At 44.6% G+C, this 113143-nt stretch overlaps 7 protein-coding genes and 1 long non-coding RNA gene across 16 annotated transcripts; 3 read left to right on the top strand and 5 right to left on the bottom strand.

Annotated features, from left to right (window-relative positions):
* Window positions 1-7426: 7426 nt before the first annotated feature.
* On the top strand, window positions 7427-24431 carry LOC121657161 (sodium/hydrogen exchanger 3-like). The gene is made up of 16 exons (XM_042012552.1): window positions 7427-7837; window positions 18056-18358; window positions 18629-18789; window positions 19309-19387; window positions 19481-19658; window positions 19848-20068; window positions 20151-20353; window positions 20448-20537; window positions 20609-20679; window positions 20757-20886; window positions 20963-21108; window positions 22623-22746; window positions 22866-23039; window positions 23548-23590; window positions 23677-23754; window positions 23836-24431. Exons 1-16 carry the CDS (start codon window positions 7585-7587, stop codon window positions 24114-24116), a joined length of 2535 nt encoding a protein of 844 aa, XP_041868486.1. The 5' UTR covers window positions 7427-7584; the 3' UTR covers window positions 24117-24431.
* A 335-nt stretch (window positions 24432-24766) lies between these two features.
* On the bottom strand, window positions 24767-39413 carry olah (oleoyl-ACP hydrolase). 3 transcript variants are annotated; one of them, XM_042012584.1, is made up of 7 exons: window positions 39342-39413; window positions 38982-39112; window positions 37935-38073; window positions 37754-37853; window positions 37508-37677; window positions 25132-25214; window positions 24767-24992 (listed from the first exon to the last, which is right to left on the bottom strand). In XM_042012584.1, the coding sequence occupies exons 2-7, from the start codon at window positions 39109-39111 to the stop codon at window positions 24850-24852; spliced, it is 765 nt and encodes a 254-aa protein (XP_041868518.1). In that variant the 5' UTR covers window position 39112; window positions 39342-39413; the 3' UTR covers window positions 24767-24849. The 3 variants fall into 3 exon arrangements, with proteins under 3 accessions (XP_041868518.1, XP_041868516.1, XP_041868517.1); XM_042012582.1 differs by having other exon boundaries at window positions 38982-39259; window positions 39342-39373; XM_042012583.1 differs by lacking the exon at window positions 39342-39413 and having other exon boundaries at window positions 38982-39276.
* On the top strand, window positions 24990-37587 carry LOC121657189. The gene is made up of 3 exons (XR_006013524.1): window positions 24990-25207; window positions 36494-36498; window positions 37506-37587. It is a non-coding gene; the product is annotated as an uncharacterized LOC121657189 (long non-coding RNA).
* Window positions 39204-60053, top strand: ago3b (argonaute RISC catalytic component 3b). Of its 3 annotated transcripts, none has more exons than XM_042012549.1 (20): window positions 40288-40462; window positions 40628-40872; window positions 45673-45844; window positions 45932-46052; window positions 46162-46370; window positions 46813-46949; window positions 47450-47584; window positions 47718-47805; window positions 47880-48027; window positions 49478-49597; window positions 49668-49790; window positions 51256-51389; window positions 52916-53100; window positions 55267-55426; window positions 55517-55607; window positions 55674-55868; window positions 56476-56610; window positions 56702-56803; window positions 56880-57079; window positions 57481-60053. In XM_042012549.1, the coding sequence occupies exons 2-20, from the start codon at window positions 40854-40856 to the stop codon at window positions 57587-57589; spliced, it is 2583 nt and encodes an 860-aa protein (XP_041868483.1). In that variant the 5' UTR covers window positions 40288-40462; window positions 40628-40853; the 3' UTR covers window positions 57590-60053. The 3 variants fall into 3 exon arrangements, with proteins under 3 accessions (XP_041868484.1, XP_041868483.1, XP_041868482.1); XM_042012548.1 differs by having other exon boundaries at window positions 49668-49811; XM_042012550.1 differs by lacking the exons at window positions 40288-40462; window positions 40628-40872 and adding an exon at window positions 39204-39271 and having other exon boundaries at window positions 49668-49811.
* A 3290-nt stretch (window positions 60054-63343) lies between these two features.
* Window positions 63344-64384, bottom strand: LOC121656456 (free fatty acid receptor 3-like). Its single transcript, XM_042011448.1, has one exon. The coding sequence runs from the start codon at window positions 64337-64339 to the stop codon at window positions 63344-63346; it is 996 nt and encodes a 331-aa protein (XP_041867382.1). The 5' UTR covers window positions 64340-64384.
* A 12652-nt stretch (window positions 64385-77036) lies between these two features.
* LOC121656455 (free fatty acid receptor 3) lies at window positions 77037-78417 on the bottom strand. Its single transcript, XM_042011447.1, has 2 exons — window positions 78325-78417; window positions 77037-78223 (listed from the first exon to the last, which is right to left on the bottom strand). The coding sequence occupies exons 1-2, from the start codon at window positions 78415-78417 to the stop codon at window positions 77180-77182; spliced, it is 1137 nt and encodes a 378-aa protein (XP_041867381.1). The 3' UTR covers window positions 77037-77179.
* A 1887-nt stretch (window positions 78418-80304) lies between these two features.
* On the bottom strand, window positions 80305-93824 carry tekt2 (tektin 2 (testicular)). 4 transcript variants are annotated; one of them, XM_042012576.1, is made up of 10 exons: window positions 93813-93824; window positions 91724-91880; window positions 91515-91640; window positions 91233-91438; window positions 91019-91162; window positions 90820-90934; window positions 85434-85541; window positions 85195-85338; window positions 85046-85125; window positions 80305-80894 (listed from the first exon to the last, which is right to left on the bottom strand). In XM_042012576.1, the coding sequence occupies exons 2-10, from the start codon at window positions 91877-91879 to the stop codon at window positions 80690-80692; spliced, it is 1284 nt and encodes a 427-aa protein (XP_041868510.1). In that variant the 5' UTR covers window position 91880; window positions 93813-93824; the 3' UTR covers window positions 80305-80689. The 4 variants fall into 4 exon arrangements, with proteins under 4 accessions (XP_041868510.1, XP_041868509.1, XP_041868508.1 ...); XM_042012575.1 differs by lacking the exon at window positions 93813-93824 and adding an exon at window positions 92867-93251; XM_042012574.1 differs by lacking the exon at window positions 93813-93824 and adding an exon at window positions 92538-92605 and having other exon boundaries at window positions 91236-91438.
* A 788-nt stretch (window positions 93825-94612) lies between these two features.
* On the bottom strand, window positions 94613-110134 carry usf2 (upstream transcription factor 2, c-fos interacting). 2 transcript variants are annotated; one of them, XM_042012579.1, is made up of 11 exons: window positions 109479-110134; window positions 108114-108157; window positions 107888-108003; window positions 102779-102898; window positions 100979-101135; window positions 100811-100898; window positions 100526-100570; window positions 99895-99953; window positions 99236-99327; window positions 96400-96528; window positions 94613-95644 (listed from the first exon to the last, which is right to left on the bottom strand). In XM_042012579.1, the coding sequence occupies exons 1-11, from the start codon at window positions 109514-109516 to the stop codon at window positions 95555-95557; spliced, it is 978 nt and encodes a 325-aa protein (XP_041868513.1). In that variant the 5' UTR covers window positions 109517-110134; the 3' UTR covers window positions 94613-95554. The 2 variants fall into 2 exon arrangements, with proteins under 2 accessions (XP_041868513.1, XP_041868514.1); XM_042012580.1 differs by lacking the exon at window positions 100526-100570.
* Between the last annotated feature and the right edge of the window lie 3009 nt (window positions 110135-113143).

Raw genomic sequence — 113143 nt, 5'->3', positions numbered from 1 at the left:
TCCTTGGTCCGTGTTTCAAGATGAGTGGGATAGGTAGCCAACATTGCAGCCTTGCGCGCTTTGCGTGGGCTGGTCCTGCCCTGACAGGACGCACTGAGGACAGTCCATCCCGGTTGACAGTCACGCCGGGGGGCCGGGGCACCCGGGGGGCCCATCCCTCCCCGGCTGGTGGGTGAGAGAAGGCACAGTGAGCGCTACGTGCACGGCTCCTTGGTCAATGACAAAAAAAAATTAACACATTACTTAAAGCTGTATTTCTTTTGGTACTTACTATTTATACCTCTATTCTCTTAGAGTGAGATCATTTCTTTGGCCTGTGTCTGCTTAAAGCAATTTAAACAATTACAAATCTAAGTTTTTTTGTATTTGTTTTTGGCAGAATTTCCCCACTGGCTGAAATGAGCCAGATTTTAAAATACATTAAATAAGTGTAAATAAGTGAAATAGCAGTAGTACATCTCCTGATTTTATTGCAGTCTGGCCGCTTCATAAGGGAAATTTTTCTGTTCTGTCTCTTTTAGCAGCATCTGAAGGATGGACTCACAACCAATCAATAACACAGAAACAGAATTTATCAAGAAGTGCTCATCCATCAGTGTGCAGCTGAAATTCACAGGTGAGTCACTAATCTCATGGTCAGATGTCTCTTATCTACCACACGAGTGGAGGTGATTGGTGTAGGTGACTGCATATATCATATGATTAGATGGTGGTGGTGACGTACTGCACACGCTGATGCGATCATGTGTAGATTTACAATAAAAAATACATCCCTGTAACAGAACCAGTGCTCATATCAAAAAGGTCACAGCAGTATGTTTATTCAACACTGTGACTTACCTGTACTGTACACCTGGTCACGCCGCTCGTCTGGAAGCTGTCCGTGCTGGTGCTTATTTAATGTCCTCTCTGTGAGGCGCGTAAACACAAGACTTTTCCATGTCACTCACGTTCAGGTGTGGGAAATGTTCTGAAAAATTAGGAGATTTGTTTCAGTTGAACTCAAATCTAAATAATCAGAATTTATTTTCACATTTCTTCAGTTTGCATCAAAGAAATTAATAACTGAAAAAATCACCTATTTATAGTAACTTCCTGCTTAAACAATCAGTAAGTCAGAGTCTGAATAACAAAACGGGAATCTTGGTGGCAGGAATGAGATCAGTTCTAGTTCATTCCTCCCATTTCTGTTTTTTTTTACTGGTGTTTCTTCTTTCCTGTGACTCAGCATTGTCTTCTGTGAGCTTTCCCACCCCCACCATGACCGACATTTCCCACAGGGATGACTGGTGATTTCTATGCAGATCTGCAGGTTGACACAGTCAAGGTTTTGTAATAAACTGTGGTTTTCTGCTTTTGTCTCTATTTTTATTATTATTATTAAGATTGTATTTATGATAAATAGGAGTGTAGGTAACAGTTTCTAACAGTAGTGTCTGAAGTGGAAGAAGAAAAATGACATTTTTAATATTTAATAGGCTGGAACCAGCAAACACACAATGTTTTACACTGCAAAAATGAGCTTCTCAGCCTCTTCTTTATGAGGTCTATTTTTTCCTGCCTCCAGTCTGAAATGACTGAGCCTGCAACTACAAGCCGTATTTATAATCGTGGTCTATACAGAAAGCTGAGACATGTGAGATTACTACAGAAGTGTCAGAATCAGGACATGTGTTACTGCGTCAGAGTAAATTCACCTGGAACACAGTAGAAAATGTAAATGTTATTTCCTCCTAAAAGACAGCCACATTACGTTCAGTGAAAACCAGAGGATAGAAGCCCAGGTCATCTAGGAGTTAGTAAAGTAATTCTAGGAATGAGTATATTAGTTCAATGAATTAGTACCGTTGTCCTGTTAGTAAAGTAGTTCTAGAGATTAGTAAAATAGTCCCAGGTATTACTATGTGTCCTAGGAGTCTGTAACATAGTTGTGGAATGGGTAAAGTAGCCCTAGGAATGAAGCTGAACATGACAGAAACCTTCGTGCTATGCTACAGCGGTCCAGAGAAAGGCGTCAGACTGAATCTAGAAAAGAGCATCATTCGTGCTACTGAAGTCAGCTACTTTGGGCACCACCTCACAGCTGATGGTATCAAACCAGACCTGGACAAAATCAGAGCCATCAAGGATATGAAAGCTCCAAAAGACAAAGGTGAGCTTGAGACAATTTTGGGAATGGTTAACTACCTGTTTGCACCCTGTCTTCCTGACATGCTCTCCTCCGCTGACTCCTGAAAGAATCCAGTGAGTTTGTATGGGTTGCACAGCATGAACAAGCATTCAGGAAAATGAAGAAACTGGTCACACAGGAGCCAGGACCTGTGCAGATGTACGTTGATCCTGCAAAACAGCTGAAACTCCAAGTGGATGCATCAAATTATGGGTTAGGTGGAAAGCAATCACAAACCACTCTAATCCATCACACAGAAACCACTTGCAGCAGCACCTCATAGACTTAAGAGGATGATACTTCAGCTTCAAAGGTACAGTTTCACCATCATACACAGACCTGGAAGAGAAATACCTGTTGCAGATACACTGTCAAGGAAATCATTGTCTGATCAGGATCACGGTCTCAGTGAAGGAATGGACATTCAGGTACATGCTGTTCATAGCAGCCTACCTGTCAACAACATCAGGCTTATGGAAATCCAAGAGGAAACCAGTAAAGACACTCAGCTAACTATGCTAAAAAAGATCATACAGGATGGATGGCCTGAGGAGAGGAAAGATGTCCTCAAGTTGCAGCAGAGTTCTGGAGGATGAGCTATCTGCGATTAAAGGCATTGTGTTCTAAGGTGAGAAGATCATCATTTCAGCCTCAGTGCATGCAGAAAGGTTGTCACCTGTCCATGCAGTGCACATGGACATGGAAAAATGTAAACAGAGTGTGTGACAAACTATTCTGGCCTAAGATGAGTAAACAGATCGAAGACATATGCAGGGAAAAATGTACTACATGCCTTGAACATCGACCGGCAAACACAAAAGAGCCAATGATTACCCACAAAATTCCAGAGAGGCCGCGGCAAGTTGGAGTAATTAAACTACGTGGTTACTGTCGATTGTCACAGCAGATATTTTCAACTCGATAAAGTGAAAAGCAAAACATCCAGTTCCCTCATCCGGAAACTGAAGGCAACTTTCGCCAGACATGACATTCAATATACTCTTATATCGGGTAATGGTCCGGAGTACGAGGAGATTCACACAAACCACTACAAGCCCACGTTATTTACAGAGCAATGGAATAAAGCAGGTTAACGTCCTGGTCAGCGTGACCATTCCTGCTCGCCCGCACAAAGACAAAGTAAGTCATAGAGTAGCGCTAAGAATGAGTTAAGTAGCCCTGGGAATGAGTAAAGCGATCCTAGGAATGAATGCAGTAAGGAACAACTCTGAAAGAACCACTGACAGGCTAGTTTTGACTTTTTGAGTTATTATTGTTTAACTCAATAAAGGATTGAAATGATGGTTTTTCTCACTCATCTACAGCCTAGAGTTATTTTCTTATTTCAGGAAGTTTTACCAAGTGTAATTATTCTACTGCACAGGCAAATTATTTCACTTGATTATAGCCTGGATGTTCTCAGTGTTTTTCCTTTTATATAACGATAAGGCATTTTTGTGTAACTGTGTGAATTAGCACAAACGTACTCCCAAATAAATCTGGTAAATGTAGACAGTGATGTTTCGAATACCATATTTCAGTAGTGCATGTAGACGCGTTATATTAGATTATAACAGTAATCTGATTACTCTCAGACATCTGATTTTGATGGTCATGTTAACGGGCTCAGTGTTTTATAAAAGTAGTTATTATCTCCACCAAGGCAGAGGTCATGTAACGTTGTTCTGTCAGCGACATAACTCAAAACATTATGGACAGATTTTCATGAAGTTTTCAGGAAATCTCAGAATAAAGTGATTCGACTTTGAGGGAGATCCAGATCGTCTGGATCCAGGAGATTTTTAAAAGGATTCTTTACTGTTTGGAGAAAGGGATCATTTTTCCATTAGAGCTTTCTAACTCTCTCTAAAAAAAAGCCTGTCTGCAGTGATGCGGACTCTGCATCGATCTGTCGTGGTGAAGAAGGAGCTGAGCCAAAAGCCAAAGCTCTCGATTTACCGGTCGATCTACGTTCCTACCCTCACCTATGGTCATGAGCTGTGGGTAGTAACCGAAAGAACAAGATCGCGGATACAAGTGAAATGAGTTTCCTCCGCAGGGTGGCCGGGCTGTCCCTTAGAGATAGGGTGAGAAGCTCGGTGATCCGGGAGGGGCTCAGAGTAGAGCCGCTGCTCCTCCACATCGAGAGGAGCCAGATGAGGTGGCTCGGGTATCTGGTAAGGATGTCTCCTGGACGCCTCCCTGGTGAGGTGTTCCGGGCACGTCCCACCGGAAAGAGGCCCTGGGGAAGACCTAGAACGCGTTGGACGGACTACATCTCTCGGCTGTATGGATGGATGGATGGAGCCAGCCCGATCTTATAACCCCTCCCAGACTGATGCGCAGCAACCTTTGCTTCTCTAAAATCACTGCTGATGTCTTTCCTCCATGATATTATATTAATCTAAATGCCCGGCTGAACATTAGACTCAAAGTAAAAGCAGAAAGAAAGGTCCTGAAGTTATTAATGTGGACGTTCTATTAATAAATAACACACTGTAGTTCTGTTTGCTGCTAACACTGAGGATTTGTCCCTAAGTTCCACATAGAGAAACTGTTCACATTTTCCGCAACATTCATGTGAAATTTACGGTGTAATGCAAAAAGACCCTGAAAGAATCCACAAGTGATATTTCTATATTTAATCTTTTCCCCTTCATTTCATTTGATATATGTAAAATAATGCAAATAAAATAAATAAGCATTAAGTACCAGTCGTAGGTTTGGAATATCTACTCGTTCACTTTTAATGTGTCCAAACTTTTGACTGGTACTGCATGAAGAAAATGTTGAAAAGAATGACATAAATATGTTAAACGAGCAATCAAATAGTGTCCCCTGCATCCTGGTTCCTCATGTCCAGCTTCCTGTTCATGCCTGGAATGAAGTCTTTCTCAGCTTATCGACGATCTTAGGTGCAGGTGTGACACTTATGCTGAGCCAGGGTGACAATCAAAGCAGCCAGTTTACTCATTAACCATCAACAGAGCTGTCGTGCAAACAGGTCGGGCTTCCTGACATTCATGCTGGTGTCGAGACAGAGAGGACAAAACACACTTCAGAGAAAAAGCAGGTCAAGAAATCATGTACAAGCAGTCATTAAACTGTGATTTATTTCTAAACAGGTCCTGTTTGTGGCTTGTCCTTTGTTTAGGGAGGTTAGTGTCTACAAGGAAAGAAAGTTTAACTAAACTTCACCTGTTTGATCTGAAAACACTGATTTAAATGCAGATATGTCCGACTGAAGAGGTTTAAGCTAAGTTCAGTCTGCTTAAAGGTAAGGTAAAGATTACTGTACCCAAGTTTTAAAACCCCTGACTAAACACAGGCTTCATGAGCTCACTTCAGCTTTTGTTTGTACATTTGCTCTAAAGGATTATTGTGATGAGGAGCTTCCAGGGCTGAACTGAAGGGACTGGGACCGACTGGGAGGGCAGGAACCGTGGCTTGGTACATCCAAACTGAGGGTCATTTACAAGCTTCTGTATAAACATAAATATAGAGGCAATGAAGGCTCAACACGGTGGCAGGCAGGGGATGACGCTTCTTTCCAGTAAGAGACAAAAAGGTCAAATCACCTTCCTGCTTCATGTCATTTCTTCCAACCTGAGAAACACAAATGAGACAGGACAGGTGTGTTTTACAGGTATGTTTGCTGTAATAAGGCATTCATATACTTTGTTCCAGGTTAAAATGACATGTTTTAGACACTTGATAAGTACACTCGCTGTCTACTTCATAAGTTCCCCCAGTTCAGCTGTTTAACACTAATGTCCAACCAGCCAATCACACGGCAGCATGTAGACGTGGTGAAGACGACCTGCTGAAGTTCAAACTGAGCATCAGAATGAGGAAGAAAGGGGATTTAAGAGACTTTGAACGTGGCATGGTTGTTGGTCTGAGTATTTACTGGGATTTCCACCCACAACCATCACCAGGGTTTCCAGAGATGGTCTGAAGAAGAGAAAACATCCAGAGCAGCAGTTGTCTGGACCAGGATGCAGCAGAAGACACACCGGGTGTCTCCTGCCAGCTAAGAACAGGAAACTGAGGCTACAATTCACACACACTCACCAACACTGGACAATAGAAGATGGAGAAACGTTGCTGGTCTGATGAGTCTCCATTTCAGCTCCACATTCAGATGCTCGGCTCAGAATCTGCTGGAAACATCATGAAAACATGGATCCATCCTGCCTTGGATCAACGCTTCAGGCTGCTGCTGGTGTAATGGTGGGGGGAGATTTTCTTGGCCCACTTTGGGCCCCTTAGTACCAACGTGTCCTGGTTTAACCAGCACAGCCTACCTGAGTATTGTTGCTGACCATGTCCATCCCTTTATGACCACAGTGGAGCATCTTCTGATGCTACTTCCAGCAGGATAATGCACCATGTCACAAAGCTCAGATCCTTTGGAGGCGGCATGGCTCCATGGGTGGAGTCCTGTAGCCCAAGGGTTGCTGTTTCAATCCCAGCCCGTCAAGCTCATGTCGAGGTGTCCCTGAGCAAGACACCGAACCCCTTATTGCTCCTGATGGGTCGTGGTTAGCGCCTTGCATGGCTTTCCGCCATCAGTGTGTGAATGGATGAATGTGATGTATGATGTAAAGAGCTTTGGATAAAAGCTCTATGTAAGTACAGATCATTCCTCTCCACCTGCAACAAAGATCTGGAATCCTGACTGGTCTGACCACAATCCAGGTTTCTACTTGTGATGGTCCATCCCTCTAAGTATTCTGCCAAACAGCATCCAACGAATTAATTCTCCTTACAAATGTGGCACCATTTAAAGGGGAAATAGATTTTCCATGAATATAAGATTTATACCAAACAATTACCAATAATAAAATACTCTTTAGATAAAGTTGTTTATATGATCCCGCATTGGGACAAGTTAGGATAGCAACAAATAATGTCCAAAACTGGTTTTCTGGGAAAAAAAATTGAATTTTCCGTCAGAGACAAATCAGCTCTACCAGCTTATATCAAGGTGTCTTATTCGTGATAACATTCAGCTCTTCTGGTTCACTAACGAACGGCAAGACAGAAAAAAAGCTTCAAGACATTTAAATTCTGCGCCTCAGAGGCATTTAAAGAAAATGTAGATATTCGCAGCCATAAGTGTAAAACATAAGCATAAAAACTTTCTTTGAGTAAAGTGGCCCAACAAGCCGGTCTGGGTAGGAAGTGGGAGGAGACGGAGGAGCATCAGAATGGGCCGAGCATTACCTGCTGGTATAAACTGTATCCCTGACAGGGAGGAGAGCAGAGAGGGATCATCATGCTCCAGTCAGACATAGATCTGGACGTTAGGAACAAACTGAAAGAGACCCGAGAAAAGAAATGAGAGCTGCTATTAGAGGTTGACCCGAGCTTCAGTAAAAGTTGAGTTTGTGAAGCGTTTTCCTCAAAACATGGCGGTTACTTGGAGGTTAGCACTTTTTCTGTGTGTGTTGATGATGGTGTCCAGAAGCCCGAGTCTGGCCAGTGATGCTGCTTCGAGGAGCAGCACCGGGACCACGACCACTGCGAACTCGAGCACTGGGGACTCTGGCCATGCAGCCAGTCCAATCAGCACCCTGCCTATCGTGACCTGGAAGTGGCCACATGTCAGCACTCCATACCTGGTGGCTCTGTGGGTCCTGGTTTCCTGGCTCTGCAAACTCAGTAAGTCCTGATTGGTCCTGACTCTGATGTATGTCAAACCCAACTTAGAGAGTTTTAAATTGTATAATTCAGATAAACTGGATGCTTTTACAGAAAACCCAATCTGACCTCTTTACCCGCTCGTCTTTCCCACTATCAGTCCAAATTTCTAACATTCAGAAACACGAATTAAACAATCACATGATCTGATTAGACAAGCCAGGAATGACAAATGTGACCAGAATTTGATAAAACTAACTCTTTTGACTTCACTGTGGCTGCATATTTCAGTTAATTTAGTCTCTTTATTGGTAATCGTGGCACCTTAGGGCACTTTCCCCACTTTTTTACAACCCAACAGCTGAGCAAAGCCCCGTCACGTCAGATGAGATAAATCCATGTTATCGCCAAGTTTAACTGTACAGCAAGTTTTACATGAAGCAAATTCAGTGTGCTTCATACGAGAGAACGAAGACAAAGAGAGAAAGAAAAATGTAATTATGCTAAAACAATTCAAATCAAGCTAAATATTAAAATAATCACATCAAATAATTCAGTTAAACTGATTAAAACTGAACAACAGTTAAACGATAGCGTGAAGCTTTCAGACGCGACCAAAGACATGTTTTAACCTTAAAAAGGAAAGTTTCACCTCCGTCAGCTGATTCTGCCGCTTGTTTGTAGCATCACAGCTAAATGCTGCTTCTCCATGTTTAGTCTGGGCTCTGGTCTGGACTCTGGTCTGGACTCTGGTCTGGGCTCTGGACTGGGCTCTGGTCTGGATTCTGGTCTGGACTCTGGTCTGGGCTCTGGTCTGGGCTCTGGTCTGGACTCTGGTCTGAGCTCTGGTCTGGACTGTGGTCTGATCTCTGGGCTGGATTCTGGTCTGGACTCTGGTCTGGATTCTGGTCTGGGCTCTGGTCTGGACTCTGGTCTGAGCTCTGGTCTGGACTGTGGTCTGATCTCTGGTCTGGATTCTGGTCTGGATCTGGTCTGAGCTCTGGTCTAGATTCTGGTCTGGACTCTGGTCTGGGCTCTGGTCTGGATTCTGGTCTGGACTCTGGTCTGGGCTCTGGTCTGGACTTGCTGGATCTAGTCCTGGTTAAAACTCCAGCAGCATCTGGATGAGCTGCAGATGTTTACTGGTCTTACTGGGAAGTCCTGTTAAAGACCAGCACAGTAATCGGGTCTACTGGAGATGGATCATGGAGGAGTTTCTACTGGTCTTACTGGGAAGTCCTGTTAAAGACCAGCACAGTAATCCGGTCTACTGGAGATGGATCGTGGAGGAGTTTCTACTGGTCTTACTGGGGGACTAAACGTTTCATTCTGTCCTAGTGACAGCTTTAAAAGTCAGATCTGAGTCTATCAGGTCTCCAGGGTTTCCAGCCTGGTGGGTGTTTTAGAGTCCGGGTCTCCGGGTGTTTACTGACCTTCATCTCTTTGCTACCAAACAGAATCATCTCAGTTTTGTTTTTAGTTGTAGAAAATCCTCCCTCATCAGTTTGTTTGCTTTGACACGGTACGTCTGTTGGGTCAGATCCTCATTTGAGCCGCTGCTGATAAAATATGTTAAAATATTCTTGCTTCATTTATTTAACTTCGTTCACGTGGAGCAGGATGGAGTCAGATTTGTGTCCAAATAACTGAATTAGAATAATAAACCTCACTGAAACTTCCAGAAAAGCTCAATTAAAAGTTTGCAAACAAATCTTTTTGGTGAGTCCGTCCTTCAGTCAGCTGCAACACTTCCTCCTCCTCCTCCCCCTTCTCCTCCTCTTCCTCCTCCTCCTCCTCCACCAGTAGCCTCCTGTCTTCCTCCATATGCAGTTCATGGAGTGAGAGCATCAACGTATCTTACAGAAACGTATTTCTAGGTCTCAGCAGGGGAGGAGGAAGAGGAGGAGGAGGAGGAGGAGGAGGAGAAGGAGGAGGAGGAGAGAGGAGAAAAACAGGCTGAATGAAGCTTCCTGAGCTCAGCGAGCAGCTTAGTGAATGTTATCAGTGAAAGAAAATTCCAGCATAGATCATCTAAATACAGACAAAACCTACGATCAATACTCACTGTCTCATCTGGGAGCTAAATGTTGGTCGTTAATGGGTGATGAGTTCAGTGTTGCTCATTGATTCTTCCTGAAAATGGTCCTGGTTCTGGTTCTGGTCCTGGCGCTGGTTCTGGTCCTGGTCCTGGTCCTGGTCCTGGTTCTGGTTCTGGTTTCTGGTTCTGGTCTGGTCCTGGTTCTGGTCCTGGTTCTGGTCCTGGTCCTGGTCCTGGTCCAGGGTCTGGTTCTGGTCCTGGTTCTGGCTAGTGAAATACTCCATGTTGAGATGTGTTTAACATTATTTTTTTATCGTCAGCTTTTTATTTGTACAAACTCTTGATATTTCAGCTTAATTAAATTGCTGTAATAAGCCGTCTTTAGCCAACAGTAACGGGAACGTGTTTGATCAGGTTTGTTTGGACGATGCTGGTCTGCAGGGGAATGTCCGGCCCTCACATTTTTATACTCTTCTTGTTTTTTTTTAATCCTTTTTTTTTCAAATATTGTTTTGTTTAACCCATAAAACTCTGATAGGTCTGTTGAGTCACCAGCATCTCAGGAGCGGTGGTGTGTATCTCTGTGGGGTAAATGTGATGGATATTTAACCCTTTAGATGATCTACAGAAGTTTTCCAGCATTTCTATCCGTCCAGGAGGTTTACAATCCAGCCACTAAATGTAGTTTTATTCAGAGACTCTATCTGGTAAATCCACATGATAACACCGCCAGCTCCATCAAAACCCAGAATTAGAGTTGATGCCATCTTCGTGTGTTTCTGGTTGACTCTGTTTTTGAAGATGAAAGTTCTCTGATTTACCTTCAACTTTAAATTTTCTGTATTTAAATGTCTTGTGTTTTTTATTTGTTTTATCTGTCTGTAAATAGTTTTCTTGGCTGAAGAGATGCCAGTCTCAGTGTGACTTTTCGCTGGTTAAATAAAGATTCTGTTAGTAATAAATTCTGCTTTCTTCTTCTGGTCGGCCTTTATGCTGCTAAATCTATTCATACATTCATTTTACATCATTTTAGCTCCCAGTCTGACAGCTGAGGCTGGAAACATCATGTCTGCACGCTGTGGTGAAAAAAATAAATAACAATGATCCAGATGTAAAAGTCCATTCAGGTTTAATAAAACTGGTGTAGGAGTTATATAGAGTTATATAGAGAGAGAGGCGTGTGTGTCTTTTATATCTGCGGGTTGGTTTTGCAGGAACAATTGGATTATTAGGGTGTTTGAGCTCTTAATTATTTCTGGAAAGTACTCTTGCATACAATGGACACACCTGATCGGCTCATGCACACAAGCATTTCTCACATGTTCTTAAGAATGAAACAATATTCAAAATAAAGGAATAATAAACGATGTTGCCCTTGATTGAAGGGTTGAGCTTCTTTGTGCAATTTTATGTAAAACAAACAAAACAAAAAGAGCAAAAGGTCTTAGTTTAAAGAGTTCATTCTTCCTGAAAGTTGTATTAAAGCTTCGTCCATCTACTGGGCTCGCTGCTTGTTTAAACGTTCATCTGCAAACGTGCTGAATTTAACGGTGAAGACACCAGTGGACATAAGAGTGCCACGCTCTATCTAGCCTTTGCTAATGATTACTATGGGCAGTCTGAACCCTAACTAGGTTTATCAAGCTCCAAAGGAGTAGTATCTTAGCACTAAAACCCCTTTTTGTGTCACATCCTTAACGGGACTCCTTCTGAAGGTGCCATACAAAGTCTGCAGGATAATCATGAACTCTTTTAGATGTTTAGCTTAGCATGAGGACAGTTAAAGACATATTTATCTTTTAGTAATATTTTCTTAATTTCAGCCTCACTTTGGCTTGAAATGTTCAAACATAAGAAAGACATCGTCCAAACGTCTTCAATGTGGAAGGTAAATCTTTCCTCTCTTAAAAGAAGTCTAACCTCTGCAGATTATCACACCTGATGAAGAACCTGCACTGTTATGATCAGAAAACATGGTCATTAGCTGTTGCTGTGTACACAACAGATGCAAAAAGATCATGACTCTGTGGACAATATAAATGCATGACCATGCATGTGTGCATGAGAATTGGTGTGTTTGTGTACAGATAAGCTGACCTAAATATGGGAATGTGGTTGATGTGATGCAGGAAGAAAAGTAAAATGACAAATCAGACACAGCCAGCTGATTTAATTTGTTACTCTCCAGGTTATTAGCTAGGTGGGTCAGTTTTAAACCAGTTTTAAACCAGTTTTAGACCAGTTTTAGGCCAGGTTTAGGCCAGTTATAGGTCAAATTTAGGGACTGTAATGGGATTGTTCTGAGTACAAATGTCCATCCATCTGTCTTTAGTTTTTTTTTTTACCTGAAAGCCTGTTTGGAGCACGTAGCTGGTGTTCAGTGGCACTTTCAGAAAATAATTGCTTGGTCCACGTCTGACCTTTTAAAACCAACAGTTTCAACATTTCTGGCTTCAGCTTTCCATTTGTCAGCATCCTTGTCCCATCTTAGAAGGTTCTGTTGTGGAGTGTGTGAGTGACTGACAACAGCATGTCGAAGGGACTGTCCACTTCACTCCCATTTAGACCAGTAACCTCACTTTTAATGACTTTTAATGGATTTACTTACAGACTAACTGATTTCATCCTATGAGGTCTAATATCCCAGCAGCTCACTGGGAAAACTCCAGTAAGGTAAACTGTGTGGGCTTTTTAGAAACCCGACTACGTGTTGCCAAATAAACCTGATAACTGAATGATTTTCAGATTTTCTGATGTGCACACAGTGATGTTGCATTTATCCAGTTTGTGCAGTTTAATGCTTCCCGTCACCTCTCAGTCCCTCCCGCCTGCTAACTGACGAACAGCAGATGCTGGCTGACTTTCTACGATGGTTTCAGCCTCTGAATAAAGTGGAATTCCTCCACATCTCTTAAAACTCTCTGATCATCCCCTTGAATGATCATAGGTGAAGACTTAAAGTGTAAATCTCCAGTAAAATCTGATTTTATCTGCGTTAACTACTTTTGCATGTGCAGGGTGAGGTCGCCTTTCATTCAGCAGAGCTGATAGAGGCTGAGAATAACTTCTGACTTTTCACCGTGGCGTTTTACCTCCGTTATACAATGATTGAAAGGTACGAGTTAAAGGCCAGCCACTGTTTAGCAGGACAGATTAGGCCATAGGATAATTCACAAAACCAGTGAATCAGGGAAATAAATACGAGCCTGAATCATTTCAACCCTGACATGTAACTGAAAATACTCCAGAAACCAGATCAAACTCTGAAACTGACATTATTAAAATACATATTCATGTATTTTCATGTATCTGCTCATTTTGAATTCAGTTCCAGCTTTTAAAATTGTTGAAAGGGCATTTTTACTTCTACGCTGCACATTTTCCGAGCTCTAAATGTTGTCTGTCCTTCATGAGTCCGGACTAAACCCACGGCGAGGCCGGGTCCTCGTCCTTCCGGAGAACCCCAGGGCCGCAGACTCTGTAAAAACCTGAAGACCTTTTCATCTGAGCTTTTAACTATTTGTGTTTTTGTCTTTTATGTTTTATTTATTTTCGTCTTTTAGTTTATTTTATTTTTATACTTTATTTTAATGAACTCCTTTATGTGTATTTTTATTTTTGCCACTCTTGTTTTTAGGTTTATTTGATCTTTGTTTGAACTTTTTTACATCTTACTTCAACTCCAGGATTTTCCTCACATCGGGACTCCGCCTGCTCGGTCTGCAGGGTTGTTACCATGGTGACCGGCCTGCCGGTGGCTGTGGTGTGGACCCCGGCCTGCCGTCGTCTGGGCAGTTCCTGTGATGGCAGCCTCTGTGATCATGGGTGGGCTGGCTCCTGCTGTGGATGGATCCACAAAATATCGTTTACTCTCAGCAGCGTCCAGCCAGATGTTTTTCTCTATTAATATTTTTATACCTACATTCAGTTAAGAGACAGAAAATAGATGTTAGAGTTCATGTAGAAAAGGGGGGGAGGGATGCTGGTGATGGTGGTGCTTTCATGATGTTTCCAGCAGATTCTGAGCCGAGCATCTGAATGTGGAGCTGAATTGGAGACTCATCAGACCAGCAACGTTTCTCCATCTTCTATTGTCCAGTGTTGGTGAGTGTGTGTGAATTGTAGCCTCAGTTTCCTGTTCTTAGCTGGCAGGAGGTACCCGGTGTGTCTTCTGCTGCTGTAGTCCATCTGCTTCAAGGTTGGACGTGTTGTGTGTTCAGAGATGCTGTTCTGCAGATCTTGTTTGGAACCAGTGCTGATTGGACTTCTTGTTGTCTTTCTGTCATCTCCAACCAGTCTGTCCATTCTCCTCTGACCTCTGACATCAACCTTGCTGGATATTTTCTCTTCTTCAGACCATTCTCTGGAAACCCTGGAGTTGTTGTGGGTGAAAATCCCAGTAAATACTCAGACCAACAACCATGTCACGTTCAAAGTCACTTAGGAGGCATTCACACCAGCTTTTTGGCTCCAAGCCTTGTCTGCTTGCTTGGAAAGTTTGCTTCATTAGGGGTATTGTGAATGTGCAAAAGAACTGATTCGGGTGAAAGATGCGGACTTGCTCCTGCTACAAATGCAGGTCTCAGTCTGCTTCACGTGGACTAAATACAGGAAGCAGACTCCAGTTCCCACTTTCTGAGTCAGATCAAGATTCTGTGATGGTCTGGGGTTGGGTCAGGGTTCTGTGATGGTCTGGGGTCGGATCAGGGCTCTGTGATGGTCTGGGGTCGGATCAAGGCTCTGTGATGGTCTGGGGTCGGATCAGGGCTCTGTGATGGTCTGGGGTCGGATCAGGGCTCTGTGATGGTCTGGGGTCGGATCAGGGCTCTGTGATGGTCTGGGGTAGGAACAGGGCTCTGTGATGGTCTGGGGTCGGATCAGGGCTCTGTGATGGTGTGGGGTCGGATCAGGATTCTGTGATGGTCTGGGGTCGGATCAGGGTTCTGTGATGCCTTCCAGACCAGATGGAGGGTACAGATCCCTGACTGACTTGCCTGCAGTGCTGACCTGAAACAACCATGACTCGGTACTGTTGGACCCCTGAAGACGGGTTTGCAGGAAGAGTGAGACTAAATAACACCTGAACTCTTCATCACTGGAGTCCTCAAAGTTAGAAGGTCTTAAGTGGAGGGAGAAGGAATGAGAAGGTTACAGAGCAGGAAAAAGAATTGACCAATTCTAGCTAATTAAATGAAGGTGATGAGAAAACAGAAAACGGCCTGATCTCATCAGTAAATCCGGCTGCAGTGAAACGTGTGACTTGAGTTTCAGATCATAAAACAAAGAAAGAAGCTTTTTAAATGAGTCACATTTATTTGTAGAAATCATTTCAGACAACGTTTGAGGGCATCTCTCATTTTCTGTCACCTGGAGGGAGTCTTTAACCAAGGTTGAGTAATGTCAGCGTCAATCATTACTCGGGCATGAATCCGGCTTCCAAACACACTCACACACACACACACACACAGGTATTCAACACTCATCTAGTGACCTCTGCTTCATCACACACTCCTTCACTCCCAAGCGCACACAGAGAAAACGTGTTACAGCAAACATAAATGGAAGTGTTCGGGACCACAAAGCACAAAAGACAGAACCGTGACTGAATAACCAAAGACCTTTCTCTGACATCCGTTACCCCCCTCTGATTCTTTCAGAGGAAACGTCTGCATATATAAGGCTGAGTCCAGGTTTTTCACACTTCTGGAGTCACCGCTGACCAAACACTGTGGGAGGAATCAGGATGCAAAGTCACAGACGAGATAAAAACAAAAAGATTAAGTAGTGACAGCTTAGTAAGATAACAGTTGTGACTGTTCGGCCTTGGTACACAGTTTCACCTCAACATCTGAGCACGCGGCGCTCTATCGGACTTCTGTTTCCACTCTGCTCGTTTCATCTGCTTTATCTAATGCTCCGCTGTGGATTTGAGCTCCTGTGGTTGCTGGGTTCAGCGTTCCTGATCTGCATCCTGTCCTCGGCCGAGGCTCGAGCTGCCAGTCCTCATCCAGGTCTGGAGTCCAGTTCAAATGAGAGCCAACACGGCCACGGCTCCAGCATCACCGGAATCAACATCGTCTCCTTTAAGTGGCACCATGTGGAGGCCCCTTACCTGGTTGCATTATGGATACTGGTGTGTTTTTTGTGTAAACTGGGTACGTAACACACAGCTGTGATGAAGTTTGGATGTTGCATTCAAGTTCTTCTGTTTAAGTGAATACAAAGTTCTGCTCTTATCAAGCTTTCAGAAACTATTCCACATGTCAGCATGAATGACTCATAAAATACGAAGTTTTCTTCTCTTCTTTGGATGAGCAGGATAAACTTTAGTCATTTTAACCTTCAAGACTAAATGCCTTTAAATCTGTAAACTGGTTTTCTCTGAGTTGCACCTATAACTCTTCTCACCTCTGCAGAGGAACGTCTGATTTTTCAGGAAGGGGAAATGTTTAAATCCATTTCAGTGTGGATGTAACATGTAACAAACCAGGTTATCAACTCCACATGTTGTTCTAGAGGATGCATGTTTCACTTCTTCACATCGTTTATACGTTTATCTTCAGGAAATACATTTTCTAAAGTTTATGTCTGAGCAACATTAACACTGAAATGCAGTTTAACAACCAAAGTCTCCCTAATCTAGAACTGTGTTTGACAGGAAAATATCAGTGTCTCAGAAGTGGCTGCAATTTCACGCTTTGGCAACTTTTAATATCAGATTTTCATCAGTAACCTGAGGCAAAACTCTATCTTTAGGTATGCACAGAGATTTCATTCGCCTGGTTAATCATCTGCTCGGGGCAAAGTGATGCTTTCTCAAACCAACAGTTGATCATTTATACATTTTGCAACCTCATAAGTTTTCTATTTATGGTTTAGTTACAGTGGCAGCTTAAACTTCATCTAAGCACAGCCTGAATGCTCACAGTCTTATTGCTTGTTGGGAATCTGTGTTAGAATCAGGGGGGAAACCAAAGGAGTCACGGTTCATTTTCGAACCCTACAGAAATGAGCTTTACTTAGCTGAGCAGAGATAATCTGAATCAATACAACAGGAAGTAAAAGTGCAAATCCCAGAAACATCCGCAGGTCTACTGAAAACACAAAATTTAAACCTCATTACAAGAAAGCTGATGAGAATCCTCTGAGGTATAATCAGCCCCACTTTTATTTTTATAAACTTTTGTTTATATATATATATATGTGTGTGTGTGTGTGTATTACCTTTATATTTCACAGTTTAACCCCCCCCCCCCCCCCCCCCCCCCCCCCCGCCCCCCCAAAAAAGGTTAAAAATTCAAATTTTGTCTTTAAATCTGAAGTCTTTATTTGGCCCTTTATCAAAGTGAAAAAAAATCTTAATTTTTGTATATTTATCGTTTATCACCGTGTGAAAATATTGTAGTGCAAAACGTGTCCACCAGGGGCCAGAAGACAAGTATCAGATTGTGTTCAACAGGGTTTTGAGCAAAGTTTTTTTTTACCAAAAAGTGATGCAAAAGGTCTCATAAACTGTATGTTTACCGGCCAAACATAAAATCTGAGTAGGAAAAAGTTAGATTTTTATGTTAAAACCAGAATGCAAATATAGTCATTTTTGAAGACTCTTGTTGATATTCATGTTTTGTTTTGTTTTTTTGTTCCCAGCTTGTCTGCCCTTTTTTTTTTTAGGTGCTCTTGATGACTTTTTTTTTCTGGCAGATGTTGCAGCTGGTCGTCTGGTTTTATCAACACAGCAAATGCTGTTTCTTTCTATCTGGTGTATCTTGGTCTTATTTTTCTTCTCTCTATTTATAATCAATAATGAAATGCAAAAATACACAGGAGCCTCATATTCATTTATTAACACACATGCTTATACTTCACTTTTTAACCGGTGTTGTTGCTGATGTTTTTCATCCTGGTGCTCCAAATGATTGTCTGCTTTGTCTTCTACCTGAGGTTGTAGGATGTTTTACAGGTGCTCCAAATGATTGTCTGCTTTGTCTTCTACCTGAGGTTGTAGGATGTTTTACAGGTGCAGCAGCTTGTCTGATTTTCCTGTTTGTTCGTACACCTGTTGCTTTCTATATTTTGTATCCATGAAGCTCCTCTTCATTCAATACTCCACGATCCCCAGACCATTATACTGACAGGACAAGAAGGAGAAAAGTGAATCATAAAGGCTCACATGCAGTGTTTCCCTTTTGACCTTCTCTCAGTCATCGAGGCCAACCATAATGTGACCCAGTACGTCCCGGAGAGCGCCCTGCTCATCTGCTTCGGCTTCATTCTGGGGGGGATGGTCTGGGGTGCCGACAAAGTGCAGACCTTCGCGTTGAGCCCACCGGTGTTCTTCTACTTCCTGCTGCCTCAGGCCATCCTGGATGCGGGCTACAGCATGCCAAACAAGCTCTTCTTCACCAACTTGGGGGGCATCCTGATCCACGCCGTCATCGGGACCTGCTGGAACGCCGCCACCTTGGGGCTGTCGCTGTGGGGGTGTCAGCTGGGAGGAGCCATGGGTAACACAGCTTTTTAACTTATTAATCCCATTTTTCTTTTAGTGACGCAAGTTTGGAAAATATGAACAAATACAAGCAAACAATGGGTCTGATTTTTGGGACACCCCAACAACAAATCTGTTTGACATCCAGCAGTTTTAGTCCTGTTTTGTATCCGGGCAACGCTGATCAATAAACAGAAGTTTTTAGTGATGTGTGTGTGTGTGCATGAAGCGGCGCATGTTTGCTGCAGTTATCCAGACGCCCTGTTCTTCCCTCCGTGTGCTGCAGGCGACCTGGACATCGGTCTGCTGCAGTATCTCCTGTTCGGCAGTCTGATGGCGGCCGTGGACCCCGTGGCCGTCATCGCTGTGTTTGATCAGGTCCACGTGAACGAGGTCCTCTTCATCCTGGTGTTTGGAGAGTCGCTGCTCAACGACGGCGTCACGGTGGTTCGTCTTCTGTACTTTACTTTTATTAGAAAGACGAGACGAGTGAAACAGAAACTCTGCTGTAAAACCTTTATGCACAAACTTTATTCCCCTTTGGTTTTAATTTATTTAAGACCATTACTAGTTTAGTTTTGACAGTTTTATTTTATTTTTGCTATTTTAATTTAAATGTATTTGGTTTTCTTATTTAAAGTTAATTTATTTTAATTTAATTTGATTATTTTGTTTTATTTGATTTGATTTAATGATTTTAATCTAATTGAATTTTATCTTATTAAAATTCTACTTTATTACTGTAATTTTAATTTAATTTTAGTATTTAAATCAATTTATTTCTTTTCTTTTCTTTGTTTTACAGCCTGAAATGTAAAATTGGTGCACAACTGAACTGAAAGTGATGAGAAAAAACTTTAAATGTTTGTTTTTATACTGAAATTAAAGTCAAAGTAAACGTCATAATTGCTGCATTTTGTTTTGAATGAGCATTTTTCTTTTCCCTCACACCTCTTCATCTTTCAGGTGCTCTTTAACGTGTTTGATGCCTTTGTGTCTCTTGGAGGAAGTAAAATCAATGCTGCAGAGATCATTAAAGGAATCGGTGAGTGATGAACCCGTCGATGATGTTCTGGATGAAAACATCCATCGCAGACTGACGTCAACCTGATGGTGCTTCTTCTTCTCTCTCCTCTAGTTTCCTTCTTCGTGGTGGCGTTTGGAGGTTCCCTTATTGGCTTTGTATTTGGTCTGTTGATCTCTCTTCTGACCAGATGTACTAAAAACGTCCAGATCATCGAGGCTGGCTTCATCTTTGTCTTGGGATACCTGGCCTACCTGACAGCTGAGATGCTCTCCTTGTCCGCCATCCTTTCGTGAGTCAAAACAGAAGCAAACCTCAGTTTTTTTATTTTGTTTTTTTTTTATCAGAGGGTTGGGGGAATGTCTGCTGAAACCTCCTGAAAGGGTTTAAATCTGCGCTCCTGGGCTCCACCATAACGAGCCAAACATGGCCTGCAGGGTTCGGGGTTCTGGGACTAAATGAGGCTGTTTTCGTTGTGCAGCATCACCTTCTGTGCCGTGTGCTGCCAGAAGTACATCAACGCAAACATGGACGAGAATTCTGTCAACACACTCAAATACGGCCTGAAGGTGTTTGGCAACGGATCGGAAACCATCATCTTCGTCTTTCTGGGCATCTCCGCCATCGATAAGGCGATCTGGGTGTGGAACACGGGCTTCATCCTCCTCACGCTCTTCTTCATCTTAATTTATAGAATCATCGGTGAGGTTTCGTCCTTTGCTGTCGGTTCTAAGTGGAAACATGAAGCAGAACAGACCTTTTTTATATGCCTGTGTTATTCCAGGTGTATTTGTCCTCACCTGGATGATGAACAGGTACAGGCTGGTCCCCATAGACTTTGTCGATCAGGTAATCATGAGCTACGGTGGCCTACGAGGGGCCGTTGCATACGCCCTGGCTGCGATGCTGGATGAGAAAAAGATTAAAGAGAAGAACTTGATGCTGTGCACGACTCTCATTGTTGTGTACTTCACCGTCATTCTTCAGGTCAGCATTTACAACATTTGGTTTATTTGATGCTGCTTGATCACATTTTGGTTATAAAAGCTTAAATTTCTGCACGACTCTCCTCCTGTTGCAGGGAATAACGATGAAACCTCTGGTCACATGGCTCAAAGTAAAGAGGGCTGCTATGACGGAGTTGACACTTTTACAAAGAGTCCAAAACACGGTAAAAATCTGAGTTAAACTAAAATAAAATCTTTTACAAAGCATCAGCTAACACTACTTGTTCTTCTTCAGATGTTTAACCACATACTGGTTGCTGTAGAAGACATATCAGGACAAATTGGAGACAACTTTATGAGGGACAAGTAGGTCAAAAAGGTTGTGAATCATTTCAAACATCTTGAGTTTCAGTGAAAACTCAGTGAGGTGTTTTCTTGTGAAGGTGGAGGAGGTTTGAGGAGAAGTGGATGACGTGGCTTTTGATGAAGCCGTCGAAGAGGAAGGAGCAGGACCAGATCTTCAGTGTCTTCCATCAGCTGAACCTGAAGGATGCTGCCAGCTACGTGATGGAGGTGAGGCCCGTATGCCGGGGTTCAGGTGGATTTTACTCAGGACCAGATAACAGAAGTCCTCCTCTCCTGCTTTCAGGGTGAGAGCAGAGGCTCTCTGGAGTTCATCCGCAATGAGGGCGCTATTATCGACTTCAAGAAAAAGTTTGGTGAAGACTTCTACAAGGCGATGCCTGATGTCATGGCCGACACGTCGGACGAGCAGGACAGGATGTCAGCCATGAGGTGAGTGGACGTTTCATCAGCATCCATAAAACACTGATTAGCAGGTGTCATTGTACACAATGCAGTCGTACATCTGAGTACATGCTGACACCACATTTCACATCAGTGGAAAGCCAAGGATCCTGATGTTTACCATGCTAGGCTACAATCCTAACTGTAGATTCAGTAAACATGTCTTTCAGACCAGTCCCAGGTGGAATTTATCTTTGAAATCAAACTGCACTCCAGTAGCAGATGATCCTGCTGTTACACCAGCAACGGTCCCGTAAACGGAGCAGTGATTTCTGAAGATGAGCAAACGTTGATATACGCTGATGATTCCATCAAACATTTATCTGCACCCACGGCGACTGAACTACACGGCAGGTTAAATGACGAGCTGAGAGTCGTGTCTCTGGGTGCAACATAATCATCCTAACATAAAAACCAGCTGTATGACAACAGTCTCACGTTACTCAAGCTTCCTAAATCTGAGAGTACAGCTGAAAATATCAAACAAGTACATGAAACTAACTCCTTGGTATTATTACGGATAACAAATGAACGTGAAACAAACACATTGAAGAAATTTCGGTGAAAATGGGAGGAGTGATCACAGCTACTTTTCTACCAACAATCCATCTCTGACCCGTTCTAACCTGAATTACTGTTCAGTAATCTGCTCCAGAGCAGCAACGGAAAAACTCGAGAAACTTCAAATTCTACAAAACCAAGCAGCACGTGTTAAATGTAATTACAGGACAATTGTTACTGCAATGCACAATAGTTTAAATTGCTTAAAGACTGGTTATCTTAATCACTACTCATTTTATCACCAATATCTCAGTAACAAAAACGCCTGTAATACTTTACAAAAACCTCAGTTTTAGTATGAACATACATGGTTACACCACCAGGCACGCAGCTGAGAATAACTTTACCTAAAAACCAACACAATGAAAAAGTTTTATAGAGGAGTGTACGAGTAGAATCATTTACCAAATTACATATAAAGAATAAAAAGCATCGTTAAGTTTAAAATGACAATACAGCAGAATCATCCGCAATGAGGGCGCAGAGAATCTAGTTCTAAAACTTTTGAACGGTAGTGTATGTGCATGCATATGTGCATAGACATTTGATTGTTAGCAAATGGACCCCAGAAAGAATAGAAGCAGCTACTGGCTGCAGCTGATGGGAGAAAGCTGAACATATTTCCATCCTGGCTACCCTCAGAGGTCCTGTGTATGCACAGACATTTATATCAGAATGAACCCAACGGTCATTTCGAATGAAGCTCTGCAGGATTCTAGATTTTAATTCCCAAATCACTTTAATGACTAACAGGAAAAGTCCGGAGTCCAACTTTCCAATATGCAGAAGGATGTTTTGAAATTTGAAAGAAGGACCGCTAAAAGTCTAGATCTTCTCAGACATCGCCTTCTAGTGACCACAAGAAGTCAGATTTTTGTTTTTATATCGCCGCCCCCTGAGCTCCATGTCTAACCTGGAGCGTGTTGTTGGTTTTCCTGCAGGAGAGATCCGGTGCCATCAGTGAGTCTGGCAATGCAGGAGCAGACCATGAACGCAATGAGAGAACCTGACAACGTTAACACCCACTACCTTCTGCAGCAGCATCTCTACAAGAGCAGGAATGAGGTGAGCGTGTACATCTCTGCAGGTTGCTGCTACACGTCTCCAAGCTGATGCAGGACGAGTCGTATCATTCAACACCAGCACTAAGCTGTCTTCATCCGTCTTTTTTCTCTGGTTCAAAGCATCGGCACAGGTACAGCCGCAGCCATTTTGACATCAACACAGACGAAAAGGAGGTGCAGGAGATCTTCCAGAGAACCATGAGGAGTCGTTTGGAGTCCTTCAAGTCAGCAAAGATGGGCATGACTCCACCAAAGACCATCTCGAAGCACGGCAAGAAAGAGCAGCAGCAGAAGGTCAGAATCTCTGCACCTGTTTTTAACAACCAGCAAACGTTCCCAGATTCACCGTTAATCATTCAGAGCCATGTTCACTCCGTTTCCCGGAGTTTGTGGTGGTGCTCCGTAAAATTCAGAACTAAAAATGTCAAAGTATAGACGTTACTGACCTGTTGCCAGGTAACCTGGTTAGTTGTCTAATGCTCCTCCAGGTGTTTCTGCTTTGTACCAGGTACTTTTCCAGCCTTTTGTTGCTCCTGTTCCAACTTTTTCCATCAGATTCACTATCAGCTCATATTTTCATCACACGGTGAAACGTCTCCGTTTCATCATGTAATGTTTTGTAGATCTTCTACTGGGGATAAAATGAGTTGATGAGATTTCATTGAATTCTGCTTTTAAATGACATTTTACACAGAGACCCAAGTTTCTTGTAAAAGGATTTATACAGAAATCCAACACTCTTGTTAACCTGATCTGGTGTTTGATGCATCTTTGGCCCTGACTGAACGGCTTCTCTTCACAGATGCCCAATGGAAAGAATAAAAGCTACTACTCTGGAGATGAAGGTTCGCACCTGTATCAGTGTTTTTTGTTTTTAATGCAGCACTTTGATGCTTAAAAAGTTTCCTTAAAAACCATTTCTGCTTTTCAGATTTTGAGTTTTCAGAAGGAGACGGCGCTTCTGGCCACGACTCTAACATCCCCATGAGGGTGCCCTACAGAGCAGGAGGTAAAGTAAACTCATCCCCCCATGGTTTCCTCTGTAACCCTCACGCCTCCAGTTCTGATTAACTTCCCGTCTCTCATCCAGCTGGAATCGAGAACCCGGCCTTCATGCCGGACCTGGACCGCTCGCTGCCGCTGCAGGTCCCTCCCTGGCTGGCGGAGGCGGAGCCGGACAGCAGCACGGTGGCTCCGTCGCAGCGGGCTCAGGTGAGGCTGCCGTGGACGCCCAGCAACCTCCGCCGCCTGGCTCCGCTCCGCACCAGCAGCCGCTCCACCGACTCCTTCATGCTGGCCGATGCTCCGGCCGCTCAGCGGGAAGATGATAAGGACTTGCCTCCACCTCCATCTCCACCGCCTCACCCGTAGCTCGACCCTCACCCCCACCTACTCCATCTGCCACAGAAACTAACCGCAGACTTTGCACCGACTCCTCAGAATATTGATGGTCCTGCGTCTCCGGACCAACGTGACTGCAGCACATCCTGACCCGGAGAGGAGGTGCTGAAGGAGTTCGTTACCCTGAATGTGACGGAAAAACCTGTTTTAGATTATTATCTTAGATCAGAAGATGGGGATTTGTGATTTGTGACATAAAATATTTGTGATTTCTGTCTTATTGGTTTTGTTAGAACTTTATTGGAGGGTGAATATTAAAAATAAAGAATGAACCTGGTGAAAAAATGTTGTATTTATTGACAGAGAAACGACTTTGTCATGTCAGACCTGCAAGCGAGAACGCTTCACACACACACACACACACACACACACACACACACACACACACACACACACACACACACACACACAGACGACCAGAACCACGGCATTGCTGCTCATGTGTTAAAAGGGTTAACGCAGTTAATGACATAAATTAGTTATTAGTCATTAACACATTATTGTAGACAGCCTTACCAAGATCTGCTTTCTGGTTTTTACATTTTAAAAATGGTCCTTACATTTATACGTAAACAGTTTCATCAAAGTTAAGTTTGTGCTAAAAAAAAAAGAGGAAAAAATCAGGAAAAGGAGTTTCATTTATTCCCATTATATAAAATAATGAATCCAGTTCAGACAGAACTTCTTGTCCAGTGTCAGTAAATCATAAATAATCCATTTCTGACGTCTCTAAGTGCTTCGTGATGTAATCCAGTATGATCTTCTCATTTCCAGAATCCTTCAGGTAGAAATGAGCCCCATCAAACATCCTGATGGTGAAGTCTCCAGATGTGACGTCTCTCCAAGCTGCTCAGGAAACAAAAAGAAATTCTTCCTTCACTCGTTCCGCACCTCCACGTTTAAATTCAATGCATTTACAGGGTGTGAAACCCACCAGTTCTTCCACCAACATCAGCACCATCGACCCTGAAAGGAAACAACTCACCGTGCAGGTCGTGAGGAACGTCGTCCTTCCCGTCAAAACACGTGACTGGACAGGACAGGACGGGCCTGTCGGGTTTGTTACACCTGCAGAGAAACAGCAGCAGCCGTCAGACAACTTCAGTCCTGAGAAAAGAAAATCCAAACACCCGCAAATTAAAAATAAAAAAGAGGAAAAAACATCTGGTTTATGGTCCACTCAATGACTGTGAGGTGTCCAGGTCCAAATCAGGCTGTTTTTCTCCTAAAAAATGAAACATTAACATCACAAAACGCACGATCATATCTTGCAATAGCTCTTACATTAAAAAGCTGTTTTAATTGGACTCAGTGGACATTTTTGTCCTCAAATGACTTACGAGGGTAGTTTGAATAAAAGTGTCAATAAATAAAATAAATCAGAAATAATTAAAAAATGGAGGAAAGAAATTTTAAATCATTTAATTAAACTGAAAATTAAATGGAAAAGTAAATAAATAGGAGTATAAATATAATTTAAATTAAAATAGTTGAAAATGATAATAGAAATAAAGTAAAAGGACCATAATTATACAGCACTTTTTTAGTCATGTTGACCAATTAAAGTGCGTTACGCTGCAGGTCACATCCACCCAATCACACACACTCATACAGCACTTCTAAAGTCCTATACGAGGTGTTTCATACCCCGATAAACACACCAGGAGGCAACGTGGGGTTCGGGGTCTTGCTCAAGGACACTTCAGCATGGAGTCAGGGGAAGCCTGGAATAGATCCGCTGACTTCTCATTCCATTCATGTCACATTTTATTGGTTTCTTAAAAGGAAAAACTAAAATTTTAGAATAAATTTTATGATATCAGTGTGTTTATGAAGACATTTTTATATTTCTGTATTTGTTCTGGTAGTTTCCGTCCAGCTGAAACCATGTTCATGAAATCATTCTGATATTTTGTGTTGGTTTGGGATGCGCATGGAAACGTGATATTTATATAATAAAAGGTCTGCCATGCAAATGTTCTCTTTAATTTAGCTTTAGTGTCTTAGCCTATCCACTTAGTCAGGCTGCTTAATCAATTTGCGCTTGCATGATCAACACATTCAACCTGCAGCAAAGTTACTTAATAGATTTATTTCAATAGACAGAGAGCTGGACATTGGCTTTCAACTCTCCAGATACAGGTGAGAAAAAGTCTTTGCCCCCCTCTTTTTTTTTGTGTGTGTGTGTGTGTCACACTTAAATGTTTCAGATCAAACTAAATTAAATATTAGTAAAAAATAACACAAGTAAACACAAAATGCAGTTTTTCAATTCAATTCAAATTCAATTCAAATCCTTTTTTGTCCCCAGAGGAAACTGACAGACATCACATCAAAAAACAAAATCAGAACCAACAGCGTGTCAAAAAGAGATTCACACAACCCAAAACAATAAATGAGCTTAAAACAGGTTCAATAAAATCACAGCTAAAAACAAAGAGAACAACTCTGTCACCTTAGAGGCCGTTACCGTTAAGATGAAGAGCAGGAGGGACAAACGACACTTTAAGTCTCTTTGTCCTCCCGAAAGAGGCCACGACGAAGCCTTCATTTTGTTTCTCTTCAGCCAATCAGAGGTGGACCTGCTGGTGTCACAGATGGCCAGATGTTCTCCTTCAGGACTGTTTGGTAGAAGCAGAATTCATGGTTCCACTTTACACAGGACCATGTAGGTTTGGCTTGTTTCTCCCTTAATTATTAAATCTTCATCTAAAAACTGCATTTTGTGTTTACTTGTGTTATTTTTGACTAATATTTAAATTTGTTTGATCATCTGAAACATTTAAGTGTGACAAAGAAAAAATTAAGGAATCAGAAGGGGGCAAAAACTTTTTCACACCACTGTTTGTTCCACTTTGTCATTAAATAATCAATCCAATAAGCGTGCTGTAAACGTAAGACCAAGCCCTTTCAGAGTCACTTACTTCTACCTTTATAGGCCTGGAGGGGCGCGATTATAGGCCAGGATAAAACTCAGGACCATAATAAGCCGTGATAAAAAATGGGAACATTATTTAAGCCAGTCGTGTATTTGTGACATCGTTCAGCCGTTTTGTGTCATGACAAGAAGAAAATTTAAACTTCTGTTCTGGGGTGAATGAACTGGACTTGCCCAAAGCAGCATTAAACATTCCCAGTTTTTTCAGACACCACTGTTAGATTTTTAACCAGGAGACGGGGACAGACCTGGTTAAACAGCTCAAATATAACAAGAGAAATGGGCTGAAAACTATTTAAACTCTTAATACTGAGTCAGGAGTCGAACGCAGACACAGGATTTATCTGTGAGACAAGCAAATGGTGGAAAAACCTGGAAATTTCATCATATTTACCACAAATATACACTTTTATTTGCTTATGAAAGACGTGTTTTCCATCATCTGTAAGTTTTAATGAGACAAACTGTTGCATCTACAGAAAGATTCGGACAGAAGATGGTCGGAGAGTCCGCTGGAGCTGGAACTGAGCAAAGAGCTTGTGTTTTTGCATTTTGTTCAATAATTAATTTAAGTCTTGTCTTTTTTTAATGGTGTTGTGAATCTCAGTAAATACTCTGCAGAATACCAGGAAGAGCTGAAAATGTACTGGACAAGTCCATGTGCAGCTTGTGGGAACCTGTATAAATCTGTTCCAGGAAGGGGTTATCCGTTGGGTGTCAACGTGCTTTACGTGACACAGCTTGTTAATTTTAACCCATTTTCTTAGTCTTTTACTTGTGAGGCAGCAGAAGTATCACATTAAGGAATATGATTTTCATTCATTCATTCATTCATTCATTCATTCACTCAATCATTCTTTCTATGAACCGCTTGGTCCATTACAGGTTGCGGGTAAGCTGGAGCCTATCCCAGCATTAACAGGTGAGAGGCAGGTACACCTGGACAGGTCACCTGTCCATCGCAGGGCCAACACATAGGGGACAAACAACCATTCACACTCGCACACACACTCCTAGGGAGAATTTAGAGTCATCAACTAACCTAACATCATGTCTTTGGATGGTGGGAGGAAGCCGGAGAACCCGGAGAGAACCCACGCATACACGGGGAGAACATGCAAACTCCACACAGAACGGCCACGCCCTCAAGGTTTGAACCTCCCCCCATCGAGAGGAATATGATATTAATCCATGTATTATACAGCCTATTGCTTCTGCCGTGGACTGGCGTGTTTACAGGAAATGTTTTCCCATTTATGACTATTGCTGGTTAACAACAGGTCTACCTGATGTCATCTTCATTCTTCAACACAGGATTTGTACAGCTTAGACATCCAGTAATTTAATTACAGAGATCTTTCATACACTGCACAACATTTTCCTTTTGGGTCACTAATCTGAGGTATCAGGCTCCTGGCCGATTCTGTGTTATGATGGTTTATGTAGTTGCTGACACTTAGTCCAGATGCCTATCCCTGCTAACGGATGACTGGGAAAGAAAAAAAGAGGACGGCTGCAGGGCATTTACAGCTCTCCACGACCACCTCATCCTGGTGTCTGCAGAGTAATCTGTGCTCCACTGGACCAGCCTGGCATCATGGCTCCTTTATTGCCTTTGATTTTAGTCTAAATTTACTGATAATGAGAACCTTCTCTGACTGTGGTGGCATCAGCCATCCTGTCTGTTGAGGTCTGCTGGAGCAGCAGCCTCACAGAGAGAGAGAGGAAGAAGCTGGACTAAGCTGGTCTCTGGACTCAGTGCAGGAGATAGGTGACCTCCATGCTGGACCATGACATGTTTACATACATGCAGACCAGATACTGGACATGTTATTACTGACTGTGTGTGTTCTTTCTGATATCATCTGTACTGTTGCAACAAAGCAGATTTCCCCAGTGAGGGACTGATAAAGGTTTCTTAAAAAACCTTTAGCTTGCCCTGCAAGGTTGCGCCCTCTCCTGGCAAATGAAGGTATCAGACAGAAGTAGCACAGCATGATGGGGACTGGTCTTAAGTTTATAACACGGTCAAAAGTAAACCTCTCTCTCTCTCTCTCTCTCTCTCTCTCTCTATATATATATATATACAATTCTTTAATGTGATACTTCTCCAGCCTTTCCTGCATCACAAACAAGCATGCTGACCACTTCCTGGAACAGATTTATACAGGTTCCAGCTCTTCCTGGTATTCTGCAGAGTATTTACTGAGATTCACAACATTATTAAAACAAGACCAGACTTAAATTAATTATTGAACAAAATGCAAAAACACAAGCTCTTTGCTCAATTCCAGCTCCAACGTACGTTTCGGCCATCTTCTGCCCGAATCTTTCTGTAGAGGAGACAGATGTTTTTCCTCAGCAGCTCCTAAACTTTCGAATGGTCCCCCTCTTTCTGTGAGGTCTGCCAGGATCCTGGATGAATTTAAATCTCTTTTAAAAACTCTTTTACGTTGGCTTTGATCTCCAGAGCGCCTGATCATTCGGACAGGCTTTGCACTTTTTCTCTTTTGTCTTTTATTGTTAATTTTATCGATGTTTAATTTTGTGTTATTATTTTACCTGTGCAGGTAAAGATTGATTTGATTTGAATTGAACTAATGTTGCTACAGATTCAATCTGTTGATCAAACTGATTAAACAGCCTTGCTAAGTGGCTAGGCTAAGATGCTAGAGCTAAATTAAAGAGAACATTTGCAATGACAGATTTTGTTATTATTATATAACTATTGCATGTTTACAAAGCACATCACAAACCAACATAAAATACTATCAGGGACTATTCAGGTACTATCAAGGACTAGTTGGGTACTATCAGGGACTCTTTGGGAACAATTCAGGTACCATCAGGGACTCTTCAGGAACAATTCAGGTACTATCAAGGACTAGTTGGGTACTATCAGGTACTATCAAGGACTAGTTGGGTACTATCAGGGACTCTTTGGGAACAATTCAGGTACTATTCAGGAACAATTCAGGTACTATCAAGGACTAGTTGGGTACTATCAGGGACTCTTTGGGAACAATTCAGATACCATCAGGGACTATTCAGGAAAAATTCAGGTACTATCAGGGACTATTCAGGTACCACCAGGGACTCTTCAGGAACAATTCAGGTACTATCAAGGACTAGTTGGGTACTATCAGGTACTATCAAGGACTAGTTGGGTACTATCAGGGACTATCAGGGACTCTTCAGGTACTATCAGGGACTCTTTGGGAACAATTCAGGTACTATCAGGGACTATTTAGGAACAATTCAGGTACTATTCAGGTAGTGCCAAGTACTCTGCAGGAACAATTCAGGTACTATCAAGGACTAATTGGGTACTATCAGGTACTATCAAGGACTAGTTGACAACTATCAGGTACTATCAGGGACTCTTCAGGTACTATCAGGCACTATTCGGGTACTATCAGGGACTCTTCAGGAACAATTCAGGTACTATGAAGGACTAGTTGGGTACTATCAGGTACTATCAAGGACTAGTTGGGTACTATCAGGGACTATCAGGTACTCTTCATGTACTATCTGGTACAATCAGGGACTATCAGGGACACTTCATGTACTATCAAAGACTAGTTGGGTACTATCAGGTACTATCGGGTACTATCAAGGACTAGTTGGGTACTATCAGGTACTATCAAGGACTAGTTGGGTACTATCAGGTACTATCGGGTACTATCAAGGACTAGTTGGGTACTATCAGGTACTATCGGGTACTATCAAAGACTAGTTGGGTACTATCAGGTACTATCAAAGACTAGTTGGGTACTATCAGGTACTATCGGGTACTATCAAGGACTAGTTGGGTACTATCGGGTACTATCAAAGACTAGTTGGGTACTATCAGGTACTATCGGGTACTATCAAGGACTAGTTGGGTACTATCGGGTACTATCATAGACTAGTTGGGTACTATCAGGTACTATCGGGTACTATCAGGGACTAGTCAGATACTGTCAGCAGGGCTACAGACTGCGACCAAATGGTCGCATTTTGAGACTAAAAAGTGAGACAGTGCGAGTGAATTTTTCGTCTGCTCTACAACGGTGACGGATACATTTGCTGGTCTTTTTCTTGTAGTAGTTATAATTTAATTTATTTTGTCACTAACAAACTTCTGCTCCCCTCTTCAGCCCAGTAGTTCACAGTAATGTGCAAATTAGCTGCTGGTTTGTCGACTCAAACTAACTTCAGTACGAGAAAAGGAGACGAACACCAACGAAGAAGACGACAGCCAATGTGCGTGTGAGCAGGACAAACGAGCACTGTGATTGGCTTATGTGTGGAAAGAGGCGGGTCCTGGAGGAATTTATTACCGACTTAGCGACTTTGTCGCTATATTTAGTGGGTTTTCAGACCCCTCTAGCGTTTTTTTTTTTGTTTTGTTTTTGTTTTAAAGCGACTAATGACAAGTTGTGTGACTTTTTCTGGTATTATTGGAGAATTTTGGAGACTGGGTGAATGAAGGTAGTTAACTCTTCCCAACGAGGAGTGGTGCTGTGCAGACCCTAAAGTTGTGTCAGTGCAGAGAAGGCGGAGCTATCTGGTGAATAAGCTCTCTGTAGAACAAAGGACTCCAGGAAATGACCTTGTAGCCCTTCCTCGATTGATGGGCAGCAGCAGTTGTTTTTCTTTTTTTTTTTTTTTTGTTTCATATTTTTATTAGGAGGTTAAGACACATTAGAACAGAAGCACAATGACAAAATGCAAATTACATTGGGTATCACACATCTACATCGTAGCTGGGAATGTAAACATGTTGAAACAGTGAAAATACAGTGAGTCATAAGGAATAAAAAGCAGAAAATACAGTCCACCTCCTAGGATGTTTTTTCCTTTTTACCTCTTTTTTTTTTTTTTTTTCCCCCTTTCCTTTTATATCTGGGGCCTAACAGGAACATGAGTCAGGCACCGAACAACCAGTGCTCAAGATAGAACACAGCAGAAAAAAAAAAAAAAAAAAAACGACAAGGAAGGAGGGGGGGGGGGGGGTCCATCAGTCAGGGGGCATAGTCTGCAGAGAGCGGAAGAATGTTAAAAAGAAACGCCACTTCTTATAAAATTTATCAGAATTCCCTTTTAGAGAACATCTGATCTTCTCCAGCTTTAGAAAAGACATGGTGTCACTAAGCCATTGAGTGCTGGAAGGAGCTTTAGTTGACTTCCAGTGAAGAAGAAGATGGCGTCTTGCCAGTAGGGAAGTAAAGGCTAAAATATCTAGTTGATTAGAGGTAAACCGGTTATGGTCTTCTGGGAGTCCAAATATAGCGACATGGGGAGAAATTTTTATGGTGATTGAAAGTACTTTTGAGATGGTATCAAAATAATTCTGCCAAAAGCAAGAGAGTACTGAACAGGAATAAAACATATGAGTTAAGTTGCAAGGTGAAGTATGGCATTTGTCACAATTATCTGTAATACTGGGATAGATTTGTGACAGTCGAGTTTTAGAAAAATGGACTCTAAACAATACCTTAAACTGTATAAGTGTGAGACTGGCGCAGGCTGAGCTAGTGTAAATTTTCTTAAGAGCAGAGTTCCACCAATCATGTTCCAGATGTAGACCCAATTCTTGTTCCCAAGCAATCTTGACTTTGGAAACAGGTGAACAATCAAAAGACAGGATTTCATTATAAACTTTGGAGATAAGTGACTTCTGAGAAGGGTCAAGGTATAGAAGTTCTTCCCACTGTGGACTAGATGGTGAAGAAGGAAAAGCTGGAAACAAGGCCTTAACGCAGTGTCTAATCTGGAAGTAACGAAAGAGATGGGAGGGTGGGAGATGAAATTCTCTTGAGAGATCTGTAAAGCTGCGAAAGATCCCATCCTTGTAAAGATCTTTAAAACATTTCAGACCTTTATTATGCCATGCAAGGAAGGTTGAATCCGTGAAGGCAGGTTGGAATAAAGGATTTCTCAATAAAGGAGCTAAAATAGATGTTGATTTAAATTTAAAGTGCCTCCTGAATTGATACCAAATTCTTAGTGTGGAGTGAACCACTTGGTTAATCGTAAAGCCAGAGAGGTTGGATGGAATGGAAGAGGTAAGCATAGCAGTTAGAGAGGGTAAATCACATGACTGCGCCTCTAAATCGCACCATGGAAGATCCACTGATTTGAACCAAAATAAAACCTTGTGAATATGTGCTGCCCAGTAGTACAATTGAAAATTTGGAAGCGACAATCCACCATTGAATTTACATCTTTGAAGTATGGATTTGCGAATCCTGGGTGGCTTTCCGCGCCATAAAAAGTGAGAAATAATCTGGTCAATTGTTTTAAAGAACTGCTTTGGGAGAAAAAGAGGAAGACATTGGAACAGAAATAGAAATTTGGGCAAGACATTCATTTTAATTGCATTAATTCTTCCAATTAACGAGAGAGGTAAGCTTCCCCATCTATGTAGGTCAGATTTCATTTTAGACATTAAAGGCAGAAAATTAGCAGAAAAAAGGGAGTTTAATGTTCTGGTTACATTGATCCCAAGATACTTAAAGCCAGACAGGGTAAATTTAAAAGGGTAGTCAGATTGTTTGAGCTGTGTTGCTGAGGCGTTCACAGGGTAACATTCAGTTTTAGAGACATTTATTTTATAACCTGAGAAAGATCCGAATCTCTGAAAGGTGGATAAAATTGTTGGGACTGAACGGGCAGGATCTGAAACATACAGCAATAAATCGTCAGCATAAAGAGACAATTTAAATTCTGTGCCCAATCGTGAAATCCCGGTGAAAATGGAAGAGGACCTCAGAAAGATTGACAAGGGCTCTATAGCTAGCGCAAAAAGCAGGGGAGATAAAGGACAGCCCTGTCTGGTGCCACGGGCAAGGGTGAGAAAACTGGATTGATTGTTATTGGTGGTGATAGTAGCTTGTGGAGATGTGTAGAGGAGACGAACCCATGATATGAACTCGTTGCCCAGCCCAAATTTCTTTAATACAGTAAATAAGTAATTCTTTTCGACCCTGTCGAATGCTTTTTCGGCATCAAACGAGATCACTACTTCAGGTGTTGCTGTATTAGTTCTAGTGTAAATAATATTTAAAAGGGTACGGACATTAAAGAACAACTGACGCCCCTTTACAAATCCAGTTTGCTCTGGTGAAATAATAGTTGGTACAATATTTTCTAGGCGATAGGCCAAAACTTTCGCAAGGATTTTAGCGTCTACATTTATCAACGAAAGAGGCCTGTAGGAACTGCAGAGGACCGGATCTTTATCTTTTTTTAGGAGGAGACTTATGGAGGCTTGTCGTAACGTAGGGGGGAGAGTACCGTGTTGTAGGGATTCTCTATATACAGCATGCAGTGGTGGGGCCAGTTTATCTTGAAACTTTTTAAAAAACTCAACTGGGAATCCGTCTGGTCCAGGAGCTTTGTTATTTTGCATATTTCTCATAGCAAGGATAATTTCTTCCACCGTTAATGGCGAGTCGAGTTCTTTAGCAGAGTCTGAGTTTATTACAGGAAAAACAAGGTTATCCAGAAACGAGTGCATTTCAGTAGTATCGGGTGGAGACTCAGATTTATATAAAGAGGAATAGAATGAGTAAAAAACAGAGTTAATGCCCGCGGGATCTTTATGCAGTATACCCAAAGAGTCTTTAACCTGGAGAATCGTGCGGGAGGCTGCCTGGTGACGTAACTGATGAGCAAGAAGCCGGCTTGCCTTGTCGCCGTGTTCATAATATGTAGCGCGTGAACGTAAGAGGAGTCGCTCTGCGTCATTGGTGGTGATAAGATCAAATTCAGTCTGTAGTTCAACACGTTGTTTAAGTAAATTGGGAGAAGAACAGATAGCAAGTTGTTGGTCTAATTTAGTAATATTAATGGAGAGTTCTTGCAATCTGGCATTACGGGCCTTGCTCAAATGAGCCGAGTATGAGATTATTTGACCCCGAAGATAAGCTTTCAACGATTCCCAGAGCAATGAGTATGAGATTGGGTCTGTGTCATTTTTGTTTATAGCAATATAGTCATCAATTTTAGATGCAATGAATATATTGAACTTATTATCTGAGAGGAGTAAGGTATTAAACCTCCAGGGTGTTGAATAGCGGGGTTGCGAGGAAAACTCAATATCTAGAGAAAGGGGGGCATGATCAGAAATAACAATAGGGTGGTAATTAACAGAAATTACTTTAGGAATTAGTTTAGAATCAATAAAATAATAATCAATCCTGCAAAAAGACTGATGGATCTGTGAAAAGAAGGAATATTCCTTTGAGTCCGGGTTATGAAATCTCCAGGGATCAATGCAACCGTTTCTGGACATGAAATCAGAAAGAGCCCTTGACATTAATGATGGGGTCAAAGTTCGAGGGTTGGAACGATCTAAGGTGGGATTGATTACACAATTCATGTCTCCACCGATTATAAGGAGATTGTTATGTAACGAGGGGAGGGATTCAAAAAGTTTATTCATAAAATGCGGATCGTCGAAATTGGGGGCGTATATGTTAACTAGTAGAATTGGAACATGGAATAGTGTACCTGTAACAATTAGATATCTCCCATTTTTATCTGATATAACTGTAGAGGGAGAAAACTGAATTGACTTACTAACTAGAATGGCAACGCCCCTGGCTTTAGAACTAAAATTTGAGTGGAATATCTCCGAAACCCAAGGACATTTAAGTCTAACCTGGTCTTTGGTGTTCATGTGGGTTTCCTGTAGGAACACTAGGTCAGCTTTAAGGCGTTTTAAATGTGCAAATATTCTGGATCGCTTGATTGGACTCCCCATGCCTTTAATATTCCAGCTTAAAAATCTTACAGGAGACCCGATATGTGGAGTATCGGAAGAACTAGGGTTTGAGGGCATTTTTTTAAGTTCTCAGACAAAGCATTAGACTGAATGAGGAGCCCCAAGGGAAGGAAGGGGAGGAGAGAAAAAGAAAAAAAAAAAAAAAGAAAAGAACCCAGAACACATCCCCCACCACCCACACCCCCATAGCACTTACAACGACCCCATCCCCAAACGATGGTGAACCCAGTGCTAACTCCACAGGAGTTGAATAACTTAAACAAATGCTTACGGGTTTGAGACTAATAGTAACAGTCAGGCTTCTGTTTGAGCCCCTGCAAGACTAGCAACATGTAGTAACAAGGCACTAAACAAGTCCAAGTTGAACTGGATAGCAAATATTGACCATAAAGAGTCACTATATCAGTGTTGTGTGATGCATCTTATTTCCCTTACGAGTCCAGCGACCTGATGAATGCGGTGGCTTCTTCTGGTGTTTTGAACTCCTTCTCTGCACCGTTGTGTGTAACCCGGAGGCGCGCCGGATAAAGCAGCCCAAACCGGATCCCTGGTATCTCACGGAGCCGACGTCGGACATCATTAAAGGCGGCTCGGGAACGGGCCGTCTTCGGAGTGTAGTCAGGGAAGATAGAGAAGGTCACGTCTCCAATCTTGAACCGCTGCTGAGCCCTGGCTCGGCGCAGTATGTCCACACAGTCCATGTGATAGTGCAAACGGGCGACAATAGGGCGGGGGCGCTCACCGAGCCTCGGCTTCGGCTGGAGAGTACGATGAGCACGGTCCACGAGAGGCTCTTTCTCGAGCTTCAAGGCCTCCCTGAGAAGAGAGGAGATGGCTGTAGCCGTAGCAGCGGCGGGAGAGTCCTCAGGAATTCCCACGAATCGAATATTATTGCGCCGAGATCTAGCCTCCAAATCCTCGCATTTATTGTCCAATCTTGTCAGTTCTGTTGACAGGCGCTCCACTTTAATTCTTAAGGTGGTGATGTCGTCAGTGCAGGAAGAAAGTGATGTTTCCATTTCAACAACGGTACCTTTCAGAGTGTGCACATCAGACTGGATATTGGTAATGCTGTCAGATAGCTCCGACTTCACTGCCCGCAACTCAGTCTTTATGTTTGACAAATTCTCGGTCAGGGCCGCCTGAAGCTCGGTTTTGAAGATAGCCGCCATCTCGACGCGGAGTGATGAGAGCAGTTCGGCCTTGAAATCGGGTTGGAGAAGGTTGGCGCTGTCGCTACCTCCGCCCACGGCTCCGTCCAGGCAGGAATGGGAGCCACTACTAGACGGGGTTGTGGCGAGCGGGGTAGGCCGCGGTGGTTGTGTAGCTGGTTTAGCTTTTGGAGGCATTTTAAATGAAAACAGGTCGGCGCTGGGTTGAGATTAAGGTGGTGGGGAAAAACACGCACCAAAAACGACGGGAAGAAGGATGCAAAAGTGTGCCTGTAATAAGATTAACGAACGTTGCTGCAGGAGCTCGGAGAGTCGCGTCCTACTCCATAAGTCTCTACACCGGAAGTCTCAGCAGTTGTTTTTCTAAGATCATTGCTGATGTCTTTCCTCCTTGGCATTGTGTTAACTCACCTGAAAGAGGGTGGACTTTCTTTTTCACTGTAAATGTTTAAAAATGACTCGAGTGTCAGATTCAGACCTGTAGTTCTCCACCACGTGCAGGTCGGCCTTCAGGGCAGGCAGGAAGAGCCTCAGAACTTCAGGATTGGCCAGCAGCTCTGGAGGAGTTCCTCCAATTGAAGTTAACCAGCTGAGGAAATCCTCATCTGATAGGTCGCCTCTTTTCGGGGACTTCATGCGAGTCTCTGACTAGAAGAAGAAAGCAGATCCTCAGAAAGGAAGTGTGACTTCTTCACCTCGTCGTCTTTAAACAGCTCGGACTCACATACGGAGCAGAAGCACCGGACACAAACATGTGCACCGGTTCCACGTTGTGAACTTTCTTCAGAGCATCCGCGACTGCAAAGCTGGTGAAGGCCCCAAAACTAAAACAGATCCAAGCTGACATTAATGTGTCGTCATGGCGACCACATCATTATCAGACGCAACCTTCATCCTCACCTCACCTGTGGCCAAACAGGGCAAACGGCTTCTCTTGGAGCAGCGGCAGCAACACAGAGACGACTTCATCCACAATCTGCTGCATGTTCTGGAAGAACGGCTCTCTGGACCGACTCTCTCTGCCCGGAAGTCTGACGGCGAACACTGGAAGGACCGGAAGACAGGATGAGGAAGATCCAAAGGGAAGAAAACAGCATCAACCGATCACAAACATCACAGGAAGGAAGGAACAACAATAAAATCTCCCACATGGAGGCAAAAAATGCTCCGAATATCCACACAGTGTCCACTGGAAAAATGCTTTTTCTTCTGTTTTTTAATGATTTCAAAAGTAAAATCTCCTGCCGAGATGAACTAAATTATGCATCTTAAATAATTATTCCTTTTCAATTGGTATTTAATAACATTTTATATAATAAAATTAAATTAAATTTTATTAACATTTTTAAATATTTGTCTTTTTATCCCTCTTTAAAATGAATTTGATTTAATTTAAATAAAATTAATTGAATTATATATCATAAAATTATATTACTTGGTATTATATAACATTTCAATGTAATTTGATAAATTAAAATACCTGTTTATTCTAATAAAATTTAAATTTAAAGAAACACACTTCCATAAAATTCACCTTCAATTAAAGTCACGGAACAAAATAGATTTAAATTAACTGAAATTAAATTGCAAGAAATATATATTTTTATTTATTTAAGTTTTATTTTCTCATGTACTCCTGAAGTGTCTCCAAGTACCCCGATTTGAGAAAAACTGCTGTAGAGCATCACACTGCTTTCTTGGACCCTTTCCCCTTAACTTCTGACTCATGTAGTGAAGTAATCCATGATGAGTTACTCTGATTACTTCAGCCGGATCCATAAAGACTTGTGTAGTAAGAAAATCTGAAAAACTGATCTCCTTTCTGAGGAAACAGATGTGTGAAGAAAACTTTAGAATCAGAAAGAAGAAAGGAGGACAGCAGGAACTTTAGTCTAAGACTGTGCTGAGTAACCATGTGGGAAGATTTAAGCACTTTCCACCAGGTGTGTTACCTTCAAAGGAACTTCTGAACACGTTTCCCCAGCGCGCGTAGTGGATGGAGCCTCCACCTGCCCATGGGAAGCAGATCAGCCTGGCCACTGCATCCGGCCTCTTCCTGAAACAGCTGATCACCGTTTCCATCCTGACAACACAACAACAAGCTTTACTTTCTGAAAAGAGGCTGCTTGTTGCCGCAGCACTTCCTGGTTCTCTTCTTCGGTGGTTTTCTGGCTCAGAGATTCTGGAGACACCTGCAGGTTGGAGGAAGTCGCTCCACATCACGTCTCACCTGGAGAAAAAGGTTTCATTAACAACTTTCACAACTCATCAGCCTAGAAACTTCTAGTAGCTAAATCACAAACGTTACACACCTTAAAGTCCAAACATGAATGTCAGCCGTTCAGCGGAAGTGACGTTGCTTTCTGTTGCTAGTACTTCCTGACGGGGTTCCCTCTGTGGAGGAGGAGAGGAGGGACTAACCAGGACGTCAATTACCAAAATTCAACACGAGCATACCGGAAATCACATAATTTCCCCTGTCAACTTCTTCACACTTAATTAAACCAACTGAGGTTTAACTAAAAAAAAACAAAAAGAAAATAATAATCAGCTAATGTGTTTATTAGTTTTTGCATGAACTTGTTAGCAGGATTTTTGTTATTGATTTGTGTCAGTCTTTTTCAGCTCCGGAAGCGTGGAGCTGTCAAGGGCTAAAAAAAAACTGGGACCTTTTCACGTTATGACGTGATAAGTTTATTATAAGAACATAGACTGTACTGTATGCAGATGTTGTTGCAACCTATATTGGAGCAAAATACATTTTATGGAAAATATACTCATCAAGCTGAAACATTTCAGTTCTTTTTGACAGTGATTAATTGTTCTACTCTGGTTTATTGTTGTGCACACAGAAAAAAAGAATAAAAAGAAAGAAGATAGACAGATATAAATAAATAAATAAATAAATAAACAAAAATAAAATAAAAATAAAATGTACAGTACATACATATTATAAAACAAATGCCGCACAGAACACGACGAACCCGAGAAAAAAAAGAAGAAAAATGAGCAACTACACTAAAGCAACTAAGTGTTCACAGCTCAACCAGTTCTTATAAGAACTTCAGTAATAACAGATAAGATACAAGATAATACATAAAACCTGTGTAGTCATTAATTATAAATATGTGCAAGCTAAGGCTTTAGCTGTTTTTGTAACGTTTAGCTTCTTTTTGAGGGTTTAAAACCTTTGACCCTCGGTGTGCGTGTAAAAGAGAACCATTCTTATTTTGAAGGAGTATTCCGGAAGCAGCGCGTGCCTGTTGTCGTTATCTTCCTGCTCATGGTGACAGAAGGCGGTGTAGGAGCTGATTTCAGACCGGTTTTACTGAGGAGGACGCCGGTGTTGTGAACATCTCGTGTTAGTTTGAGAAAGAAGAAAACCGGATTGTCACGACAAGCCAGCGGAACGCCAAATTCAGCCCCTGAAAATGTAAATAATTCTGTTAGTTTAGTGATATTTGTCAGAAGCTAAAGCTAATAACGCTGTTAGCTTCCCAGTTAGAAACAACCAGGGACCGAGTCTCACCGACGTCCGGGGTTAACTGTCAAAAACATCTTCACGATAAAAGTAATCTTATTCTTTAACTTCCAACAGAAAATCTGCCGAGCAGCGGAAGTGGGGGCGTTTGTTCAACTCTGAGTTGTCAGTTTCGGGGAGAAGTCTTCAAGGTGGGGGGGCGACCCCTGAGCGGCCCGGATCCACATCACCGACCGAAGCCGGGGAGCAGAGAGCGGGGAAGCCTGAGAGGGGCGTGTCGGTCATCGGATCCACTTTTCGAACCTCCGCCGGGGCCCGGGTCACCCGGACAGAGACCTCATGAATGGAAATCGGAACAACAGGTGGGATCCTGACAGAAAGTCAGTACCGGTGAGGTGTTCAGGTGCTGCTGGTGTTTTCAGTGTTATGCTTATGTTTTGGCTTTCTCTGGTCTCTGGTGTGGAAAAAACAACCCACGTATAGAACACGAACCAGGTCACATTCCCGGGTTCCAGATACCGGGATGTCCCTGTTTCACGCACGAAAACCGGTCCCGTGGGTTTGTGTTGATGACGTCATTCTTTGTCGGTTGTCAGAGGCAGGTGGCGATCCGGCCAGGTGTGCCTGAAGCTTGAGAGGCTGCTGTGTGTTCATGTGTGTGTCATATCTGAAAGACAGCCGTTCACACCAGCTGCTGCCATGGTAACTTCAACTGTTGAATAATAACCAGTTAACACACCAGTTCAACTGACTGGGTTCACTTTGTTTCCTAAAGAAGCAAACTGGGAGTCCGAGTGGACAGATTTAACTTCCTAACAAGTGGTGAAAGCATCAGACTCCAAACTTCCAGCAGAATGATGGGAGCGTTGATTTTTAGGAGCAGATTGTTCTGGCTGAGCTGGAAGCAATGGAGCTGCTCTGGTGGTAAAACTATGGGATGGTGCTGTTTCTAAATGATCCTGGATGGATCAAACAAGAGAGTATCAGTCGTTTCTCTTTCATTTCAAGCAGCAAACTGCAGTTAGAACATCTCTGATTCATGAAACATCCTTATATAGATCATTAGTTCAGTTGAAGATTAAAAGCCAGCCTTTGCACCAGTAGGAATAAGATCTGCACGATCCCTCATTTCTTTATATTGAGCTTCCAAGCTGCCAGAATCCGTATTTCTGGAGTTTCATGTGTGAAAACCAGCAAAGATCAGACAGTCTGACAGAAAACTAGATTTTAGCAGCAACAAGGTGATTCCCAAAGAGCTGAACCAGGACCTGAGAGATGCCTCTGGACCTTCAGCTGATCTACTGTTGGTCGAAGCCTCATCAGAAATGGTCTCCATGGAAACGTGGCTGTCAAGAAGCCGTTCTTAAGGAAGGGAAACATGGAGAAAGGGCTGAGGTATGTCACATGACCCAAGAACTGGACTGAAGATCAGTGGAAACAGGTCTGATGGAGGGAAGGATCCTCCCCAGAACCGGGACCTCAGCAGGTCTGATAGAGGGACGGATCCTCCCCAGAACCCGGACCTCAGCCGGTCAAATAGCATAATGAATCCTCCCCAGACCTCAACATTATTGAAGCAGTGTGGGATCATCTGGACAGAGAACAGAACAAAAGGAAGAACTTTGGGAAGTCCTTCAAGAACGACTTAATGAAATGACAAAGTTTCTCTAGGACGTTTCAGACAGGGATAAAGAATAAAAAAATGTTCACTTTAAGCTCCTTAGAACTGAACAGTCTGTTTTCACTCAGATATTTGCTGCAGACATCTCCTGATTTTCTAGAAATATTGAAAGAAACGGGGCTAAATTAGGATGTGTAGAAACTGATCTTACTGGTGTAACGTTCATGCAGATGTCCGGCTGCAGATAACTTTCTGCTTCTTCAAGACGCAAGAATGTGATGCTTCGCAGACTACTGGTTTGAAACTGGAAAATCACGTGCAGATGGATTATCTAGGTTTTTTTTTATCTCTAGATAATCTGTAAACAACAAAAAGAAAAAAAGAAAAAAGTGTTAATCTGTCGCTAACACGTAAAACTCCACCAGATCTCCCTGAGTGCCATTACTCATCATCACCAGCATCTCAGGAGCGGTGGTGTGTATCTCTGTGGGGTAAATGTGATGGATATTTAACCCTTTAGCTGATCTACAGAAGTTTTCCAGCATTTCTATCCCGTCCAGGAGGTTTACAATCCAGCCAGTAAATGTAGTTTTATTCAGAGACTCTATCTGGTAAATCCACAATGATCCATGATAACAGCATTATTTATCACATTTCACCATAAAAACATCACCATCACTACTATGTTGCTAAGAGACCTCTATTTAGACCTGGACATGATGATGAAGCCACTTCCTGTCAGACTTTCCACCAATCAGAGAGCTTAGATTGACGGTAACGTCCAATCAGGAGCAGCCAAAGATCAACCAGTGAGCAGAAAGTTCTATGTGTGTGTGAAAAGAAGAAAAATAATGCTCCTCTATGGCTGGAATAAAGCCAAGAAGACGTTTCTGATGCACGGTGGCGCCACAAAGCAGCTGAGCTGGAGTTGGTTTAGTGAGGATAGCAGGTAAATAGTAGCAGGAATAACTGGAAATGAGGAAAAAGTGGAAACATGGAAATAGTTTCTGTTGTGTGTTTGTTTCAGTAACAATATTTTTTCTCCTGAAAGCCAAGACTTGAGAGAACGATGAGATGAGAAAAGGCTTGGTCACTGTGATTACTACTTGTTCATAAATAGTGAATGAATAGTGAAAACTGGCTTAGAATTTTAACAGATAAATTTGAAGTTGATCAGGTTTACAGTTTAATCTGCACATCATGAGTGTTATAAACTGTATGAAGGTCAGTCAGGGTTAGTCTTCATATTCCAGCTTGTTGTGAGGTGATGTTGGGAGCGTGGATCTGACATCAGAGGGCTTCCTGGAAGCGTGTGGGCTGATTCTGGTGTTGTGGTGCGTTCGTGTGTCAAAGCGGTCTGATTAAAGCTGATTAAACTCTCCATTGTTGCTCAGGCTGGAGGAACCTTTGTGTGTTTTTGGGTCATTACTGATTTGTTGCCTGTTTTCTGTCCTGTCACACCTCGGGATGCTCGACCCCCCCCCCCTTCAGGTTTAGGTCTAATTTTAGCAACAATGAGGGTAAATAAGGGAAACGTGCGCACCTGTTTTCCTCTTCCTGCCAGCATGCCTTTAGTCGCCATGGTGAAACTGTGGCAGCATTGTGTGTCGTTGCCGTGGTAACGGCTCAGGGGAGGAAGCGACCTGTGGGGATGCATCAGCAGAAAGTTCATCTGTGTGACATATTCAGCAGCTTTTCCTGTGTGTGGATCCTCTGAGTCACATTCGTGGAAATCATGTGGTTGTGTGATGTCACTTTTATTCAGCCAGTACTTTCCAGTTTGGCATTTCTGAAAGCTGATGTCAGATCAGCGCGGCACGCCGCTCGCCCACCTCTCCGCCCTCCTCTCCGCCCGCCTGGCAGAGGCCGTGTCGGTCGGGAGAAATCTGCGATTCAGATGTCACGCAGCTCTGCGACCTTTTCACACGGACGTTGTCCCCCTGATGCGGGAATAACGGTGGTTTTCAGTTGTGTCAGTTTGATCTGAAGCAATCTTTATCATCCTTGACCATCTCCAGTCCCAGCTCTCGTCTTCTGCACGTTTTCCTCCTGTACAACCACTTCCTTCCTCCAGTTTGTCGTCTTTTCTCGCAGCGTAACGGTGCAGCTCAGAGTGCTTTACTTAAAACATTAAAAGTTGCAAAAGACATGTCAAAACAGGAGAATTAAAACAGATGGCAAGAATAAGAGAAATGGACTGACAGCAGAACCAGATCTGTCCATCTCGGCAAATATTTCCCCCTTTCTGGTCCTCCAGTGTGAACCATAACGCTATAACTGGACCTTCTACTGTTTGTTCATCACATTCACTCTTTCTATTTCCTGTTTGAATGATGCGAACAGAAAACCAGAATTCCTCATCTACAGTTCTGCTGAAATGTGATCGTCACCGTGAACTTTGGCTCTGTTTTCACAGCACAAACAAAAGTAAAAGCTGCACGTCTCAGACGCATGAAGAAGAGTCAAAGCACTCCCGTACACTCCATACAGTAGTCACTTCTACTGAAACAGATGATGGTGTTTTTCTACATCATGCTGAGCCATCAGTCCTCTTCGTCTAGATCTATTCTTCAGGTTGTAAAAGGCTGTTTTTGTTCCTGCTTTAATATGGATGTCAAAATTTAGCTCAGAGTCCAAACTGACACCAAGATTTCTGGATTGATCCGCTGGTTTTAACATTACTGACTGAAGCTGGACATTAATCTTTGGATTCTCATCTTTGCTTCCAAACACAATAATTTCAGATTTATCTTTTTTTATCTGAAGGAAGTTCTGGAACATTTAAGTATTGATTTGACCAAGACATGAACTGAAGCTTTGTCTGGGTCCAGAGTTCCCTGGTGAGACAGTAATATAGATCTGAATGTCGTCAGCATAATTATGATCAGATATTTGGTTTGTTTCCGTGATCTAAGCTGGTGGGAGCATGTAGATGCAGCCTGACATGGAGCCTTGGGGGGAACTCCACATCTTATCTTTGTTTGGCTAGATTTATAATTGCCAACAAACCTTAAAATAGAGTAAAGTTAAAAATTAAAACCATTTTTAAAATCATAATGGAAATGGACATTCAAATAAAAGCCAGGTTAAAACTTTGGGTTTTTAAGTTTGGTTTTCCTCATCAGGTCTTCAGGAAGGTTGCTCCACAAATGTGGACCACAGGAAGAAAAAGTTCTCTCTGTGGATTTTAGCTCCAACTTTGGGAATTCTTAATCCATTCCGATGACTGAATGAAGCAGAGCTGTTACAAACGGTTCCTCCTGTGTGTGTTTACCTGAGTAAACTGAACTTTACATTTAAAAGATCTGATTTATGGCTCAGTTACTGTTTCACTAACACAGAGTCTAGATTGCGATTATGGGATGGGCTGACTCTCTAAAGTGCTGATTAAAGACGTTTTATTAGACGTAAACAAATCTGCACTGCGGGATGATTTTAGATGTTTAATACACAAACGAGTCAAATGTTTATTAGAAAAGCTGACATGTGCCTTTTATATATGTTTGTGTTCACACTTTTGCTGCTTCCTGTGTTGTCGTAGGAGCCGTTGTAGCCCAAACCCTGTTTTCGTTGCCACGACGACCTGGACATGGCACCATTGGAAAGCCCATCAAACTCCTGGCCAACTGCTTCCAGGTGGAAATCCCAAAGATCGATGTTTACCTGTACGAAGTGGACATCAAGCCTGAGAAATGTCCTCGGCGGGTCAACAGGTACCAGAGGAGACTCAGACTGGCGGTTCTGTCTGTGAAGTCTGGATCTTATCCCAGCAGCTAACATGTCTCCTCTGACTCTTCCAGGGAGGTGGTGGACTCCATGGTGCAGCATTTCAAGGTGACCATCTTCGGTGACCGGTTACCAGTGTACGATGGGAAGAAAAGCCTCTACACCGCCAGCCCACTTCCTGTCGCCACAGCTGGGGTAAGATGCTCCGCCCCTTTCACAGTGCTTTGCGTCTGTCTGATCTGGGATGTTTATGCTTGCAGCTGAAAGGGGACGTCATGAAAACCCGCCTGCCTCTCCTCTGCAGGTCGATCTGGACGTCACCCTGCCAGGTGAAGGTGGGAAGGACCGCCCCTTTAAAGTCACCATTAAATTTGTGTCGCTGGTCAGCTGGCACATGCTGCACGAAGTCCTGACGGGACGCCGCATCGCCGAGCCGCTGGACCTGGACAAACCAGTCAGCACCAACCCGGTTCACGCCGTGGACGTCGTGCTGCGACACCTGCCCTCCATGAAGTACGTCTACAGGAAACCTAGAGAGGTTTTTTAAATGTAACCCAAATGTCAAGCTTATTTTATTTTATTTATTTTATTTAATATTCAGCCGTATTTCTTTTTCATTTCTTTCTATTTTTTCCCAAATATTTTTCTGTATGTATTTTGTTTTCATATGACTTTAAATAAATTCGGACATTCAGGGGTTAACCTTTGTGCTTTTTGTAAGTAACACTGCAGTTTAAAGTTTTTGTGAAGAAGCTTCCAGTTTTCCTGGAGGTGCTGAACGTTCCCAGTGATCTAAGTTCAGGTTTTATTGGATGAATCTGTGAACCACAACAGTTTTCAGCAAAAAAGAAACTTTTTTAAGCCTCCTGTGGTTTGTGTAATGCTGCAAACCTCACAGGGAATGTTAGTTTCTTTTGTTCTCTACAAACCGTGTACCTGCTCTTCGTCTGACCAGGTACACCCCCGTGGGGCGGTCCTTCTTCTCCTCCCCGGAGGGTTACGACCACCCGCTGGGCGGAGGAAGGGAGGTGTGGTTTGGCTTCCATCAGTCAGTGCGCCCAGCCATGTGGAAGATGATGCTCAACATTGATGGTGGGTGAAAACTGTAATAAACACTTAAAGGACCAGTTTTCCTTCAGGTGGAACCAGCACCAGTTTAACCCGAGAAGCTGAGTCATGCGGCAGCAGGAAGCATGAAGTGAAACGCAGTTTCCCAAGAACACGTTAGATTTTAGTGCAGATCATAGATGATCTATGACCATCTTGTTTATTATCCAGATTTTTGCTGTGATTATCTTCATGTATGACCGATCTTTCTTATGTTCTGAGAGCGGAGGTGGGGATGTACTTCAGTTTTCTTTGGTGTAGAGTTTGAGATATTGAGGTTTCGCTCTGTTGTTTGTTTACGCCGTCGTCACCTGTGAGTTGTTTACCTGCCTGACCAACAGTTCCAGCATCATGAGTGTGATACCTGAGGACACCCCCTCGCTTTAACGCTGTTTTTTCCAGTTTGAAATGAACCGCTGCTTCTACTGCTCTGACCATACGTCCCTTACTACTGAAGTGAAGCAGATGTTTGTGTGTTGTTTCAGTGTCAGCCACGGCTTTCTATAAAGCTCAGCCGGTGATTCAGTTCATGTGTGAGGTGCTGGACATTCACAACATCGACGAGCAGCCGCAGCCGCTCACCGACTCCCACAGGGTGAAATTCACCAAAGAGATCAAAGGTACGCTCTGTTTCTGATGCACAGCCTCACCGAGGAGCTGCAGGGAGATGTGGCTGTTCGCTGCTTAATATCACAGCTTAATGACTTTTACATCACATGTTTCTGATGCTCGTCCTGCTCATCATCTTCACAGGTCTTAAAGTGGAAGTGACGCATTGTGGAAGCATGCGTAGGAAGTACAGAGTCTGCAATGTGACGCGCCGCCCCACCAGCCTGCAGACGTACGTTTCCATGTGGCGCCTCAGCAGCAGCTCGCTGTCGTTTCACAGTAACACAGATGGTTGTTGATCCACAGATTCCCGCTGCAGCTGGAGAACGGGCAGACAGTGGAGCGCACGGTGGCGCAGTACTTCAGGGAGAAGTACAGTCTGCAGCTGAAGTATCCCCACCTGCCCTGTCTGCAGGTGGGCCAGGAGCAGAAACACACCTACCTGCCGCTGGAGGTAAGGTCAAAATAGAGACAGCGTCATCTGTTTTTGGTTCATTTGGTCTCTAATATCAGCTAATCGTCAGTCTTTAGATTTGTGGGATCGATGCTTGTTGCGTGAACCTTTTCCTCCTCTGAGTTGTTGGGCCGTCCACTGTCTTCCAGCAGAAAAAGAAAATGTTCTCATTTTGAATCTGATTCTATAAAAAGTCCAGAGAAGTTCATCAAGCTTAGTTCACCGAGATAAGGAGGTTGATGCAGCCTGCAGCATTACAGGAGCTCCAGAAAAACGTGGAAATCCCCAAAATAAATCAGTCACATTTTATTTATAGCAGCACAAAGTGCTTCATAGAACAACAAAAATATTAAAATACTTTCAGCATTACATTAAAAATCAGCCTTTGCGTATTTAAGTATATGTTCCCTCTCGTACATATAAAGCACACAAAGATGGAGGAGCTGATTTGCATCCCGACCGCTGGAGATCACGGCTCAATGACGCCAGCAGAACCACATCATCTGGAACAAGCAGAGACCCAATCCTGAGGCCACCAAACCAGATCCCCTCACCACCTCGTCTCATCCTAGGAATTCTGTCCAGAACAGTTCTGAACAGTGTTGGTGACAAAGGGCAGCCATGGAGGAGTCCAGCCCTGGAAACCAGTCTGACTTACTGCCGGCTGTGTGGAGCAAGCTCACACACTGGTCATACAAGGACTGAATGGCTTGTAAAAGGGGGTCCAGTACTCCAACCTCCTGGAGTAACACCTACAGGAGTCCCCGGGGTCGAATGTCTTCTCCAAGTTCACCAAGCACATGTAGACTGGTTGGCTAGGCTGCAGAGCTGGTCCTCTGGTCTATAAAAACAAGCGCGTCCAAATCAGAAATCAAACACTAAGTTTTCTGTCTGGATCCTGCAGCATCACTCCGAGCACCCTAGACCTCCAAGTGCCGGTCCCTGACCCTCCATCTGCCTCCCAGGCTTCACGCAGGGTGTCACGAGGTGCTCGTCATTTCCTGTCCATTACAGCAGGAGTTTTCCTCCCCGCAGTCAAACCACCTTCTAGGCCTCACTGGCCTGAGTCCAGCCTGCCCCCTAACCTCCACCGTCTCCTCCTGATCCGATGGGAGTACGGAGGTCGCTCAGTTTGACTGGACGGTTGTAAAGTCACAGCCCACTACAAACATCTGTGAGGCTGGTTTTGTGGTAAAATCAACTTTAATCCCCCCTCGCAAGGAAAAAGAGATGCAGTGAGATAAAATACTAAATGTTTGGTAAACCTTCACAACACCTCCTGCTGGCTGTCAGACCCCAGAGGTGAAGAAGGAAGCGGGTCCTTACTGCCTCTTTTACAACAAAAGCATGATGAATCTGCTTCTCCTGCCTCCATCTAACTTTCTAACCTCTGACTTTTGGTGAGGAAAAGGAAATAAAATGTCATTTATCTTTGTTTCTTTCCCTGCAGGTGTGCAACATCGTTGCTGGTCAGCGCTGCATTAAAAAGCTAACAGATAATCAGACGTCGACCATGATCAAGGCGACGGCTCGCTCTGCTCCAGACAGGCAGGAGGAGATCAGCAGGCTGGTGAGAACCCTGCAGCATGCCGGCGTGCAGCTCCTTTCCAGTTCCCGCTAAAACATTTCCGTCTCTGCAGGTGCGGAGCGCGAACTACGAGGCCGACCCGTTCGTCCAGGAGTTTCAGTTCCGTGTGCGCGATGAGATGGCGCAGGTGACGGGCCGCGTCCTGCCGGCCCCCATGCTGCAGTATGGCGGCAGGGTGAGCTCTGAACCCTTTATGGTACCTTTCCTTTTACATCACACTTCATTTACCTGTGTGTGTGTGTTTGAGACGGCAGTGTTTCCTCCACACGAGCAGCTAAGAAGGTTCACACCTCAGAACATCAGAGTTATAATGAGGTCAGGTGATGGTCTCATTCTACATGATCTTTTTCATCGTTTCTACGCCACAGTCAGCCTGTAGATGAGCTCTGTGGCTCATCCAGCTCTCTGAGAGGAAACCCTGCCGATGTCGTTTAGTCAGTTCATTTTCTCATGTTTGGTTTGCTTCAACTGTTCGCCATGATTTTCTTTTCTTTTCTTAATGTTTACTTTCACACTTTCTCCAAAAAATAGTTTTCCAAAATCATCTGTAGAAGTTTAACTTTAAAAAGTCTTCATTCTGGATGAATAACATCAATGTGTTGTTTCAGTAGCAGCCAGGCATTAATTATTAATACACTGGTTAATCGATCATCATCAGTGAGCTCCTATAGAAACCGAAGGGTTCCAGCAAGTTCAGCCCAGGATCTGCATCTCGTGGACCAGACTCTCCAGGCCTCAGTCAGCGGGTTCAGGACAGCCCAGTTAGAAAAAGACTGAACCAGTATGGCTTGTTGGGAAGGTTGCAGGAGAAAGTCTCTTCTCTCTAAAAACAACATGGCAGCACGGCTGAGGTTGGCAAAGCTGCATCTGATCAAACCACAAGACTTCTGGAACCAGGTCCTCTGGACAGACCAGAGTGGACATGTTTTTGTCCTTGAACACCTTCTAGTAGCTGTCAGCACGGTGGTGGAGGGATGATGATGTGGAGACCCTGCAGGCACTGAGTGGACCGTGAACTCCTCTGGATTCCAAAGTCTTCTAGAGTCAGATGTGAGTCCATCTGGCAGCTAAAACTTGTCTCAAACTGTCTCATGCAGCAGGACAAAGATCCCAAACACAGCAGTAGATCTACACCAGAATGACTGGAAAGGAAAAGAATCAAGAGAGACGGTCCAGTTAAAGTCCAGACCTCATCCTGACTGAGAGGTTGTGGTGGGACCTGCAGAGACCTGCAAAATTCCTCCACCTGATTATCGTCTTCCAGAAAACCATGACTGCACTGCCTGCTGCTGAAGCAGCTTGTAAAGGCTGACTTTTAGTTTCTGTCTAGTAAATAGTGACCCAGTGTGATCTGACCTGTTGTTGGTCTGAGTTTGGATTTTCCTCATCATGAGGCCTGGTGAGTCCCAGATGATTACATTAGGTCTTGTCCTGATATGGAAAACCTTATAACTGGAGGAGGGTGTGCTTTCCTTTCCACATGACTGTATATGCATGACCATGAGAGTAAAGATTGCCCAACCAGTCTCGTCTGGCAGTAAATAAGTATTTGATCTTTAGCTCCACCAGCTGACTGAGTCCTTTGCATGCATTCATGTGACTGTCGGCCCCATCAGATCAACCCTGCACTGTCTCTGCAGAACCGAATGGTGGCCACGCCCAGCCACGGGGTGTGGGACATGAGGGGGAAGCAGTTTCACACCGGAGTGGAGATCAAGATGTGGGCCATCGCCTGCTTCGCCACCCAGAGGCAGTGCAGAGAGGAGATCCTCAAGTGAGTGCCCAGAAATCTGTAGTATTGCTCAGATAGAGCTGCTGGTTCACAACATCTGAAGCTTGGAGACCAACCACACAAACTTAAACTTTATTTAATCCAAGAGGGAAGGTTTCAGTACCAGCTCTGCTCAGAGGGGCCGTAAATCTGTTTCAGACTGTGGTTAGAAACGGCGTTGAGTGTTTAACCCGGACATAGTTTGGTCCTCACAGATTTATCTAGAATGTCTAAATAACTAATTCCACATTAGAAATGCAGGATTAATCCTTAATGAATGTTCCAGAGAGCAGGAAAAGCACCATTTTTTAGTTGTACTCCATCTGTTTTTGGAGAAAAAACTTCCAGTATTTCACAGAATCATATCCTGTTATACATAAAAACAAAAACATTAACTATAATAATTTACATATTTTACTGAATTAAAAAGCACAAACATTCAGGAACTTTTATACTGAACGTAAAACTTCTTAACGTGAAAAACAAATGTTTGCTTCACTTGTAAGATCACCTACAAAAAAGGGATGAAAGCCACTCCCCAGAGTGGTTTCAGGATTATTAAAAGCCTTCTGTTTACATGGCAAAAAGATTTTTAAGAAGCCTAACCGGGTCTTCATCAGGTCCGGGTCTGCTGTGGCTCACACACTAACCTGCACCCACGTGCTCGCCTACTGGTAACAGACAAGGAAGCAACGTCAGATATTCTGAAAGGGAAAAAAGTAAATAAAATAAATACAATAAATTAAAATAATAATAAATAAAAGGTAAATAAAAATCTAATTAAATGTGAAAGATGAGATGAACACACCCAGACCTCTGACGGTCCCAGTCTTAGACCACGTATGTGTCAGAGTCCTAAACTTTCTCATCAAAAGTCCCAGAAAAGAAGAAAAGTCCACTTCACATCAGCTCAGTTCAGGAACCGCTAGAGCTTAGAACCACGTTCAACTACTGCAACCGTTAAACAGGCTTCATTCTTATTTATAGAAGAAATCATGCTTATCTTTTATTTTTAAAGACTTTCTTGGCTCTAGTGGATTTTATTTACAGTACGTAGATAGAAAAGGGGGTCAGAGAAAGACTGGGACATGCAGCAAAGGGCCCCACACCTGGTGGAAGAGCTGGAACCTCTGTGACTGTTCAACCAGTTCAGCTAAACACCATCCCATAATTACCAATATTAGTCAACATTCATCACTTAGAGCACAAAACATTAAATAAAAATAATTCTTATGATAAACTAGTTCCAGCTGCGTCCTCTGGACCCGACCGTTGTTCCCGTATGAAGAGCAACAGGTAGCGTAGCTCTTCCTCCACAGAAGATACCGGTTGATCCTTCATCCTCATCAGCCTCAGCAGTCACGACTAAAATGTCAGCAACTATACGGTAGCATGGATTTAAAATCATGCAGTCATCTGGAAAATAAACTGGCTCTAAGAAAGTTAAAGCAGCTCTGAACCGGAAGCAGCTTCACCGGGATGAGAAGGGTAAAACGGAGCTTTGGCTTCATCTTGTTGTTTCCTGACAGGAGCTTCACCGACCAGCTGCGGAAAATCTCAAAGGATGCTGGGATGCCCATCCAAGGCCAGCCGTGTTTCTGTAAATACGCCCAGGGAGCGGACAGCGTGGAGCCCATGTTCAGACACCTGAAGAACACCTACGCTGGGCTGCAGCTCATCATCGTCATCCTGCCTGGAAAAACGCCCGTCTACGGTACGAAAACCACCACACGTAGTCCCCCAACCCCCACAGTTAGAAGAGTAATAAGCTTTATTTAGCTGTTTCAAAGTGCTTTACACGGCTGCAGATTAAAATAAGCATAACATTTGAAAAAAGGGCAGTATATTCATCATAAATAAAATTAGAAGTGTCGGATAAAATCAGGAAAAGCTCTGTGAAGAAGGAAGAGATTTAAACGAAAGCCGACTCGGCTGATCGGATCTCCTTCCAGAGTTTAAATGCTCCGTCGCCTCAGAGCTTCTGCAACACGTAGTCTTCGTTCAGGCTTCAGAAAGGTCAGAAACATGTGAGGTGAAGGGCCAAAAAGGGCTTTACATTCAGTTCTAACACAATTTTAGAAATGTTTAAAATGCTTTCAGATTCCAGAAGGATAAATTCAGGCAGAGGTGGAAAATTAGTCTGAACATGTAACCTCACCGCAGGTGGACTTTCTATACATCTGTTTTACTCATGCTGGATGGGGGAACGTAAGCCGGCTCGGTTTTACTGTATATAGTTCACTTGTTGGGACGATATTTTATTGTTAAAAGATGCTCCAAATTGAAAGTAACTGGGGATGAGACTGTACATATGACGGTGACGATGACGGAGAACGAAGGAGATCTTAGAGGATTTATCTGAGGAGGACGCTGTTGACCTGATCTGAGGTTTACCCGGAGAGATGACCTGATAGTTCTCTGCGGATGATTTCTGAATAATCGTGTACTTTTGTTTGGTAAAAATTGTAGCGTGAAATTATGTCCTCTTAACTATTTAAAAAAAAATGGAGAGAATTTATGATTTTAATCTGAAGTCTTCATTTGGCCCTTTAATAAAATGTGAAAAAAAAAAATATTTATTGTTTATTACCATGTAATTACAATAAACAAAATTACTGTAGTGCAAAAGGTGTCCACCAGGGGGCAGAAGACACGTATCGGATTGTGTCTAACAGGCTTTTAAGCTAAGTTTTTACTATAAAGTGATGCAAAAGGTCTCAGAAACTGCATTAATTAAAAATGATAAATGCAGCTTTGAAGGGTGTTGTTACCACATTAAAAATAAAATGACAAAAAGAAAAAGTCAACAGCAAGATGTTATTTTATATTTTATATATCGATTCTAAAACAAACTGAGAGTCAACCGAAAGAGGTTAAAAGAGGAGTAATGAGCCACATTCATCCTTTGTGGGTTTTGTTATGAGTAGAGACAGTAGATCTCTAGACGTGTGTGAAGACACGCCATCATCTTTCTAAAATGTTTTGTTGCCAATGTTATGAATTAAAGCTCCATTTACAGAAGAAATAAGTAAAAATCTGACTGTGACATCATCTCCTGTCCACGGTGTGTCACGGTGGAAATGATACGACTCTGAGTGACTGGAAAGTAGTACGGTTCGATGAGCTGTTGATCAGGAAACGATAACATGTTTGTTTCAGTTCTGAATCATCTTCTCTCGACGCGTGTTAATTCAGCTTCTAAATCTCTGGATTTTGTTGCTATGACAACCCATGTCTGACATGCTTTGGGTGAAAGAGACGGGCAGAAAGTCTGGGTTTCTTGATGGTGAAGCTGCCAGCGAGGAGGTTTGCTTCACAAAGTCAGTTTCCATGGTAGCATCCTCAGGGCAAGCCTTAAGGCCCATTTATGCTGCATGCAGAAGGCAGAGACGCAGACGGACGGACAGTTTCGTCCGTCCTCGGTGTCGGTTGCGCTCGTAATTTGGTCCGTTTTCAGGAAGCTTAACTATCTGTCGCTTCACCATGGCAACGCAAAACACGCCTGGAAGTATGAGGACGGCGACGTATGACAACGTTTTAAAGAGACATCGTAATTACGTACGGAAGGGAGCAGAAATGGGCCTTAAGCCCACTTTCTGAAACAGAAAATCCAGAGTTTCCCTCAACTGCGCTATGTCTCTGGGCGAAACGTTTAAAAAGGAAGTAAAAAGGTCCTAAAACGAAGCCCTGTGGGCTGCCATATTTTACCAGAGAGAAAGTGGACCCGGAGCCGTTGACTGCGACAGTTAGAGACGTTTTGTCTGCTGCTACACGTCCTAAAACCAAAGATGAAATCCTAACGCGGCCTCGGCTCAGCTGTTTAGCATGGTTTGGGACTGAACGGTGAATCTGTGAAAGAACTTCTGATCTGGACCCACAGCGGAGGTGAAGCGGGTGGGAGACACCCTCCTCGGCATGGCCACCCAGTGTGTCCAGGTGAAGAACGTGGTGAAGACGTCCCCTCAGACGCTGTCCAACCTCTGCCTCAAGATCAACGTTAAACTGGGAGGAATCAACAACATCCTGGTCCCACAACAACGGTTCGATCTCCTTCTTTCCTCCTAATTCACCTTCGTCTTCCTCTTTCTGACATGAAGCTTCTGACTCTCTTTCTCATTCTTCATTTCCAGGCCGTCTGTGTTCCAGCAGCCTGTCATCTTCCTCGGGGCAGACGTCACCCATCCCCCAGCAGGAGACGGGAAAAAGCCGTCTATCGCAGCGGTGAGACTTCGCTGCAGCTAAAACTGCTCTTTTCTACAGCTGACAGTAACGGCTGCTCCTCCACAGGTGGTGGGCAGTATGGATGCCCACCCCAGCCGCTACTGCGCCACGGTGCGGGTCCAGAGGCCCAGACAGGAGGTCATCCAGGACCTGGCGTCGATGGTGCGAGAGCTCCTGATCCAGTTCTACAAGTCGACCCGCTACAAACCGACCAGGATCATTTTCTACAGGGACGGCGTGTCGGAGGGTCAATTCAGACAGGTTTTATTCTGCTTTTCTACTGAGCTCTGCATCAACAAGCCGAGGTCAGATTTATTTAGATTTACCAGATCTAAATGCTGCCCAGAGAGCTAAAATACAACTAAGAAAGGTAAAATGTCACACCTGAGAATTTATTTAGTTATAGAAAATGTTTTGCTGCCTTCCTTCTCGCTTGTAAATAATATGGAATCATAGTTTTTTATTTACAGCTTGTTAGTTTCACTTTATGGTTTTCTATGTTTGTGTAGCTTCTTCTTGATTTTTCACTTAATCACAATAAAACGTATTTACAAGAAAAATAAATAACAAATCATTTTAAAATAAGGAAAAACAAAAAGACTGAAACAAAATACAATTAAATAATAAAATAATAAGTAGATAAAAATAAATAATAAATGAATGGACACTAAATAAATACAATAATATATAAAATAAATAAATAAATCGTGACATCCCTAAAAGTCACCCCTCTCCACCATATCTTGTGTTAAGTTTGATAAAAGCTGTGTGTGGATCGGACCTCTCCAGCAGAGATCTGGTTCTCGCTGATGGGGGCTCGGCGCTGTCTTTCCACCAGCTGACTGCATCGCTGGCGGTTTGTGTGCAGGTTCTGTACTACGAGCTGCTGGCCATCAGGGAGGCGTGCATCAGCCTGGAGAAGGAGTACCAGCCGGGGATCACCTACATCGTGGTGCAGAAACGCCATCACACGCGCCTCTTCTGTGCAGATCGTAACGAGCGGGTGAGGGATGAAAACACCTGAACTTCCCCCGTTATTGAGCCGGATCACGTTCTCTGGTAAACTTCTCATCATCTTTCCGTGTCTCCGGCAGGTCGGACGAAGTGGGAACATTCCTGCCGGCACCACAGTGGACACAGACATCACTCACCCCTACGAGTTCGACTTCTACCTGTGCAGTCACGCTGGGATCCAGGTAAACGTCCCGGCTTTCAGGATGCAGTGTTTGGAGCGACGCCCGAGCAGCTGTAACCCTCCTCTCCTCCCTCCAGGGCACGAGCCGGCCCTCCCACTACCACGTCCTGTGGGACGACAACTGCTTCACTGCAGACGAGTTCCAGCTGCTCACCTACCAGCTGTGCCACACCTACGTCCGCTGCACGCGCTCCGTCTCCATCCCAGCACCAGCTTACTACGCTCACCTGGTGGCCTTCCGCGCTCGCTACCACCTGGTGGACAAAGAGCACGACAGGTGGGGCAAACACTCCGCTGGACGGAGACAGAATGAGGGGAAAAGGACAGTTCAGGTGCAGCTCCATGAGAAGTTCACGTTACAACCACAGACCTTTGACTTCCTTAAACAATCCGGATTCATTCATTTTCTATTTTTTCTAAAATCTGCTAAATAATCTGGATTTTGCTGCTTTCATCACTAAGCTTCAGATATTTAGAGATCTGCGTTTTCCTGCTTGGCCCGGCTGAATTTAGGATGACTACAGATGTCTTCTTTTGATGTTAAAACGTCCCTTTGTGAAGCGTTAGAGAAGCTCTGGTCTTGGTCTTCAGACCTTTCAGGTTGTGGAAATGATTTTCTGGCTGTTTTTTCTGCAGCTGTTGTTTTGTTGTTGTAATCAGCTGTTTGTGCCTCTGCAGTGCGGAGGGCAGCCATATCTCAGGGCAGAGTAACGGGAGGGACCCCCAGGCGCTGGCCAAGGCCGTTCAGATCCACCACGACACCCTGAGGACCATGTATTTTGCCTGAAGCCCCTTCAGTCGGCCCACTGACCCCTCTCCTCACCCAGACCTCCTCTGGACCTGGTCAGGCAGGCGTTCCAGCCTCCTCATCATCAGCTGCAGCTCTGTGGAAACAGCTGATTCTTTTAGAACCGGTTGGGATCTGCGCGGCGTCCCGGCCTCATGCTGATCCGGTTTTTACATGTTTGTGTGTGTGTTTCTGATTGTGGTGACACGTTCGCTTCACGGCGAGCTGCCTCTTCTTCTCAGCTGTTCCTCGGTCCGGCCAGTACGACGCGTCGCTCAGCAGACGCCGACCGCACGTTTAACCGCGCGGCGAGCTGCTCCTCCACGTGACGCCACCAAACGGACGCTTGAATGTCAAATCAGATGATTGTGTTTCCTTCCTCTGGATATTTAAGCATCGTTTTCTCTTTTTAATTTAAATGAACGTTGATTTTCAGCCATAGCGCTCGTGGAGCGGACGGCCGCGGCGCTTTCCCAGTTTTTAGTTGTAAGGAAGTCGTTCAGTGCAATAAGGCCGACCGCGGCGGAGCAGCCAGGATGAAGGTGGGTTCAGGGATGTTCAGTATTCTCCTGGCTGGCTCCGGATCAGCCTGACGGGGTTTTTAACTAAAGTGCCTGAAGAGGTCAGAAAGTGATGAGCTGGATTTTATCCGACGGACGGGACTGAATCTTTTAACGCTTCCTCCTCCTTATAATAAAGCTGGGATGACACAAACTTCACAAAGATGATCCGTTTCTGATCGCAACCTAATAAAGTTACGAACAAAATGGATAGAAACGAAACTCACTGGTGCTGTTTTTAAAATAACTATTTATTCTGGATTTAAATTTATGAATTCTGTCAAAATTTAAGATGAAGCTTAACTTACAAAGTCTGAAATGTCAGATTTTTCCTCTGACTTTGCATACATTTACGTTTTCATGATGTTGATCTAATCATGTCAAACTGCAGATGATTTCATCGTTAAACATTTGATGTTAAATTAAAACCTGAGGAGGGAAAACGGTGTTGGATTTCTACGAAGTGCGTAACTGAGCTCTGTTTTGTTTAATTTAAAGACAAAACAAAAAGAAATGTATTTTCCCTCAGCCTGAAAACATGAAGGGAGTTTCTTTAGTCCAGATTTATGTCGGACGGGAGGAAGAAAAGCTGCTTTTCTGCTTTGGAAACTTGTGTAACGGCGAGTTGTGGCTACTGGACCCCGTGAAAACATTTTCTGGGCAGCAGTCCTTCCTGGTTTGGAGGAAGCAGATTTTCCTCCGGGTTCGGACTCTGGTGGTGCTTCGTTAACGTTCACTTTAACACTTAAACGCTCGGACCAAACCAACGTGCCTGCTCGGGGAGTTTACGCACGCGGCCTTCCAGCTCGGTGCTGATTGGCTCGCCTCGTCACCAGAACCAAACAGCTGCTATAAGAACCCTTTAACCCGCCGTCGGATGAGAAGGAGGCGGAACCTAAAGGCACTTGGAGAGATGGCGCGTCCTCCAGCCGGTTTGGTTCTTCTGGTCGGACGTCAGAAACATCTGCTGTTACTGAGGACCGACCTGAACGTGTTCCACACGGTTTGTTCGTACAGTGATGGACCCGAGTCTCACCGATGCCTTTCTCCTCTGGAGATATATTTCTAATGAAAGATATGAGTGAAATGCACACTTAGCCACATATTTTTACTAACAGAGGTCCTATCTGAAGCAGAATTGTACTAATGAATCGTGTCTAACAGTCTGGGATTATTTTCCAGACGTGAACTCGTTAAATCCTCCCTCCTCTTTATTTGATCATCTCAGAAGCTCATCCAGGAAGTTGGAGACCTTTATTTTTTTATTTTTCATGAGAGAAGGAGGGTTGGAAGTTTTCTGTTGGACCCATGTGACCGTTACAGACTGTGCCTTTCCTGATGGTGCTGAAAACCCAGTAAATCCATGAGATACATACTGTAAAGTGTGTATATGTGAGTGTTTACGTGTGTTAGTGGGTATTTGTGTCCATGCCAAGAATTGAAAACATGCAGAAGTGATGTTTGTGGAGAGGACAGGACCAGAAGTCCTGCAGGGATCCGTTACTGTGGAGCACAACCCAAACCTTTCTGAAGGAAGTCAAACCCCTCTGTGTGTGAGGTGTGTGTGTGTGGATGATGCTTTATTTATTCACTTCCTGCCTGCAGGCGTGAGAGGCCTCCAGCGCTGCCTGTAAAGCTGTTTTCTTCCTGTACGAAGGCAGTAACGGCTCATAAATCTGCAGTGATCTTTCTTTAGACGTTTACAGAAGCAGGAATCCGCCTCGTTCTACAGAAACGTGTCCGGCTGTTTTAAATCTCTTTCTTTTTATTTGTTTTTGTCTAAAATGTCATTTTAGAAATTAAATGTTTTTGTGTTAACATTCACCTCATCCTGGTCCCAAGTTGAGCCTTTTTACTTGTCGTATTTAATTTTCAGAATAAATCTAATACGTGACAAAATCCTACGAGCTTGTTGTTGTTTATGAGGAAAAGTTGATTTAACAGAAAACTGTCGGTGAGCTTCACTTCAACAGAAGCTAGTTTGTGTTCTGTCGTTTCTTTTAAATGTCTTTTGTTTCTAGGTTTGCAGCTGAAGGTCTACGATTCACCTTTAACGTGAAGTTCATTCCTGCTCAGTAAATTAGCACCGGCTGGATTTCAGATACTTCCTGCTTCAAAACGAGCCGACCCCTTCTGGTGATTCGGCTCATCCATGCTGATGGAGTCATTGCATCTCTGTAATATCTTGTTGCCAGAACAGGATGGAGGAAGGCTGTTTTGAGGTACTTGGGACGGGATCAAAAGGAAAATCTGTGGTGTTGCACATCACTAATCCACACAGGAAGTTCTAGACTTCCAGGATTTTCCATGTCTTCCTCTGCTCGGTTGTGTAGAAGGGGGTGTGAAGCAGCAGATGGTTTAATAAAAGGTAAACAACATATAAACAATTATAGATAAACAAAAACAAATTTAATGTTTTTTACCATGTGATATGTCAAAGTTATTGTAGTGGAAAAGGTGTCCACCAGGAGGCAGAGGACCAGCATCAGATTGTGTTCAACAGGATTTTCATTAAGTGAAGCAAAAGGTCTCAGAAACTGTTATCAGACATGATAGACGGCGTTAACGGGTCTAATGTGTCCTGGATAAACATTAAACCTGTTTATCCAGCTCATATAATGTTGAGCTATGTCTTTTATAGCTCAACATTTTTAAGATATCTTGAGCTGAACTTTCATCTAAACATCAAAAATAGTTCTTTTGGTTTGTTTGACCACTATGTGAGTCTGTCCAGGTCACATGATTAAACACCAACAGTTTGATTGGATGATTTCGTGTTTCCTACAGTACAGCATCTGACCCATCAGTGACGGTTTAAGTATTTTAGTTTGTTGTTTTTTGTGAAAATTATTAAAAATCTTGGGGGCAAACCAGTGAGAGTAGATTTTATTCTGTTACTTATAAAACACACAAGCACACAGAAAGTTAGCTCATTTGTGATGTTTATTAGACCGTAGGACAGATTTTCTACATGGACAGGCTGAAAAGAAGAGGCCTGGGAATCGATCCCTGTGGGACTCTTTTGGCTTTTATGGTATGACGTAAATCACATAAGTAATTCTGAGTTTAAAATACATCTCTAACCCCTCCTTTCCACCGGGTGTGTATGCGCCACGTTACGGTGGCACCACGGTTTTGTTCCCACCTCCGTGGCGCAGTAATCTACACCGGGAGCGTGTCAGGTGTGGAGCGCAGTTGACCTAGATGGATCCGTGGGATCACAGGAGGATTGAAGAATCATGTGATTGTCCACTTCCAGAATAAATGTCTCGTCGTCTATGATGATAAAAAGAAAAAAACCTGAGACCCCCGACTGGTTAAACACACAGGCTGTGTCCGAATGTGCATCCTACCTACGTAGTGCCCTATATAGGGGTCACTCCATTTTGTCGGAGTCTCCGAATGTCCAGAGAGAAAAAAGTAGGGCACTCAAAATTACCCACAATGCATCAAAAGTAATGAGCATCGATGGTCACTAGACGGGTCAATATAGACCACAATGCATTGCGGGCAGAAGCTCAACATGGCGCAAGGATTGAGCTGCGTGAAATTACCTATAAGCAAACAAACAAAGAATAAAATACAACAGAAGGAATAAAAATAAAAATATTTACACACAACTTTGGATTTGGAATGACATCTTGATGCGGGTTGTGGTTGCCGTGGTGACGGCAGTAGTCAGTGGTTTGCAGCGAGGAAAAAATAGGCAGCTTCGTATCCGAATCGCCAAGAGAATGAGTCACAATGCAGAGCAGCCCTATGTAGTGAACGAGGGGTTAGGGAGTAGGGTGGACATTCGGACACAACCATAATGTTTTCATGGTTCATCAGCGCATATCCGCACGAGGGCTTTTATTTTGAAAAATACCAGAAGCTTTTACACTACTCCCCGTGTCTGATTTCCTGTCTGCCCCTATCTGAACTGCGGAAATTGATGCATTTTGGGTGCGTGAAGCGTCAAAAACAGACTCGGCACGTAAATTTAGCGGAGCACCGCAACAATGCGCTTCTGATACGCGCCGCGGCGCCCGGTGGAAACCAAACCTTTGACTAAAACGGCCGCGAATAGCAGCCATAACATGGCGCACATCCACCTGGTATAATTCCACTGTAAAGGAGGAGGGTTAGTAACACCAAAATTATCATTCAGAAACTTTATACTCCACTGAATCCAACTTTTTCCAACACATGTTCCCTGCACATCACATGGCTGCGTGTGGTGCACATCAGGACATCATGCAGGGAGGTAACATACATGCCACCTGCACAGGACCTCATGCTTCCGGATAGGAAATGGCAGCAGGGTGTTAATCTGTCACTGTTTGGATGACCTCCAGATCAGAAAGAAACCTGCCCCCCCACCCGCCATGTTTACTCTCCACTGTGTTTACCTACCAGCCGGCCGTCTGAGATGAGGCTGGATTTTAATTGTTTCCATTCCTTCCCCTATAAAACATTCATTTTGATTAATCAGTGTGTGTCACAGAAGATGATATTTAACTAGCAAACAACAGGTACTAGTGATGGGGAGTTCGAGCTTTTAAAAGATGCTGTTCTCTTGACTCGGTTCCCTTCAAAGAGTCGGCCCTTTCGGCTCCCGATCGGCGCTTCATTTAATCTCATTTACAGCTTCGATTTTAATCTAATTTAGCATATATAATCATTTTCTTTGTTGGTAAGCATGTTTTTCTTTCATTTTTGTGCATTTTTCATTAGAAAATATAATTATGTTTAATGTTTTAGTCAAACCTTTAAATGAACAACTGAACACAGAACAACACCAAGAAAATCAAGTAAATAAATGCTAAAGTCTGAACATTATGACATGAAATTAGCTAATTTCTCCTTTTTTTTCGTGACACACTTGTAATTTAAAGTTTTTAGTTTATTTCACAACGGAGTTGCTGTTAAATACAGATTTGAAGTAGCATGGATTTGTGGGCGTGTCCTGTTTATCATGTCTCCATGGTAGAACGAAATGTTAAAACACCAGATTTCTAGTCAGGTGACTCGTAATCACACAATTTGATTGGCTAGCAACTCTGCTACCACATGAAAATTCAAGCTGCTCTCAGCTACGCTAGCATCGCTAGTTTTAGCAACAGAAAACATCACCCAGCTAAAAATAAATGCAAGTTTTTCTGGAGTTTTACTATAAACACAAACTCATAATCGCGTTGACATATAAAACCTTTCAGGACTTGTGAGAAGGAGCTTCTTCTTGGCACTTTTCTGTTTTTGGGAGTTTTTGCTGAGGAGAGCGAGGAGCCTTTCCACATCTCAGGATGTGGAGCTTCGCTGTGATGCTCTTAAAGCAGCAGTTCAGCGTGCTCCGGACAGCCGATGAGGAGAAGTAGAAGATAAACGGATCCAGGCAGGCATTGAGGGTGCTGGAGAGCAACGCCACGTCCCTCCATCTTTGGCTCTCATGGTTGACAAACCCCACCACGTGGGAGGCGTTGTAGGGCCCGAAGCAGACGGTGAAAACGATCAGCGTGCCGAGAGCCAACCCGATGCATCGCAGCCTCCGCCGCCGGCTGATGTTCGGAAGGCGGGACAGGATGAGGATGAAGTTGATGTAGCAGAAGCTGGTTATTAAGAAGGGGATGCAGAAGAGGACAAGGAAGAGCTCCAGACGGACCGGAAGCAGAATCTTAAGCTCGGACTCAGTGAAATTATGGTAGCAGGTGAGTGGAGGCGGGACAGGACCGCTAGCGTTGTAGATGTAAGAGTGCGCACCTTGACGCCACTGGAAGTAGGGCAGGATGTAGACGATGCTGAGATTGGAAGAAGTCACCACCCAGAACGCCATGCAGGCCCAGACGGCGTACCGAGGCCGGCGGCACAGAGAGTAGCGGAAGGGGAAGGCGACCCCCAGGTATCTCTCCACGCTGACGGCCGTGAGCAGCAGGGTGCTGTTGTAGATGGTGACGTAGAACAGGAAACCAGTCAGAGGACACAGCGGGTACGGCAGCAGCCAGAGCGTGTTGTCATGGGCCTCCTTCATTTTAAACGGCAGGATGGCCAGAAAAACAAGGTCTGAGATGGTGAGGTTGAGGAGGAGGATATCGATCGGTGTCGCCTTGCGACACACCTTGCGACAGAAAGTGCTGAATGCCAGGATGTTAGCAGGGACCCCCATGAGGAAGGTGAGGATGTAGACGGAAAGCATCAATTGACTGTCGAGCATGATGGCGGCTCGGACCAGAACGCTCTCACTGAGGGAGGGAAACAGAGGAGACTCAGACCCGGTGATGTGGTTCCAACCAGCTGCTTGGAGGACTGATGAGAAACTTATAGCTTCCACCTGCTACCACGCTCTGTCCATCCATCTGTCCGTCCGTCCATCCATCCATCCATCCATCCATCCGTCTGTCCGTCCATCCATCCATCCATCCGTCTGTCCGTCCATCCATCCATCCATCCGTCTGTCTGTCCATCCATCCGTCCATCCATCCATCCATCCATCCATCCGTCTGTCTGTCTATCCATCCATCCATCCATCCATCCATCCATCCACCCTTCCATCCATCCATCCATCCATCCATCCGTCCGTCCGTCTGTCCATCCATCCATCTATCCATCCATCCATCCATCCATCCGTCTCTCTGTCCATCCATCCATCCATCCGTCCGTCCGTCCATCAATCCGTCCGTCCATCCATCCATCTGTCCGTCCGTCCGTCCATCCATCCATCCATCCATCCATCCATCCGTCCGTCTGTCCATCCATCCATCCATCCATCCATCCATCTGTCCGTCCGTCCATCCATCCGTCCATCCATCCATCCATCCGTCTGTCTGTCCATCCATCCATCCATCCATCCATCCATCCACCCTTCCATCCGTCTGTCTGTCCATCCATCCATCCATCCATCCACCCTTCCATCCATCCATCCATCCATCCGTCCGTCTGTCCATCCATCCATCCATCCATCCATCCATCCATCCGTCCGCCTGTCCATCCATCCATCCATCCATCCATCTGTCCGTCCGTCCATCCATCCATCCATCCATCCATCCATCCGTCTGTCCGTCCATCCATCCATCCATCCGTCTGTCTGTCCATCCATCCATCCGTCCATCCATCCATCCATCCATCCGTCTGTCTGTCCATCCATCCATCCATCCATCCACCCTTCCATCCATCCATCCATCCATCCATCCATCCGTCCGTCTGTCCATCCATCCATCCATCCATCCATCCATCCATCCATCCATCCATCCGTCTCTCTGTCCATCCATCCATCCATCCGTCCGTCCGTCCATCAATCCGTCCGTCCATCCATCTGTCCGTCCGTCCGTCCATCCATCCATCCATCCATCCATCCATCCATCCATCCATCCGTCCGTCTGTCCATCCATCCATCCATCCATCCATCCATCCATCCATCCATCCACCCTTCCATCCATCCATCCATCCATCCATCCGTCTGTCTGTCCATCCATCCATCCGTCCGTCCGTCCGTCCGTCCGTCCGTCCATCAATCCGTCCATCCGTCCATCCATCCATCTGTCCGTCCGTCCGTCCATCCATCCATCCATCCATCCATCCATCCATCCATCCACCTTTCCATCCATCCATCCATCCGTCCATCCACCCTTCCATCCATCCGTCCGTCTGTCCATCCATCCATCCATCCATCCACCCTTCCATCCATCCATCCACCCGTTCATCTGTCCGTCTGTCTGTCCATCCATCCATCCATCCATCCATCCATCCATCCTCTCTCTCATTCTTTATCCTGTTTTGACTTTCTTTTCCTCCACCTTTTATCATATTGTATATATTATAATATTCTAATTACAAAATAAATATTCATGAATGTTTTAATAAATAAATTAAAGACTCATGAATAAAAAAGCATCTATGTGCATGTCTGCAGAAGTAAAATATGTGGGAAAAAAACATTTAGTAAATCTGTAAAAGAAGTTAAAGACAACAAACAAAAGTTTGATTTTTACTTGAAAAATGAAAAATAAAAACAAAAATCTTAAAAAAAACACAAACAAGTAAAAAAAGACAGAATTAAGTTAAATTCCTAAAATGTTTTATATTTACTTTAAATTTCTAAATAATAGAAACAAAACATAATTTTTGGTGAATTTATGGGTTCATATTGGATCATTTTTGTATGAAACTTTATAAGAAAATTTGGCTAAATTAAGAAAATATATAAAACAATTTACAGATTGATTTGGAGGAATTTTCATCAATAGATAGAAGATAAAACAGCACTTTATGTTCTGTAGTTTAAATATAAGTGAAATTATTTTCCGTGTTTGTTTTACATCAACTCATAAATTTGAATTAAAAGGAAAAAATCTGAACAGCTTTTTCATGTTTCCCCCAAATTTCCAAACATCTGGTTTAAAACTGAAAATTTAAACCTTCTTATAACTTTACAACCAAATATAGACAATCAGAGAACATTAGAAAGACAATCCTGTTTCTTCATGAGCTAATCAGCCGTGTGATGAATTCACCTGTTAGAGTTGAAGATTCCTCCTCTTCATCGCGGCTCTGCTGCTGCTGCTCTCTTTACTTCCTGTTGGACTGCTGATGAACATGCAGGGCGGCACTTAATATGCTTCAACAGCGGAAATTTAATAAGCTTCTGAATACAATCTGTACTCGCTGCGTTCTCAAACATCGTCTCCCAGCAACCCCCAGAGGTTGGACGTGATGTAGTTCATCAGAACAGGAAGACGTGCAGGTTCAGATATAAAATTAGAAAAAAAGAAACTTCAACCAAAGCCTCTTCCAGTTCAGTATCTCAAAGAAGCCTCTTGTTTCTTTATGTAATAGTTGCTGTGATTTATTAAAGCATGTCAAGTGACCTACCTCAGCCTTTTCTCTCCGTTTCCCTTCCTAAAGAATGGCTTCTTGACAGATACGTTTCCATGGAGACCATTTCTGATGAGGCCTCTGCCAGCAATAGATGGATCACCTGAAGGTCCAGATGCATCTCTCAGGTCCTGGTTCAGGTCTTTACTGGATTGGTTCCTGTTTCTTCAGGACCTTCAGATCCTGTTCCTCTGCTGTAGATGGTTTTTAGTCCGGCCACTTCTTCTTTTGTCCTCCACGTGTTCAGTTTCTGCCTCCATGCTGAGATAAGCCACGTTTCGATCTACCAGCTGTTTGGGAATCACCTTGTTGCTGCTGAAATCCTGTTTTCTGTCAGACTGTTTGCTGTTTCTCAAACATGAAACTATAGGAAAAATGTGAACCATTGATGTGCCTTTGTAACAAAGAGTCTAAAGCAGGGGTGCCCAAAGTCGGTCCTCGAGGGCCGCTGTCCTGCAGATTTTCCAATGTTTCCTGCTTCAACACACCTGACTCAAATGAAGTAGATCCAACAGCTTATTAAGTTTTGCACAATGACTCATCAATTTGAGTCAGGTGGTTTTGGGGCAGGGACACATCAAAAACCTGCAGGATTGTGGCCCTTGAGGACCAGAGCTGGGCACCCCTGGTCTAAAGGTCCAGTTTAAACTGCTTTTGGTTATGGGGATTAAAATGTGTACCCCAACATTTTAACAAATAATACCACTTAGTGCTTTGGAACATAAATGTATCTTTCAGGCCCTCAAAAAGATTTAAAATGGGTGCATTCAAGGTACTCGGTTCGATTGGGCGTGGAATTCAGAAGGATTTTGCCCCTCTTGTCAGACACCCATAGTTACTTTCAGGTCCACATATGAACCTCACACTGCCGCTGTTTGGTCTGCTTTAGGTAAACGCTGCTTCTACAGATACTACGGTTCATTTGGAGCAGTGTGAACAGGCATTCAGACTCCGAGTGGACCAAAGAAAGAAAAGGGGCAAATGGACTGTACTTATATAGCACTTTTCTAGTCATTTGTTGAGCTCTCAAAGTCACCGATTCACCTGTTCACATACACACTCATACAGCACGTCTATAGTTTGTTTTACCAGGTGCTTTGAACCAATTACAGCCATTCATACCCCGATAGACACATCGGGAGGCAACGTGGAGGTCAGTGTCTTGTCCGAGAACACTTCAGCATGGAGTTGCTCCACCAACAATCGATCCACCAGCTTCCTAAACTACAGCTGCCCACAATTCAAGCCAGCTCTGATCCGCTGGAAAACTGGGGGACTCGATCTGCTTGCAGGGGAACCCTGGTCCAGTGCGCAGACAGTGTGAAAGCAAGCGGACCGTCCGTGTGGCTGATCAGAAGCAACCTTCACCTGAACAGATGGGATGCTTCATGAAACAATGACTCACTTGTTTCATCCTTTAGGATCATTTAGAAACAGCACCACAGTTCTACCACCAGAGCAGCTCCGTTGCTTCCAGCTCAGCCAGAACAATCTGCTCCTAAAACAATGCTCCCATCATTCTGCTGGAAGTTTGGTGTCTGATGCTTTTACCTCAGGAAGTTAAATCAGATCCATAATCACATCCAGATGGAACTTTTGGTTTCTGCTTCTTGTTTTCTAGTAAATAAATGAGCACTAATTCCTCTCACTTCTAGCAGTCCTATCATTTCAAACCAACTTTATTCGTTCTTTGCTGTTAAACTGGTCACTCCTCTTTCTGATATACTTCCACTGAAACAGAGGCAACAGCTTTAATTTAGTTATTGTGGAGAATAAACCCAATTAATAAGCATCAAATTGCCCACAAAGTGCCTTTATGAAAGATCCTCATGAGGACAGGATATCGTTTAGTCAGGGAACAGGGACATCGGACAAGAAAGGGAAAAGATTTTCATGTTGTCAAGCAGCAACAAATCTGAATCTTCTATATTTCCAACATTTACTGGTTTCAGAAAAGTTTTCTCCTCTCAGTTCAACGTTACTGCAGATATTACTGTCTCTCTCTCTCTCTCTCTCTCTCTCTCTCTCTCTCTCTCTCTCTCTGTCTCTTTATATATATATATATATATAAGAAAGAAAGAAAGAAAGAAAGAAAGAAAGAAAGGAAAAAAGAAAAGTGGAACAAAAGAATTGATCATCTTCATCATTCATCAGACTATTCTTCATCTTCCTCATCTACATTTTTCAAATTTAAGTTCAAATGATGAAATCATGTTGACACTGTACCAGTGTCCAAATCTTTCCATCCTTTCCCCACTTTGTTATTAACATTAAATTATCTTAAAATAAGTGGTGTGTTTAATCCGTTCTATTCAGATCAGAAAAATCTGCTTTTGTTCAACCCCCTCCATTCGGTAGTTGGAAATTCTGTTTTCCGGTTTGTTTTTGAATGCACCACTTCGAGAAACACAAACTTCGGTTAAAAAAGCACAAATAAGCCTCAGTTTAACTTTACCTGGAATAAAAACCTAAAGGAAACACGGAGAAGTGGTCAAACAGGAACCACCTGGTGGGATTTACTGGAATAAAGACAACATGTCACGTGACGTGTTTGGACGCCATTTTGTATTTTGGCGGTCTAGTTCGTGTTCAGCCTCTAAATTCTAAATTCAGGACGATGTTTCTACTTTAAAACGGTAAGAGCAGCTACTAAAATCACGTTTCACTTTATTTCTAAAATAAACCTGCCCTCTGAATGTTGAAAACATAATGAGATGGAGGATGAAAACATCTTTATTAGTACTTACAGTAACTCATAATAATAATAATTTTAAAATGAATATTGTTATTATTATTATTATTATTATTATTATTATTATTACATCACATGAGGTACCTTCTCATCTTCTGTTTTTCTAGGACGGTTTTGGAAAAGTGAGCTCAGTCTGTTGTTTGTGGTGTTTTTAGCTCTTGGCTGTTTCCAAACTGTATTGTTGCCCCAGTCGCAGGAGCTGTGCAGTATTATTTCTGGTATATGATCAAAGCACATCACAGATAATGTGTCAACATTTAACTTGAAAACCAAAGAATTGTTTCAGACTTTGTTGGATTGCTTAAACTACATAAAGTAGCAGGATGTTTCTGGTATGTTGAGCCCGTCTGGAAGACAGATGTTAATCTGTGGCCATAGATTAGTAACGAGATCTTTAACTCGTGGCCTCGTGTTAGTTATGCTCTGAAAGTGAAGATGAAGCTGAGGTCACAAGATTTGGGCTTGGGTCTAGAGAACCTGGGTTCAAGTCCCCAGGCTGGCAACTAAATTAAAAACCACTGTGGCTCCCTGAGCATGGAGGTTTTCCTTCCAAGTTCTGGTTCTGATGGAGTTCTTCCTCCTGGTTCTGAAGGAGGTTTCCTGCCTGGTTCTGGTCCTGATGGAGGTTTTTCTCCTGGTTCTGGATCCCCTGCCTCCCTGTGCAGCTCAGGATGGAGGATTGAATCAAAGAGGAGATTTGATTGCTTCCCTGGAAGCTAGGTCCTTAGCGAGGCGATACAGGTTCATTTGTAGAAGACAACTCAAACTACATAAAACATTAAAAGCAAGATGCCGCAGAAACATTAAAAGTATGTTAAGAATATAAACGTTAACAAACTAAAAGTAGACCTACAGTAGTAGTAGGTCTACTAGGTCTGAGGCCAGAAACCAACAAAGATAAATCAATAAAAATAAGGATGCTGATCTACTTCAACATAACATCAGCCATCAGAACCACCGCTGAAAGATCTTTTATTACCCCAGTCAGTGGTATTCAGACCCGATTGATGTTTTCTCCACTAACAGCTGTTTAACATCAGCGTAGGACCACGTCCTCATTAGTGTTTGTTTCTTCTGCATGGGAGAGCGGCCATATTACTGGAATGAAACGGCATGTTGGAGACTTCTGCTCTGAGGGAGAAGAAGATGAAGAAGTCAGTGGTTTAGGATAGGTGTCTTCTGAGAGGAGAAATTAGAAGGAGAAAAGACTTCAGGAGAGCTGGAGGCTGGAAACAAGTAGAAACACTGGTGTGGTCTCTCAACAATGGAAATCACTGATGGAGAATAAAAATCTTAACGCGAAGCCGAAGTTTCCTTTTCAGCAGGTAAGAAGACTGATGCAGCAGTTTGATCCACGACCCCCAAGAAAACATACGTTGGTGATCTCTTTGCATTAACACGTTCACTTTGACAGGAATCAAGGAATCTTTATTATCCCGTGTGGGCAATTTGTTGTACGGCCAGCAGTAAAAAACAATCAGTCACAAACACACAGTAACACAACATATTTAAAAGGACTATAATAAAAATAATACATTTAAAACTAAATAAAAATTAAAACTCCTTATTCAACAGGGCGATGGCTGCAGGGACAAAAGAATACTTGTGTCTGTTAGTCCTACATCTTGGTAGGATGTACCTGGGCCCTGATGGAAGCAGCAGAAATTCATGAGCCCACGGGGGGCTTTGGTCTGTAAGGATTAAACGAGCCTTGTTTAACACTCTGGGTTGATTCAGGGCTGAAAGGTCATTCAGGGAGATCCTGCAATTTTCCCACACAGTCTAACAATCCCCTGTAATCTGTTCTTGTTCTTGAGAGAAAGGAGTCGTACCAACAGATAAAAGAGAAGGTTAAAAGTGATTCAATAAAACAAGAATAAAACATTTGCATAAAAGTCCTGTCAACATTAAAACTACGAAGCTTCCGCGACATCACATCATGGTTTTTCCGGACTATTCTAAACTAGTCACGGACAAGAGGGCAGCATTTCGTCAATGCAAACAAGTATTACATGAGAGAAAAATTAAATTCTCTCTGATGTTTCCTGCTGTGCTCACTCTGAAGATGACGGAGGGTAAACGGGAGTTCACCGATCCCAAAAAAGCACTGGACTACGTCTGCTCTTTGCCCTCTAAAAGTAATGGGTGATTGTAAGTATGGATTTGTAGTTTTACCCTTTATATGGGGGTTTAAGGTTGTTCTAGGCTTTATGTTGTAATTATATCATTTACTTGGTTCTATTCTGTATTTACATTACTTCTTAACCCCATAACTCTGCTGTCAGGCCTCCTTTCCTAGTCCGGCTGGATATAAGGATGGGGCATTCTGACAACACTTTACTCCTACTTTTTCTATTTACCTTTTAATATGTTCGACCATAGGTTCTTGCTCCATTGTAGCCTGTATAGTTGTATTGCTGTTGCTGTGCGATTGCTCTTGTTAAGTCTGTTACACTGGCTATGGTCATGGCCCGCAAGGATTTTGGTATTGTTGGTGCAGTTTTGAAGCACCTATGGGTGACGGTTCTTTGTCACCTCAAGTTTGTTTGTTTGAAGGTTTGTTTTTCTTGCTATCCATATTTGATTATAATTGCTTGTGTATTTACTTCTCACCCAATGATGATTTCAGATTTCAGTTGCTTTGTCCCTTACTCTGATGCTTTATATTTGATTAAGGATGTCAGCTACAACAGGGCACCCTGAACTTGATGACTTGGAATGTTAAAGGTCTTAACCACCCGATTAAAAGGAGAAAAATAATGACATTTAATAAATCTAAAAAGGCTGATATTGCATTACTTCAAGAAACCCACCTGTCACCCACCGAATCCAAAAAACTTTGTAGGGACTGGGTGGGTCATGTTTTTGCCTCATGTGGTAGTAGCCAGAGCCAGGGGGTGGCAATTCTAATTCGTAAACATTTACAGTTACAAGTGTGTTAAAGAGGTTGCGGATGAGACTGGCCGAGTCTTACTGGTCCTGGCGGAGATTCAAGGTCAAAGGGTCATAATAGCTAACGTATATGCCCCGAATGTGGCTGACCCCACATTTTTTGGGCAGTTGGAGCACAATCTTAGTAAGATGGGGGATTGTCCCATTCTGATAGGGGGGGATTTCAATCAAGTAATGGATAATATTCTTGACAGCAATATCCCTTCTCAACGACCACCCAGGTCTGCTTCTGCTATGCAGGATATGTGTGAAGCCCTTGGCCTCGTGGACATTTGGCGAATGCTTGACCCATCCTCTAGAGATTATACTTTCTATTCCGCTCCTCATAACATCTTGTCTAGAATAGATTATTTTCTTATCTCTAAGTCTGCCATTCCCCTTGTGTACTCTAGCTCCATCGGTAACATTCTCCTTTCCGACCATGCGCCTGTATTTTTGCATGTGGCTACTCCCTGTAATTTTCCAAAATTTTCTAGATGGAGGTTCAATTCAAGTCTACTTTCCAGTCCTGTTTTTATATCCTCTCTGAAGGCTGAAATCACTCTTTACTTGGAAACAAACTGGGAGTCGGCTCCCTCTGTTGGTGTGGCTTGGGAGGCCTTCAAGGCATTCATCAGAGGTCATGTTATCCAATAGGCCTCCTTTAAGAAAAGGTCTGACATTGCAAAAAATCTTGATTTAGAGAGGAAGACTGCGATTGCAGAGACTATTCAAACAGGACATGAGCCCTGCTAACTTATCCTCTTTGGTGAAACTCAAGTATGAATTCAACTCTATTTTGACACAGAAAGTTGAGTTTTCCCTATTTCGTCTCAGACACAAACAGTTTGAAGAGGGGGATAAAGCTGGAAAGATGCTGGCCAGATATGTCAAAATCAAAGAAGCTCAGAGTACAATTCCAGCCATTAGAACGCAGCATGGCTCTTTAGTGTCTGAGCCCAACAGCATTAGCGACGCATTTAGGGACTTCTATGTTAATCTCTTATTCATCTGAAACAAAGGCAAATGATTTTGAGATCCGTAAGTTTTTGTCCTCTCTCTCTCTGCCTTCCCTGTCCAGGGAACAAGTAGACTTACTGGATGCCCCTATTACCAAGGAGGAAATTGCAAAGGTAATTAAAGGCCTCCCATCCGGTAAGGCACCGGGCCCTGATGGGTTCACTGCCGAATTTTTTAAAGCCTTTGTTGAGGAGCTCTCCCCCTTACTACTTCAGTTGTATGTTGAGTCCCTGGACCAGGGCTGCCTCCCTCCCACCCTAGCAGAGGCCCTGATTTCACTCATCCTGAAGAGTGATAAAGATCCTCTAGAGTGCAAGAATTATAGGCCGATTAGTCTGATTAATTGTGATTGCAGAATTTTATCAAAAATTCTGGCAGTAAGACTGGACAAAGTGATGACCACTCTAATACACCCTGATCAGGGGGGCTTTATTCGGACCCGTTGCCCTGCAGATATTATTCAACGTTTGATTGATATTATGTGGGCCCTTCAAAATGATGCCTCCTTAAAAGATGCCTCTCCAGCGGTTGCCCTCTCCCTGGATGCTGAAAAGGCGTTCGACAGGGTAGAGTGGCATTTTCTGCTCTCTACTCTGGAGGCCTTCGGTTTTGGTACAAAATTCATTTCCTGGGTCAGGCTCCTTTACAATAATCCCAGAGCCTCTGTTACGACAAATCGTGTTATTTCGCAACCCTTTAGGCTCTTTAGAGGGACTAGACAGGGCTGCCCCTTGAGCATCCTGCTTTTTGCTTTAGTTTTGGAACCTCTCGCAGCTGCTATTCGCAAAGACCCTGATTTCCCTGGCCTGTGTGCAAATGGCAGCTCTCATAAGTTGATGTTATATGCCGATGATGCTCTGGTGCTGATTACACAACCACAACGTTCCATCCCTGCACTTCTTAGAATCATTGACCAATTTTCTCATCTATCTGGTTACAAGGTTAACTGGTCAAAATCCGAGGCCCTCCCACTGACGCCTTATTGTCCCAGGACGTTGTTCCTGCCTGGCGACTTCAGCTGGCCCCAGTCAGGAATCAAATATCTTGGCATTAAATTTCCCCATACATTGTCAGATTTAATCCAGGTTAATTTTGACCCATTAATAGATAGATTTAAAATGGATATAGATCGGTGGTCTCCTTTATTTTTGTCTCTTTGGGGAAAGGTCAATGTAATTAAGATGATTTGTGCTCCCAGATTCAATTATTTACTGCGAGCTCTTCCATTAAGGATACCTGTGGGTTATTTTCGCCAATTTGATAGATTGTGCAATACCTTCTTGTGGAACGGCAAACGTCCCAGACTTAAACTTAAAAGATTACAGAGACCGGTAGATTCGGGGGGGTTGGGGGTCCCGAATCTAACTCTTTACCACTATGCTTTCTGTCTCAGACACATTCTTCACTGGGCACTGCCTCCTGAAAGGGCTCCCCCTTGGTATAGTCTTGAGAGTCGACTGTGCACCCCTCTTTCCCCAGTACACCTTATTACTACTAAACTTTCTTCCAATACTCAGACACACCCTGTTGTCTCTTTTTTACAGTTTGTCTGGAAAAGAACTGCTACTGTATTGGGTTTTCATTCACACCTTCATACTATGGCCTCAATCTGGCTTAATCCTAGTCTGCGCATTGACAATTCCCCTTTTTTTTGGAGTCCTTGGGTGAGCAGGGGTGTTTTGTTGTTGGGGGATTTGTATGAAGGGGGAACCCTTAAATCCTTCAAGGACCTTAATGTCCAGTACCAGCTACCTCAGAACCAATTTTGGAGATATTTACAGCTCCGACATCTGCTGTGTCATGCCTTTGGCTCACCAACCACCCCTCCCAGTGTTGGAGACTGGTTTTCTCATGCGGTAGAGGTCTTCGGCAAAGGCTATAAGGCCTCAACGTATTATTCGTTGCTCCTTAAGAGCTCCGACAAGGGGCCTTCTTTCCTTAAACTGGTGTGGGAGAAAGATCTCAACGTGCATTTTACAGATTCAGAGTGGGCCAGAATTCAAAAATTGTAAAAAAAATATGAAGGGAACTTGGAACAATTCAAGGAACAATTTAGAAAGGATGACCTGCACCAGTCAGTGAATTCTTCCACTACAGGTCCGTGATCAGGGTCATCACTACTCAGCAGGGACACCATAACCGAGTCATCCGTGAATTTAATAATGTTACGACATACGTGTTGGCTGCGACACTCATTTGTATATAAAACAAATAATAAAGGTGAGAGGACGCAGCCCTGTGGGGACCCAGTGGAAGAGTTGACTGGGTCTGACAGACATCAACTCTCACACGTTCTCGCTCTGTTAAAAAGTCGACCAGCCAGGCTACGAGACCAGAATCAATGTCGTGGGAGTTTCTTAATCTCTCTGCTAAAACGTGCGGCTGAATACAGTTAAAAGCAAATGATAAGTCAACAAATAAAAGATGAGCAAAGGACCTGGGGTTAAAACTAAATTCAGCAGGGTCCCTGCAGCATCCTCAACACCTCTGCCTGACCTATAAGCAAACTGCAGCGGATCCAGATGATCCTGGACCCGGTCAGGAGTGATTCCTTAACAATTTTTTCAAAAGACTTCATGACCAGAGAAGTTAGGGCAACAGGTCTAAAGTCGTTAGGAGTTTTGGGAGATGCAGGTTTAGGTACTGGAACAATGATGGAATATTTCCAGAGTGAAGGGACCTTATGAAGCTGGAGGGATGTTGAAAAAATAGCTCAAGTTTATATGAGACCCTAAATGTTGATGAATATATTTCTTTATAATGATCTGGCGACCCCCTGACGTTATCTTGGGACCCCCAGTTTGGGAAAGGCTGTCTTGGAAAGTGGGTGGATGGTGTTGAAAATGGTTATCTCCAACTTGACCACTAGGTGTCAGTAACTTCACACTATTTTAAGACCACTAAAAACAAAACGACAACATCTTGTTGGGCTCAAACTGCTGAATAATAATAATAATAATAATAATAATAATAAAAATACAGCAGTTTGATTCTAAACAAAATGTGAAATGTTTATTTATTGAAAGAAAGAAAAAAAAACATTATACATCATCTTCTTGGTAAATCTTCATGGTTCAGTCGAAATAATTTCAATTTATCATCAGTTTCATGTGAATCAGTCAATCAAACCCTCCTGAAAGCATCTTTATCTCTGAAAACGTCCTACTGGCAACGGATGTGTTAATGTTGGACACCAGATGGCGCCATTTTCATCATCTGACACGAAGGTCAGTGTAGAAAAAGCCCCAGTTTGATTACAAATAAGACATTTTATCAGCTTGAAAACACTTTTTAAAATGATTAATATTATTTTCTATTGTTGATCCCCTCTGCCGGCCACTGCTGGCTTAAAGAAAGTCACAAAATCTGCGTCATCAGGACGTCACAAACATTTGGTCCAAAGAGGGAGAAGACGTGACGTTACGTGATGACGATGCAGCGTTTCTGTGGGTTGGTGTGCTGTGATTATTGTTCTCAACCTCATTTTGTTACCCCATCCTTCTCAGACAGAGAAGGTGGCACTTTGATGTTTGTGAAACCACTAATCGGTTTAGCTCGATGCCGACACCCCTCGCTCCGCCTAAACTGGCTCTGTTGGCCACAGATTCTCCCCAGAATGCCCCTCGACACGGCTGGCGAGAGCATCAACATCACTACGGGCTCCAGGAAAACGTTACAGGAGCTCGTGAGCATTGCATAAGGCCTCCACGACACATTCGTACCCCACACAAACCCCACAACGTGCGAGGCGTTGTAGGGTGCGTAGCACACCACGAACACAGCCAGTGTGGACAGAGCCACAGCCAGGACTCTCCTCTTCCCCATCGGGGGCAGATTTGAACGCCACACCAGAGTGACGCAACGCAGCGTGCAAAAGCACGTCATGATCAGAGGCAAAAGAAACAAGACGATGGCCATCTCCAGGCGCAGAGGCAGCAGCACCTTCAGTTGGGACGCGTTGAAGTGGTCGTAACACACCGAGATGTTGTCCTTGATGCCGACGAAGTAAGCCCCTCCCTCAGCCACCAGGCTGATGCTGAGGTGCACTGTTACCAGCACCCACAAGGCAGCAGCGATGTAGCAGGACAGGCGTGCACGGCGGTACCTCTTGTAGATGATGGGGAATGCGATGCTGAGGTAACGCCCCACGGTGACGGCGGTGATGAAGAGACAGCTGCCGTATAGGGAGGAGTAGAAGAAGAAGCTGTAAAAAGGGCACACCAGCGGTGGAAGCCTCCAGTCCTTCAGCACCATCTCCCCCACCTTCACGGGCAGCCAGGCCACGAGCGCCAGGTTGGCCACGCACAGGTTGAGGGCATAGACCACGTTAGGCGTGGCGCCGTGCTTGCGAGCCTTGCGTGTGTACACGAAGAGGACAAGCAGGTTGGCAGGAAGGCCGAGCAGAAAGGTGAAGATGTGGACGGAGACAGCGACGCAGTCCAAGACCGTCAACGGCATCTCTTCAGACGAGTCCGCTACAGCATGAGGACGTCCTCTGGTCTGGTTACCATCCAACGGGAAACCCTAAAACCAGCAAACACCCCGCATGCGTTCACGTGCAGCATCTTTCAAAAAGCAGGTTTTCAGAGCTAGAAAACAAATCTGGCTTCTCCCTCGTCGCAGACACTCTTGACTCTGAGGCAGAAGACAAAACAGGTGGAAAAAAAGGAGGCGGCGGCCAGAATGTGGGCATGTAGGGGGCGAGGTGCACACGACATCACGACAGACGCAGATAAGGAGATGCAGCCACTCATGCAGAAGCAGGGGGGCATTTATCCGGCACCAGCCGGCCTTAATTACCCTCTCAGAGAAGGGCAACAGACAGGTAGCATCTGGGCCCTTAAGTGAAATGATTTAGAATAATCGGAGCTTTCAGGAAGCGCGTGCACTGGAGGGCCGGGCAGTAAAGCCATAAATGTCCTGAAGCTGATGGTCCATGCGAGAAGAGGAGGGGATGGGCTTTGGAAGAGGGCAACTTGTTTGTGGCATGAGGGTATTTCTAACAGCTTTATGGTGGACGAATGAGTTCCTGTTTGTGTGACGGCGTGTTTGTGGAGGTGGGCGTGTCAAGCTGGAGGCTCTGGGTGAAGAAAATGGGGCAGTTTTGTTGCAGCAGCATTTTATTGGAGGAAAACTGAGAGATACCAAGAAATATTTTTCTCCTCTGTGAAAAGACCTGCAGAGATCCAAACAGAAGGTGTTTGGATCTCTGCAGGTGGGATTACAGTCTGAAGCCAGTCAGACACAGATTCTGATGGATGCTTGCAAAGTTATTTAACCCTTTAAAACTCTGTTAGATCTCTGGCCCTGTCTGCGATCACTATACAATCACCAGTGTCTCAGGAGCAGTGGTGTGTTTCTCTGTGGGGTAAATGTGATGGATAGCTACTCTTTAGCTGATCTATGGAAGTTTTCTAGGCATTTCTATCCCGTCCAGGAGGTTTACAATCCAGCCACTAAATGTAGTTTTATTCAGAGACTCTATCTTGTAAATCCACAATGATCCATGATAACAGCATAATTTATCACATTTTATCATTTAGACCTGGAAATGAAGATGAAGCCACTTCCTGTCAGACTTTCCACCAATCAGAGAGCTTAGATTGACGGTAACGTCCAATCAGGAGCAGCCAAAGATCAACCAGTGAGCAGAAAGTTCTATGTGTGTGTGAAAAGAAGAAAAATAAAGCTCCTCTATGGCTGGAATAAAGCCAAGAAGACGTTTCTGATGCACGGTGGCGCCACAAAGCAGCTGAGCTGGAGTTGGTTTAGTGAGGATAGCAGGTAAATAGTAGCAGGAATAACTGGAAATGGTTATTCATGGGCTCATAATCTGACAACTGAGGCTGTCCTGGAAACATCATGTCTGCATGCTGACTGGGATTAAAAGCTGCTACACACTGGTTTATACTGGGATTAAAAGCTGTTACAGACTGGTTTATACTGGGATTAAAAGCTGCTACACACTGGTTTATACTGGGATTAAAAGCTGCTACAGACTGGTTTATACTGGGATTAAAAGCTGCTACACACTGGTTTATACTGGGATTAAAAGCTGCTACAGACTGGTTTATACTGGGATTAAAAGCTGCTACAGACTGGTTTATACTGGGATTAAAAGCTGCTACACACTGGTTTATACTGGGATTAAAAGCTTCAGCTGCTACAGACTGGTTTATACTGGGATTAAAAGCTGCTACAGACTGGTTTATACTGGTTTAGATTAAAAGAAAAACAGGCAGGCCAAAGATATCAAAAACATGTCTTGGAGTTTTAAGGGTTAAACTGATAGTGACCTAATATTTGCTTCTTCTCTTTTTCAAGCGGCACTTCTGCAATTTGTTGCTGGCACAGAAGCTCAAACACCAACATTTTCTGGGTCACACACACTTATACGGCTCAATGATAATCTATCAGGGCGTTGTCTGCTCACAGTTCAGTGAAAATTATAGATTCAAGTTAAAAAACTGAATAAATAATGAAGACATCTAAGTTCAAACTGATCATATTTCAAAGAAAATCTTAATTTCCTTCACAGTTTTCACCCTCCTTCAAACCAAAAACCCAAACACGTCCATTTTAAACACACTGCTGCAAAAACAGGGGAGATTTATGGCTTTTATTGTCGTAAGGAACCAGTTTACTGTATTATTTATCAGAACCAGAGTCAAAGTTCAAGTCATTATTGCTGCCTTTCTGCTCCAAGCGGCATCCGCTGATCAAACAGTATGACAAAGCCAAACAAAGCCATTAAAGCAAATGTTTGATAAGACTGAAGCGTGAGAGCTTTCACTGCTGAATTTTGGATAAACATGTACAGATGGCAAACATGCCGCATCCTGATGACTAAACACTGGTTCAAAGACGTGTTTAAAAGACATTTTGGGATGATTTGCAGAAAGGTTTGTAAAACTGAACTGATAAGGAAAGAAATTTAACACAACATAGGAAAGGATGAAAGGTGAGGATGAGTAAATATTATCCGATTCCTCACTGAGCTAACAGCTGCAGGTTGCTCCTCCCACTGGAGTTAGCCAGTGGGACGAGTGGGACTGCGGTTCTATCGGTGGTGGAGGTTGATGTGAGGCGGGTCCGAGTGCTCATGCTGCGCTGTTCCAGAGACAGAGCTTCTTGCTTTCTGGAAAGATCCTGCAGCATGTGGCTGTGATGGAGCTTCATCCTCTGCAGAGAGTTTCTGAAGGAAAAACAAACTCTGTGATTCTCACATTTCCTTTGACTGCAGAGAGTTTACACATTTTCTCTGTCAACTTTGTTAATATCTTTTGGTTTTGATGCATTTCTTCCTGCAACATATTCCAGCAGAAGTTGGGACGCATTAGTTCAGGGCCAGTAATGAGGAAAAAATTAACTGATGTCAGTCGGTTTAACAACTACTCCCCAAAGAAAACTCAAAGGGATGTCCATCTTTCTCCCTCTACAGTCAGAACATGATTAAACCATTCAGTCAATCTGGAGGAATTTCAGTCTAATCTGGACACAGTTGTCTCTGATCCCTCAGATGGACCTTCATCCAGAACCATTATCCCCAGCTGATAGAACCACATGAACTAGGTTTATTGTAGAAACCTTCATCAGCTTTACAATCCAGAGTTACGTTCCTCATCAGAGTTCCAGAGACGATGTAAACTTCTCTGGACTCGGAGGCACCTGGGATGGACCACCACTCAGTAGAGACCTGGACTGTGGTCAGACCAACCAGTAGTCCAGATACTTGTTGGAAGAAATGGAGCAAAAGAAGCCTCCAGGGTGTTGTCAGAAACAAGTAAAAAAACCTGGTTCTGATGGTCTGGGGGTGGATCGGGGTTCTGATGGTCTGGGGCAGATCGGGGTTCTGATGGTCTGGGGCAGATCGGGGTTCTGATGGTCTGGGGTTAGATCTGGGTTCTGATGGTCTGGGGTTGGATTGGCGTTCTGATGGTCTGGGGCGGTTCGGGGTTCTGATGGTCTGGGGTTGGATCGGGGTTCTGATGGTCTGGGGCAGATCGGGGTTCTGATGGTCTGGGTCAGATCAGCTCTGATGGTCTGAGGCAAATCTGGGTTCTGATGGTCTGGAGTTGGATCAAGGTTCTGATGGTCTGGGGTTAGATCTGGGTTCTGATGGTCTGGGGTTGGATTGGGGTTCTGATGGTCTGGGGTGGATCGGGGTTCTGATGGTCTGGGGCGGATCGGGGTTCTGATGGTCTGGGTGGATCAGGGTTCTGGTGGTCTGGAGGTGGATCGGGGTTTTGATGGTCTGGGGCGGAACGGGGTTCTGATGGTCTGGGTTGGGTCAGGGTTCTGATGGTCTGGGGTTGGATCAGGGTTCTGGTGGTCTGGGGTTGGATCAGGGTTTTGATGGTCTGGGGCGGATCGGGGTTCTGATGGTTTGGGTTGGATCGGGGTTCTGATGGTCTGGGTTGGATCAGGGTTCTGATGGTCTGGGTGGGATCTGGGTGGGATCAGGGTTCTGATGGTCTGGGTTGGATCGGGGTTCTGATGGTCTGGGGCAGATCGGGGTTCTGATGGTCTGGGGCGGATCAGCTCTGATGGTCTGGGGTTGGATCGAGGTTCTGATGGTCTGGAGTTGGATCGGGGTTCTGATGGTTTGGGGTGGATCGGGGTTCTGATGGTCTGGGGTTGGATCGGGGTTATCATGGTCTGGGGCGGATCAGGGGTTCTGATGGTCTGAGGCAGATCGGGGTTCTGACGGTCTAGGGCGGATCGGGGTTCTGATGGTCTGGGGTTGGCTTGGGGTTTTGATGGTCTGGGGTGGATCGGGGTTCTGATGGTCTGGGGCGGATCAGGGGTTCTGATGGTCTGAGGCAGATCGGGGTTCTGATGGTCTGGGGCGGATTGGGGTTTTGATGGTCTGGGGTGGACTGGGGTTTTGATGGTCTGGGGGGTTGATCAGGGTTCTGGTGGTCTGGGGTTGGATTGAGGTTTTGATGGTTTGGGGTGAATCGGGGTTCTGATGGTTTGGGGTTGATCAGGGTTCTGGTGGTCTGGAGGTGGATCGGGGTTTTGATGGTCTGGGGTTGGATCAGGGTTCTGGTGGTCTGGGGTTGGATCAGGGTTTTGATGGTCTAGGGATGGATCGGGGTTTTGATGGTCTGGGGCGGATCGGGGTTCTGATGGTTTGGGTTGGATCGGGGTTCTGATGGTCTGGGTTGGATCGGGGTTCTGATGGTCTGGGGGCGGATCGGGGTTTTGATGATCTGGGGGCGGATCGGTGTTCTGATGATCTGGGTTGGATCGGGGTTCTGATGGTCTGGGAGCGGATCGGGGTTCTGATGGTCTGGGGGCGGATCGGGGTTTTGATGGTCTGGGTTGGATTGGGGTTCTGATGGTCTGGGCTGGATCGGGGTTTTGATGGTCTGGGAGCGGATCGGCGTTCTGATGGTCTGGGTTGGATCGGGGTTCTGATGGTCTGGGTTGGATCGGGGTTCTGATGGTCTGGGGGCGGATCGGGGTTCTGATGGTCTGGGGGCAGATCGGGGTTCTGATGGTCTGGGTTGGATCGGGGTTCTGATGGTCTGGGTTGGATCGGGGTTCTGATGGTCTGGGGGCGGATCGGGGTTCTGATGGTCTGGGTTGGATCGGGGTTCTGATGGTCTGGGTTGGATTGGGGTTCTGATGGTCTGGGCTGGATCGGGGTTTTGATGGTCTGGGAGCGGATCGGGGTTCTGATGGTCTGGGTTGGATCGGGGTTCTGATGGTCTGGGTTGGATCGGGGTTCTGATGGTCTGGGGGCGGATCGGGGTTCTGATGGTCTGGGGGCAGATCGGGGTTCTGATGGTCTGGGTTGGATCGGGGTTCTGATGGTCTGGGTTGGATCGGGGTTCTGATGGTCTGGGTTGGATCGGGGTTCTGATGGTCTGGGGTCGGATCGGGGTTCTGATGGTCTGGGTTGGATCGGGGTTCTGATGGTCTGGGTTGAATCGGGGTTCTGATGGTCTGGGTTGGATCGGGGTTCTGATGGTCTGGGTTGGATCAGGGTTCTGATGGTCTGGGTGGGATCTGGGTGGGATCAGGGTTCTGATGGTCTGGGTTGGATCGGGGTTCTGATGGTCTGGGTGGATCAGGGTGCTGATGGTCTGGGTGGGATCAGGGTTCTGTGATGGTCTGGGTTGATCAGGGTTCTGGTGGTCTGGGGTTGGATCGGGGTTCTGATGGTCTGGGTTGGATCGGGGTTCTGATGTTCTGGGTTGAATCAGGGTTCTGTGATGGTCTGGGTTGATCAGGGTTCTGGTGGTCTGGGGTTGGATTGGGCTTCTGATGGTCTGGGTTGGATCGGGGTTCTGATGGTCTGGGTTGGATCAGGGTTCTGATGGTCTGGGTTGAATCAGGGTTCTGATGGTCTGGGTTGGATCGGGGTTCTGATGGTCTGGGTTGGATCAGGGTTCTGATGGTCTGGGTGGGATCTGGGTGGGATCAGGGTTCTGATGGTCTGGGTTGGATCGGGGTTCTGATGGTCTGGGTGGATCAGGGTGCTGATGGTCTGGGTGGGATCAGGGTTCTGTGATGGTCTGGGTTGATGAGGGTTCTGGTGGTCTGGGGTTGGATCGGGGTTCTGATGGTCTGGGTTGGATCGGGGTTCTGATGTTCTGGGTTGAATCAGGGTTCTGTGATGGTCTGGGTTGATCAGGGTTCTGGTGGTCTGGGGTTGGATTGGGCTTCTGATGGTCTGGGTTGGATCGGGGTTCTGATGGTCTGGGTTGAATCAGGGTTCTGTGATGGTCTGGGTTGATCAGGGTTCTGGTGGTCTGGGGTTGGATAGGGGTTCTGATGGTCTGGGTTGGATCGGGGTTCTGATGGTCTGGGTTGAATCAGGGTTCTGTGATGGTCTGGGTTGATCAGGGTTCTGGTGGTCTGGGGTTGGATCGGGGTTCTGATGGTCTGGGTTGGATCGGGGTTCTGATGGTCTGGGTTGGATCAGGGTTCTAATGGTCTGGGTTGAATCAGGGTTTTGCAGCTTTAATGCAGAAAAGTTCACAGAGATTTTACATGAAAAGCCTTCAAGACCAGACCGAGGGAACGGGTTCTGGACCAGTCTGCCTGCAGTCCTGACCTGGAACCATGACTCGGTTCTGTTGGACACCTGAAGACGTGTTGCAGGAAAATGAGACTAAATGAAACCTGGAACGTCTAAGGTGGCAGCAGGAACGGGAACGCTGCAGAGGGAAACATTAAATGTTCCAACTGTTTGGGGATTATGTGTCAGCTTAAGGAAAATTACACGTGATGCAAACACTGCAGGAAGATACAGAAAGTCTCTGCCCAAAAAAAGAAGAAAACTGTCATCTATTAAATCTTTGGTTATTGGACATAATAAGGAGGAGGACTGACTGGGCCTCAGAGAGCTTCTGCTTCAGAACCTGGATCGTAGCCTCCAGCTGCTGGACTTCAGCAACAAGGCCATGCTGAACCTGAAACAGGGAAAACTTTTCAGTAAGATCGGTCACGCTGCAGCTGCTAACAACATGAACTTCTCAGACCTCGTCCCTGCACAGGTCCATGCCGAGTCTGCGGGTCCTGGTCTCCAGCCTGGTGTGGGCCAGCTTCAGGGAGGCAGTCTTTGCTTGTAGATCTGCATCCAGCCCCTGGATGTCGCCCTCCATTTCAGCCATTTCTTCTTCAGTCTGCAGACAGATGTGCAGACAGGAAAAGTCACATCATGGTACCAGCCTGCGAATTACTAGATAAACATCTCACTGAGCTTCATGACATATCCTACATTTCTGATCTGCCACTGCAGCTCGTCTCGGGACTGCTCTTCGTTGTGGTTTCGTTTCCGGAGAGCAAACTCTGTGGCCCTGCGCTGAGTCTCCAACTCGTTCTGCAGCTGTGAAACAAAACAGTTCAATTAGAAAAGTGCTGACCGTGTTGTCGCACAGCTTAGAGGGAATTAAACAACCCTTTAACCCAGAGGTCACTAACAAGCGGGCCGCAGTCCGTATCCGGACTTACAACCTTTCCCACATGGACCCAGAGTTAGTGATGTGTCGGTCACGACCGATTCGTTCAGTATGAACTAGTCCTTTATATAACTCGGGAGTAACGGGTCCTCTCAGTGAGCGATTCGTTCATTTTCATGCGGTACCTCCTCTCGCCACATGGCAGGCAGCTGCATAAACTCAGTCAGTAGGTCAGGACAGGAAACAGAAATGATTCGTTCAGGACTCGCTCAGGTCCGTCCTCAGGTCCTCGTTCTTTTGTCACGTGACAGCCAGGCTGCTCAGGCATTTGTGACAGACAGCTCGGGCTGCACGGTCTCGTTCTCGGTCTCGTTGTCGTTCTCGTTCATCATTCAGCTGTTTGGCGAGCAGTACGTTCGCTCTCGGATTGGTCTCTCTAGTTCTTCTCTCTGTCACGTGACAGGCAACTCGGTCTCTGAACGGGTCTTCCTTCGTTCGTTCACAGCTCAAGCTGTATCCAGCTCAGCAGTACGTTCGCTCTCGGCTCGGTCTCTTGTTCATTTGTCACGTGATAGTTACCGAGTCACTGTTGCGCTGTTAAACAATGGCAGGGAGGATGTAGGACACAAATCACTTTATTGTGGTGTGTATTTGCTTCCCTACGTTTTCACATGGTTTGAATTGCTTGTGGCATTACCAGTAGTTTTGTTGCCTTCAGTATTTACTGCTTGAGAATCGCCACCTGCTGTAAAAATGAACGACATGACTCGTTCAAGATTCGTTCACTTTACTGTTCGAGAGCAAAAGACCTGGGTTAGTGAAAAGAGTCGAACTTCGCATCACTACCCAGAGTTAAAATATAAAATCTGACGGGGTGCTTTAACTTGAACTGGCGCAACTTTTAGCAGTGAGGAAACAGGCGGACCAGTTACATGTGAGGTAAGCCATCCCACGTGATGCCCTCAGCCAATCAGTGCGTGAGACTCCCGGTGCCGCGGTAAACTGCCAACTGGGTTAAAAAACCAGACGACTGCACCAGAAAAAGGCAGTAGAGTTGCTAAATCTGCCTGTTTCTGTGACTTTGGGCTGGTTTTTCTGTGAAGCCTTGCAAATTTCGTCAACTGCAGGTTTTCCAGAGTGTAGCTGCTTATCTGCGCCGGACCTCCGGATTCTCACAGCTGTCCTCAACAAAGAAAAGAAGTCCTTGGATGCGGAACAGTCTTTTTTTCATGAAGTAGGGTCAACAGCTGTTTCCTTGGTAACCGCGGCTGTCCGAACCAGCATGCCCCTACCCACATGCACACTCCTACCCACATGCACGCCCCTAACCACATGCACACTTCTACCCACATGCACGTTTAACTTCTCGTGACAGAGCAACAGTGACAATGGACAGATAGACAACAAATACAGTCCCTGACAAAAGTCTTGTCGCTTATCCATTTTGTAGAAACAAAAGCTTATAACCTGACTTTAAATTCATCGATTGGTTTTAGAAATGTCTCATATGAAAGCTAAAACCCTCCCAAATTATGCTCAATATACTAAAATAAATTTGCTTCACTGAAGAAAGATTGATCATTTAATGAACACAGAAAGGTCAGATTTTGGCAAGACAAAAGTCTTGTCGCCTACAGAAAATTGAACAAATAATTTACTTCAAATACAAAAATATGTTGCATAACATCAGTGAATTAAGTAGTAGTGCTGTGAGATCCATATTCAGTATCTTGTATGACTTCCATGAGCTTGAAGGACTGCATCCATGCGGTTCGACAATGATTCATACAATTTGTTGATGAAGTCATCAGGAATAGCAAAAAAAGCAGTCTTACATGCCTCCCAGAGTTCATCAAGATTCTTTGGTTTTGCCTTCCATGCTTCCTCTTTCATTCTACCCCAGACATGCTCAATGATGTTCATGTCTGGTGACTGGGCTGGCCAGTCCTGGAGCACCTTGATCTTCTTCGCCTTGAGGAACTTTGATGTAGAGATAGAAGTATGTGATGGAGCACCATCCTGCTGCAAAATTTGACCCCGTTTATGGTTGGGAATGTAAGAGGTAGCTAATACTTCTTGATATTTTAGGCTATTGATATTGCCTTCCACCCTGCAAATGTCTCGCACACCCCCATACTGGATGTAACCCCAGACCATGATTTTTCCGCCACCAAACTTAACTGTTTTCTGGGTGAATCTTGGATCCATGCGGGCTCCAGTAGGTCTCCTGCAATATTTGCGGCGGCTGTGATGTAATTCAACCGAGGATTCATCTGAGAAATCCACCTTCTGCCACTTTTCCAGTGTCCATCCTTTTAGCAGGCTGTGGGCCTTGGCAAATGCCACACGGTTTTTTAATTGCCTTTTGTTTAGAGCTGGTTTCTGTGCACTGATTCGACCATGGAGGCCATTTCGAGACAGGATTCTACAAACTGTTCTGGTTGACACAGGAACTTGAGGTGACCAGGCCTGGTGGAGCTCTGCTGCAGTGGAAAAGGGGCTGGCCTTGGATTTTCGAAGCAACAAACGGTCCTCCCGAGCAGTTGTCTTGCGGGGTCTGCCGGACCTGGGCTTGTCAAAAACATCTCCAGTCTTTTCATATCTTTTTCTTATTCTTTGTACTTGACGCTGAGACACATTGAAGGTGTCAGCCACCTCAGCAGTGGATCTGGTCTTCAGCCTCTTGATAATTAACGCTTTGGTCTCAGGGTGGATCTTAGGCATGTTGTCAGAGGTCAAGTTGCAGTTGATGTGAAGGTCTGGTGTGCTGGGGTTCTTTTTATACACACCCACTAAGTGATTGATCAGTAACTGATCACAGGTGAGGCTGTAATCTAGGATTGGGTGCATCATATGACAAGGCGACAAGACTTTTGTCTTGCCAAAATCTGACCTTTCTGTGTTCATTAAATGATCAATCTTTCTTCAGTGAAGCAAATTTATTTTAGTATATTGAGCATAATTTGGGAGGGTTTTAGCTTTCATATGAGACATTTCTAAAACCAATCGATGAATTTAAAGTCAGGTTATAAGCTTTTGTTTCTACAAAATGGATAAGCGACAAGACTTTTGTCAGGGACTGTATATGGGACCTGTGTAAAACATATATAATAAAGAGTAGAAATTTAAGCTCATCATGCAGCCCCTCAAAAAACCTTATCTGAGGCTGATGGATCAGTTTCACTGCTTTATAACTACACGAGGAGGAGAAAGTTTTTTGTCTTACCCCTGGTGTTTTTAAGATCGAGTCATGTATGTCTTATTTAAAGTTTTAAAATTCAATTTATTCAGTGTTTTCATTGTACATACAGACCATATTTAAATATGTGTGTGTATGTATATATATTTTTATATATATATATATATATACATATATACACAGTATATATGTATGTATATATGGTCATTATGATCTCTTGGCTCCAAAAGTTTTTCTAAAATAGGACCTCTTTAAATTTAAGTTAAATACCCCTGCTTTAACCTCTTTCTGCCCCCTGATGTGTTGAGTCTGCACTGCAGGAAAAGGAACAGAATTACTGGAAGAATACCAACCTGCCAATCACATGGCAGCATGTAGTCACGTAGACATGATGGATGGCATCAGAATGAGGAAGAAAGGGGATTCGAGAGTCTGGTTGCTGGTCTGAGTATTTGCCATGAGTATTACTAACCATCTCTAGGGTTTCCAGAGAATGGTCTAAAGAAGAGAAAATATCCAGTTATTCCTGACATACTGGATCAGATGATGTTGACACTACTTACCCACCATGCATTGCACACTCTAGTATAACCAACCGGAAACATTCCTCAATAACATTGGTGCAGTCCTGCTCTGAAATGGCAGGTGGAGGTGAAAGCAGAGGGGCTGCAGACGCAGCTTCGTGTGCTTACGATACCAGAATATTACTTACTGTAAATTTAAAAAAAAATCTAACATTTATGTGCAAGTTATGTCTTTAAAAGAAAGTTAGGACATCATTCTAATTTGAGAGACGTGGAGTTGAAGCATCCGTCCAGTTTGATATGATATCTGCATTTAAAAAAAGCCATTAGGAAAGGGCAACAGCTTCCCAACAGATCGCACAGCCTGCAAACTTCAGGGGTCTGCCTTCCCACCAGCAGGTTAGTTGGTTAGTTACATGTTTCTCTAGTTCAGTCTTTTATTCTCACTTCAAACTTACAACAACTGAAATGAACTGAACTTTGAACCAGTTCAAAATTGAAATGGTGAACATGAACTATTTGTTTCATGAGAAGCAGAAACTCGCACAACCCTGGTTTTTACAACAGCTGGCAGAGGAATTAAGGGTGGAGTTCATGAAGAAAAACAGCTAGAAAGGCCGGTGGAACAAGGCGGACTGCAGCACAATCCAAAGGTGCAGCAGATTCCTGTAAAGAGGTGGGACCAGGTGAGGAGAGGAACTCAAGACACCTGCAGCACATGCTGCAATGTCGAGCGCAGGAGCTGTGGCTAAAGAAGAGATGTCATCTGCTGTGGTTGCAACGTGGAAATAGTTGCATTAGCCTCATAGTCTATAGCGTAAATAGCCATGCTAGCATAAATATTCTTACTTTTGTTTAACTCTTGATACTTTTGTCATGTTGTCTGTGTGTTCTCCATCCCTTCATGGTTTTCCAACAATGTTCATATCCATTTATTACAAATATTTAGGCAACACAGGTTTAAATGTAGCGGTGGTTTTAGTGTTAAGTATTTACTGGGTTTACAAACATAACTACTGTAAATGATGAAATTTAATGGTTGAGATGTCTTCCTTAATTTAAACTCATTAGTTGTGGCTCTGTAATGTTTACAGATGAAGTTATTTTGAGTTCAAAGCAGCGCTTTTAACCTTATAAGTATGTGTTTCTGAGCGGTTGTGATGGTACACTGACATTTAGAGAGAAACGACACTTAACAGATGTTTTGCTCAGACTGAAAAATCACATTACATCTTAGTTTGGTTTTACTCACCACGTCACATGCTAGTAACTGGATATCAACACACTGGTTGTTTTAAACGTGCACTGTGGTTGATTCAGCACAGAAATGCCAGGGGGCAGGAGGAGAGGAAAAAGAGGAGACCCAGCCAGAGATAAGACCAGGCAGGATGCTGAATCTGAAGCTCAAATCTCATCCATGAATACTTCATGGCCATTATGATATTTGTGCTACAGAGACGTGTGTGGTTACATCTCACCGACCTGGGCTCTGCTGAGGTTCATGTTCTCCCGTATTTGCTGGGACGCCTGCATGGCCTCCTGTGCACGGTTCACATTAAACTGGCTGAACTGGACCCACTCCTGGGAGGTGGAGGAACTGCATCCACAAACATTTAACTGCGAGGTTAAAAACTGGGAATTATGTATAAAAACTTAGAGCATGTATTAGTCCCAGCTTTACCCCGGCGGTATGCGGGTTGGGTTGGTCTTCAGGGAGATCTGTGGCGACTTTGTGGTGAGTGACAGGCAGGACATGTCAATATCCAGAGCGTCCATCTTGTTCTGGAGGTCATTGGTGAGCTGGTGTCGAGTCTCCTGCAAAACACTGAGCAGAACAAAAACAGCCAATCAGAGGTCTGCATGGAACAGTTCAGCAGCGTAGCAGAGGACCTCACCACAGCTGCTCAAAGGCCTGGTCGATGTGCTGCTGCAGACTCTGCTGCACTCTTTCAATCAGCTCCACTTCCTTCTTCAGCTGCTCCTCCACAGGGTCCATGACCAGCTCGTGTCCGCGCCGCCCCTCCCTCAGCGTCAGGCACTCGGTGCTGACCTCCAGAGGGACGGCGGTGGCGGCCAAGGCCTGCTCAGTCTTGTCCTTGGTCTGTCAAACACAGCAGTCACATCACTGTTTGGACTCCCATCGTAACACATTCTTGCTCACTGGAGTAAAAGCCCACCAGTGTCAGAGCCTCCATCTCCTCATCCACCTTCAGAGCGCAGGTTTCCAACACATCCTTCCACCGAGCAACATCCCAGACCCGGTCACCGAGTCGGCGTGAGGTGTCGCTCTCATCCCAGGAGGTCTACCGATCACAAGAACGGGACAAACAGCAGCTAAGTCCTGCACAAAGATAGCATCCTCCATCCTCACAGACTGAGAGCCCACCTGACAGTTGGTCTCGTTGCGTAACGACCGGCCCTCCTGTCTGATCGCGCTGGAAACGTGTCGCTCATGTTGAGCTGTGGCGGACAGCTGCTGGTTGTTGCCGCGCCAGTCAGACACGCCGTGGCGCAGCCCGGGCTTTGCAGGAAATGTAGACATCCTGATAAGACATGCACACTTTTCAAACATTTTTAATCCTCCATAAAAAGACGAGAGGAGTCCAGAGGAGCTGCTGGCACACAGGAGATGATGCTCAAGATTTTCTAAGTCTGACTTTCCATACGTTTAATTGTTCCTACGTTTCTGGCCAGAAATAAGATTGATTTTTTTTTTATATGCCTTTATTATTTATTTATTTATTTTTATTTTGTAGTTGCTTGAAAGGGGGCAGAGAGGAGGTTAGGACTCATAACCTGGAGGCCTTGAGGAGTTACAGCCTCATCTTTATCAGAACTTTTTTATTAGTAAATACACAAAAATTCAGTAAGTTACGCAAAATTATTTAAGATGCTTTTTAAAACTTATATAACCCACCTCCCAAACGTTGCTGTGTAAAATGTAAATTAAAACAAAAAGATTTTCAACAACATATCAGAGGATGAAACAGACATTTCACCATGTGATGGAAAATATGAACTGATGGTGAATCTGATGGCAGCAACACGTCTGGAAAAGTAGTTCCAGGGTGATCAGCTCTTAGTTTCCATCAAATGGTAAAATGTCTTAATTTCAACACTTTATATGTTGTCTATTTTCTGCTGGAAATAAAATATGGGTTGATGAGATTTGGAAAGCACTACATGCTGTTTTTACCTACATTTTACACATTTTTTAGCCTGGAGTTGTATATTGAAATCCATATTATCACCATCAGCATCATCATCACTATATTTACCGATAATTAAAACATATCACGTATTCCTAAAATCATTAAAATGTGTTCTAATTTAAATGTACAAATCGCATTAAATGTAGTTGGAAACGGACCCATAAATAAAACCGGTTGTGGTTCCGACCGAAACTTTTTTCCCTTTTTTTTAGTTCTTGTTTTATGAATAAATAAAAAAATAAATAAGATAAAATACAATCATGAAATATCGCGATGAAAACCTTTGATCTAATTTCTAACGAGCGGTTTTTGCTCACCGGAGTTCTAGAATGTTCGGATCTGTCGGCGCGTGCTGCTTGTGCTCCGAACCCTCGTCGTTCCCATGGCAACAGTTACTGCTGCCGTCTCCACGCGACGACCGCAACAGACGGGCCGAAACTTAATAATTAAAACGAGTTCATTTGTTATGTGACATGAATCAAACGGCAGAAAGCATGAAGGTACATGAACGGTCACGTGTTCGGGTTCAGCGTTTGACCGGAAGCAGAATTTTTATTCCATCAGAAGATGAAAGAGTCCGGAGGAACAGACGCGCGAGAACTTAGTCAGCAGTACTAACAGTCCTGATTAAAAAATGTTGACGAGCTGAATGCACTGCATGAGCAGAAAAGCTCGTTTTTTAATGTTCAAGTCAGAGTAAAACTTATGGTTTGAAACACATTGTTCCATTAGAAATTCATTTTATCATTTGATTAGAAATTCAGAAATCCCAGTTCCACACAGGCCTTTCATTAAAGTGACTAAACCAATTAGGATATATATATATATATATTATTCTATTTTGATATTGTGGTTAAATAAAGCCTCATATCAAGTGGAAAGATACAACTTAATTTGGAATAAACTTACTGAACTAAACTGTTTATTGTGAAATACGATCAATTTAGATCTTTCCACCTGATGTGAGGCTTTATTAAACTATCAAAATAGAACAAAAATCATTTATCAATAACTGACAACTTTACAAAACCTTTAAATTTCATAGTTCATTTTGCATTTATAAATACAAACAACATATACACAGATAAAATGTGTAAATGAGAAATTACGGCTTGATGTTGAAACTGCACTTATTTTTCTCCAGAAATTTCAGGTTCATGGTTTTTAAAAAGATAGTTCATTAAATGTAAGCATCTTCACCATTTGTTTTTGGACTAAGATAAAAATTGTGTTCATTATTTATAAGTAATTATGTTATCTTACAAGTCCGGCCCAGTAGAGGTCAGATGTATGTGAGCCCGGCATTGGGCTCGGTGCTCAGCCCACTTCTTTTCCAATCACTTTCATTGATCTGAGCTGCTTTCTGGTTGCTGCATTCCTGCAGATGTTCCAAGCTGGAACTTTAACAAAGGTTATACCACGGTCTGGGTGAATACTCGATTCTGATTGGCTGGAGGGTGTCCGTTAAAAAGTGATATTGGATACCTGTAAAAGAATTTCAGGTCAAACAGACTTATTGCTGTAAATTATTGCGCTGACTAAACGGTAGTTGGTAACCGTGGCAACAGAAACTCGGAGGCCGGGCAGCAGAAGGGCCAGATCGGAGCAGCCTGCAGGCTTATTGAACGATGTAGGAAACGATCTGTGGACTGTTGGAAACAAAATGTCGCGTCATCCTCTGGACACACACAAGCTGTAAGAGCTTCACACGCCCTCTGAAATGTTTGTGTTACATAACTACGGCCGACCGAGCTGCAGGTACTGTGTCAGAGCCGGTTACCTTGGCAACGCATCACCACAAAATAGTCCACTCAGCCACTTCTTGTGAAAAACTTACGATTTTACCGTAAAAAACATTAACGCATTAATAATTTAAAATTTTTTCCTTTCTTAATGGACCATGGTATAAGTGGGATAATGCCCGACGAGGTGGCCATTATCATAAATTAATGGACATTAATTCATGATAATGGCCACCTCGTCAAGCATTATCCCCTACTTATTGATGCTCCAAGAAAACCTGAAAATCCCTCAAATTCCACCGGTGACAAACACTACTCGGGTATCAACACATTTGTTTTATTGTAGAATCAGATGTAGTCATGCCAGTGCTTGAACCTCCATGCTGTGGTGACTTTCAGTGTAGACAATAGCAGGTGAGTTGTATCATCACTTGACCACAGTCGGTCAGCAGCAACAGATCCAAAAGTCTCTGAGTTTCAGGGAATATTGTAAAAAAGCCTCTAAAATCCAGCCCTCCACCTCAGTGGATCCCATGATGCAGTTATACAGAAAACCCACAGTTTAATGCCCAACAGAAAGAACTTATATATTGAAAATCATCTTCATCTCATTTGTATCTGTACATCGCACGTAACGGGGAAACAAAGGAGATCTAAACTCTCTACGTGAGGACTTCATTGAGTCTGGGGAGCACTCAAGTCCTCCATCCCCATTTCCTGAGCTACGTTAACAAAACAGGCCTTAATTTGAAAATAAAAACCTTCATCTATGTGTCATTATCATCACTCACACACCATTATCTTTATGATTTACTAAGAGAGGAGCATGTTTTCCATCGGCAGTAAAAGAGCGATCAGCACCATCAGAGGATCTGATCTGCTTGGGTTCATTCGGTTCTGGGAGGTGATGCAGATCTCCTCTTTGCGTACACAGGACTAATAAATTAAAACAGGAGCTTTTGTTCGTGTCAGATTTAGTAGTATCATACACGGCAACTGAAAAGAGAGGTGTTAGAATAAAGAGGTGGAAGAAACTTTTCTGCGGCAGGTTCATAGTCGGACATTAGAAAAGGTCTGGTGCAGGTGTGTTGTGCCCAGGTGGAGATCTTCGGGCCGGCGAGCGCCCGCCGGTGCCGAGACAACCTCCTCTCTCTGTGTCTTCGTGGTCCAGTTTCAGGGAAAGTTGCCTCTGGTCTTTGTTCCAGTCCGGCTGAGGTTCAGGTGGGAGAGAGGAGCGACGCTGCACACGTCCGAGTCCAAGCTTCACTGCGGCGTGGCGTCTCCGTTCACCTCCACGCCGTGTTGCTGCAGCTGCGCTCGCAGCAGCGCGTTATCGTTCTTCAGTTCCTCGATCTGAGAGAACATAACACGGTCACTCACAAACAGGATTCCAGGAAGGTTGGAAGCTTTTGAAAACCTTAAATCAGTCGTTTATCATCAGTTTGATTCGTTAGTCACAGCCTAACCTTTTATTATTTATAAAATATGGACGACCCCAGGATCCAATCAGGTCACTGAAGTCTCATTAAAAAGGAAGCCGGTAGAACACAATAGAAACACGACTCTATCCAGCTTTACCAGGCGTTGCTGCAGCAGTTTCTGCGTTTGTTTCTAAATAAACCAAAGTTTGTCAGTGATCCTAAGAGCTTGAATCGAAGGCAGAGGAGTTCCAGGCTCATCGGCTGTAGTTTAAACGTGACCCACCCACCCGTCCTGGGGGTCGTCGCCAACTGTAAGTTACTCACCTGCTCGACCAACATGTGATGCGTTCTGGTCACAAGACTCTAGACCAGAGTCCTACACAGCTACAACTTTTCCGTCAGGTACGCGACCCGCAGGACTGTTTCCATCCACGGGTCCGGGTCGGAACGGGACGGTTAGGTTCATAAACCCTGAACGCTGTTGCGTTCTCACGGCCAATCGTACCCTTACCCCCCATGTGGCGTATCAGCCGGAGGGTCATCCAGCAGGTTGCTGCCTTCCATGTAAGCTCTTTGGATGACCATGACCTGAGAACCTACACCAGCAAGCTGCTCATTCAGGTGTCATTTCACCAGCCTGTGTCTCAGTCGGTTTTCGTGGCATCAGATTTCAGGATGTCAGTTTACCTGTTGTCTGAGCAGCTCGTTGTCCATCTCGACTCGCTCCACCTCTTTGTAACTGTCCTGCAGTTGCTGGTTGTTCTGACGCAGCTCCCGGATGTAGTCGCATGCTTTGGACAGAATGCCTCCTTTACTCTGAGGAACACAGGACGAGGAGACAGCTTTTCTTTTTCAGTTTTAAAGCTTTTCCACATTTTTCTCCAGTAACTAATCCATGTCTGATAACTCGGCCTGTTACACATTAACCCTTAAAACTCCATTTTTCCTATTTTTGGTCTGCCTGTTTTATTTTAATCCAAAGCAGTCTGTAACAGCTTTTAATCCCAGTATAAACCAGTGTGTAGCAGCTTTTAATCCCAGTATAAACTAGTCTGTAACAGCTTTTAATCCCAGTATAAACTAGTCTGTAGCAGCTTTTAATCCCAGTATAAACTAGTCTGTAACAGCTTTTAATCTCAGTATAAACCAGTGTGTAGCAGCTTTTAATCCCAGTATAAACCAGTCTGTAACAGCTTTTAATCCCAGTATAAACCAGTGTGTAGCAGCTTTTAATCCCAGTATAAACCAGTGTGTAGCAGCTTTTAATCCCAGTATAAACCAGTGTGTAACAGCTTTTAATCCCAGTATATACCAGTCTGTAGCAGCTTTTAATCCCAGTATAAACCAGTCTGTAACAGCTTTTAATCCCAGTATAAACCAGTCTGTAGTAGCTTTTAATCCCAGTATAAACCAGTCTGTAGCAGCTTTTAATCCCAGTATAAACCAGTCTGTAACAGCTTTTAATCCCAGTATAAACCAGTCTGTAGCAGCTTTTAATCCCAGTATAAACCAGTCTGTAGCAGCTTTTAATCCCAGTATAAACCAGTATGTAGCAGCTTTTAATCCCAGTATAAACCAGTGTGTAGCAGCTTTTAATCCCAGTATAAACCAGTGTGTAACAGCTTTTAATCCCAGTATAAACCAGTCTGTAGCAGCTTTTTATCCCAGTATAAACCAGTCTGTAGCAGCTTTTAATCCCAGTATAAACCAGTCTGTAGCAGCTTTTAATCCCAGTATAAACCAGTCTGTAGCAGCTTTTAATCCCAGTATAAACCAGTCTGTAACAGCTTTTAATCCCAGTATAAACCAGTCTGTAGCAGCTTTTTATCCCAGTATAAACCAGTCTGTAGCAGCTTTTAATCCCAGTATAAACCAGTGTGTAGCAGCTTTTAATCCCAGTATAAACCAGTGTGTAACAGCTTTTAATCCCAGTATAAACCAGTCTGTAGCAGCTTTTAATCCCAGTATAAACCAGTCTGTAGTAGCTTTTAATCCCAGTATAAACCAGTCTGTAGCAGCTTTTAATCCCAGTATAAACCAGTCTGTAACAGCTTTTAATCCCAGTATAAACCAGTCTGTAACAGCTTTTAATCCCAGTATAAACCAGTCTGTAACAGCTTTTAATCCCAGTATAAACCAGTGTGTAACAGCTTTTAATCCCAGTATAAACCAGTGTGTAGCAGCTTTTAATCCCAGTATAAACCAGTGTGTAGCAGCTTTTAATCCCAGTATAAACCAGTCTGTAACAGCTTTTAATCCCAGTATAAACCAGTCTGTAGCAGCTTTTAATCCCAGTATAAACCAGTCTGTAGCAGCTTTTAATCCCAGTATAAACCAGTCTGTAGCAGCTTTTAACCCCAGTATAAACCAGTCTGTAACAGCTTTTAATCCCAGTATAAACCAGTCTGTAGCAGCTTTTAATCCCAGTATAAACCAGTCTGTAACAGCTTTTAATCCCAGTATAAACCAGTGTGTAGCAGCTTTTAATCCCAGTATAAACCAGTCTGTAGCAGCTTTTAATCCCAGTATAAACCAGTCTGTAGCAGCTGTCAGACTGGGAGGTAAAATGATGTAAAATGAATGTATGAATAGATGTAGCAGCATAAAGGTCGACCAGAAGAAGAAAGCAGAATTTATTACTAACAGAACTTTGTAGAAATAACACACAGACCAACAGTGACCAAACCTTTTCTCATCTCATCGTTCTCTCAAGTTTTGGCTTTCAGGAGAAAAAATATTGTTATTGAAACAAACACACAACAGAAACTATTTCCATGTTTCCACGTTTTCCTCATTTCCAGTTATTCCTGCTACTATTTACCTGCTATCCTCACTAAACCAACTCCAGCTCAGCTGCTTTGTGGCGCCACCGTGCATCAGAAACGTCTTCTTGGCTTTATTCCAGCCATAGAGGAGCATTATTTTTCTTCTTTTCACACACACACAGAACTTTCTGCTCACTGGTTGATCTTTGGCTGCTCCTGATTGGACGTTACCGTCAATCTAAGCTCTCTGATTGGTGGAAAGTCTGACAGGAAGTGGCTTCATCATCATGTCCAGGTCTAAATAGAGGTCTCTTAGCAAAAAAAAAAAAAAAAAAAAAAAAAAAAAAAAAAAAAAAAAAGAGGTCTCTTAGCAACATAGTAGTGATGGTGACGTTTTTATGGTGAAATGTGATAAATAATGCTGTTATCATGGATCATGGTGGATTTACCAGATAGAGTCTCTGAATAAAACTACATTTAGTGGCTGGATTGTAAACCTCCTGGACGGGATAGAAATGCCTGGAAAACTTCTGTAGATCAGCTAAAGGGTAAAATATCCATCACATTTACCCCACAGAGACACACACCACCGTTAAGAAGAGATAGCATCAGGAGATCTAGCGAGTTTTAAGGGTTAAGTGAGAAGTGGTTCAAAAAGCTTCTTTACCAAACAGCATCTTTAAGGAAAAAACAAACCATATTTTCTGCATTAGTCTGACATCAGTTTCGTAGTTGAAATAATTTGTGGAGGTTCTCACCGCTCCAGTTCTGCTGTCGATGCTGCAGTCTGGGATGAGTTTGGACAGAGTAACGATCCAGTTATTGATCTTGTCTCTTCGTCTTCTTTCCACTACAAAGAAAGAGAAAAACTTAACTAAGACTCTGAATCCTAACAAAATCTGAGTTATTTCACCTGTTTACCAAAATATAACTAAATTTATAAAAGACATGAGCTTTGATTTAAAGCACTTCCATCCAGACTGGAGGAAGAGTTTTTATTTCTCCAGGAGTTTCTGATGTAGATGGTTTTTAGTCCGGACTCTTCTTCTTTTGTCCTCCTCGTGTCCAGTTTCTGCCTCCATGTTGAAATAAGCAGAGTTTCCAGCTACCAGCTGTTTGGGAATCACCTTGTTGCTGCTGAAATCCTGTTTTCTGTCAGACTGTCTGATCTGTGCTGGTTTTCACACATGAAACTAAAGGAATGGGAACAAATGATGTGTCTTTGTGAACTATCTCCAGGTTGCAGGACTGGACTAAAAAAAATGAGGAAAAAAGCAGAAAAACTTTGAAAGATCTCCAGAAAGCTGGAGAACTAAACCAGGACTACGTTGAAAGATTACAACAAAGTGTTCAGATGAAGACATGAGGACTGGATCAGGAGTTTTGTAGCATTGTAAAACCTGCAGAGACCACAGACCTTCGTTATGTTGTGCTCGCCGCCTCTCGTCCCGGGGCGCCCGCGGACCCTCCACCTTCCTGCAAGGAAACCAACGTCCATCATCAGACAGAGAAATGACTTTAACCCTTTAAAGCCCAACCCCAAAACACGGGGAGAAAAGTCAAACTTTTTAAATCTGAGGTCTTTATTTGGCCCTTAACAAAATGTTAAACAATAATTAACTAGTTTAAATTTTAAATAAATAGTTTTGTATATTTACCTCAAGGTAAATGAGTGTGGTGCATTATTGTATTATTACTGTATCCACCAGGGGGCAGAAGATAAGTGTCACATCGTGAAGGTTTTTACCATAAAACACATAAGGCATTAACAGGGAAATCTTTCTATGATTTAATGCCAAATAACTGAGCCACAAGTTTAGTTTCTACGCTGGAAGTAAGTCATGAGAAAATGATCAGATTTCCTATTAAAATGCTGAGAAGGACCTGCGGGACGCCATGTTTAAGGCTTTTAGGTCCTCTGGGGGAGACAGCGAGCTAAACATGGACACCTGAAGCTAAACTCAGCCACTTCCAGGACGCTACCGTCTGATTGGTCTACAACACATGAGGGGGGGCAGGGTGGGGGCGTATGTGGAAGATCTTCTCACCAGTTTGTGCTGCCATGCTGCAACATCTCGCTTTCACCGAGGTCTCTGAGGGCAGCAGGTAAGTAGGACAGAGTGTGGTTTTCAGATGATGGATTTTAGAAATGAAGGTTTTTCTTTTACACACAAAAACAAGAATCATTCCAGTAATGAAGAGGAGGAGGAAGAGGAGGAGGAAGAGGAGGAGGAGGAAGTCCAGTGTGGGGTTACAAGGACAGGGGTGAAGACCATGACAAATGGTGAGGAGTGTTGGGATCAAGGTGAAGGGGAATGTGGCGTCGTACTCACGTGGTGTAAGTGTGTGTGCGTGGCGCGATGGTGCGAGGACTTGCCGTCTGCAGAACCTCAGGAGGACTCATCATCACGTAGAACTGGCCTGGAAGTGACCGGATCAAACTGTCAGTATCCCGACACACAACACACCTCCATCCACTCAGTGTGGAGTTTTTTCCTCACCTCCCGCCTGCGTGAGCGTCGGGTCGGCGGCTGCCTGGACCGACACGGCGGTCCCGTCGCTGACGGCAGCGGCGGGGAAATAAGCGAAGCGCGTCTCTCCTCCCACAGTCTCACCACCTGGACTGCCTCCATTACTGAACGGGTTCTGGATAACGGCCTGGAAAGAGAGTCTGGAATTACCAAACTGGGCACTGCAGCAACTGTGTGATGCTGTCATGTCAATATGGAGAAAACCTCTGAGGAAGGTTTCCACCACCTGCTTCATCTATCACACCAGGATTAAAAAGGTCCGACCCGGTACTAGAAGGTAGACCCGATGAAGAGGACGACCCGGTACTAGAAGGTGGACCCGATGAAGAGGACGACCCGGTACTAGAAGATGGACCTGATGAAGAGGACGACCCGGTACTAGAAGGCGGTCCTGATGAAGAGGACGACCCGGTACTAGAAGGCGGACCTGATGAAGAGGACGACCCGGTACTAGAAGGCGGACCTGATGAAGAGGACGACCCGGTACTAGAAGGCGGACCTGATGAAGAGGACGACCCGGTACTAGAAGGCGGTCCTGATGAAGAGGACGACCCGGTACTAGAAGGCGGTCCTGATGAAGAGGACGACCCGGTACTAGAAGGCGGTCCTGATGAAGAGGACGACCCGGTACTAGAAGGCGGTCCTGATGAAGAGGACGAACCGGTACTAGAAGGCGGACCCGATGAAGAGGACGACCCGGTACTAGAAGGCGGTCCTGATGAAGAGGACGACCCGGTACTAGAAGGCGGTCCTGATGAAGAGGACGACCCGGTACTAGAAGGCGGACCTGATGAAGAGGACCACCCGGTACTAGAAGGCGGTCCTGATGAAGAGGACGACCCGGTACTAGAAGGCGGTCCTGATGAAGAGGACGACCCGGTACTAGAAGGCGGTCCTGATGAAGAGGACGACCCGGTACTAGAAGGCGGTCCTGATGAAGAGGACGACCCGGTACTAGAAGGCGGACCCGATGAAGAGGACGAACCGGTACTAGAAGGCGGACCCGATGAAGAGGACGACCCGGTACTAGAAGGCGGACCCGATGAAGAGGACGACCCGGTACTAGAAGGCGGTCCTGATGAAGAGGACGACCCGGTACTAGAAGGCGGTCCTGATGAAGAGGACGAACCGGTACTAGAAGGCGGACCTGATCCAGATCATCAGTTTAATCAGAGTTTCTTCATCATTGTCGGCTGCTTAACTTCAGTCGTCACATCTGCTGGTTTCAGAACAGAAATGATCACCATGGAGACGGTTGGTAGACACAGATTAGTTCTCTCTTCTCTTAAAGAACTTACTTTCTACAGAATTAAGACTCAGCTGAATAATTTCAGATATCTTTAAAACCGTCTCAGCCGGTGACTGAAGATGAGCACACAGGTGTATGTTAGATATGGGAGCTCAGAAAGTGTGTTTGAACGCCGCCCGCTGCACACACTTTGTATACACCCCGATGACCGACCCCACCGACCACCACGACACCGGCGCCAGCACCACAGATTGCTGACCTGGTCATCACTGCTCCACAGCTGTGTGCTGTGTTTATTGAAACTTGGTGTGTAAGGACTTTAACTGCTCTGAAGGTCTGATAGTTTCTAGTTTTTACTCAGAAAATTGTTTGAGACCCGGTCTCATGTTCAGGCCCAGGAAAAGATGAACAGATGGCCACAGAGCGGCTACCCTGCCATGCAGAACACTTCATCAGCTCTAACAGGAAGTGTGCTCCTGTGACTTCCTGTTCAGACTGAAAGCTGGAACATGTTGACTCACCTGGGCCACTGCCTGGGGGGCTCCAGCGAACGCTGCCGTGGAGACGACGCTGACGGCTCCGGTCCCATCAGCTGCCGCTTCCAGCTGGTCGTCCGTTACCTGAACCACTCGATAGGTCACCTGGAGACGGAGCAGAGAGTAAACGCTGCCGTTGTTGAGCAACAGTCACTCCTCAAGTTTCATTTCGGCTCAGGTTCTGGTCGGGAAATTAAACCCATGTGTTCATCTGATGAGACGTTCACTTCACAGACAGGTCGTTTAAATCCTTAAAGTTTAATATTAGATCTTGACGAGGATGGATTTTCTATTTCACATGATTTTAGATTAACTTAAAGCAGTCCAGACTGATGTTCGTCCTCTCCTGGTTCTGGTTCTGTGGAAGTTTTTCCTCTCCACTGTTGCCCCGTGCAGCTCAGGATGGAAGATCAAAGTGATCACTTCTTTTTAAAATTGACTTTATATGAACACAGTTATGATAAACTTGGATCACATTATTGATTTAACACATCTAACCAGGAGGAGGCCCCTGAGGAAGACCCAAGACAAGCTGGAGGGACAACATCTCTCAGCAGGCCTTGGAACACCTCAGGATCTGACCAAATTAGCTAGAAGAGAAGGCCGGGGAGAGGGAAGTCCGGGGTTTCCTCCCCATGCAACCCAAGCTCAGATAAGCTGGATGGATGCATGATTTGTAGAAAGTGAGCAGAATTATAACTGGATTAGGCTGCACCTTTTACAGTGTTTCGAGATGACTGTTGTAAATTGGTGGTGTCCAAATAAAGCTTAATTGAATTGCAGGTCCTCATTCCAGTCCTGCATATTGTTTTATGTGATCCACTTAACACATCTGCCAAAGAAAAAAAAATCACAATGAAACTGCAGCTTTTCTCCATCCAGCAGGCGGGTCCAAGTAAATTTATGGTTCAGCATCTTTTCCAGGCAGAAACTGTGCGGAACATCTTTCATCATCAGCCGGTCCACGGAGTCCATCTGACCTCACACCCACTTCTAAACCAGAAATCCTCAATCCTGGTCCTCGAGGGCCAGTGTGCTGCTCGTTTTAGAAGTTTTCCTGCTCCAACCCACCTGATTCAGACTCAGAGTCGTGCAGAACCCGACATCAAGCCGATTACACGTCCCGGATCAGGAACGCGCAGGCCCAGCACGCTGACTACACGTCCCGGATCAGGAACGCGCAGGCCCAGCACGCCGATTACACGTCCCGGATCAGGAACGCGCAGGCCGAGCACGCCGACTACACGTCCCGGATCAGGAACGCGCAGGCCGAGCACGCCGACTACACATCCCGGATCAGGAACGCGCAGGCCGAGCACGCCTACTACACGTCCCGGATCAGGAACACGCAGGCCCAGCACGCTGACTACACGTCCCGGATCAGGAACGAGCAGGCCGAGCACGCCGATTACACGTTCCGGGTCAGGAACGCGCAGGCCGAGCACGCCGACTACACGTCCCGGATCAGGAACGCGCAGGCCGAGCACGCCGACTACACGTCCCAGATCAGGAATGAGCAGGCCCAGCATGTCTACTACGTGTCCCGGATCAGGAACGCGCAGGCCGAGCACGCCTACTACACGTCCCGGATCAGGCAAGCGCAGGCCGAGCACGCCGACTACACGTCCCGGATCAGGCACGCGCAGGCCGAGCACGCCGACTACAAGTCCCGGATCAGGAACGAGCAGGCCGAGCACGCCTACTACACATCCCGGATCAGGAACGCGCAGGCCGAGCACGCCTACTACACGTCCCGGATCAGGAACGCGCAGGCCGAGCACGCCTACTACACGTCCCGGATCAGGCACGCGCAGGCCGAGCACGCCGACTACAAGTCCCGGATCAGGAACGAGCAGGCCGAGCACGCCTACTACGTGTCCCGGATCAGGAACGCGCAGGCCCAGCACGCTGATTACACGTCCCGGATCAGGAACGCGCAGGCCGAGCACGCCGACTACAAGTCCCGGATCAGGAACGAGCAGGCCGAGCACGCCTACTACGTGTCCCGGATCAGGAACGAGCAGGCCGAGCACGCGTACTACACGTCCCGGATCAGGAACGCGCAGGCCCAGCACGCCTACTACACGTCCGGATCAGGAACGAGCAGGCCGAGCACGCCGACTACAAGTCCCGGATCAGGAACGAGCAGGCCGAGCACGCCGATTACACGTTCCTGATCAGGAACGCGCAGGCCCAGCACGTCTACTACGTCCCGGATCAGGAACGCGCAGGCCGAGCACGCCTACTACACGTCCCGGATCAGGAACGAGCAGGCCGAGCACGCCTACTACGTGTCCCGGATCAGGAAAGCGCAGGCCGAGCACGCCTACTACACGTCCCGGATCAGGAACGAGCAGGCCCAGCACGTCTACTACGTGTCCCGGATCAGGAACGCGCAGGCCGAGCACGCCGATTACACGTCCCGGATCAGGAACGCGCAGGCCGAGCACGCCGACTACACGTCCCGGATCAGGCACGCGCAGGCCGAGCACGCCGACTACACGTCCCGGATCAGGAACGAGCAGGCCGAGCACGCCTACTACACGTCCCGGATCAGGAACGCGCAGACCGAGCACGTCTACTACGTGTCCCGGATCAGGAACGCGCAGGCCGAGCACGCCGACTACGTGTCCCAGATCAGGAAAGTGCAGGCCGACTACGTGTCCCGGGTCAGGAACGCGCAGGCCGAGCACGCCTACTACACGTCCCGGATCAGGCACGCGCAGGCCGAGCACGCCGTCTACAAGTCCCGGATCAGGAACGAGCAGGCCGAGCACGCCTACTACACATCCCGGATCAGGAACGCGCAGGCCGAGCACGCCGACTACAAGTCCCGGATCAGGAACGAGCAGGCCGAGCACGCCTACTACGTGTCCCGGATCAGGAACGCGCAGGCCCAGCACGCTGATTACACGTCCCGGATCAGGAACGCGCAGGCCGAGCACGCCGACTACAAGTCCCGGATCAGGAACGAGCAGGCCGAGCACGCCTACTACGTGTCCCGGATCAGGAACGAGCAGGCCGAGCACGCGTACTACACGTCCCGGATAAGGAACGCGCAGGCCCAGCACGCCTACTACACGTCCCGGATCAGGAACGAGCAGGCCGAGCACGCCGACTACAAGTCCCGGATCAGGAACGAGCAGGCCGAGCACGCCGATTACACGTTCCGGGTCAGGAACGCGCAGGCCGAGCACGCCGACTACACGTCCCGGATCAGGCACGCGCAGGCCGAGCACGCCTACTACACGTCCCGGATCAGGAACGAGCAGGCCGAGCACGCCTACTACACGTCCCGGATCAGGAACGCGCAGGCCGAGCACGCCGACTACGTGTCCCGGATCAGGAAAGTGCAGGCCGACTACGTGTCCCGGGTCAGGAACGCGCAGGCCCAGCACGCCGACTACACGTCCCAGATCAGGAACGAGCAGGCCGAGCACGCGTACTACACGTCCCGGATCAGGAACGCGCAGGCCCAGCACGCCTACTACACGTCCCGGATCAGGAACGAGCAGGCCGAGCACGCCGACTACAAGTCCCGGATCAGGAACGAGCAGGCCGAGCACGCCGATTACACGTTCCGGATCAGGAACGCGCAGGCCGAGCACGTCTACTACGTGTCCCGGATCAGGAACGAGCAGGCCGAGCACGCCTACTACACGTCCCGGATCAGGAACGAGCAGGCCGAGCACGCCTACTACGTGTCCCGGATCAGGAAAGCGCAGGCCGAGCACGCCTACTACACGTCCCGGATCAGGAACGAGCAGGCCCAGCACGTCTACTACGTGTCCCGGATCAGGAACGCGCAGGCCCAGCACGCCGACTACACGTCCCGGATCAGGAACGCGCAGGCCGAGCACGCCGACTACACTTCCCGGATCAGGCACGCGCAGGCCGAGCACGCCTACTACACGTCCCGGATCAGGAACGAGCAGGCCGAGCACGCCTACTACACGTCCCGGATCAGGAACGCGCAGGCCGAGCACGTCTACTACGTGTCCCGGATCAGGAACGCGCAGGCCGAGCACGCCGACTACGTGTCCCGGATCAGGAAAGTGCAGGCCGACTACGTGTCCCGGGTCAGGAACGCGCAGGCCCAGCACGCCGACTACACGTCCCAGATCAGGAACGCGCAGGCCGACTACGCGTCCCGGGTCAGGAACGCGCAGGCCCAGCATGCCGACTACGTGTCCCGGATCAGGAAAGTGCAGGCCGACTACGTGTCCCGGGTCAGGAACGCGCAGGCCGACTACGCGTCCCGGGTCAGGAACGCGCAGGCCCAGCACGCCGACTACATGTCCCGGATCAGGAATGCGCAGGCCTACTACGCATCCCGGATCAGGAACGCGCAGGCCGACTACGTGTCCCGGATCAGGAACGCGCAGGCCGACTACGTGTCCCGGATCAGGAACGCGCAGGCCGAGCACGGCTGAGTAGACACTTGTTTGGACAAGGTTCTTGAAAATCTTGGTTATCCAGACTTCTACATGGACTGGAGACCTTTTTCATGCACCTGATCCAAACTGAAGTATGAACAGACCAGTTTGTTCTCCTGGTTTCATGGGTTAGGCAAGTTTGGTCCTAGAGCCGCAGTCCTGCAGGTTTTAGATGTTTCCTGCTCTAACTCAGCTAGTTCTAATTAATTGGATCCATCAGCTTATCAAGTTCTGCACAGTGACTCCTTCATTTGTTCAGGTGTGTTGAAACATCTAAAACTCCCCAGGACTCGCCTATCCCTAACCCAGGTGGACATGACTATCGTTTCCATGTTGTCACGGATACATCACCCATATCTAACAGGTGAAATGAGCAATCACTTGATTGATCAGCTGCTTCTAGATAAGGTGTATGATTTAAAGCAGAAGTGGGGCGCGCTGGTCCTTGAGGACCACAGTCCTGCAGGTTTTAGATGTTTCCCTCCTCCAACACACCTGATTCAAATCAAATGGATCCAACAGCTTATCAGTTTCTGCAAAGTGACTCATTAATTTGAACCGTGTGTGTTAGAGGCAGGAAAACATCTAGAACTTGCAGTACGAGACCGTCACTGATTTAAAGTGTCCCCCTCTCTCTGAGTGGTGGACGTGTCCTCACCTGTCCTCCGCTGTTCTCCGTACGAAACTGGTATTGCACGCCATGGTCAGCGAACGCAGCCTGCGAGACGCTGGTGATGCTCACAGCGGCCTGCTCGTCCGTCCCCACCGCCTCGCCTGCAACACACACCGCCCACAGCTTTCACTTCCACCCAGCAGAGCTGAAGCTGTAGAGCTCACTCAGTATTTCCACCACTGATTTCATTTCAGACACAGACGCTTCCTACCTTCCTGTAACTGCACCACCTCCTCCGTTTCCTGTTTGTCGTGACTAAAATACAAAAGGAAAATAGCAGCAAGTCAATTTCAAGCTCAACACAAAACTGAGAAAGAGGAGGCTGAAGGAGGTCACATCAGGAAATAAACAGAAATCAAGTTTTCTTTAGCAACTACACTCCTCATGTCTTCATCTCTGACTCTATCTGAATGGTCTTCATCAACAGTTCTCACATTTGTTGTTTTTTTCCCTCATTTTTTTAGTCTTGTCCTGGTACCTGAACATTTTAGAGGAACTTAACTCTGACCTATGAATCATTCAGAATAAAAACAGCTCCTAACTCGCAGGATGAAGCAGAGTTGTGTCGACATATAACAGAAAACTTGGCAAAGAACTGGTTTAAACCGGATTTTTAGGCTCTTTGTCACAAAGACACATCAGTTGTTCCCATTCCTTTAGTTTCATGTGTAAAAACCAGCAAAGATCAGACAGTCTGACAGAAAACAGGATTTCAGCAGCAACAAGGTGGTTCCCAAACAGCTGGTAGCTGGAAACCTGGCTTATCTCAGCATGGAGGCAGAAACTGGGCACGAGGAGGACAGAAGAGGAAGAGTCAGGACTAAAAACCATCTACAGCAGAGGAACAGGATCTGAGATCCAGTAAAGATCCGAACCAGGACCTGAGAGAAGCATCTGGACCTTCAGCTGATCCATCTACTGTTGGCTGAAGCCTCATCAGAAATGGTCTCCATGGAAACGTGGCTTTCAAGAAGTCATTAAGGACGGGAAACAGGAAGACAAGAGTGAGGTAGGTCACATGACCCAAGAGCTGGACTTAAGATCAGTGGAAACAGGTCTGATGGAGGGATGGCTCCACATCAGAACCTGGACCTCAGCATTATTGAAGCAGTGTGGGATCATCTGGACAGAGAACGGAACAAAAGGAAGAACTTTGGAAAGTCCTTCAGGGATCCTGGAGAACTCTTCCTGAAGACCTCATTGAGAAATTATAGAATGACTCAAAAAACTTCATTTATATTTCATGTTTGAACACATAATCGCTGCAGCTGTTTCCTGTTTTTTCAGAGTTATAGACTGAAATGAGACTGGATCTGGACTTTTACAGAAAACTGTTTGTGCTGATGAGCTGCAGCTGAGAGAAACAAAACATCAGACCAGTTCCCCTGAAACCAAAGCCAACCTGCTGCTGTGCTTTGTGTTTTTACTGTTCAGCGAATAAACCGATTTATAAAATGTCCCAAACTGCACATCTTCTGTCTGAAACAGTAATAAGGAGGCGGTTGTGCGGAGCAGAGCCGCTTCAGGCCGTGTTCGGGAGCCATGGCAGAGCAGGAAGCGGGCGGCAGCCTCTCACCTCGCCGAGCTGTCCAGACTCTGCTCCAGCATCTCCATCAAGCCTCCGACGGGGGGAAACACCGATATTCAACCGCACAGATTTACGGAGATGGGAGCGCTGATCACGGGGACAAACACACGGGTCATGTGAGGAAGACAGTCCAGGACACGTGAGGCGGCGACGGCAGGGAGCTAAAATGGAGGCCGCGCCGGAGCGGGACGGATCTGCCAGTCTGCGCGGAAAACAACGACCCCGTCCTGGGTTCGGTCGGCGGGGGCTGCTCCAGGTCCGGGACTAGAACCGGTACCGTGTTCCGGGAGGACAGCTGGGTGCACGGACGGAAGCTTGTGAATTTAACAGGTCTCCGGGTTTCTTTTTGTCCTCGCTGTCCTCTGCGGCGCTCAGCGGCTGCTTGTCCGCGCAAAGCTGCGGTTGCGACATGCGCTCAATAAGATGCGGAGTGGACTCGTTTGCGCATTTTTAGCCCAAAAAAACCAGTAAAATAAGCTGAAAATGTTTGTTAGCGTCTATGAGACTTCAGACGTTTTGGAAACTGCGCTCACGTGACTGCATTCGGACAGTTTTAGCGGTTAGAAACGGATGTTTGCGCGTTTTTATGCTTTGATTCCGGATTAAAACTATTTGCGGGTCCGCTGTGTGTCTCGTGCTTGTGTGCAGATGAAAACCTTTTTACTTCAACTCGAGCCGAGCTGTCAGCATATGTCTGCAGATGCTTTTCTGTTAGTCAGCTGCTCGGTCGGCTTTTTTTTCTGCCTCTTTGCCCAGGTGACCACAGAGATCCAATACGGGTTTTCCCGCAAACCACATGACAAAAAAACGGCCTGCGTGCTGCCAGAAAGCAGTGCAGCGCTCGCGCCTCAACATTTACACTTTCTGTTGTGTCACATAAATGATGGTTAAATCCCATTTAACGCGAATCAGCAGGTCTCTGAGGGGTCGCGGGATTCTCCTGCAGGTGGATGTGTGTGCGCTTCACCTGAGATTCCCGCCAGGCTCGTGCAGGAGGAAGCGTGTCTGCAGAGAGATGAACATGCAAATAAAACAGTTCAAATCAAATGGCTTGTGTTCATCTTATTTACGTCATTTGTAGTTCATGATTTAACCCTCGTGCGTAATTAATTAATTTAGTAAGAAAGTGTTTCTCCTCAAGAACTTTGAAATTCAAAATAAAAAAATTCTTAAAGCTCAAAAGGGAACATCAGCCTGCTGCTTTTATGTCCTTAGAGGATAAAAAGTGCTACAAAAACATTACAGGTGATTTGTTAAACATTTTTCCTCAAATCCTAAATCAACTTCAAATGGACAAAATATATAATTATTCAAATAACTGAACCCTTTGAAGGTCCAGTGTGGAAGAATTACTTCCATGTAGTAGTCTAGACGAGCATAGTAAGTTTGTGAATGTACAGTGGCCGTCAGTGGCCAAAATTCATGTAATCTGAGTGGATCCAGTGGTCTCAGGTGCGGCACTACAGGCAACTTCTACATATGTGTGCTGTCTTCTTCTGTGGTGCTTTTAATGTGTTTCATGTCCCAAACGGGGCTTCTAGTTGTTTGTCCAGTCAGAGACACCGTAGTAGAAATAGTGGCAGCTGTGAACAGAAATGGTTTATAACACACACATAAAAAGTGAATAAAAAGAGAACATGTTTTAGTAAAGTAGATACTAATAAAAACAAACGTTTTTACATTCTACACCTTTAAGATCCAGATTACAGAATTTTTTTTGTTTTATTTTTCTATCAAACTGTCATTTATGAGGTTAGAATATTTACATAGTTAAATATTTGGTATTTTTTATTTATTATTTTTATAATAAGTGATCTGAGCAAAAAACAGAAGATAAAAGGGAAAATAAGGTTGTAGTTTTATAATGAAGATTTGGGAAAGGACATTTTCTGCCCTCTGATTACCTGAATTTAACCATTTAACGGGCAGTTAAAGGGTTAAAATCATATGAGTAATTGCATATTTGGTATTTTTGAAGGTGATTGGGTGATTTGAACAAAAAAACTGGAACATAATTTTTAGAGCAGTTTTTGGGAGAGGACTTTTTGTTATCTTGTGACCTGAATGAGCAGTAAAATGAAGCGACCCACAAGAACCAACTTGTAGGACATTTGACCATGATGATGGTCTACCATGATGATTTATCCTGTTCTGTATTTTCAGGTCACACATTTTACTGTAAAAGTCTGAAAACCCCTCAATACACTGGCTCAGAGACGATGGGGAGAGGTTTCCTCCCCAGAGATGGTGGACTCCTAAACTGAGCTAAAACTGCAAAGAAAGGACTATTTGGTTTGTTACTGTGCCTAAAAAGGGCTATAAAATGAGAAACAGCACATTTAGACAGTAAAAACCAGGATAAAATAGATTAATATTAGCCTGGATTTGTACTACAAACATTTTCCTTCAACTTTTTAACAACTTGAACTTGTGCTTATTTTAAGTGTTTGATTTTATTTTATTTCTTTATTTTAACAACACACTGGGTTGATTTTAATCACAGACAGACCTCGATAGATCTGGTGTCAGTAGATTAAATAACTACAGCAGAATTATTGTTAACTGGTCCAATCAGTGTGTGAATACAATCCTGGTCTCTGGAAACCCTCAAAAAATGTTGAGCTCGTTCTAATGTCAAAAACAGTGTCTCTGCAGCGGTGGTGTGTAGCTCTGTGGGGTAAATGTGATGGATATTTAACCCTTTAGCTGATCTACAGAAGTTTTCCAGCATTTCTATCCCGTCCAGGAGGTTTACAATCCAGCCACTAAATGTAGTTTTATTCAGAGACTCTAGCTGGTAAATCCACAATGATCCATGATAACAGCATTATTTATCACATTTCACCATAAAAACATCACCATCACTACTACGTTGCTAAGAGACCTCCATTTAGACCTGGACATGATGATGAAGCCACTTCCTGTCAGACTTTCCACCAATCAGAGAGCTTAGATTGACGGTAACGTCCAATCAGGAGCAGCCGAAGATCAGGCTGTTTGGAGATGTTTTTGTGAGGAAGGTAGTTTTTATTTACTGATTGATTTTTTTGTGGTGGTCTTCATTTGTGATTTAGTGGTTTTATGGTGTGTAGATTTTATACTCTTATCAATTGTGTCTTTGTTTTTATCTTCTTCTGATCAGTTTGGTCTCATTGACTAATATTTTTAGATCAATAGATATTTGTATTGCTTTGTTTCTTAGGTTTTAAACATGTTATTATCTGTTGTTGCTGTTTTTATCACTTTTAATCATAAAAAAGTGATCGGGGACCTGCTCGAATACATGATTGATATGTTTAGATTTTTGTCCTCACAGTTTTCTGTTTTCTGATTTTCCTGAATTCCAGGGAAAACCCTGGAATACAAGGCCTGGCAGGGATGGCTGAAGCCATAAACCATGACGCCATGAAGCCAGTGACCCCTCCCTACCTGACACCTTAAACAGTTTCTTTGCATGCTTCGACACACCTGCAGCAGAGAGACTGTTTATCTTACCACAGCGTGAGGAGCAGCCTCTCGTCCTGCAGCAACACCAGGTAAGCTCCGCACCCTGAGGAGGATCAACACCAGCAAAGCAGCAGGACCAGACAAGGTATCAGGTTGGGTTCTGAAGCTGTGTGCACAGCAGCTGGCTGGAGTTTTTCTGGACATTT

This window comes from Melanotaenia boesemani, chromosome 17 (assembly GCF_017639745.1).
Source record: "Melanotaenia boesemani isolate fMelBoe1 chromosome 17, fMelBoe1.pri, whole genome shotgun sequence".
NCBI classification, from domain to species: domain Eukaryota; kingdom Metazoa; phylum Chordata; class Actinopteri; order Atheriniformes; family Melanotaeniidae; genus Melanotaenia; species Melanotaenia boesemani.
The sequence above is the reverse complement of the archived record's forward strand: the minus strand, read 5'-3'. Positions and strand labels throughout refer to the sequence as shown.

Coding starts and splice junctions, on each gene's coding strand:
- LOC121657161 (XM_042012552.1), top strand. CDS start 7,585: ATGGCGGTTACTTGGAGGTTAGCACTTTTTCTGTGTGTGTTGATGATG. Junction 20,680..20,756: donor GACAACTTTATGAGGGACAA/GTAGGTCAAAAA, acceptor TTTCTTGTGAAG/GTGGAGGAGGTTTGAGGAGA. Junction 21,109..22,622: donor GACAGGATGTCAGCCATGAG/GTGAGTGGACGT, acceptor GTTTTCCTGCAG/GAGAGATCCGGTGCCATCAG.
- olah (XM_042012582.1), bottom strand. CDS start 39,249: ATGTGGAGCGACTTCCTCCAACCTGCAGGTGTCTCCAGAATCTCTGAG. Junction 37,854..37,934: donor TTTGCCCTGTTTGGCCACAG/GTGAGGTGAGGA, acceptor GATCTGTTTTAG/TTTTGGGGCCTTCACCAGCT. Junction 37,678..37,753: donor CCGGTGCTTCTGCTCCGTAT/GTGAGTCCGAGC, acceptor TTCTTCTTCTAG/TCAGAGACTCGCATGAAGTC.
- ago3b (XM_042012548.1), top strand. Junction 46,950..47,449: donor GATGATGCTCAACATTGATG/GTGGGTGAAAAC, acceptor GTGTTGTTTCAG/TGTCAGCCACGGCTTTCTAT. Junction 55,427..55,516: donor ATCCTGGTCCCACAACAACG/GTTCGATCTCCT, acceptor CTTCATTTCCAG/GCCGTCTGTGTTCCAGCAGC.
- LOC121656456 (XM_042011448.1), bottom strand. CDS start 64,339: ATGCTCGACAGTCAATTGATGCTTTCCGTCTACATCCTCACCTTCCTC.
- LOC121656455 (XM_042011447.1), bottom strand. CDS start 78,417: ATGTCGTGTGCACCTCGCCCCCTACATGCCCACATTCTGGCCGCCGCC. Junction 78,224..78,324: donor TCTGCCTCAGAGTCAAGAGT/GTCTGCGACGAG, acceptor TGCTGGTTTTAG/GGTTTCCCGTTGGATGGTAA.
- tekt2 (XM_042012572.1), bottom strand. Junction 91,641..91,723: donor GCAACGAGACCAACTGTCAG/GTGGGCTCTCAG, acceptor TGTGATCGGTAG/ACCTCCTGGGATGAGAGCGA. Junction 85,542..90,819: donor TGAACCTCAGCAGAGCCCAG/GTCGGTGAGATG, acceptor TTTGTTTCACAG/CTGCAGAACGAGTTGGAGAC.
- usf2 (XM_042012579.1), bottom strand. CDS start 109,516: ATGGAGATGCTGGAGCAGAGTCTGGACAGCTCGGCGAG. Junction 102,899..107,887: donor CGGAGAACAGCGGAGGACAG/GTGAGGACACGT, acceptor CTCCGTCTCCAG/GTGACCTATCGAGTGGTTCA. Junction 100,571..100,810: donor CGCACACACACTTACACCAC/GTGAGTACGACG, acceptor TGCTGCCCTCAG/AGACCTCGGTGAAAGCGAGA.